This window comes from Piliocolobus tephrosceles, chromosome 16 (assembly GCF_002776525.5).
Source record: "Piliocolobus tephrosceles isolate RC106 chromosome 16, ASM277652v3, whole genome shotgun sequence".
Lineage (NCBI taxonomy): Eukaryota > Metazoa > Chordata > Mammalia > Primates > Cercopithecidae > Piliocolobus > Piliocolobus tephrosceles.
The window spans coordinates 49,968,772-50,105,618 of record NC_045449.1 but is presented as its reverse complement, the minus strand read 5'-3'; the positions used below and the strand labels follow the sequence as shown (position 1 = coordinate 50,105,618).

Here is a 136,847-nt window from a genome sequence, read left to right as displayed (position 1 = left end):
CAACACCCACCCAGGACGGGGTATAAAAGGGCTGGGAGGAGAGGAGGCTTCAGTCTCAGTGGCTCAGCCTTCCCAGCTGATCTGAAGCTCCTGTGCAGCCTCAGCCCTACACCATGACCTCCTCCTACAGCAGCTCCTCATGCCCTCTGGTTTGCACCATGGCTCCTGGAGCAAGAAATGTCTCTGTCTCTCCCATCGACGTCGGGTGCCAGCCCGGGGCAGAGGCCAACGTTGCCCCCATGTGCCTTTTGGCCAACGTGGCACATGCCAACCGAGTCCGCGTGGGGTCGACTCCCCTGGGCCGCCCCAGCCTCTGTCTGCCCCCGACCTGCCACAATGCTTGTCCCTTGCCAGGGACTTGCCACATTCCCGGCAACATCGGAATCTGTGGGGCCTATGGCAAAAACACCCTGAACGGCCATGAGAAGGAGACCATGCAGTTCCTGAATGACCGCCTGGCCAACTACCTGGAGAAGGTGCGCCAGCTGGAGCGGGAGAACGCGGAGCTGGAGGCCACACTCCTCGAGAGGAGCAAGTGCCACGAGTCCACTGTGTGCCCGGACTACCAGTCCTACTTCCGCACCATCGAGGAGCTCCAGCAGAAGGTGAGGTGTGGGATCGCCTGGGCATGCTGGGTCTGAGAAGGCAGAAGCCTTCGCAGGAGGAATCCACATAAGGTCCAGAGAGCTTTGGGTCTTGGTTTCTCTTGGATATGAGCGTAGACACCACACGTGGGGTGAGAGCTTAGAGTATGATGCTTTGTGTGTGAACCGTCTTTCCGTTTCTCTCAGATCCTGTGCAGCAAGACCGAGAATGCCAGGCTGATTGTACAAATTGACAATGCCAAGCTGGCTGCTGATGACTTTAGGATCAAGTAAGTCAGGCCAAGAAGGGCCAGTGTGACTTCTCTCCTGCTGTATTTCCAAGGGCCTGCCCCATTACTCAGCCTATATTATAGGTGTTCAAAAACAGTTTTTGACTAGAAGAATATTTCTCTCCAAACCTTAAATTAGCCTATCACTAGAAATGGTCATTATACAGGAGGAAAGAGAATATAAGCATTAAAATAAAAAGAAGGGCTATAGTCTAGATTGGTTAGAACCTATGTCATTTTCTCCCACATCTAGAAGATAAGAGGAGTTTGCTTTTCAATCAGAAGTAAAATTGAGTCATCACAAAAATAAACTGTCAATGCATAGGTTGTTGCTAGACTCACTGACTCTTGGCCAAATCCACCAGCTGGAGGAATTGTCATTGAAGCTCCTTGGTAGCAAGAGTTGGGCTTGAATGAATGGGGAAAGCAGGAAAACAATGAGAAATAACGAACCAAAGAGGAAAAGCAGCAAACTGAAGGTTCAGAGTCTTATTTTTAGCCATTCTTTTTTCCTGGCCAAGTGACTCCCATTATGGCAGAATAAATGCTGCATTTGAAGTCAGAACACTTAGAATGAGTCCGTGCATTTACTATTAACCAGGCATAGAATTCTGAAAAACTCATGTTTTGCTTCCGAGCCTCAGTCTTCCATGTGGTCAATGGGCATAATGTCCTGACTACAAATTCTGTAGCTACAGGGTTGAGCATAGTGTATATTGCCCACGTGAACAAATGAGGATCCAAGGTGGTGTGGGAGGTAGGAAGGCAGGGCAGCCAAGAGGGCCTCTTGGGGCATTCTTGTTGACCCTGTACCTCCCGTGATGGAAGGCTGGAGAGTGAGCGCTCCCTGCGCCAGCTGGTAGAGGCGGACATGTGCGGGACGCAGAAGCTCCTGGATGATGCGACCCTGGCCAAGGCCGACCTGGAGGCCCAGCAGGAGTCCCTGAAGGAGGAGCAGCTCTCCCTCAAGAGCAACCATGAGCAGGTGTGGCCCTGGCCGCTCAGACTCCCGGGGAGGGTGCTGGGCAGACAGGGGAGCTCCCTGGTCCCGGGGCTCTCAGAGCATTGTCTGGACTCAGCTGGCATCAGGATGCTTGACTGAGGGGGGTCTGAGGGTCCAGAGGGCCTCTGTGGAAAGTGCAGACTTGCCTTGGGCACAAGGAAGGTGTCCAGGTGGGCTCTCCCCACTGCGCTCTCAGCAAGACTCTCCCATTTGCTTGTGTGTGAGACTCCCCTCCTACTGTTTGCAGGGGCGGGGGCCTGGTGCTGTCTGCTCCATCAAAGGCCCTCTCCTCACACAGGCTATCTGTCCCTTCCTCCTTTCTGCAGGAAGTAAAGATTCTGAGGAGTCAGCTGGGGGAGAAGCTCCGGATCGAGCTCGACATTGAGCCCACCATTGACCTGAACAGGGTGCTGGGGGAGATGCGGGCTCAGTATGAGGCCATGCTGGAGACCAACCGCCAAGACGTGGAACAGTGGTTCCAAGCCCAGGTGAATGGGGAGGGTACAGAGCTGGGGAGTACCTGGCCTCCATCTGGGCAGGGAGGTGACTATGTCTCTCTGTGCTCTAGTCTGAAGGCATCAGCCTGCAGGCCATGTCCTGCTCCGAGGAGCTGCAGTGCTGCCAGTCGGAGATTCTGGAGCTGAGATGCACGGTGAATGCCCTGGAGGTGGAGCGCCAAGCCCAGCACACCTTGGTATGTGTCCTTCACCCTCACCGCACTGCAAATGCCCCGCGCCATGGCCTAGCAGCCTTTTATTTTGGAGGTCTCACCACCCAGGTTTCTCCCACCTGTTATCGCCATCAAAATGTGGGGCATGTAGCAGTTTCCCTGGGGGCCTTGCATATTTCATCCCCTTATTTCCCACTACAGAAGGACTGTCTGCAGAACTCCCTGTGTGAAGCTGAGGACCGCTTCGGCACGGAGCTGGCCCAGATGCAGAGCCTCATCAGCAATGTGGAGGAGCAGCTGTCCGAGATCCGGGCTGACCTGGAGCGGCAGAACCAGGAGTACCAGGTGCTGCTAGACGTGAAGGCTCGGCTGGAGAACGAGATTGCCACGTACCGGAACCTTCTGGAGAGCGAGGACTGCAAGTATGTGTAATCTGGGCAATTCTTAAACCACACACATGACTGTCAGGCAGTTCCTCAGAGGTGATGGAAGTGCTTGCAGAAGATATCATCTTAAAAAACAAGCCTTCCTGTGCTTTCCTGCTCAGTGACTCATTAACCTCTCCTGATCTGTGCAGACTGGATTATTGAGAAAATGTTCTCTAAATGATAGCCAGGTCCCTAAACCAAGTCTTCCCCAAGGGCTCCTGGATGTGGAAAGACACAGATGAAAGAACTGTTGGTATAGATTCTCTGGTCTGTATGCCTTGTTGGTGGCAGGCCCAGCCTTCACCCTGGTCTTACCCTTGTCCATCAATCACTGAAACATCTTTTTAATGTAACTCTTCTTCTTTCTCTCCCTGCAGACTCCCCTGCAATCCCTGCTCCACGCCTGCCTCCTGTACTTCTTGTCCAAGCTGTGGCCCTGTCACCAGTGGGTCTCCCTCTGGCCATGGAGCCAGCATGGGCAGATGATTCTGAAGGCCCGAAGTTCCTGTGCAGGAGGTTAAGGCTGGTTGCACTGGGGTCAGGAGTGCCTTCCCCTTGCTCAGTCTTCCTTCCAGAAAGACCAGACTCACTGAGGCATTTTCCCTAAATCAATGGGTAGCAGACACTTCCAAGGAGTGGTTCCCTGCCTATGCCTCTAAGCTGTATTTTTTGTTGTTGCTGAAATGTTGTAATTATCTTCCATGAAAGTGATTCTTTTTCCCAGTGTCTCTTCTTGGTTCTTTTGGTTCTATTCTAGTGTTTCAGAATCTCCTAAAATGTCACTGGGTTCCCTGCATTAAATGGTCAATAAACCTCTTTCCTGCACCAAGTGCTGTCCCCCTGGTGTTGGTTGTATGTGAAGTGTCAGAGAGTCCTGGTCGTCAGGTCCTGTGTCCTCACTGGCCCTGACATCTTGCTTCCAGGAGCTCCCTGCCGTGCTCTGGGGCCTCTGGATGAAGGTCCTTTCCTGACATTGGATGTGTATTCACCTTGCCCAGGGATCCCTACAGATTGGTGGAAGGAAGTGATGCTCATTGCCAAGTTTGAATTCTTTCAAAACAACTCAGAGCTAACATGTCCCTACCATGCTTTTGGCATCTTCAGCCTCTTGGTATTTTGTCCAAGAGCAAAATCACATCACTTAGCGTTCTAATCTTGTCAAAGGAAGGTCATGTTGAGAATTGCCTGGGCCAAGTTGCCAAGTTTTTCCTCTCACTCCAGTTGGCCCCTTTCACGGAGCCATGGAGTTCCCGCCCACTCTCCCAAATGTAGAGGCCCAGACTGGGCACTGGAGACTGGAGTCTTGGTCCTGGGTCACTTCCAGGCTGTAGTTTTCTCTAGAGAGACGCTCCCACTGATGTGTCTGCTGTCTATTCTGCTGCTGTCTTGGAGGTGCTGGCGGTGAGGGCTGCTGCTGTCACATTAGAGCACTCCAAGTCCCTGCCTGCCTCTCGGATGTGGCTCTGGCACAGGCCGAGGTGGTTCACAGCCAGACGTGGTTATGAGCAGGTGGAGGAGCAGCCTGGAGAGGCTGCTGCCTCCCACGCCATGCTAGTCAGTTTATGGCAAGCACCAAGTATGTCCAGAAGAATGAAACTCTTGGGTCTCAGGTCATCCATGTGCCCTGGTGCAAAGAGCAATGAAAAACTGGTCCTCCTTCATGGTAGCATAGTGTGGTGGAGGTGGATCTTCTCTAGGGTCAGGGACACTTGGATTCAAATCCCACCTTTGTGACTCTGAAGTGAGATTTGAACCCCCCTTGCTGAGTGAAGTTGGCCAGGTCGCTGCACTCTCTTGAGACCTATTCCTAATTTGTGGAAGTAGGATAGTTGTATTTACCTCTCACTGTGGTTGAGGGGTAATGCATCTAATGTTCCTGGCATCTAGAAGGTGTTCAGTGGATGTTGGTTTATTGAGGCTCCCTGGGAACCAGCAGGTACAGTCTCTTCCTCCCAGAGAGAAAAAGGAAGTGAAGAGATAGTAGCAGAACCCACTCTCAGCATTGGGGCCCTAGATTTCTATGTTGGTGGCTGGGAAGTTTGGCCATACTCCTTGTTCATGTATACGCAGTAATAAAAGTCACCTTCTGTAGTCATGAGGCCTGTTTCTCACTCCAAGTAGCCTAACTGAATCCAGAAAAGCATTCATTGGGCTGTCAGAGGACAAGACTGTTTGGTGGGCTCTTGTGGGCTCTTCTAATGAGGAACCCACAAGAGTCATGTTTTAAGAAGTGGCTGTGACCCTCCCTGACCCTCAGTGTGATGGGGTTGTGGAGATCTGGCCTGTCCCCACCTCTCTTGGCCAGGTCACACCCTTGACAAGCTCTACCTGTTAGGTACCATGGCTAGGTGTGGCAGGAGGTGCCACTCAGGTACACAGAAAATGAAGGCTAGAGGCTGGCAGTTGGGTTACCAGCCCAGTCAGGACACCTGGACCCTGGGTCTTTACTCACATTCATTATCCTAGCCTGAGAGCTCAGGGCTCCCTCTGGTACCAAATCCCAGGCATCTCTTCTTGCAAGTGATTCTCCCGACTGGACATTCTATGCCTCTCTGCCTCACATACTCTCACCGACTGGATGGATATAGCCCTGAATGTGGCCCAATAGGCTTTGCTTTGGCCACAATAATTGCAACCAGGTGTCTCTTATTTTCCTTCCCCCGGGGGCTTCTGCTTCCTTGGTTGGGGGCCACATCTGGTTCTGAGCCACCTAGTGCTGAGCCCGTCTATCTTCAGTTCACCAATCCTGCACTGCCTGTGGGCTGATGTGTGATATTTCTTCCCAGCCTTCGCGTGGTTAACACCACTTGGGGCTCATGAAGCCCATGCACTTATGTATTGTTTGACACCAAATGCCATTTCTCACAAATTCCAGCAAAGTGGAAAGGAGAAAGGGTGAACAGCTGCAGGCCACTGGGGTGGACACTGCAGTCACCGAGAGAGCTCTGGGGAAGGGTACACTCCTGCCCCCACCACTGTCTAGACTGGGAAGCCAAGAAGATCAAAGTGAATTTTTGGACTTTCCTGAACAGGAACATTTTTTATTTGTATAGTTTTTTTTATAGACGATGATATGTGATACCTGTCAGGCCTCTGAGCCCAAGCCAAGCCATTGCATCCCCTGTGACTTGCACATATAAGCCCAGGTGGCCTGAAGTAACCGAAGAATCACAAAAGAAGTGCAAATGCCCTGCCTCACCTTAACCGATGACATTCCACCACAAAAGAAGTGAAAATGGCCGGTCCTTGCCTTAACTGATGATATTATCTTGTGAACTTCCTTTTCCTGGCTCATCCTGGCTCAAAAAGCTCCCCCACTGAGCACATTGTGACCCCCCACTCCTGCCTACCAGAGAACAACCCCCCTTTGACTGTAATTTTCCTTTACTTACCCAAATCCTATAAAACAACCCCACCCTTATCTCCCTTCCCTGACTCTCTTTTCAGACTCAGCCCGCCTGCACCCAGGTGAAATAAACAGCCATGTTGCTCACACAAAGCCTGTTTGGTGGTCTCTTCACACGGATGCGCATGACAATACCTAAGGCTGATGGTGTGTGCCCCATCCTCCTGTCCTTCCTCTCAGCATCTTCTCTTTGTCTTCCTGACCAAGAACAAAATCAATTTCATCTGTTCTCATGGCCACTTATAATCTTCATGAGCTCAGCTTGGTGAACCATTTTTAATTTATCTTTTTTCTTCCTAATTCAGTGTTTCATAACCATGCCTTCCCACTTAATGAATATAAAGATACTTTGCCTTCTTACTTAATGTTTTAACTTTCAAAAATGTAAATACCAAACTCGTATCATGACTAAAAGACAGCTCATTTCGAATACAGGTTATGCTTGTTTTCAAATGACACTTCCTCTAACTAAAATAGCTTCCCTGCCATCCGTTTTAGAGATTCAAAACATTGCATCCTCACCGGGGGTTGGGGGTGATGCACAGACTCTCCCAGTTAGAATCACTGTTCCTATTCAGGTACGAGCCCCTGGACTAAGCCTACCTGCTTTACCTGCCTGCCAGGTGTAAATATGTTTTAGCATCTGAGGAGGAGGGTTTCTCAGTGACCCAGGCTGCTCTACCCTGGCCCCAGGCCTTTGTCTCTGACCCCCTAGAGGCCAGTCCCAGGTAGCTACATGTCACACTCATCCTCTCCAAATCTGAATGCAGCTTCTCCTGCTCCAGCCAGCTCTTTCCTTTGACTTCTTAGCTTCCTTGAAGCACACAATTGTCCTAGGAACTTGGGGGTGACCTTGGGGCCACTTTTGGCTTCTCTTCCTCCTTTGACCCCATGTACAGTAAGTCGCCCTGTCTTGTAGAGTCCTTTTGCAGCATCTATGTCCTCTGTGCCTTCCTTTCCATCAGCACTGCTGGTGGCTGGTTTTGGCATCCATCACATCCTGCCTGGATTCTTGGAAGAGCCCCCTCCTGCACTCTCTCTTCTGTGCTGGATTTGTTCTGCACACACCACCAGCCCTTCACTCTTTTGTGTTCTGTTTATTGAGTAAATATTATGTACAAGGCACTGTATTACGTGCTGGAGAGCATACGAAATGGAGACTGAGTGTTCCTACTCTAGGGTGCACACTGGGCATGTAAAAAAAAAAAATGGGGCTGGGCGCAGTGGCTCACGCCTGTAATCCTAGCACTTTGGGAGGCCGAGGCGGGTGGATCACCTGAGGTCAGGAGTTTGAGACCAGCCTGACTAACATGGTGAAACTTCGTCTCTACTAAAAATAAAAAATCAGCCGAGCATGGTGGCACATGCCTATAATCCCAGCTACGTCGGAGGCTGAGGCAGGAGAATCGTTTGAACCCAGGAGGTGAAGGTTGTAGTGAGCTGAGATCGCACCACTGCACTCCAGCCTGGGCGACACAGCGATACTCCATTTAAAAACAAAACAAAACAAACAAACAAACAAACAAAGAAAATGAAATGTCAGGGCTTTTAAAATTTATTATGCTAAGGTGAAAATTAAGCCTGGGAAACTAGGTCATGCCATAAAGCTGTTTTTCTTCTCTCCTGCAAGGACTATTGCTTCCTGACTTGTGTGTTGACATGTTGCACAGTAACCAGACTCTTTTGTCTATATTCAAACCTGGAGTAAATGACATTGGAGAAGGAGGGCCTTGTGACTGCTGCCTCTTTACAACAGAATGTTAAGCATCCCCACGAGAGTGTAATCAATAGCAGTCAATCAGATCTTACATCTGTACATTAGCCTTTGTATGGAAAACGTTGTAATTCTGTTCGGCACCTCTATTTCTGCCTATATAAATGATCTTCACTTTCCCCCCGCACTGGGAGTACTGATTGCCATTCTTCGGTGTTCTTGTGTCCCCAGAAGACGGCTTTCATGTGCCATGCTTGCAAAAACTCTTTTAACCAGATCCTGAGCCTTTTGATTATTTTAGGTTGACAGGCACTGGATTAATTTTCTAAAATTTCTCCTTTGATTCTCTCTTTCATCTGCTCAAAAACCTCCGGAGGACTCTGTTCTGTCTCTAGCTTTTTAGGTGAGTTGTGTGGTCCAGAGCGAGAACCTCATAGCTATTTGTTGAATAAATCCAGCTGGACAGCTGGTGTCTAGGAGTGTTGGCCTGGGCTTCAGTCCAGACTCCACTCTCTGCCCCTTTCTGGGTCACTGGGCAGAGCAGAAAGAACTTGGACTTCAGGGTCAGGCAGACCTGGGCTGACATGTCAAGGCCCATACTTTCATTCCAACTTTGTGAGCTCTGGTAACTTCCCTAACTGTTCTGAGCTTTGTTTTCTTCACTCTACAGTGGGATACTTGTAACTGCTTTGTAGTGTGGTTATAAGGATGAAAAGACACGACGATATGGGAAGCACATAGTATAATATTTGGTGGCACATAGTAGGTGGTCAAATAACATAGTAGGTGGTCAAATAACATAGTAGGTGGCACATTGTAGGTGTCTATCTAATTTGGGCATATAGATTTGTGTGTGTGTGAGAGACAATTAAGTAAAATATTGTATACCAGGTGCCAAGCTTGGTTCCCTGCACATAATAGATGTCAATAAATATTACTTCGTGTGACCTTTCTCTGTCCTCTACGAACATTGTTTTTCACACAGACTGGCCTCTTCCCCACAGGCATAAGCAACACAGTGTTCATTATTTTCCTTCTTGTCTCTCCTCTCTCCTTCATCCTAGATATCCTCCTAAAACAAACCTCCGCAAAGAAGGACGAACTAGGAAAACAAACAGAACTTGCTTATTATGTTGGAGAAAACTGCATGCTAACTGATTTGAAGTACAGTAATCCAAACACGGGCCCCTCTTGAACTCATCAAATTCTGTTTTGTGACCTGGTGCTTCGTTTACCTAGGATGAAGTCACCACAAAGCTTGTCTATTGCTATGGAGCGGTGGTTCCGTCTTCCAAGGGTGGTCCCCAGACCAGCAGCATCAGTGTCACATGGGAACTTGTTAGAAATACAGACTCCCCGGCCTGACCCCAGGCCACTTGTATCAGAAACTATGGCTTGGGGCCTGGAAATCTGCATTTTTGCAAGCCCTCTGGGGGTTGCTGGTTAAAGTTTGACAACCGCTGGTGGAGATGTTACAAAAATCGAAGCAGATAATATTTTTAGCATAGAGGTGTACAAACTTCAGTCTTACAGGTTTTAGAAATGCAATTTGGCTCTTTGGGTTGACGTTTTGTGTCATTCAAACTCATTTCTTTGGGGATCCAGCACTTGGGACAGGCCTGTTGTTGGCTGTTGCATTTCTGAGGTTGTACCCAGTTCTCCTGAGCCCACTTCTGTTTCTGAGTGTTTTCTTGTGTTTATCCTCTTTTTTTTTGTCACCCAGTCTGGAGTGCAGTGGCGCAATCTCGGTTCACTCCAACCTCCGCCTTCTGGGTTCAAGCAATTCTCCTGCCTCAGCCTCCTGAGTAGCTGGGACTACAGGCGCATGCCACCACACCCAGCTAATTTTTGTATTTTTAGTAGAGATGGGGTTTCACCATGTTGGCCAGGATGGTCTCAATCTCTTGATCTCATGATCCGCTCACCTCAGCTTCTCAAAGTGCTAGGATTACAGGCATGAGCCACCTTGCCTGGCCTGTTCATCCTCTTTTTCTGGAAAACTGTCTCCCCCTTTCCTGCCCATCCAAGTCTTCCCAATCTTAAGTTCCAGACAAAGTCCCTTTGATGGCCCCTCTATAGCTCTAGGGCCCAGTCACTTATACCTCCACCGAGTTACGTGACCTCTTTTTCTGCTCTCAGCTTTTTGAGGGTGGACATTTCTCCTTTTCATCTCTGCATTCCCCATCCCCTTGAGAAGGGCTTTGGTATAACAGGAGTTCAGGAATATCAGACACTTAGAGTAAGTCACCAGGACAAGGTAAGCCATGCCTTGGAGAATATCACCCACATCTGTATAGAGTTACAGGGAAGGGTCCCCATGGGTCTCATTGACTGTATAAGGGACCAAGTGGTGGCTGGCTGGTTGTCATGGCTGAACAGCCAGTGGGACCAGCATGGTTTACACCAAAGTCCTGGGCAAGAAGGTTTTCTGGCCATCTACTGGCAGCCTTTCAATCTAAACTCATCAGAAATCCCACTGTACAGCCCCCACTTAAGAGTGATAGGAACTGTTACATCACGGAGTGTGTCCAGAGGAATATTCCTGGGATGGCAAGGGGATTTAGAACCATGCTGAATGCAGAACCATGAGTGAGAAATCTCACATCTGCCACAAAGAGCTGAGAATGTGGCAGAATGATTAGATTTATCCTGTATGGGACACCATGGGGAGAACTGGAGAGTAAATGAACTACAGGGCCAACCCTCTGACTCACTTGCCAATGTATTGCCAGCCTCTGGTTCAGTCCCTGGCTGGCATAGGGTAGGTACTCAATAAATATTTGTTGAATGAATGAATGAATGACCCAAAGAAAGCTATAGGGAGAGGTAACACAAAGGTAGATTTGTGAAGACTTTCTAACAATTCTCTATAATGTGAGTGCCTTAAGGCTGAGCTAGCTGCTGTTAATTTTCTGGATACCAGTGTCTTGCACAAAGCATGGGAAGCTGTTTGTAAGCCACAGGAACTGATGGTGTGAGCTCTCCTGGAAAATGGTGGACTGGATGACTAGTTAGAGGAAGGCCATTAAAGGGGATTTAAAGCAAACGGGTACTAGACTAGAGGATCCTGAAGTCCCTTTCGTCCTGGAGATGCTATGTTTTAGGGCCGGCTGAAACACACATTTGCTGCTTCAAGGTCCCTTGTGGTGAATTCATTCATCTTAGGAATGGGGTCAAAGTAGCATCTTTGTTAGCATAGACTGGAAGCTGGCTAGCTGCCCTTTTCCAGGGTTTATTGAACAAATGGTCACTGGCTTGTTTTAGAAATAAGGGAGGCCATAAAGCTTCTGATGCTCTGAGTGTGTCTGAAGATTAAGGAAATTTAAATTTTGTTCTAGAGTCTCCCAAGCAATGGACAATCAAGGTAGGTGCATTTCAAAGAAATGCAAAAATATTTCAAAAGATGAAAGATCAAAGTTCTTGAGTATGTATCTTCTGTAAACAAGGGTGATGAGGGACTCAGTCTGGTGAGAGGGTCAACAGAAAGAAAAGAGGCCTGGGAAGGTGGGTGAGGCCCTGAGAACAGACACCATAAAGTGTTAATCACTGCCTGCCTTAATTAGCCTATAGACTCCAGTACACAGAAGCATAATTTTATTTCCTGAAAATTGCAAACCATCAGTTTTATTTTGAGTCTTTTTTTTCTCACTCCCCAAACTGCTTATCTGTTTCACATATGCAAAGGGAAAGTCTTAATTGCCAACATCTGTTTTATAGGTTGTGTATTGATTTTTATCCAGTTGAAAATACTTAAAATTTTTTTATTTGATTTCTTCTTTAACCCCAGGAGTATTAAAAAGTGTGTTAGTTTTCAAACACCAAGATCAATTTGGAACTTAGGTTTCACTTTCAGTTTTCTAACACTTTGTATGAAGGAACTTTCTACCTTTTTTCTGTTACTTTCCTTCAAAAGGAACCTGGCTATTTATTTTTCCTTATACTTGAACGTCATCTTCCAGGGCAGATCCCTACCTTTCACTCATCTTTACCTCAAGACCATGGTCCTGACATTCAAGGCTTTTCATAACCTGTACTCAATGCAACTTTCCAGGGCTTGGGGATAGTGTCTCCATTATAAACACCAACACAACTAGACTATTTTCCATTTTCCAAATGTTTGATTGTGTTTATCTTGTTCTCTCTGAGAGAAACTCACTCCCCAACGCTTTATGGAAAATATCATTCAAAACACATTTGGAAAATCCCCTACTCCATGAAGTCTTTTTCTGGTCTCTCAGTGAGCTCTCTTCCAACTCAAAATCTTTGCAGCTCTCTTTTTAAAAAAATACTTCCCTTTACTGTCTTCATAATATCAAGATCATTTACTTTCTTATCTCTCTTATTGAAATCTAAAATCCCCTTCTTACAAGACAGTCTAGATGTGTGTTTGTCCCACACTAGGCACTCCATAAATATCTATCAAAACAAACAAATCATGATTTTTCCCTTTCTGCAATGTGCCTGATTGACTGATATTTTAGGTTTTGCTGCAGTGGGAACAGTCAGAGGCAGGAAAAGAATGTGGGAGTGAGAGAGACTTGCAGGAAATTTTAGGAGTCTTTAGTTCTTGATTATTTCATACACATAAGCTGACAGAAGGGGAAAGATTCCACAGCCACAGAAAGTGGGCTGCTTGAAGAAGACCTTGTTTTCTCTGTTTTCCAGGACCCTGCAGTGATGGAAAGCAAGAGGTTAGGGCCTCTTTCATGAGCTCATTAACTCTTTATAGGAAACAAAAACCACTGACTAATAGAGTGATTGTATAACAATTGATATAAATATTAATGAGGAAAATGCCAGTTTTCTTGCACCAACACCCACTAAGGCTTATATAAGGTCTTCAGGAGGAGGAAGATTTTGGTTTCAAGCAGATCCAACTGTGGGCAAAGCAGGATCTCGCCTTTTAGCACCATGACTTCCGACCATTGCAGTTCCCTCCTCAGCGGGCAGGTTTCAGAGGCCAATGCTGCCTCCCTGTGCCTCTTGGCTAATGTGGCACATGCCAACCGAGTCCGTGTGGGGTCGACTCCCCTGGGCCGCCCCAGCCTCTGTCTGCCCCCAACCTGCCACACCGCTTGTCCCTTGCCAGGGACCTGCCACATTCCTGGCAACATTGGAATCTGTGGGGCCTACAGCGAAAACACCCTGAACGGCCACGAGAAGGAGACTATGCAGTTCCTGAACGACCGCCTGGCCAACTACCTGGAGAAAGTGCGCCAGCTGGAGCGGGACAATGCAGAACTGGAGACCAAACTCCGTGAGAGGAGCAAGTGCCACGAGTCCACTGTGTGCCCGGACTACCAGTCCTACTTCTGCACTATCCAGGAGCTCCAGCAGAAGGTAAGGTTTGCAGTGCACCAGATCAGGGTTCAGGAATCTACTTACTGCCTGTTGGCCAAATCCGGCCAACCACCTGCTTTTGCAAATAAAGTTTTATTGGTTCATGGCCATGCTCATGCATTTGTATGTTGTCTGCAGCTGCTTTTGTACTACAGTGGCAGAGTTCAGTCATTGTAATGGAGACTGTATGGTCTGCAAAGCCTAAAATATTTACTATCTGACCCTTTACAAAAAAAGATTACTGACCCTGGGTCAGCAGTGGATTTTTTATTTTTTTTTAATGTGGGAAGAGAATCTCTTGAGTGAAGGTGAATGGGAATTTGTAAAGGGTGAGATGTGGAATTTATCTCTCCAGGATTCTGAGTTCATGCTTACTTAACTTCAGCACATCAAATCCCTAAATCGTAGTCTCACAAACCATGCTAATTTCATGAAAACCATGCAAAAACTGTGCTGTGTTTATGACAGTTGCTGTATGCTGAAACTTCTGGTGCAGTAAACAGGGCAAAAGGAGTATTTCCTAACATCCTTGCCAAGGCAGTGTCTATCCACACAACAGCATCAGCATCTTATGCATATCTGTTGTCACCTTTGATTATCCAGCTAAAGCTTCTGAAGAGCCTACATCTTAGTTTCAGAGCCAGGAAGACAAGGAATGTCAAAATAGGGGTTACAGAAACCTGGCTAGATTCAGAGAAGACCTGTGGGGAGGTTGGACTACCAGAGGAAAGAACTTCTTTAGAACAGATCCTACTTTATCTAAAACATTCATAGTTAGTCCACTGTTCTGTAGCCTAGATTCTGGATTTTTTGTTTGTTTGTTTGTTTTTGAGACAGCATCTCACTCTGTCACTCAGGCTGGAGTGCAGTGGTGCAATCTCAGCTCACTGCAACCTCTGCCTCCCAGGTTCAAGTGATTCTTGTGTATCAGCTTCCAGAGTAGCTGGGGTTAAAAATGTGCACCACCACTCCTAGCTAACTTTTGTATTTTTAGTAGAGATGGGGTTTCACCATATTGGCCAGGCTGGTCTCGAACTCCTGACCTCACGTGATCCACCTGCCTTGGCCTCCCAAAGTGCTGGGATTACAGCCGTGAGCCACTGCGCCTGGCCAGATCTTCTTATTTATATTGGGCTAAGCATCATATCTGGCAAAATGAAAGCAAGTCTTTGTTATATGTTCAGTTTGCTACTGTCTTCCATCTCCTGGTTCCTTTGATTCTATGTCTTCATCCTTTTCCAAGAAGTCTCTTGCAAATCTTTCTTCCCACACCACGAAAACATCTCTTGCATGTTTGGGAGTTTGTGTTGTCCAGGGGGATGCTGTAGATTCAACTTCAGCCAATAAAACTTCCTCTCACCTGAGGCTATAGGCGTCTCTGGGATCAGTAAGTCACTTATTGAACCTATTTTCTTATCCCAGATTCTGTGCACCAAATCGGAGAACAATAGGCTGGTTGTGCAAATAGACAATGCCAAATTGGCCGCGGATGACTTCAGGACCAAGTGAGTTGGGATTGGACGGGGATGGGAAGGAGCCAAGTGAGTTGGGGTTGGATGGGGATGGGACAATGCCAAGTTGGCTGCTTCTGTCTCACGTGGCATCGGATGTCACTGACCCAGACCCCAACCCAGTAGTTACAGCACGAGAGAACAAAAGGCATTAAGTTCAAGATCCTGAAAAACTATCCACTCTCCAGTGGTTTAGCATTAACGGTTTACAACATGTGCTGGAATGCATCCTCCACCTGGTAAGAAACCTGTGAAGCAGGTGGGCGGGGATAGCATCTCCTCTGCAGGTGGGGACTCTTGAGGCTTGGGGTGCTGGTGTGACTGGCCAGAAACCTTGTGGCTACTGAGTGGCAGAGGTGGGACTTGGCCTTAAATTTTGTACCAAATTTTCCTTTCTTGAGGCAATTTCCTGAGAAACTGTTGCTTTAATAAGGATACGTTTCTGTGCTGCATCTTGATTAATTTGTGAGTGCTGATAATTCATAGCAGAAATCATGCTCCATAGCCTAAGACGAAAATATGTGAAAGTCAAAGGGTTGACACCACCTAAGGAGGGTCTACCCTGGGTGCTGGAAGGGGCACTGGGTTTTATTATCTTTCTTCAGGGCACTGTGCAAGTCTCACTCTTCTGGAGCTAAAGAAAGCCATTTCCTTCCTCTCACTCTGGCAATGTGGCTTTTACTCTAAGAGGGAATCCAGGGTCCCTTTGAGTATGGGGCTTGTAGAGAGGGGTCTGCAGTGATTGCACCGTGTTGCAAATACCTGGTTATTTTGCCACCTCCCTTTTGGGCCATCTGTCTGTAAAGGCCGGTGCTGGTTGTGTGTCCATCACAGTATCCTCAGTACCAGCTGCTCCCCCTGGTTCGTCTCAGGTGCTTAGTATTGACTGAGTGGGGAATATCCTGTTGCTTTCTGGGCTCTGAGCACACTACACAGGAAAGCCAACTCACAATTAGAAGGCAAAGGGCAGAACAGTGGACTTAGAGCTGCGAGCTGGGAGTCATGTTCTGGTGCCCCTTCCTGCTCTGTAACTGTGACTCCTGCACTTTCCCTGTTACAGGTATGAGACAGAGCGCTCACTGCACCAGCTGGTGGAGGCTGACATCTGTGGCCTGCGCAGGGTGCTGGACAACCTCACCCTCGCCAAGTGTGACCTGGAGGCCCAGCTGGAGTCCCTGAAGGAAGAGCTGCTTTGCCTCAAGAAAAACCATGAGCAGGTGTGTGACCCTTGGTGTGATGCATTGAGACTTTCTGGAGGTGAATTCAGGCTCATCTGGGGGAAAAAAATGGAGGCTTCCTTCTGCCTGGGATTGAAGCTTTGCAGGTGAGCTCTGGCTTTTGGTGGGAGATTGCTTCTCGTCCACAGCTTCTGGAAGCTGCTGGGCTGGTGCAGGCAGCGGTTTATCTTCAGAGGAGCACAGGGAAATTACTTGGGAGGATGGAAAGTGGAAGCTGAGAGTTTGGGTGAAGGGCTGTGGGGGGCTCTGCAGGCGGGTCATACTCCTCTGATGCCTACAGGAAGCCCGCACTCTGAGGGGTCAGCTGGGAGACAAGCTCCGGATTGAGCTGGACATTGAGCCCACCATTGACCTGAGTAGGGTGCTGGGGGAGATGCGAGGCCAGTATGAGGCCATGGTGGAGACCAACCGCCAGGATGTGGAGCAGTGGTTCCAAGCCCAGGTGAGGGGGACCGCTAAGCAGTGGGGATTGGCCTCCATTTGGGCAGGTAGGTGACCGTGTCTCTCTGTGCTCCAGTCTGAAGGCATCAGCCTGCAGGCCATGTCCTGCTCTGAGGAGCTGCAGTGCTGCCAGTCGGAGATCCTGGAGTTGAGACGCTCGGTGAACGCCCTGGAGGTGGAGCTTCAGGCTCAGCACACGCTGGTGAGTCCCTCTGTATGCATGGGAGACCCAGCTTGGCTCTCACTACCCATGAGCAGCTCTCTGGGGTGAGTACAGGCCTTAAACACCAACCACGGACTCAGCTTAAACATTGGTTTCATCTGTTTTTTAAGCACTTCCCTGTAGATGTGGATGTTGAGTGAACTCAGTGATTAACTCAGGTCAGAGGGCTCTGATCTTAAAGGTCTACCATGAAGAGCGTTAGTTATTCTGGCTGAAGACAGCTAAAGGGAGTTAGATTGCCCTCTGGACCTGGCAATGTCTTGGGGTGTCATAATCTTAAGAGGTTGGAGGCAGAGATCCATGATTTTTAACTTGTTTCCTTCTTTCTTTGATATTATAGAAGGACTGTCTACAGAACTCCCTGTGTGAAGCCGAGGACCGCTATGGCACAGAACTGGCCCAGATGCAGAGCCTCATCAACAATGTGGAGGAACAGCTGTCTGAGATCCGGGCCGACCTGGAGCGGCAGAACCAGGAGTACCAGGTGCTGCTGGACGTGAAGGCCCGGCTAGAGAATGAGATTGCCACGTACCGGAACCTTCTGGAGAGTGAGGACTGCAAGTATGTGCCCTGTTGTTGTCTATGTCAACACCGTGTGCAAAAACAGATAACTTCTCTTGGGAATGACCTAAAAGGAGCTCTGGAGGCCTGGTGGGGGTGGCATCACAGATCCCATCTTTGGAGACAAACTCGCTACCAGTAGGCCTGGTGAGCTAATGCCTGCCTAGACGTAGATGAGGGTGTGCGGGAGTCTTCAGGTCATGGCATTTGTTTTGCTGACCACGTTGTGCTCCCAGTTGCTGGCTACTCCCATAGGGGGCTAAAATACTGAGTGCCCAGCACATTCAGGTTTTGCTAAATTCTCTCTAGGAGAAGTATTCCAGTAACGAGTATTCTTTGTGCTCATAGCATTTAAAGTATTGCTAAGGGCATGTGCACTTACTCTTTCATTTTAGTTCCACAATGGCCCTGTGAAAAGGGTCAGAGGGCTGATATACCCCTTTAAGCACTAAGGAACACTATGAGGGGCTGTGTTTAAATGGAATCAGTGGCTGAAATCTGGGCGGTTCTTGTTCCTCTGGTCTTTCTGCTGTGTTCTTTCCACATGGGATGTGACCCTGGCCTGAGTCACAGGTACACTGAGTTCTGGCCCCAGCTCCACTGTGGACTATGGGCACATCATTGCCCCTTTGAGGCTTAGAGGGACCTCTAAGGTCTAAAGTCCTCTTTTGCTCTTTAATTCTAACATGTCTATAATACACTTTTGTTTTTCACATACTTCTCATGCCAATGTTTCAAACATCTTTTTTCTCTATGCAGATTTCCCTGCAACCCATGCGCGACGCCAGCCTTCAGCACTCCCAGTCCAGCCCCTGAAGCCTGTGCCCCCTGCTCCCGGGCCACCCATGGGCTCTGCTCATCAACTGGATACTGACACACTCCTCAGCCCAAGTTGCTGGGAAAGGGGAGGTGTCTTCAGCTCGTTAGGCTCTGCTCTGCAGGCCTGCTACCTGGGCCTTGCCTCCCTGGCCAGCCAGGCAGGAGACTGAAGAGAGACAGTGCCACTCTGTGGATAGGTGTTTGAGTCCAGCAGCTCAGCCCCTGTGGCTGGATTTGTGTTTCTTCCCCTCAAGGTGTCTCGAGTGCGCCATTTTCTCTCTTCTGTTGCCTCCTGATCTCTCTGAGATGGGGCAGGCACCCTTGTTTTTATTTTGCTATTAAACTTTGCTTCTGCAGCAGAATGAGCCCAGCGCAGTCTGGCCTCAGCATCTCCATCCCATGCTGAGAGCCCTGCTGGGAACTCCTTGAGCCACATGCTTCTGTAGACGGGGGTTGTGGCTGGTTCACTAGAGTGGTTCTGGGAGATTGCAAAGCCAGTGAAGGCTGGAGTTAAAAATGGGACTGCGGCAAAGTGGCACAGAGGAGAGATACCCAACCTTGAACTTCACCGAGTGTATTTGGAGACAGATTTACAGATAGAACGTTTAAAATATAGACGCTAAGTAATATTTCCCTTTTATCTGGATAAGCCACCTAGTCCTTGTGTAAAGGAAGAGCTCAAGTCTGCGGCATCACAGACCGCTGCAAAACTCTGAAAGTATTAAGTGATGGTAATTGCTATCAGTCTAGAAAGGCCCAAACAACCTGACCCATCCAAGCTCCCCAGTAAGCCCCACTGGTGGGTCCTGGCAGCTGTCTGGCTTGGAATTTGTAGACAACAGAACATGAACCAGAAGCCCCAGGACAGGTAACTTAAATTGAGCTTTTAGAATGACATGCCCATTATGAGCAAGGCACTGGCTGGGGCTTCGCTGACATTGTGTCACATGGCCCCACATCAGCCCTGCAAAGGAGCAGCAGCTGTTATTATCCTCAGCTGGTGGCTGAGTCAAGACTTGAAACCCAGTCTCTTTGAACCAGATCCAAAGCCCGTTCTTTGGAAGCTTTGAGGGGGAAACAAATTAAACATGAGAAGGTTTGGGGAGTGGTTCTTAAAGTGTCGTCCTCCAGCCGGTAGCACTGGCATTACCTGAGAACTTGCTAGACATGCACATTCTCGAGCACCGCCCCTGACTTTCTGAACCAGCAGTCTGTTTTATCATGACTTGCAGGTGATTCTGATGTTGGTTCAAGTTCGAGAACCACTGGGTTAGGGGGTTTATTTGCGGAGTGAGCCCTTGACTAGCCAGATCCTCTACAGAAATGGCTGGCCTTGCCCTCCTGATATGTCCTCCAGTGAGGAATTCCCTCATACCATCAGATCACGATAGAGCCTTTCTCTTTTACATTGCAAAACTCTGAAAATGTTAAATGATGGTTATTTCTATCAGTCTAGAAAGGCCCAAACAAGCTGACCCATCCAACCTCCCCAATAACCCCCATTGGTGAGTCCTTCTGGCAACTGCTCAGCTTGGAATTTGTAGACAATAGAACATGAATCAAAAGCTCCATATTTTGATATCCATGGCTGAGAATCAGCACATCCCCAGAATTCAGCATTACAGCTGGCCAGAGAAGCAGAGTTCCCCATCCTTGGAGACAAGCAGAGGCTTCAGAATCACTGGTGGGGATGTTGAGGGGAACACTTAGGGAACTGATGGGGCTGGTTGAGATGGCTGTAAGAAGTCTTCTAGCCCCTACAACTCTGTGCATCCCTGCTTTATAAGTCTTATTGATCAGTGAAACCACAAGCATTGAAGTGGAATCACCAAACCTACTTTAGGAGCTGGTTTTGGTCTTCCCTTTCTGTTCTGTGAATTCTCTGAATCACTGTAGTTTGCTAAAAAATTTACAAGTACAGCTGGTTCTGGTTTAATCCAGGTTTTCCTGATACAGAGCTGTGGTGCCGGAGTGATCACAGTTCCTAGCCCCAAGGCTGGAGGGAGCTTAAGTGAGAATCTGGTTGTTCTTCCTCCAACTACTCTCAAGCCCAGCGTCCTACTTGTTGGTCACTGCTCATGTACATGGGACTGATCTGCTCAAGAGACATTAGGATTTACAGCATAGGAAGCCCAGGAAGGGTCACACCCTCCCTTCCTCTGTTCTTTTTCTCAAGTGGTAAAAGTGTTTTGGCACACGTGACACACCCTTTGGGCACCTACCCAAGAAAAGCTCTCAATAATGAACAGCGATCTCCATTAGTCTTAATTTAGCATCTGACCCAGCTGCCCTCACTTCCTTTGTACTTACATAGCTCCTTTCATCCAATAAGTTCAAAGCTGTCTAACAAAATAAACCCACTTATTCTTGCACCATGACAGCATAGGCAAGCATTGTCCTTCCCATTTAAGGGAGAGAGAGCGAAGGTGAGTCATTCAGTGGTTGAGGGATTCTGCTGGTGACATAAAGCGAGTCAGTGGGGCCCCAGGGTGATTGACCTGTGTTTCTTAAGTTCACATCCAGTGCGCTCTCATTTCTAATTAAAAGATTAGCTTTGATAAGACAGTACATGTGTGTGTGTGCACACGCGTCTGTGTGTTTGTTGTATGTGAAGAGTTTCCCTGGAAACCACACAGGTCCTCATTACCATCACCATTACCAGAATCATCATCATCAAGCCATATAGCTTCATCATCATCATCATCATTGTCATAGAAGCATATATCCATCAAACTCTTACTATGAGCCAGGCGTTGGTTTACATTATACTACAATCATATGGGTAAACTCATTTAATCATTACAGCAATCCTAGAAAGCCAATACTATTGTTTCCTTATTTTGCAGACAAGGAGCCAAGACGCAGAGAGGTTAAGTAACATGCCCAAGGTCACACAGCTATTAGGTGGTGAAGCCAGGATTCAGATCCAAGCAGCCTGCCTCCGGCAACTGTGCTCTTAACCACTGTGCTTTACAGAGGCCAAGTCTCAGATTTTGTCAACAGGATGATAGAATCATAATAACCCCATTGTTTTGATTCCTTTCCTTGAAGGAAAAGAGTATGTTTATGTTAGAAGAAACGTTTCTGAGAATTTATACCACCAAGGGTGGTACAAGGAATGAAAGTTCTTTAGTATCACAGGATCTTGAAGCTTGAGGACTCTGGTAATTTTAATAAACTGAGAGTTGCCAAAGAAGCTCAACTCACCTCCTGCCATTGTAAAACCACCTTGTCTACTGAGAAAGAGGAGGAGGGAAATGGAATCTATAGATGTTCATTGTTTCACCATTTACAAAGTACTTGTTAAAGTACTTTGTGTTGTATCCAAATGGAGGCCCCAAACAACCTTGAGAGAGGGGAACAGGCATCACAATCCCCATCGTGCAGAGGGAGAGGTACAGGTGTAGGGAGGTGAAATGACCCCTCCGCACCTCACGGCAGGTGAGGGGCAGCTCCATGCATCCTACCCCAAGTCTTCTCATTTCTGTTCCCCTGCTCTTTCCCTGTTCCCAACTGTGAGGGCCTTGCTGGAGGTACATGTGGATAAAACTTCACATTCAGACCACTCTGAAATCCTGGAAGGATTTTACGGGAAAGGCATCTTAGGGTCTGGGATCTCCCTAGGGGTGATCTTTTCAGTGCTGTCCCCGTTAACATTTTAGACTCAGCTTCTGACCTTTCACCATCGCCTGGAGGCTCCGCCGTTTGATGCTGGTTATTGCATCCAAATGTTCCTTTCCCTTCCTTCCTCCCTGGTTCTTGAACATCCTATACAACCTGCCTCAGTCATTTACATTGGTCTCCAAGGCCCTCTGCCCTCAGGAAGTCTCTCTGGTCTCAAGGGGGCACAACTGTGTCCACTCACCAGCAGGACTGTGTACTCCCTCTGTTTCCCTCTACCAGCCTTATTCCCCTTTCTATTTCCTCTGTCAATTTACTTGATTTACTGCGGGCACTTTTCTTTTTCTGCCCCACACCACATCCCTGGAATGATTTCTTATACTGCACCTGGCAAAAAGCCTGTTTCATTTGCTTTGAAATTTACCTTGACTCCCATGGATTCTGTAGGGATGCCACAGGGCTGAAGGGATGGGCCATCACCACTGCCTCTCCTGTGGTCTGCAAAGCAACAAGAACCAGATGCCGAAACAATTCATTACCCTGCCTGGCTGAAGACTAGATTATTAAAGAGAACAAGATTCTAATGAGAACAGTTCTCTGAATCCTGCTTGAGTCACTTAGAGAGCGAAGCACAAAAACAACTCTTTGGGATACAAGTGCATAACCTGAAATGGCTTCATCCCCTCGCCATGTGGCTGAAAATCATGAGCTGGATTGGAATGCCCTAAATGGGGTTTGGGTCAGGGATGGGTGTAGGAAGAAATGGAGTGGGTAGGGGAAGGAGATATTTTTGGGTGAAGGCCCAATCACATGACATTATGTTAGCTGTGGATCTGTCTGCTTAGCAGGACTCAGAGTTCCCAGGGGGCAGGGACGTGACATGCCTCCACTCCCCACAATATCCCCTGCCCCTGAGACTGTAGATGTGCAGATGCACACAGTAGATGTTCAACAAGTGACTAATGCCCATAATGTCACACGTACAGTTTTCTTTTTCTTTTTAATTTTTAGATGGGGTCTTGCTGTTGCCCAAGTTGGAGTGCTGTGGCGTGATCTTGGCTCACTGTAACCTCAAATTCCTGGGCTCAAGCAATCCTCCTGCCTTAGCCTCCAGAGCATCTGGGACTAAAGTGTGCTCCACCAAGCCTGGCTCATTTTTAAATTTTATTTTATTTTAATTTTTTTTAGATAGAGTTTCGCTCTTGTTGCCTAGGCTGGAGTGCAATGTTACAATCTCTGCTCACCGCAACCTCCGCCTGCAGGGGTTCAAGTGATTTTCCTGCCTCAGCCTCCCAAGTGGCTGGGATTACAGGCATGTGCCACTACACCCGGCTAATTTTGAAACTCATTTTTAATTTTTTTTTTTGTAGAAATGGGGTCTCGTTATGTTGCCCAGGCTAGTCTTGAACTCATGGGCTCAAGTGATCCTCCCACCTCAGCTTCCCAAAGTGCTGAGATTACAGATGCAAGCCACTGTGCCCAGTACCCGTTTTCTATTTACATTGAATACAAACATGATTCTAAATGTCCATCTTACACCTTCTAAATATCTCATCTCCTTAAGTTCTGGCTATTTCTCATACATATTGGGGACCCATCTTGGCCTGAATTGTTCATAAAAAACATTTTTTTCACCAGAACTATGATTCTTTTGTTTTAGTTTAGTCTTATGCTCAGCATAGAGAAGCTGTCTAATAAATGTGTTCTGAATTAAATTGAAGTAAATAATGAACGTGGGTTTGATAGCCCATTGACTGCTCAATTTCTCCTTGAATGAAAAAAATTTGCAAATATTCCAACTAGGAAACTAAGAGAATACATGAACTCTATCCCTTGCCTGTGTGAGGTCATGGGGACCTTACAACCCTGGGGTTCCATTTTTCCCACTAATTCAAGGAGCAAATTCACTCAAGCCCACTGAGATCTTAGAAACACTGCAAGAAAGAAGCTAGATTTACAACAGATGGCAGCATTGTGTTTACTCACCAGCCAGTCTCTCTGTGGTCCCCATCCTGAATTCTTGTGCCATTTCACATTCTGCAGGGCAACCAGCAGGGAGAAAAAGGAATCTCTAGGAGTAACCAGAAGATAACAGGGGTAGCTTGTTCTCTCCTGCATCTTCTGTGTGGCTGCCAACTGGCCAGTGCATTACTGACTCTCCCTGCTTCATTTCTCCTTTCTTCTCTTCCCACTCCTTATTCCTTCAGGAACAGGCAGTGTCGCTCCTTTTAGACTTTACACTGCCTGGATGTAGATGGCAGTATGTTTCTCTGCCACAAACAAATCTTAAGCTGGATTGCAGAGGTGATGCTTTGGTCTGGACACCTTGGAACAATGTCAGTTCTTTCAGAGGCCTCAGAAGCTGCAGTCCCGTGTCCATAGATCTTTTGAGTCAATCTGACTTTATGCCTTGTGGGACACTCAGCACGGTGGGCCACTCCTCAGTCTATTGGCTTATTTTGCCTTGGCTTCTTCTCAGCTTTGCATTCTCCAGGTTAGCCCCTTGGAAGCTGGGCTGACTTTGTCTGATTTGTTGCATGATTCTGAAGATTCTTCCCTCTCAGCTTTCTTCCTTGTCTCTTCTTTTTGTTGTTATCTCTCCTCGTCTCCATCTCTTTCCATTTTTCTGATTTCTCTGCATTGTACAAAAATTCTATGTTTGCTTTCTTGTCAATCCATTCCTTGAATCTTCTCATACGTAGAGCCTAAACACTCTTCTTTGACTACAGTCTCCATGAGGCTATGCCGGACAGTCAGTAGATAGGACCCAAGAGCTTGGAGAAAACTGCTGGCATTTAGTCTGGGCTTAGGTTAAAGCCTCCCTGGCTGGGGAAGAAGAAAGGGCTGAGGAAATAGCTGCTTGCTGGAAAGCCAGTGCTTGGAGCAGGCTGACAAGAGTTAGGAAGCAGAAGGCCTGTGCTGTCATCTATAAGCTAGTGCTCATCAATCAGATGCATGAGCCTTTCCATTCACCCCAAGCCCAGATGAAATGAGACAGAAGCTCCCCACAGACAGCTGCCGCCTAGCCTTGCGTCCTTCCTCTGGAGATTCTCAGGGGTAACAGCCTGTAGACCCGCCTATTTCTCCACGTTTAATTGTCTTGCAAGGAAACAAAGAAGTATAGATTTTATTATAAGTCTAGATCTTCCTTGTAGTGCTGTGGGGCTTTTCATCTGAATGGCATTATAATAAGCAGTGATAATGGTCTTGGGGAGTGTAGATGAAGGACCTTTTATCTGAGACCCAAGCAGAGTGTGACATGAATACCATCATGAAAGTTCAATGGGAGAAGCACTCCAATAAGTTGTCAATAAAACGGCAGCTCTGGCTGGCAGCCAAAGCCACAGTGGAGATGGGGGTGCTGCCTCCAGAGATGCAGGTGGTACCTGACGGTGCCTATAATTATGCAACTTTTATATATTCAGAACTTTGGCTACCTCTTCCTCAGATCTTCTAGTGCCTTCCTTCACCTCCCAAAGCAACCCCAAATGACTCCAGCTTTCCTTGCAAAACCCCCTTGCTCATGCTGTGCTCAGCATTTTCTTTCCCGGTGCTCAGGTCCTTGGATTTAATTATACAACCACAAAGACCTCCTTTGGTACATTTAGACCTTTGATTATTAAAGCAAGGGGCATCTACAGTAGGGCTGGAGATGGGAAGCCCAGGACAGAATATAGCACATCTTCCTGGTGTATCCTTTTCTCTTAGCGAATTGGGCAAAATATTTGAAAGTTTAACTGGAAATTTAAAAGGGGCTTTTTAAAAACATTAAAGCCAACATGGATATATTATGGAATATAGGGTTAATTCACATGAAGTTTAAAGATCAGATACATGTGATTTCATGCCTGTGGAGGCCCCTTTGGGCTATCTCTTCACTTTCCTAACATATCCATCTACTCTGTTTGGATACTATGGACACCCGAAGAAATGTTTGACAAACACCTCCTTATTCCTTTCTCTCTCCTTATTCCTTTCTCTCTGCCCCTAAATATCTTTCCTAGATCATTTAAATGCAATTTTTTTTTTGTTTTTTGTTTTTTGAGACAGAGTCTCGCTCTGTCACCCAGGCTGGAGTGCAGTGGCGGGATCCTGGCTCACAGCAAGCTCCGCCTTCATGCCATTCTCCTGCCTCAGCCTCCCGAGTAGCTGGGACTATAGGCACCCGCCACCACACCCAGTTAATTTTTTTTTGTATTTTTAGTAGAGATGGGTTTCACTATGTTAGCCAGGATGGTCTCAATCTCTTGACCTCGTGACCCGCCTGCCTCGGCCTCCCAAGGTACTGGGATTACAGGCGTGAGCCACTGCGCCCAGCCTTAAGTGTGTTTTTTATGGCTCTCTCAGTTTGCACTTTTCAGCCTTCTTTCACAATGATCTCTTACCCCAGAAACTTCTCTGTTCTCAAACTAGTTATCAAAGCCTCTACCTTTAAAATTCTCTCCTCTACAATTTTCTTAAGTAATATGTGGTGTTGGCAGGGAAGTATTACACGGACCCATAAAACACAAATTGCTGTCTAATATTTTCAACCATGTCCTCCATTGATTCTAGTCATCCACCTTAAGGCTTCCAAGGCATGGAATGCTCCATCATTTGAAGATTCTTCCTTAAATGAAGAGGGAAAGACAGTCCACTGTGGCTTCTTAATGCAACTTCTTCCTCGAACCAATCCGTGTTTCTCCCTAGAAATGGCAGGTGGACCAGGACATGAGTATGTTTATAAGCCTGCAGGATTATGTGACACAAAAGAATGTCATTGGATGGATCAACACCTCAATTAATGAGGGCAGATACTTGGGCTGGACTGTGTAGCCTCTTTGAAGGCCTACCACAGAAGTCTGATTTCATGGGTGGACTGTCTGCGGAGGAGTCCTGACTTAGCAAGAAGCCCAAGTAAAGAATTTTATGGGATAAGGGACTCTTCTGAGGAAGGCAAATAACAGACTGAAGGAAAGGGCGTTTGAAAAGAAGTGAAGAAATAAAAAGAAAAAAGACACTACATACTGTGTCCACACCCTCTGCAGTGGGATATAAATGCTCCCTAGAGGAAGGAGACCCACAGCTCTGTGGCTTGGAGAATTTAGACTCTGTCTTCAGCGAGGCACTCCCTCCCTCCCTCCCAGCACCATGCCCTACAACTTCTGCCTGCCCAGCCTGAGCTGCCGCACCAGCTGCTCCTCCCGGCCCTGCGTGCCCCCCAGCTGCCACGGCTGCACCCTACCCGGGGCCTGCAACATCCCCGCCAATGTGAGCAACTGCAACTGGTTCTGCGAGGGCTCCTTCAATGGCAGCGAGAAGGAGACCATGCAGTTCCTGAATGACCGCCTGGCCAGCTACCTGGAGAAGGTGCGTCAGCTGGAGCGGGAAAACGCGGAGCTGGAGAACCTCATCCGGGAGCGGTCCCAGCAGCAGGAGCCCTTGCTGTGCCCCAGCTACCAGTCCTACTTCAAGACCATTGAGGAGCTCCAGCAGAAGGTGAGGGGCATTGCTGTCATCTCCAAGCAAGAGAGTTTGCTGTGATTCTGTCTGTGATAGAGAAGTGTGTTTCTTGCTTCTGTGCTGTCATAATTCTTGCTTCCTCTTTTATTTCAAAATGTCTTTTTAAGTCATTTTTAAAAAGTTGATGATGTCATATTTATTTTCAGTCCTCACTAAGCCACCTCTCACTCCCCAGATCCTGTGTACCAAGTCCGAGAATGCCAGGCTTGTGGTGCAGATTGACAACGCCAAGCTGGCTGCGGATGATTTCAGAACCAAGTGAGTTGTTCGGAATTTGCACTAGTGTCCATTTCTTCTGTTTAATCTTTAGTTACAGAAAAGGGATTTCCATGGCTGTACTGAAAAACAGATCTATCCACTTGCTGTGAAGGATTCTGCAGAGGATTGGGGAGAACCAAGCAAAGAAATCACAAAAATAGATGAGGACTCAGATCAATCTGTTTGTTTTGGGATGAATATTGGGTATTGACGGAGCCTCCAGAAAACTCTGTCTCCTGGGCCTATTCATTACAGAAAGTGGAAAGATAAGGCACATGAGGTTATCAAAAATCATTCCTGTGAGTGTTGAAGATCTACCAGGTAGTGCTCTGACCTGCTCCTTGTGCAGGTACCAGACCGAGCTGTCCCTGCGGCAGCTGGTGGAGTCGGACATCAATGGTCTGCGCAGGATCCTGGATGAGCTGACCCTGTGCAAGTCCGACCTGGAGGCCCAGGTGGAGTCCCTGAAGGAGGAGCTGCTGTGCCTCAAGAGCAATCACGAGCAGGTGAGACTAGAAATGAGAAATGCACAAACCTGTCTCAGCCTCTGGCTTAGGGTAGCTTTAGTGATTAGGGGCAGCAGAATGCAGAGTATGAGTACAAGGCTGAGGGTTTCCTTTAAAAACATCACGGCAAGAGAAAAATTGGAGAGAGATAAGACCTGTTCATATTCCCAGGCAGGAAACGTCTTTCACTTCAAACTAGCACATTCTTTGAGTTGCCCAGAGCAGCTCCATGTGCTTGAAATTGTTCAACAGTTATAGAATGAATCCTAGCATTGTAGTATTATTGCTTTGCAAAGTCTTTTTCTTTTTTTTTTGCCAAAGACCAAGAAAAAAAGTCAAACCTTATAAACATGAGTCTCTGTTCTTTCAAAGAATTGGTGAAGAGTGTTTGTGAGCTTCCTCCTGTCTTTCCTGGGAGGGGCCATGATACGCTCTTATCTCTTACTTGACAACAAGAGTTTTCTGATATATGGTCTGAAATTGCACAGCCAATTTTATTTTATTTTTGCATGCTGAGGTCCTCACAGCCAGTTGTAAACTGGGAAAGTTGAACATCAATTAGCCCATCCTTCAGTGGCAACCAAGCAAACTTTTGGGATTTTTTTCTGAAGCCAGGTGCCATGGCACAGCAGATAGTGGGGAGGGGGCTATGCCACATGGAGTGTCTTGAGCTGTCACAGACTGCTCCACTCAAAGTTTCTGTTCTGAGAGAACAGACTAACAGGGCTTCAACAAGCAATGCCATTCCTTAGAGTCCATTCTTTGCTGAGCATAGTAACTCTTGTACTTTCTGCATCCATAGGAGGTCAACACCCTGCGCTGCCAGCTTGGAGACCGTCTCAATGTGGAGGTAGACGCTGCCCCCACTGTGGACCTGAATCGGGTGCTGAACGAGACCAGGAGTCAGTATGAGGCCCTGGTGGAAACCAACCGCAGGGAAGTGGAGCAATGGTTCACCACGCAGGTGGGCATCTAAGCACGTGGCCACTCAGGACCCAAGGCCCACCCTATGGCCCCAGAGGCAGAGTCTGATCCTTTCTCCCCTTGGGTGTTTCAGACCGAGGAGCTAAACAAGCAGGTGGTATCCAGCTCGGAGCAGCTGCAGTCCTATCAGGCAGAGATCATCGAGCTGAGACGAACGGTCAATGCCCTGGAGATTGAGCTGCAGGCCCAGCATAACCTGGTGTGTATTGTTCTGACCTGCTGGTGAGCAATGGGAAATGGGGAGGCAGAGTCCTGGGGATGCCCTTGGGGCCACACACTCTCCTTAGCTCTTGGAGCTTGTGACTTCCTTGGAATCCTATGAAGAAACCCTTTGAAGGAGCAGCTCTCTGACATTCCTGATCTTCCCCACCACAGCGAGACTCTCTGGAAAACACACTGACAGAGAGCGAGGCCCGCTACAGCTCCCAGCTGTCCCAGGTGCAGAGCCTGATCACCAACGTGGAGTCCCAGCTGGCGGAGATCCGCTGTGACCTGGAGCGGCAGAACCAGGAGTACCAGGTGCTGCTGGACGTGCGTGCCCGGCTGGAGTGTGAGATCAACACGTACCGGAGCCTCCTGGAGAGTGAGGACTGCAAGTGAGTACATGGGCAGATGTGTTTGATGAAGCGATGCACGTGTGAGTGTAATACTCAGACACCATGCAAAGATTGCATACATTGGAAAGGAAATTATGTCTTCGCACTAGACATGCTCAAACAGAACTCAGACAACATAATATGGCCATCATTTAAACCATAAATGGTTTGGTAGCAAGAGTTGTTTGATGCACAAACTGAAATTGCACTGCCAAGTCTTTGCATTCTACTATGATAATATGCATGACTGCATGATAGGTTACCGTATTGTCTAGTGGGTACATTCCCATAGACTACCTGATTTGATCTTATAATTACCACCAGGTGGGCTGGATCAGTATTTCCTCCAATCTATAGGAAAGTAAACTGGGGCTTGGAGAAGGTAAATGACTCACCCCATGTCATCAGTTTGGCATGAACGGATTTGAGAGTAGACATCAGAGTTTCAGAGTTTCTGTCTACCTTGGTGCTCTATGGCAGGGAGACCATTAACCATGTGGGCTATCTTTGTAGCAGGGGAGCTTGTGCCTTCTCTGTTCTAGGCTAGGCCAAGTTCTGACAGGCATTCTTACCCTTGGGGATATCTCTGGCATATGATTTTAAAATTTCCCTTAACTCACCTTTCCACATCATTCTTTTGTCTCTAGACTGCCCAGTAATCCCTGTGCCACGACCAACGCGTGCAGCAAGTCCATCGGACCCTGTGTCTCCAATCCCTGCACCCCTTGCATTCCTCCTGCCCCCTGCACACCCTGTGCCCCACGCCCCCGCTGTGGGCCCTGCAATTCCTTCGTGCGCTAGAACCTAGGAAATGCTGGAGGAGCAAGGATGCAGGGCCCAGGACTGCAGAGCGTTTAACAAAAGGGGCCTGAAAACATCATTTGCATGGCTGGAATGGCCCCAGTAAGGCAGCCAAGAAACTCACCCAAAGCCTGCAGCCTCCCCAACTGCTCTAGACTGTCCTGCTCACCCTTTCCTTCCTGGGGGTCTGTTCCTTCCTATGCTCACCCAGAGAACTCTCTGATGTGCCAGTGGCCCTCCTTTTTAACCTCCTAATAAATATCATTTCCTTGGCAAAGCAGATGCCTTTTTCATTTGTATTCATTTGTTTCAACGTGCTCATCACCTGAGTAAGCTATAAAAAGCCACTTGAAAGACAGGCCATATAATGGCCTGACTCTTGGATACCAGAGCAGTTTCATGCCTCGGGGGCAGATGGCGAATCTGGTGCCCTGGACCCAGGAGCGAGGCAGGCAGGCCTGTGGGAAGGAGGGTGGTGGGGCTGAGGGCTGCAGGCCCTGTCTCCCCTTGGTCGTTCTTGGATTTTTCTTCTGACTTGGACATCTCCCAGAGCTGCTTGTATCCAAATCTGAACGGAAGAGGCATGAGCTGTGGGCTGGAAAGAAGCTCTGGAAAACTCATCTCTTTCAGTGAGAGTTTCGGGTTCAGTGCTGTATTATTCTGGGTTATTGGTGGTCCAGGAATTTCCCAGTGAAGAGACCCTCTGACCTGCCCTGCTATGCCCAAGAATTCCTCCTTTCCCTTGTGTGGGTCAATCATTGACAGCCTGGGCTTCCAGCTCTTCTCTTCCCTCCTCGACTCCAGGTCTTAGAGACCCCATCAACTCTTTATTTGATCCTTTGGCCTTTCTCAATTCAATCCAACCAGTACCTATTGAATAGCTACTCTGTGCAGACGCTGGGTGGTCGACTGGGGAGAGATACATGAAAAAAGATGCAGTTCCTGACCGCAACTTATTTATAATTTTTAAAAAGGGATAAAACTAGTTCCCCGAGTAGTGCTATTGTAAGGCCCAGTTCCCTGGCACTGTGAACAGCTGGTGGGTGCTACAAGGAACTCTGAGTACTGAAAGGGACAATGCTGGCGCCCAATGGCATCAGTGTATATCAAGAAAGGGCATCTTTCTTTGACTCTCATGAAGACCCATGAAAGTGTTTAACCATAGACTTCCTGAAACCTCAGAGGGCCATTATGATCTGAAGGGATCAGAGGTCTCTGACTTTTCCCACCACACCAGGCTTTCCCAGCAGGAATCAGACTCCACTTGGGTGAAACATAGTCCTGTGTCCTAAAATGATCAAGTGAATTGAAATTATATATATATTTGATAAAGCAATGATTCTCTCCACCACCATAATTTCTCCCTTGATTCTTCTTTTTAAAACCCAAGTTCCAGGATGGATTTGGATTTGTGCTTTGCTGCGTGGCTTGTGAGAAGTCTCTGACCTGGAATTCTGTCTCTACTATGATTCACCCTGTGTCTGTGATTTCCTCCAAACCCAAGGTCAAGCTCAGTCCGGAGGCTCTCTCTCATGTTGCTTGTTTCCTTTTTCCACATCATGCTTACGTATATTATTTTACAATAATACAAACATACTGCTAATAGCTCCTGTGGTAGACAGAATAATTGTCCCCCCCATCTCTCACCAAAATGTTCATGTTCTAATTCCTGGAACCTGGGAATATGTTAGATTACATATAAAAGGAAATCGAAGTTGCAGAGGGAATTAAAGTTGTGAATCAACTGACTTTATGATAGGGAGATTATCTCGGATTATCAGGTGGACTCAGGTCTCTTAAAAGTGGAAGAGGGAGGCAGAAGAGAGTAAGAGGGAGACGAAACTACGGACACAGGTCAGAGTGATGCGATGTGAGAAGAACTTGCCTTGTCCTTGCAGGATTTGAAGATGGAGGAAGTGCGTCATGAGCTAAAGAATGCAGGTCGTCTCTAGACCCTGGAAAGAGAAAGGATTCCCCTTGGGATTCTTTAGAGAGGAACACAACCCTGCCAGCCCTCTGATTTTTTCTTATTATGGTAAAATATGCACAACACAAAATTTACCATTTTAGCAATTTTTAATGTACAATTCAGGGGCATTAAGTACATCCACATTGTTGTACCCTATGCACAGATTCCCACTAATTTTTGGCAAGTCTCTTCAGGAACCGCCTTTAGATTCAGTTATGAGTCACAATCCTATGAAGGTGGTTTTAAAAATGATCCAACTTGATTGTCTACGTCACTCACAAGGTTTCTCTTTGGACAGCTTTAAAAAAGTCAAACCTATCCTCAAAGACCAAAGGTTTGCTATCAGCAAACTGGATATTAAAAGGATACAGACATTAACAAAACAGAAATTTCTAAATATGCTTTGACTAGAGATGGCATCCTGGAATAAAGGAAAATTCTGGCTGGAGGCAACATTTATAGGATCTGTAAATTCTGCCATGTTTTCTAAACCATAAAAATCTCAATCATTGTAGCTATACCTCCCCTTGAACATTTCCAGGTGGCTTTCAAATTATTTCCAGGTGCTCTGTTATCATCATCAGACACATGGCAGGATGGTGGTTCTCAGCCTTGGCTGTGTTTGAAATCACCCAGGGAACTTAAAAAATTTTTGAGGCTTGAGTCTGCCCTCAGGGAGTCTGATTTAATTGGTCTGGGATTCAACCCTGCCACTGGGAGTTTTAGAAGCTCTACAGGTGATGAACCTCCAAAAGCCAGGTTGAGACTCACTTACCAAAACCTGGATTCTAGTTCTGACATTGACACCCTTAATAGCTCTGTGTCTTTGGATAAGACATGTGGCTTCTCCTAGCTGTAGTTTCCCCAAAGGCAAAGTGGAGATAACCATGTCTTCTCTATTTACTTTATAAACTTGCCAAAGGAAGCATGGAAAACTGTTTATGGAAATACTTTGTAGATCACATATTTTTATTAGGATTATTGACAATTTTTATTATTGCTGGTATAGCTAAACTTCTTAAGAATAAAAAAAGTATAATCGTTTTCTTTTTCTTTTTGGCTTTAGGTTCAACAGCAGGATTTGCTTATTGTCCTATTGTCTTTCACACCATAAATTCTTTCTTCTTTAAACCCAGCTCTGCACCAGGAGTGCATGGTCAGCTCAGCATTATTTGATTCCTTTTGACCCTAGGCCCTTCTTGTGATGGGTGGGAGGGCAGCTCCTTTTTCAGTTATCTGGGCTATTTGGCATGTCTGATGCTCTTTGGTGACCTGTTTTATTGCCTCCTGAACTATCTTGGTCTAAACTCTTAGCTGGCGGGATATACCACTCTCCGACCTTTGATTTTTCCCTATGCTTATCTCCTGGATATTTTTGCTGTTTCTTTTCCTTTCTGTTTCCCTGCAAATTTTATGTGTACTTTGGGATAGAGCTAAGGCACTTTTTTTTTTTCATCCTTACATCTGGAGTTAAAGCCATCATATAAGTTTTTTGAGGCCTGAGGCTGCTGTTAGCATCTGCAGGCAGAACAGCAGGCTGTCCAGGAGTGCTCAGCATTTTCCTCTATATAAGCACATCCCATTACTTCCAGGAGCCAAGCCATGCCATGATAAGCTTGTGGGATTTATTACCTTTTTTTTTTTTTTTTTGAGATGGAGTCTCACTCTGTCACCAGGTTGGAGTGCAATGGTGCAATCTCGGCTCATTACAACCTCTGCCTCCCAGGTTCAAGCAATTCTCTCGCCTCAGCCTCCCGAATAGCTGGAACTACAGGCGCCTGCCGCTACGCCCAGCTAATTTTTTGTATTTTAGTAGAGACGGGGTTTCACCATGTTGGCCAGGATGGTCTCCATCTCTTGACCTCATGATCTGCCTGCCTCGACCTCCCAAAGTGCTGGGATTACAGGTGTGAGCCACTGTGTCCAGATGGGATTTGTTACTTTTTAAACTCCCAGTTTGTTGAGGAGTAAAGCAATGAGTAGGAAGCCTAGGTGTGTCTTGTCTGTGTGCTCATAGCTGGTATTGGAATCCATGATCTCTCTTCTGCATTTTCTCCCAGCTGTTATGTTTTGTCACAGCCTGGCCTAGGTCAGTGTCTCATGTCTCTAACTCACAATAAATATGACGGGTCAGGCCAACTGGAGCCTGCTTACTTGCATCGTTTTGAACGAGTTAAATTTCCTCCCAACATTTCAGATTCTTCATCTCTGCTACATGGTGACAAAAATGGAATCTGAACACTCAGGTTCTGGGGTGAGGATGAAATACTATATGCAAAGTTACCTAGTAGACTATCTGACTAAAAAGTGATCGATTGATATTCATTTCCTTACTATCTTACTGTCTGGGCACTAGTTTTCTCCTCCATAAATTCAGGTCCTTCTAGCTTTAGAATTATTTGATTCTAGGAAACTGAATTTACTTCTGAGATGAACTTTTACAGGGTTAAAAGCTCATGGTTAGAAGGGTAGTCTTTCTTCCAAGTTCTAAATCACTTAGGTCACATGATTGTGCATTTTCATTTGCTTAGATGTTCAGAAAAGACAATCTAGTTTCCAGATTGGATCAGTTATGCAAAAGGATGATTATTTCCCTGTGGAGAAAAGTAAATGAGTAAGACTTGGGCTTAGTTCAGGGACGTACCATAGAGATTAGCTGGGTGCCCAAAGGCTTGGGCAGAGAGGCCTTTGGAGGAATGATGGAGTATGAAGGAGTGGGGAACAGGGCCCTAGAGGGAACCAGAAAGAAAAACTACAAAGTAAAGGGCGATGGGAAGCAATGAATATTTCTCTCACAAACCAGAGAAACCTCTGTGCCAAATATAAAGGTTTTGTACTATGTTTAGGTGTTCCTGATCAGGAGTCATAGACCTGAACTGTTCAAATCCCTGTTCCACCATTTATTGCCTGTATCTAGGGCAAATTTGGAGCCTTTCCCCATTTGTTTCTTTATCTGTAACATGGGAATAATAGGCCAACCTTATAAAGTTGTTGGGAGAATCAAATGAGACATGTGCCGAAGTGCTTAGTGCCTTGTTTGGCATCTAATAAGCCTTGATGAGATGGCAGAATCATCATCAACAACAACACTGCCATTATTATCCTTATTACAAATGCTTGCACAGAGCTATAAGGCTGGAAGATTCCAAGAGGATAACTAGAGCCCATTTCAATTCCAGTACCAGAAAAGAGGTTTTGGTGATATTACAGTTTCATGTGGAGAACTTATCCTCTTCAAGAACTACCCCAAATAAGATAACCAAACCCACAAGATCAGGAACTTAGCAGAGAAGATAGAGGTAATGGTTATCTGCCAAATTCCTATTTCAGCCACTAAGTTAAGGTTAACATTTGCATTTTGATGGTTAATTTATGAATAGAGTTCTGTGCCCCTAGTACTTACAAGGTAAGTAGGTGAAGTTTGAGCACCACCGGGTTGTGATGGGCAATAGGCAATTTGTCTGCTTAACAAAGTAGAATTTTCACAAAATTCTTCATCTGAGCCACTTGGGTCAACAATAGGAACAATGAAGTTTACGGAAATAAACATCATCACTCCCTCCCCCAAACATGTTCAATACCTTACCTTTTGAAAAACAAAACAAAACAAAACAATAACTATGAGGTAGGCAGCATTATTATTATTTCAATTCAAGAGATGAGATAAACAAGACTCAAAAAAGGGAACGAACTTTTCTGAGCTCATATCATATGTAAGGATGTAAATCCCGGTCATTTAATTTCAAATTTGTGTTTTTTGGAGAGTGACATCAGCAAGATGAGGGAATAAGCAGCCCTGGACCCTCCTCACCATCATGGACACACTGATTCAATAATAATACTCAGATAAATTTTATTTGTGAGAAATTTAGTAACAATTTGAGAGGCTCTTGCATCCTGGATGAGTGTAAAACCAGTCAAATCAAAGTTGGTAGAAAGATTTTAAGATACTCTATCACAAGAATCCCTGCTTTCTCATCATAGTGTCATATGGTTAGGAAGAAAACACCAGCTCCCAACTTCTTTGCAGGGAGAGAAGGAAATAACTAGACCATACATCGAACATTCAGATTTTTCTGAGGGCTGCCAATGCACTAGCTTCTGTCTTGTCTGTCTTAGAATGCAGATGGAATCCAGCATACTCCAGACATCTAGGAGCCATCGAGAACAAAGAGGGCAATTTGAACTAGCACATGGATATTCACCACAGCCCTCTCCCCTGGCCAAGTTCAGAGTGAGCCAGTGAAAAACCCTGGGTCCCAGGCTCTCCCTGGAGAGAGAAAGAGTTAGACCTTGTGTCCAGTATTCTGACTTTTCTGTGGACAGTATCAGGGATGGGCTTCTGTCTCACCTGTGCTAGAATGCTGATGGAAACTAGCCATACTCAACATACCTGGAGGCTGCAAAGATGGTGGTTTGGACTAGCACAAAAATTTGAGAGTTCCCCAGAATCTCTGACCGGGCTGATTGGTGAAGGTCTTCTCCGGTACAAGGCCAGTCCATGAAGATTGGGAGCAGTGGCTGTTTTATCTAATGAACAGACACCAGCACAAAGATCCAAGGATAATGAAGAAACAGGGAAATATGTCCTAAACAAAGGTACAAGATAGATCTCTTGAAGTTGACCCCAATGAAAGAGATACACAATTCACCTGAAAGAGAATTTGAAATAAACATATATTCAAAATAGAGAATTCAAAATAACCATACAATCATAGGCTGGGCATAGTGGCTCAAGCTTGTAATCCCAGCACTTTGGGAGGCCAAGGTGGGTAGATCACTTGAGGTCAGGAGTTTGAGACCAGCCTGGCCAACATGGCAAAACTCCATCTCTACTAAAAATACAAAAGTTAGCTGGGTGCGGTGGTGCGCAACTGTAATCCCGTCTTCTCAGGAGGCTGAGACATGAGAAATGCTTGAACCCAGGAGGTGGAGGTTGCAGTAAGCCAAAATCATGCCACTGTACTCCAGCCTGGGAAACACAGCGAGACTCTGTCTCAACAAAACAAAACAAAACATAAACAAAATAACCATAATAAAGATGCTCTGCAAGGCCAGGAGAACAATACATAAAGTGGGAATTTTCAACAAAAAGGCAGAAAATACAAAAAGTACCAAACAGAAATCACACTGCTGCAAAATACAACAACTGAATTGAAAAATTCAATAGAGGAATTCAATAACACACTAAATCAAGCAGGAGATAGGATTGGTGAACTCAAAGACAGGCCATTGGAAATTATCCAGAGGAGCAAAAAGAAAAAAGAATAAAAAAGAGTGAAGACGAGATGTATGGGACATCATGAAGCAGACCAACATTCACATTAGGAAGATCCAGAAGGAGAAGAGAGAGAGAAAAAGTTTAGAAAACTTATTAAAAGAAATGATGGCTCAAAACTCCTGAAACTGGAGAAAGAACATTGACAGCCAGATCCAGGAAGCCCAGGGTATCCCAAATAAGATGCCCAAAGAAATCGAAGTGATACACATTATAATTGAATTGTCAGAAGTCAAAGATAAAGAGGGAATTTTGAAAGCAGCAAGAGAAAAGTGCTATCATGTACAGGGGAACCTCCATAAGGCAATTGTAAATTTCTTAGCAGAAACTTTGCAGGCCAGAAGGACATGGGATAATATATTTAAAGTGCTGAAAACCAACCAACCAACCAATCAACAAACTGCCAACCAAGAATATCATTCCCAGCACAATTATCCTTCAAAACTGAAGGAGAGATAAAGACTTTTATAGATAAACAAAAGCTGAGGTAGTTCATCATCACTGGACCTGCCTTACAAAAAATGTTAAAGGAAGTTGTTTAATTTGGAACAAAAGGATGTTAAACAGTAATATAAATGCATGTGAAAGTATAAAACTTGCTGGTAAACATAAATATATTGATAAATACAGAATACTGTAATACTATAATGGTGGTAGGTAAATCACTCTTTTAATTCTACTACAAAATTTATTTATTTATTTATTTATTTATTTATTTATTTATTTATTTATTGAGACAGAGTTTCACTCTTGTCACCCAGGCTGGTATGCAGTGGTGTGATCTCGGCTCACTGCAACCTCTGACTCCCAGGTTCAAGTCATTCTCTTGTCTTGGCCTCCTGAGTAGCTGGGATTATAGGCGCCTGCCACCACACCCAGCTAATATTTGTATTTTTAGTACAGACGGGGTTTCTCCATGTTGGCCAGGCTGGTCTCAAATTCCTGATCTCAGGTGATCTGACCTCCTTGGCTTTCCAAAGTGCTGGGATTATAGGCATGAGCCACCACACTTGGCTCTCTACTATAAAATTTAAAAGATAAAAGTTTTAAAAATAACTATAACTATAAAAACAGGTTAATGGATACACAATACAACAAGATATAAATCACGACACCAATACATAAAATATGTATTGGTGGGAGAAGCAAAAGAGTAGTTTTTGTATGCAGTGAAACTTATCAGCTAAAAATAGACAGTTATAACTATAAGTTGTTTCATATAAGCCCTATGATGACCACAAAAAAATACCTACAGAAGATATACAAAAGAAAAGAATAAAAACATATAATACAAAAATCCATGAAACACAAAGGAAGTCAGCAAGAGAGGAAATGGAGACAAAAGAACTCTGAGAAAGACAAAAGAATTAACAAAATGGCAATATTAGGTCTTTCCCTATCAATACTTTATTGAAATGTAAATGAATAAAACTCTCCAAACCAAAGACATGGAGTAGCTGAATGGATTTTCAGAAAACCAACAAGCTCTATCTACATGCTATCTAGAAGAGACTGACTTTAGATTTAAAGATAATGTATAGGCTGAAAAGTGAAGGAATGGGAAAAAAATTTATTCCGTACAAATGGTAACCAAAAGACAGCATGATGGCTATACCTCTATATCAGACAAAATAGTCCTTAAGGCAAAAACTGTCACAAAAGGCAAAGAAGAACATTACATAATAATGAAAAAATTCACCAGGAAGACATAACAATATATGAACCCAACATCAGAGCACCTAACATATATAAAGCAAACATTGACAGAACCAAAGGGAGAAATAGACAATGCAATAATAGAAGAATTCAATAACTCACTTTTGATAATGAATAGAACATTCAGATAGAAAATCAACAAGGAAACAACAGACTTGAATAATGCTATAGAACAAATGGACCTAACAAACAAAATGTTCTATCCAGTGGTAGCAGAATACATATTCTCCAGTGCACACAGAACATTCTCCAGGATAGAGAATGTTCTCACATGTTGGGTCACAAAACAAGTCTTAACGAATTTAAGAGGATTGAAATCATACTAAGTGTCTTTTCCTACAACAATGGAATGAAACTAGAAAACTAGAATGGAAATAAGAAAAAAACTGAAAAATACACAAATATGTAGAAATTAAAAAACACATTTAAATAATCAATGAGTCAAAGAAAAAATCAAAAAAGAAATTAGAAAATATCTTGAGAACAATTGAAAATGAGAACACAATACATCAAAATTTATGGGATGCAGCAAAAGCAGTACTAAGAGGAAAGTTTTTGTATATGTATATAAACTTATATGTAAACATACACACATGCCTACTATGTACCTACAAAACTTAAAATTTAAAAAATTAAAAAAGATAAAGAATAAACTAAGCTCAAAGTTAGCAGCAGGAAGGATATAATAACACTTTTTGCTCTAAGTGTTATTATGATATTTATGATAAAACTTAGAGCAGAAATAAATAAAAATAGAAATAAATAAAACTAGAGACTAGAAAAACAATAGCAAAAAATCAATGTAACTAAGAGATTTTTTGAAAGATAAAGAAAATTTACAAACCTCTAGATAGACTAAGAAAAAAGAGGAAACAAATTAATAAAATCAAAGATGTACTTTTCTGCTCCTCTCATGCTGCCTTTGAAATTCAGATGCATCCTTCTTTAAATGATTTGTATTGTGTTCCACAAATAATCTTTTGGGACTTCTTTCTGAAACATGACTTTGTTTCTATGCAGAACAAAGCAAACGTAGAGTGACAGGGAAAAGAAGTGAGGTAGGGAAGGCTATTCTGTTAAGAGTGATTACTGGGCAATAGAGAGGCTCCCTAGGTTATGGAAGAGTCAAAGGGTAACTGGATCCCAGAGGTGATAGAGAGAAGCACACTTACCAGAGACAGTGTCTATTTGTAGGGACAACAGAGTAAAGCTGCATTCTATGGGCACTGTGGTTTGTCCTGGAAGCATCTTAGGCTGGCAGAGTCATACCTCTAGGAGAGTTAATACTCTAGAAAGAGGAGCAAGTCTAGAAATAAGATGATAGAAATTTCCAGAGAACTTGAGAAAAAGCCACCATGGATACAAAGATATCTCTGAGCACCTTGTTCCAATTTTCATTTCTTGGTGAGTCTGCGGTACTATGCTTCATATTCATGCTTCAGTGCTGCCGTCTGAACTCTCACTGCTCCAGACTGTTTCCAGCATAGTTTTTCTTCTAGATATTTCTACTCTTGCTCATCTTTAGAGAGGCTGTTGCTTCACTACAAGTTGGCAAACTTTTTAATTTTAGGGCTTTGTGGACCCTATAGTCTGTCACAACTTCACAACTCTGCCACTGTAGCACAAAAGCAGCCATATACAATAGCTAAACAAATGGGCACGGCTGTGTTCCATTAAAACTTTATTTACTGCTGGGCGCGGTGGCTCATGCCTGTAATCCCAGCACTTTGGGAGGCCGAGGTGGGTGGATCATGAAGTCAGGAGTTCAAGACCAGCCTGGCCAACATGGTGAAATCCCGTTTCTACTGAAAATACAAAAATTAACTGGGCGTGGTGGTGGGCGCCTGTAATCCCAGCTACTTGGGGAGCTGAGGCAGATAATTGCTTGAACCCGGGAGGTGGAGGTTGCAGTGAGCTGAGATCTTGCCACAGCACTCTAGCTTGGGTGACAGAGTGAGACTCTATCTCAAAGAAACAGAAAACAAACAAAAACTTTATTTACAAAAATGCAGCAGGGTAAACTTGACCTGTGGGCTGCCGTTTGCAGATACCCCCTTTTAGGTATGTTCCCATCCATTCAGTTGGTTTCCATTTTACTTTCTCATTTCTCAACCATGAACATGCCATTGTTTTCAGTCTCTCCATGTGCTGGCAAGTTCCCTAAACCCCAACCAATAGTAAGGCTCAGGATCCTTTCAGCGAATACAGGTTGAGTTTCTGCTGTAAAAACAAATTGAATGCTGAAACATGATGAATGTGGGAGGAAAGAGTTACCTGGAAGAGTAACTCTCAAAGCTCTCTCTCAGAGTTCTCTCTCTGGGGAGAAAGAACAGTGGCAGAACCTCCTGGGTGAGGAATCCCTGATTCCCAAACAACTCCACCCCATGTCCCTGGATGTCCTCCCCTCTGAGTAATGTGGACAGCCTTTTGGGGCTGTGATGATTCTATCTCCCATGAAGCCATCTGATGAAACTCTGATTTCACCAACCACTAGCACCCAGGAAGAGCCTGGTGTGACATAAGCTGAATGGAATAATTTTATGGGTTGAGGGGGGACTCTTTAGAAGCATCTAACTAGCATATTTTGGAGAAAAATTAGCTGAAGCATTAGGAAAGGAAACTATGCGTATGCCAAGCCCCCACCCACCGTTAATAGTATAAAAGGACCGTATGGGAAGGAGAGACTCAAACCCGCCCACATCCACTTCCAGCAGCTTACCTGCTTTTCCATTACCTGTCCCAGCACCATGTCTTACAGTTGTTGCCTGCCCAGCCTGGGCTGCGGCACCAGCTGCTCCTCCCGGCCCTGCGTGCCCCCTAGCTGCCACGGCCACACGCTGCCCGGGGCCTGCAACATCCCTGCCAATGTGGGCAACTGCAACTGGTTCTGCGAGGGCTCCTTCAATGGCAGCGAGAAGGAGACAATGCAGTTCCTGAACGACCGCCTGGCCAGCTACCTGGAGAAGGTGCGTCAGCTGGAGCGGGAAAACGCGGAGCTGGAGAACCTCATCCGGGAGCGGTCGCAGCAGCAGGAGCCCTTGCTGTGCCCCAGCTACCAGTCCTACTTCACGATCATCGAGGAGCTCCAGCAGAAGGTGAGCGGGTCGGCCACGTGGGGGGCCAGCAGCAGCTGGCTCTCTTTGAACAGTAAGACATTCTCAAGTTCAAGTGTACCTCATGAGAGAAATTTCTTTTCAGATTCTGTGTGCCAAGGCTGAGAATGCCAGGCTGGTGGTGAACATTGACAATGCCAAGCTGGCCTCTGACGACTTCAGAAGCAAGTATGTTGAACTTCAAGGTCCCTATGGTTCTTTCATGGCCCTAGGGACCTACTATTGCCTGGAAGAGAAGAGAAAGCCATTTCTCCTCCTAGGGCTGGTTATGTAAAATCAGTTTCAAACAGAGACCTGGACTCATGTGCTGCCTGCTCTTTGGTCTATACTGGTCTTTTTGGAAGTGTTTCTTAAACCACAAAATTCAGAGATTGAAATGAATTGTTCTTTGGGAATTGATTTGGTGGTATATTAGTTAACAAAACTGAGAGCACAGTGAGACACTTCATATCATGCGTGCCTGTGGGCTCCTTGTGGTGTTAGGGTGAGTCAGGGAACCTCTCCAGCCTCTCCATGGACAGCTTGACTAAAACATATGGAAGAGAAGAGGCAGAAAGCTATGTAAGTTCGAGAAGATTCAGGTCAATTCTACCCAAACAACACATGAGAAGGGAAGGTGGTTTTCTTTTCTGACTTATCCTCCCACTCCGATGCATCCAGGTACCAGACAGAGCAGTCCCTGAGGCGGCTGGTGGAGTCGGACATCAACAGCATACGCAGGATCCTGGATGAGCTGACCCTCTGCAAGTCCGACCTGGAGTCCCAGGTGGAGTCCCTGAGGGAGGAGCTGATCTGCCTGAAGAAGAACCATGAGGAGGTATGAAACAAATTCACAAAAGCAGGCCTCAGAGCTAAGCTACTAGTACTGGGAATCAGGAGACGATTACTGTCTGGATCCCTGTTCTGGGACCCTTCTCCGAGGAACTCAAGGTATTCTCAGAGAGTGATGGTGCTACATCCATATCAAGGAGTGGAGTGAGCTGCTCATTCTCCAGTGGCTGGGTGAGGGTTAGGCAGGTGCTGAAATTACTGAGGAGGGGCATCATTCATTGAGCCCTGCTCTCTGCTCATCACCACTAGGTCCTGAATTTGGTGGTGGAGATGGAGGGACAAAAAAGAAATAAGACATGGCCCTTTTCTTCAAAGAGCTCATAGTCTAGTATAGAAAGACAGTCATATAAACACAGTGATGTAAACAAGACAGAGTGAAACAAGTACCATATGAGATGTACAAGCAGTATCCTCTAGAAATAATCCAGGCTGCCCAAGAGGAGATAGAGAACTCTTCTCAGATGCAAAGAGGAGGATTTCAGTACTTGGGTGTTTCAGTCTGAGGGAAGAGGTTGAACAAAGACACAGAAGTGGCAGGGCAGGGTGTATCTGGGTATGGCTGGGCATGCAGTACCTCCAAGGGTGTGGTAAAAGTGAAGATGTGATGGGAAACGAGGAAGGACTTGCATATGCCAAGGAGTTTAGACCTAGTCTTATAGAAGGTATAAGGTTTCAGTTTCTATGGGACAACAATTGATGTGATCTCTGTTGGAGTTTATTGCTATAAAATGTGCGTGTCACTCTTTGGAGATGATCAGAATATTCCTTTCAGTGCTTTTTGGGCAGTATTGTGCTCATTTTCCTGGAGCAGGAAAATGGCAGATCCATTGCCGTAGGTTCATTGTTTCCCTTTTCTCCATCAGGAGGTCAACACCCTGCGCTCCCAGCTTGGAGACCGCCTCAATGTGGAGGTGGATGCTGCCCCCGCTGTGGACCTGAACCAGGTCCTGAACGAGACCAGGAGTCAGTATGAGGCCCTGGTGGAAACCAACCGCAGGGAAGTGGAGCAATGGTTCGCCACGCAGGTGGGCATCTAAGCATGGCCACTCAGGACCCGAGGTGCCCCAGGGCCCTGGAGGCAGGGTCTGATCCTTTCCCCACTTGGGTGTTTCAGACCGAGGAGCTGAACAAGCAGGTGGTATCCAGCGCAGAGCAGCTGCAGTCCTACCAGGCGGAGATCATCGAGCTGAGACGCACGGTCAACGCCCTGGAGATCGAGCTGCAGGCCCAGCACAACCTGGTATTGTGTATTGTTCTGACCTGCTGGTGAGCGATGGGAAATTGGGAGGCAGAGTCCTGGGGACACCCTTGGGGACACACACTCTCCTTAGCTCCTTGGAACTTGTGAGTTTTTTTGGAACTCCATGGAGGAACCCTATAAGGAGCAGCTCTCTGACATTCCTGATCTTCCCCATCACAGCGAAACTCTCTGGAAAACACGCTGACGGAGAGCGAGGCCCGCTACAGCTCCCAGCTGTCCCAGGTACAGAGCCTGATCACCAACGTGGAGTCGCAGCTGGCGGAGATCCGCTGTGACCTGGAGCGGCAGAACCAGGAGTACCAGGTGCTGCTGGACGTGCGTGCACGGCTGGAGTGCGAGATCAACACGTACCGGAGCCTCCTGGAGAGCGAGGACTGCAAGTGAGTACCTGGTGGGCGGCACCCCTGCAAGGCACAGTCACTATTCTACTGTAGGATAAAACAGGGACTTTGAAGATCAAGTTTCAGATGCCAACCTGTCTGTAGAGGCCAGAGTTTTGTATTACAGCTGTGGGAAGTATGGGATATTTATTGCTAACATTACCGGGGCTAATTATATTTTCTTTTACAAAAGATAGACATGGGACTTGACTGCTTCCTCCAGCAGAGATTTTTTGGATGCTGATGGGCAAATAAATCTTTCTATCTTCAGGACTGTCTTGTCACCACAAAAAGGAAAACAAAACTGTAACAATGATCACTTTCTCTGATTTAAATGGAACTTTCAAATCCTCCGTTTCATTAATTCTTGTTAGAATCATCTGAGGCAGGCAGAGTGGGACTCATTATCACCATCTTATAGATGAGCATTTGAGTGTCAATAGGGATGATGATCAATCACTAACAGAGTATGGCAATTGCCAGCGAACATAATATTTTTATGAACACAATCTTGTGGAATTTTCATAATCCTGTGTGGTTGGTACTACCAGTCCTAACTTATAGGTGGGAAAGCTGAGGCTTAGAAGGAGGAAGTGACTTTCTTGTGTGTCCAGGGTCATAGAAGGAAGGCTGGCATTCCACCTTACATGTTCTTTGCTCATTTCTGCCATTGTATCAGAACTCTGTAGAAGAAGTGATCCAAACAAGGCATGGCTTCCTAGGACATCAGAGAACGATTTCTGCTTGTTTCTATGCCTCTTTGGGTTGAGCCTCCCTTGTTTGAATCACCCTTCTCATGCTGATAGTATAATGCTTCTGCATCCCAGGCTGCCCTCCAACCCCTGCGCCACCACCAATGCATATGAAAAGTCCACTGGATCCTGCATCACCAATGCTTGTGGTCCTCGTTCCCGCTGTGGGCCCTGCAACACCTTTGGGTGCTAGATACTCTGGGGCCAGCAGGAGTATAGCATGAAGACAGAACTACCATCGATGGGCCAGTTCCACATCTCTGACAACCATCAGCCAGCAGACCCCACCCCGAGGCATCACCACAATTATGGTCTGGAAGGAGAACAAATGCTCAGTGTTTGGGTCTGACTCTGAACCTAGGCCCACTTGATCCTCCTCACCCCAAGCCCTTCTCCTGTACTCAGTTTGGGTTCTGATGGTCAGAGGTTGGAGCTGTGACAGTGGCATACGAGGTGTTTTGTTCTCTCTGCTGCTTCTACCTTTATTGCAGTTCCCCAAATCGCCTAATAAACTTTCCTCTTGCAAAGCAGACATGATTCTCATTTGTATTCATTATTTTCAAAGTGTTGACTCTCTGTGTGCTTCTTATAAAGCCACTTGAAAGCAGAAGGTGGACTTTATAGGTTAATCATCTCCTAAAAGGTCTTCATCACCTTCATTAACATTCATTAAGCACAGTGAGTCCCAGCATCCACTTAGGCCAGCATAAAACAAGTGGGATCACTAGGACAAGAGGCCTCATCTGAATATGATAAACATATTTCTCATGGGACCTTACTCAGTAAAATGCAATGGATAGCACCTCTAGACAGTTCCACTCTTTCTTTTAAGTCCCTACCAGAGGATGACAGAAGTTAATATTTACTGAACACCTACCAAATACCAGGAATTGTGCTACTAATTTTTTCTCTTCCTCACAGTGAGGAAGGATCAATGGCAGGACTGAACCCAGAGTTCACTCTCTGCTTGTCAGTTACACATAAGGTGTAACTATGAGAGAATAAAACTGATTTCAAACAAGCACCTAGAGCTTGTACATCCTCCTGGGGAGACACAATGCTATTAGCGCTCAAAGCATCTTTGAAACTCTCCTTTGTGAAATACTGAATAACTCAATACTAAAAAGCACCACCTTGCCATCTTCCATATTTGAGCAATACCCAACCTATTTTGAAAGTGTTTCTTTTCTCACTTGAATTGTTTAACCATGGGAACTACATATGAATTTTGGGACCCTCCCCCTCAAAGTTATTTAGAATCAAATTAGGATATTACAAGTCAGGCGTCTGCAAATGCTAACAGTGACCACTTTCCTGATGCCTGGCTCCTACTGGTGCCTAACTGATGTCTAACCAAGGTTAATGGTTCCCATCACTGCGCATGCTGTGGTTTGTGCCAAGGCCACTCCCCCAGTCTGCAGATTGTCCCGAGATTAACCAATCTGCTAGTTACGTCTTCTTTCCTTGAGATGAAGCTTATTCTATCTCCCCTGCTGTGATGATGTCGGTTCCATCATCATATGTCAGTCTTAAATTCTCAAAAAAATTTTTTTTTTTTTTTTTTTTTGAGACAGAGTCTCACTCTATCACCCCAGCTGGAGTACAGTGGCATGATCACGGCTCACTGCAGCCTTGAACTCCCCAGGCTCAGGCTATCCTCCCACCTCAGCCTCTTGAGTACATGGGACTACAGGCATATGCCACCACGCATGGCCAATTTTTGTATTATTTGTAGAGACCAGCTGGGTTATCCACACTGGTCTTGAACTCCTGGGCTGAAGCAATCTGCCCACCTTAGCCTCCCAAATTTCTGGGATTACAAGTGTGAGCCACTGCTCCTGGCCAGTCTTACATTCTTGCACTCTCATATTCTAGTTCATTTAATATCTACTCCTTTGTTGTTGATGTTGCTGTGGCTTAGGCGGGAGACCTTGGAAGATCATCTGAGTGATACTCCATGCTCTGCTCAGAATGTCTTAGACCCAGTTTGTGGACTCTAGCCTCTCTTTCCTCAGGGAGAGTTCATTCCCCGGAGCCGCCTCCTTGCCTCATGCAAATCGCCCTTGTTCAATTTATCCCGGCAGTTCTCCACACATTCTGGGATTACTGTCCACTGATAGTTACCTCTCAGCTGCCTTCACCGGGAACAGTGCCTCCCAAATACCCTGTCGCGTGCTTTGTGAGTGAGAGTTCAAAGATCTCAACACGGTGAATACACCTTGTTCTTAGTGTTCAATGTGTAAAATATTAAGCAAAACTTGTCTCTATGTTTGATGGAGTTGTGTCAGTGGGAAACGTGGGTCTAGGGAAAACAGTCCTTAGTTCTTATCTCTGCCATCGTGCTTTCCTTGGAGGATAAGAGAAAGGAGTGTCAGGGAGCTCACTTGTTCTCAGGACAAAGCCAAACTGCTTTTCTGAAGTATCTGGGAAGGGTCAGTGTCACTACTGAGAAATAAAACTAAAATCCTAAGCCCTCCAACTGACTGAAAAGACTCTGTCTTGGCCGAGGGTACCAAAGAGAAACCTTAAAAACAGATTCACACGTATGTTTATTGCAGCACTGTTCACAATAGCAAAGACTTGGAATCAACCCAAATGCCCAACAATGATAGACTGGATAAAGAAAATGTGGCACAGATATACCATGGAATACCATGCAGCCATAAAGGATGCATTCGTGTCTTTGCAGGGACATGGGTGAAGCTGGAAGCCATCATTCTCAGCCAACTAACACAGGAACAGAAAACCAACACCGCATGTTCTCACTCATAACTGGGAGTTGAACAGTGAGAACACATGGACACAGGGAGGGGAACATCACACACTGGGGCCTGTTGGGGGGTGGGGGGCTAGGGGAGGGATAGCATTAGGAGAAATAATGTAGAAGATGGGCTGATGGGTGGAGCAAACCACCATAGCACATGTATACCTATGTAACAAACTTGCACGTTCTGCACATATATTCCGGAACTTAAAGTATAATAAGAAAAAAAAAAAAAAAAAAAAAGGAAAAAGAAGGAAAGAAAGAAAAAATCAGAGTCCCTGACCATGACAGGACGGGAGATCAGACATGCCTCAGTATGCCCCTTCCTTATTAACCTTTAACCTGAATTCTTTCCTAAGGAGTAAGCAGAAACCAGCTCTGGAAAATAAGAAACAGATGAATCATTCCTTTATCACCTTTAGCCCATCATCTGAAGCTGTGACTGGATTCCTTCCTCCTCCCTTTTGCGGTTTCAACACAGCAACCGACCGGCATTCCTTCCTGATAAGAGACCACCAACCATGGAGTGGTCTGGCCAGTCTACAGAGGATGTGCAGTGGGAGTTTTCACATCCTCTACCTCACCTTTCAACATTAGAGGGTCAAAAACTCCATCCTTGGATCATGCTAATGCTACCATTTGTGAACATGCGACCCATGAAGAGGCATGAAGCTAAATTGCACATGCTTACATTTGTCTTTTCATAAATATTCATGACTCCTCCTGTAGCGTATTAAATAGTATATTTGGCCGCCTCACTCAGCATACATTCCTTTCTCACATTTCCCTCCCTCAAAATGCTTACTCTTGGCTTCTGCCAGAGGCTACGCTTCCCAACTTGTAGGATGGCCAGCCTGGGGGCTGCAGCCTTTTATGAGAAATAAAGGTCTCCTTTCCAAGTTTATGAATCTTGTGATTTTTCAGTTGGCACTACTCAGCTTACTGATTTGGCAAGATACACTGGCTGTAAAATTCACCATGACATGATGATGACCTGCGATTGGCCATCTAGTGTGACAAGGCAATGCTGCCAATGAAATGTGGGTACAATGCTAGCTTGTCTCACTTTGTAATTTAAAAATTTCTAGTGAAATTAAACATTTAAAAATATTTTTGTTGGTCATTCATGTGTCTTCTCTATAAATTTAATTCAATTCAACATATAATCATTGAGTGCTTATGATGGTGCCTGTTGGGCAGAGCAGTGAACAAAGCAAAGACCTGCTCTAAGAAGCTTACTTTCAAGTGGAAGAAGACAGACAATAAAAAGAGGCAAGCAAGCATGACCATGTCAAGCAATAAGTGCTGAGAGGAAAAATAGGAAAGGGAATAGGAGGTGGAAACTTTTGGATAAGGTGGTCAGGGCACTCTATGTCTGATGTGGAGAAATAGGATTTACTCTATTTACATGTAATTTTATTACTGACTTTTTGGACTTATTTTAAAAATCTTACTTTGTCCTTTCCATTAAGCATGGTATTTTTTCTTTGCTTATTGTTTCCTCATTGCTTATTGTTTCCTCACTTCCTGACACCTGTGGATTGATCTCGTTTCCTTTGTTCCCCCTTTTAATAAGTGTTCTTAATTTTTAAATGTGCACACTTGATTTAACACTAGCTAATTTAATCTCTTCCTTCTTGCATAAAAACAAGGTCCATAGAAGTTTTTTTTTTTAAGAGACAGGGTCTGACTCTGTTACCCAGGCCGGAGTGCAGTGGTGTAATCATAGCTGATACAGTTTGGATGTTGTCCTTGCCCAAGTCTCATGTTGAATTTTAATTCCAAATGTTGGAGGTGGGGCCTGGTGGGAGGTGATTGAATCATGGGGGCAGTTTCTCATAAATGATTTAACACCATCCTCCTTGGTACTGTCGTCACAATGGTGAGTGAGTTCTCAAAAGATCTGGTTGTTTAAAGTTGTGTGGCACCTACCCCGCTCCCCTGCTTCTTTTCCCACCATGTGAGACACCTTGCTGCACCTTTGCCTTCCACCATGATTGGAAGCTTCCTGAGGCCTCCCTAGAAGCAGAAGTCTCTATGTTTCCTATACAGCCTGCAGAACTGTGAGGTAATTAAACTTCTTTTCTTTGTAAATTACCTAGTCTCAGGTATTTCTTTATAGCAGTGTGAGAATGGACTAATACAATGACCCACTACAGCCTTAACCTCCCAGGCTCAAGTGATCCTCCTGCCTCAGCCTCCAAAGTAGCTGGGACCACATGTGCATGCCACCATGTCTGGCTAATTTTTTACTTTTTATTTTTGTAGAGACAAAGTCTCCCTATGTTGCTTAGGCTGGTCTTGAACTCCTGGGTTCAAGGGATTCTCTGTGTTGGCCTCCCAAAGTGTAGGGATTACAGGTGTGAGCCACTGTGCCCTGTCAGAAATTTTTATTTATGTTCTTTATTTTACTTTTTATACCTCAGTTTATTTTATTATTTATTTATTTATTGACAGGATCTTGATCTGTTGCTCAGGCTGGAGTGCAGTGGCATGACCATAGCTCACTGCAGCTTTAACTTCCTGGGCTCAACCTATCTGCTTGTCACAGTCTTCCAAGTAATGGAACTATAGGCACATGTCACCATGCATAGCTAATTAATTTTTTTTTTTTTTTTGTAGAGATGAGGGTCTTTCTATGATGCTCAGACTGGTCTTGAACTCCTAGGCTCAAGCGATTCTCTCGTCTTGGCCTCTGAAAGTGCTAGGATTATAGATGTCAGTCACCACATTCAATCTTACCTTATTTTTATGCTCCAAAATTTGGTCATTATTATTATTATTTAGATTTATCTACATGGTTACCAGTTTATTTGTTTGCAGTGTTTCTTGGACTTTATTTCTCCTTTCTGGTTTTAACTTTCTATTTTCTGAAATACATTCTTTGATAGTTTTTATAGCATTTGCTATGGTTTGAATGACCCCTCCAAAACTTGTGTTCAAGTTTAATTGCCATTGTGTTGGTATTAAGAGGTGAGACCATTAAGTGGTGATTAGGCCATGAGAACCCTGCCTTCATCAATGGATTAATGTCATTTTATCATGGGAGGGGGGTAGTTATCATGAGAGTGGGCTTGTTATAAAAGGAGTTTGGCCTCCTTTTGCTCTCTGGCTGTCATGCTGTCTTGCATTTACACCTTCTACCATGGGACAATGCAGCATGAAGGCCCCTATCAGATGCCAGCATCTTGATATTGGTCTTCCCAGTCTCTAGAACTGTGAGAAATCAGTTTATTTTCTTTATAAATTACCCACTGTGTGGAATTCTGTTGTAGCAACACACAGCAGACTAAGAATCTGTAAGTGATAACCTCTCTGTTATTCTCCGAAAATATCTTTCCTTAGTGGTCACTCTTACGTGATCGTTTAGTTTGTATAAAATTCTAGGTTGGCAGCTATTTTCCTTCAGCATGTTGGAAATATTATACCATTATCTTCTGGATTATGTTGTTGATGCTGAAAAGCCTATTGCTAATCTGTATTTCCACTATTGGTAATTCTTCTATTTTTTTCTCTCTCTGACTGTTTCTAAGATCATCTCTTTGTCTTTAGTGTTGTGCAGCTTCACTGTGTTATTTCTGGGGATGGCTTTAGTTTAGTTTTCCTGCTTAGGACTTATGTGCTTCTTGATTGATTCATGTATTTCAATACCTGTGGAAAATTCTCAGCCATTACATTTTTTGAATATTACTTATATTTTATACTCCATTTTCTCCTTCTGAATTCCTTTTTTTAAAAAATAGCTTCACTGAAATATAATTAATATATCATATTTATAATTCATATACTATAAAATGTATAGATCTAAAGTATAAAACCAAATGGTTTTTAGTATAATGAGAGTTGTAACTACTACTACCATTTTAAAACATTTTATTACCTCTAATAGAAACCTTGTACCCATTAGTAGTCACTCTGTTCCCTGCAGCCGTTCAGGCCCAGGAAATCACTGCTGTCTCTATAGATTTGCCTATTCTGGACATTTTATATAAATGAAGTCATACAATATGTGTTTTTTTGCCTGGCTTCATTTACATAGCATGTTTCAAGGTTCATCCATGTTGTAACATATAACATGTATTATGGAGGAATAAGTGCATGATCCTAACCTAGGATCACGAAGATTTACTTCTACAGTTTTTTCCTAAGTTTTCTAGTTTTAGCTGTTACATTTAGGCTGTGATCCATTTTCAGTCATTTTTTTTTTTTGTCTGTGATATAAGAAAGGGGTCAAACATTTTATTCTTTTGCATGCGGATGTCTAGTTGTCCCAGCATTATTTACTAAAAAGACTATTTTTCCTCATTAATTATATTGGGACCTATGTTGAGAATTAATGGACCATAAATGTGAGGGTTTATTTCTGGACTCTCAATTTTATTCTGTTGGTCTATATGTCTATCTTCATGCCAATAGAATACTGTCTGGGTTATTGTAGCTTTGTAGTAAGTTTTGAAATCATGAAATATTGATCCCCCTACTTTGTTCTTCTTTTTCAAGATTGTTTTGGCTATTCTGGGTCTTTTGTATTTCCACATGAAGAAAAGGAACAACACGTCAAGTTCTATGAAACAGCTCACTGGGATTTTGGTAGATGTTGTTGAAAGTTTAGATCAACTTGGGTGATACTGCCATCTTAACTGTGGAGCCCAATGGAACATCTCTCTTGTAACCAGAGGGGTGTAGGAAAGAAGGACTGTATTCTTCAAGCTGCCCTGCCTGGATTAGAAATGGGTAAGTTATGAAAAATGGGATCTGCTGATGTGTACTGGCTGCTGGGAGGACTGGGAACTGTCACTCGGCTGCCCAGCCTATGGTGCTTCTGGAAGGCAGAGCTATGAGAAATAATGGAGTCCCTCATTTAAACATCATAGCCCCCAGTGTTCTTACCAAGTTTCCATTTTTTTTGTGGTTGTTGAGTAAATGCTTCTCAATTTGTTGTAAGGCCTTTAATCAATGTCTAGAGCCTTTGACTGACGTCTTTGATAATTTTGAGTGGCTTAATTGATGTCTTTCTAGGAGAGAGACTTCCCCAAGCTCTTCATATAGCCATTTCTGTACTTCTTCAAACAGATTTTGGACCTTCACATTCTAGTTTGTCTGTCATCTCTTTCATATTTTCAATCTCTAAATATTTCTGTGTTATATTCTGGTAAATTTCCTTATCTATCTTTTCCAGTTGACTTATTCTCTTTTTATCTTTGTCTAACTTAATGTTTAACCTATCAATCGAGTTTGAAAGTTTGAAGTATTTTACTTTTGTAGAAAAGAAAGGCTCTTTTATTATTAATTTTTTAAGATTTGGCTTTAATAAATGCAATTCTAACAGAGATGACAATACTTTATTTGGTTTTGTAAGAAAGCGATATTTCAGTTATTAAAGCTAAGAACAATTTAATACATAAAAAGTGATTGAACACATAAAAGTAAAGGGAATAATGAGGCAGAAATGCATATTTTATATCTTAACATAAATGAATAAATGTGACATCCCATTTAAAAATTAACAAAATTACATCAATCCCTAGACAAAAAACTATTAGGAGTCAACTTAATTTTATAAAAATGGATTTGTCATTTAGTCAAAAAAGTAAAAGAAAAACAATTAAATGTGTTGACTCCTAGAACTCTGTTAAAATATTTCTGTGAAGCTCTGTGGAACAATTATTAATAAAAATTAAGCTGACAAAACAAATGCAACAATTAAACAATTGCTGTGACTTAATAGGAGAAGTATAAAATATCTAAAAGTGTCCAATAGAATTATGAGAGCTAAAACTTTGTTTTTAATTAAAATTTCATTAGTTCAGTAGGAGATGAGTGAAAACTTAGCACCCTGAATAATATGATTGATATCAAAAGAAAATTTTGACTGTTTGAAGCCACTAAAGACCTACTGATGAAATTTTACATTTAAAATTTGCACTTTAAATTACACTCTTCACTTTTAGAAGTTGTTTGACTTTTTTTAAACATGCCTATATTTTTTGCATAGTGATTACCATTTTGTTTAGGGATTTGATTCCTTATTTTGTCCTATAAGCTCTTTAAACATATTTAATATTCTTGGCTTTAACCTTCTGTATCTTGTATCTTCTCCTTCTTGCTAACTGTGAGTTATTTCCTTGGGTGTTTTGTTAATTTATCAGCATGAAGGTTCTTGAAGCATGTGGGTAGCATCGATTCACCCCCAAACCTTAATGATAAATAGGTTACTGGTTTAACAATCCCAAAGGAGATTTTTACTATTTACTGTTTTTTTAAAAACTATTTTACTATTTACTATTATAATTTTAAAATTAGAGCTAAGAGATAGTTCAGTTTTCAAAGTTTTCCTTTAACAATAAGCATACTTTATTTTTCTAGTTCACATTTTTACTAAGGGTTTAGTGTTTAGAGAGACTTACCTCATTCAGTGGTCTCAGCCTGAACTCTCTTATAAAGACTAAAAGCCTTATCCTATTTCTCTAGTCTAATTTATCCTTTTTCAATTTAGACTGTTTCACAAGCTCTCTGCAAGTTTGGGCAAGTCACTTCCCCTTTTGGGTCAAAATTGTCCCATTTTTAAAATGAAAGAGTTGAGTGAAATGACCAGTTAGGTCCTTGGTAGCTCCAGCATGCTAAGCTTGTAGTCTTTATCTGACTTAGATAGTATTTCCAGAAAAGAAATTTAATTATTCTTTATATGTATGTGGGAGGTATAGTCTATGGATGCGGGTCAAATGAGGTGGTTCTAGCAGCTGATCTTGGACCATTCTAGCAGTCAATGGCAGAATGTTTCTCCAAGGGTTGCTCCTCCTTGTCTTTTCCTTCACCCAAAGCTCAGACCTCATGCCAGTCAATTCATGAGCTATAGGTAGCTTGATTTCCCTTCATCCCTTCTTAGTAGCTCACCTTTGGAATGGGCAAAGAGAGCAGTTGTCACAAGGGCATGAGTGCTGATCACAACAAAGGCTTTATTTCTAGGACAACAGGCTCAAGTGGAATTTAGTAATTATATTGGAACAGGAGCCTTGTAGGTTTCTTTTCTTTTCTTTTTTTTTTTAACAACTCATTGTTCCTCTAGAAGATTTGTAAGAATTTCATTCTGAAATTTTAAATGTGAATTTTATTTTGTTTATTGTACAGAAGTAACACATGTATTTTCAAAGAATTTGGAGAGATGAAAAAAAATTCATAATCCTGTTGTTTAATAGCATCCAGTGTCATTGTGGTGTGTTTTCTTTAATCTCTTAATTTTCCTCATTTTAATAACAATTTAATTTTGTTGTGACTATCTTTTGTGTACCTTACTCTAGATAAGCAGATTGCTGTTGAGTAGAGTCACCATTGTTTGACCAATTGTTCTAAGTTGCTCCAAACAGATGGGATATAATCTATATCTGATGGGATATAATTATATTTCAATTACCAAATTGTTCGTATATAATTGTATCATCAATTTAGAAATAACAATTGAAATCAGAGAGTAACAAGAAACTGTACTATTGCTGAATTCTATCTTTATTTACACATTGACTCATAATTCTTCTTCAACACAGCATATCTATGGATAACAAGATGTCTTTCTCACTGCCCTTGATTTCTGTCCTTAGGTAATAGCAGATCAGATTGGTTGTGAAATTCTTCAACATTTCAGTAGGATGGTGATGGGGATGATAATGCAGTGGGAATCAGAAGATCTGGGTCCTAGCTAGATGATAGTTTCTCCATTCTCCATTCTGAGCCTCAGTTTCCCCTTTATAAAATGAAGGGGTTGGATGAGTTGACCACTAGGATCCCCAATATCTCTCTTGTTCCAAGGTTTTCCCTCTCTCTTTTAACCATTTTCATATTTAGGATCTATGTTAGGAGGTGAGAGGGAGGAAGAGAAGAGCCAAATGAGAAGCCATCTGGTTTTTGGTCTGTAGCTGTAGCTGGGAGGCTTGGAAGCTGCTTGGATTGGTAGCTGTAGCTGGGAAGCTTGGAATCTCTATCGTCTGCTTCATCCTCTACTAGCAAGGACATAGGGAGCCCCTCCTCTTTCTGGCCAATGTATGCCTCCTCAGGCACATACTTGAATTTTTTCCTCATTGCCTCTTTAGGATATCAAATAAGGCTTGTCTAACGTCTTGTGACAAAAGAGAAGTGGTGTCATATGCATGGGCAGTTCAGATTACTCATGCTTCTTGGATAATTGTTCCTAAATAATAAACTATTGTGAATCATCAAGTTCAAACAAGTCTGGCATCTGCTTAAAGCACACTCCAATTATTGTATGAAAGTCTGTATTGGTAAGATCAAAGCTCCAAGCTTTATAATCAGATATATAAATGTATTGCAGCAGAATTTCTCTTAGTAATAAACATCTCAATTCTGTGTGTTTGAAGTCTTGGTTTACCAAAGTTCACTGTGGACATTACTTTAAGAATGTGCACAGGCGCTGCATACAGCAGACACAACTGTGTGACCCTGGAAGGGTCTTGGCAGCTTTCTGGTCAAGGTAGCCAATACCCTTTCCATGGTCCTGATCATGTGTGGCCCCTTTGCTGCACTTGGCACATCTGACGTCACCTCCTCTTGGAAGCACCCTCCTTCCTGCCCTCCTGGGATGCCACGAACTTGTTCTTATTCTTTTTTTTCCTCACCATTTCTCCATTTATCACAGATTCTTTTTCCTTCTCCTGATCTCTGATTGGGAAATTCTCCAAAGTTTGGTCCTCAGCTCCTTGTTGCTCTTCTCTTTGTACTCTCTCTTGGCCCAGTGCTCTAACTCTCTCACTTATACTAAACCTTATCTGTATCATCATCCCTGCCATAAATTCTAGTCTTACACGGACTGTTACAATAGCCTCTTTGCTGAACTCTTTGCCTCCAATCTTTCCTTCATTTTTCTAAAACAGATAAATATTTGCTAAAACATTTCCTAAAATGACTTTTGTCACACCACACTTAGGTTCAAAAGCTTATATTGGCTCTACAGCTTCTGGGGAAGTCCAAGCTGCTGCACTTCACCATTGAGACCCCTACCACAGGGTCCCCATACAATCCCCCATAAAGTTTTAATTTCTACCACTTCCCTTCACAACTCTCCCCTTCCTGCTGCCTAGGCTTACCCTGGTCCTTCAACCATGCCCTGGGCTTTCCCACCCCATTCCTGTGTGCACATTATTCTCCTCACCTGCACTTCCTAGTTTTCTCCCCTCTGCTCCTTAGAAGCCTCCCCATCCCAGCACAAATCCATTCTTGAGAGCTTCCAATCCTGGAGGCGCTCGCCCTCCCCAGTGTGTAAACTACTCACTTGCCGCTTGTCAACTCCTTCCTCAGATTATTATTTCCTGTTCATCCCTTCATCCCTCTACACACACCCATTCAACAGTGCCTACCAGGTGCCTAGAGCTGGGAATTCAAAGACAAACTAGATCCTGCCCTTGCCTTCAGGGAACTCAAATAGAGAGAGAGAGACAAACACATAAGTCATGACAGTGTCATGGTCAAGGTAAAAAGAGAACTTGGAGAGGAGAAAGGGGCGACCTGTCTGAAGAAGGGAAGGAAGTAAGCCGTTTATACTTAAGCTGCATATTGTGATGAAAAGAAAAGAGATCTGCTTTGGAATCCTAGCTCCACAACTTATTATCCCTTACCATCTATGCCTTGGTGTGCTCATCTATAAAATGGGAATTATACAATTTATCTTGAAGAGTTGTGGTGAGGAGTAATGGACATCTCAGTTCTGCATGTTTGAAGATCATGTTTGTAAAAAGGATCTAGTTTGTGAAAAGTGTCCACACTACCTTGGGCTTGTGCAGCTTCTTAACAAGTAAGAACTTCGGACCATAGCATTGGTCCTATCTCCCACCCCTCCCAGTGTCTATTACATCACCCCGGATGAAATTGTCCTAGTGGATATCTATTATTTGGTTGATTGACGTCATCATGGACGTGAAAAAGGCCCATCATATCAGGAAAGGTGGCCATCAGGAACTGCCCCAGAAAGGATCTATTCCTCTTTCTGAGAACCATGAATTTGGAATTCAGCACTTGGAAATGTGACCTAGCAAAAGACACATGGGCAAGAGCTATGCTTTTCCATTTTACCAAGGAGAGCCAGAGGCGTGCCAAGGAGTTGGGGGCCTCAAGTCAGGAAGCAGAACAGCAATACTGTCTCTTGACCTGCTGCATCCCACTGATGAAGGCCAGGGCTTTCATGAGTCCAGGTCTTTGAAGTCACACCATGAAGCTCTTGCATCATGACACACAGCATGGAAGAGGAGTCCTGACTTAGCGAGAAGCCCAAGTAAAGTCTTTTATGAGGGAAGAGACTCTTCTGAAGAAACACAACAAATGTAGGGAAGGGCTTTTGACAATCACAAAACGAGGAAAAAAAAAAAAAAAAAGGAGGGTTGCCTTAGTCCACACCCTCCACAGACGAGGTATAAATGCTCCCTGAAGGAAGGAGACCCACTGCTCTACAACTTGGAGATTTTGGACTCTTTTGTCTTCAGCTGGGCACTCCCTCCCTGCACCATGTCTTACAGTTGTTGCCTGCCCAGCCTGAGCTGCCGCACCAGCTGCTCCTCCCGGCCCTGCGTGCCCCCTAGCTGCCACGGCTGCACCCTACCCGGGGCCTGCAACATCCCTGCCAATGTGGGCAACTGCAACTGGTTCTGCGAGGGCTCCTTCAATGGCAGCGAGAAGGAGACCATGCAGTTCCTGAATGACCGCCTGGCCAGCTACCTGGAGAAGGTGCGTCAGCTGGAGCGGGAAAACGCGGAGCTGGAGAACCTCATCCGGGAGCGGTCACAGCAGCAGGAGCCCTTGGTGTGCGCCAGCTACCAGTCCTACTTCAAGACCATCGAGGAGCTCCAGCAGAAGGTGGGGAGTGGGCGACACAGTGCCTCCAGTCGGGAGAGAATTCGAGCTTTGATTGAGAAGCAATGTGAGCTCTTGATGTGAATGGAAAACTGAAAACTGGCCTTTCTATTTTGTTTTCTTAAGGGCCCATCTAATCTTAGACTTGGGACTGTTAGGTCTAAATATTTGCATAGTGTTAGTCTATGTGGAGGTAGCAGTACTTTGCATAAATGAGCTGTAATTAAAAACTACTTCTGAATGCTTCCATATGCTTGCCAAGCTCCAGAATGATTACCCTGAGGTGACAGAAAAGGACTGAGTCCAAAGGAAGCTGGGGAAATGGAATCTTTTGTAAAGATTGTGCTGTTTTCTTTCTCCCTCATCTGAGCGTTTTGCCCCTTGGACTGCTGGCTGCCTCTCTCTTCTGGGTTCCTACTTACCCTGACTTCATTGTCCTCATCTTCATACCTCTGGGCTTCTCCTGGTGCACAGTGTCCAGTGAGAGCCTAAAATGTTTGTCCAAAACTGGGAAGACTGGAAATTACCTAGGACAAAGTAGTCCCAGTTGTCTGGGACATCTGGGAGCATGTGGCTTCTTCCCTGATCCAGTCCTCTGCAACTGCTAGTTTACCTGTTTGTCTTTTCCGCTTGATTGAAAGTTTCTTGAGGGCAGGATCAAACGCTTACCAATTTTTGTATCCTCAGCTCCTAGTATCATGCCAGAAACATAGTAGGTGTTTTTCATAAATGTCAACTATTATTATTGTTGGCTTCTCAGTATTGCTCATTAGGATAGAAAAAAGATTATCTACTTATACTTTTTGCATATTTTGGTGTTCTGTTTTTTGAATATAATTTTGGAAGTATTCATTGAGTACCTACTGTATATAGAAAGCATTTAATAAGATAGACAGTGATTTCTCATCCTGATCCTTCCAAGGAAGTGAATTAGGAAGGACTTCCATTGGCGAAAAATTACCAAGTCCTTGCTCATTCTTGAATGTTTTGGGCCTTCCAGATCCTGTGCAGCAAGTCTGAGAATGCCAGGCTTGTGGTGCAGATCGACAATGCCAAGCTGGCCTCAGACGACTTCAGGACCAAGTGAGTGGGCAACCGGGGTGTTGATGTTTATTTTTCTTCTCTGGCTGCTCTCCTTCCCTTTAGCCTGTTGTCAATACAAGTTAAACAAACACTGACTGAGCTATGTTCTAGATGCTTTGCCCAAGATTCACAGAGCCACTGCACACTGTAGTTCAGAGATCCTTTCTCCAGGCCTTAGACTTCCTTTCCTCCTGCTTCTCCTCTGTGAAGTGACATCCCTAGTCGTACTGTGGGTCATTGTAGACGTGTTGGCCCCTGATGTTCTCCTATGCACAGAATCCATTCATGAGAATGAAGAATGTGGAAGTATATTATTTTGGAAATCTTACAATTTATTGGCTTTCATCCTAAATCCACTGGCTTTCTTGTTTCTTTTTTTTTTTTAGAGACAGGCACTTGCTCTGTTACCCAGGCTGGAGGACAGTAGTGCAATCATAGCTCAGTGTAACCTCAGATCCTCAGATTCCTGGGCTCAAGCAATCCTCCCACCTTAGCCTCCTGAGTAGCTAGGAATATAGAAGTCTATCCACTGAATCTTTAAACATAAAATTACCAGTGCGTTTTCTTCTAGCTTGATGCTGAAAACCTAAACAAAAGAGATGGCTATAAAAACTACAAACCCTAATTCCTAGTTGCCTGACAAACAAAACCAAAGCAGGGTCAAGGCCAAGCCTATTCCTGCCCAGCCTGTCCCTGACCCTCCTATGATCACAGATATGAGACTGAGATGTCCCTGCGGCAGCTGGTGGAGTCGGACATCAATGGCCTGCGCAGGATCCTGGATGAGCTGACCCTGTGCGGGTCTGACCTGGAGGCCCAGGTGGAATCCCTGAAGGAGGAGCTGCTGTGCCTCAAGCAGAACCATGAGCAGGTGAGTTCCCTGAAGAGTGATGGGCTCAGACTCGCCAAGGCCTGTTTCATAACCGCCACAGGGTCCAGGACAGGCTGTCGGCAGAGGCTCAATTAGCCGAGGAAGTAATTCTGCATACAAAAATGGATATGTAGAGAAAGAGTAATGTAACAACCTGTGATATGAGATTAGGATTTTTCTGCCAGAGGCAGGAATGAGGGTGAGGAAGTTGGCAAGCCCAGTAATGAGGAAAGTTGAGTAACAAGGAAGCAGCCACAGCCTCTCCTGCACCCTGGTTAGAGTGCACACAGCAGCCATCTTCTATTCCAATTCTCCATTTGTAACTGGAGAAGCCAGGATGACCTAGGCCCACCAGGCAGAGTGGGCTGAGCTGGAACAAAATGCAACTGTCATTCCTGTCCAGAGCTCTTTCTGCTGTTCAGTGTTGCTTGGAAACAGCCTCGAGCAAAATGCTCACTGTTACGGCTAAGTCAGTTGGACAAAAAAGAAGACATGTATTTTATGCAACCTGAAATCCAAGAACAATGTAAATGGTGACAGTTAATATTAATCAGGTGCTTAGTATGTGCCGAACATTGTGCTAAGTGCTTTAACTCTGGAGGCAGTTCTCATTTTAAGATGAAGAAATCGAGGCTTCAAGAAGCTTCTAGAAGCAATGTATTAAGTGGTAGAGATTAGGTTGAATACAAATTTGTCTGAAATCCACCTAAGCCCAAGGACCAAGCTATGCTCAGCAGGGAAGTAAACAGGTATTTATTGCTTTCAGCAAAATCTATGCTGGTGGAATCAACAAATCACCCTTTAAGTCTCTTCTATGCCAGGATTGCAGATTTTGAAGTAAGCATTCTGTATTTCCTCTTCAGCTAGACTCTGTTCTTTTCATTATCCATGCTTAAGAGTCAAACATATGAGGCAATATGGTATACTAGCAAAAACACTGAACTGGGCATTTGGGGACCAGAGTTTAAATAATGGCCTGCCATGTATCAGCTCTGAGCCCAAATCACTGAATCTCTCTAAATGAGGAGTGGTACATTTAATACGAAGGGCAGAGAGAGGTCATGAGCTTGAAAGTACTTTGTAAAAAGTGGAGTATACAGATTAGTCATTGAATATAGATCCTGGTTAATGAGAGGATCAGAGGGAACAAAGTTTCCTGAAAACTTAAGAGTGATCAGAAGTTGAATTGCATTCTCTTAAGGAGAGCACCAAGATCCTTTGTGAAATTTAAACTTTTGCCCTTTCTCAATCAGGAGGTCAACACCCTGCGCTGCCAGCTTGGAGACCGCCTCAATGTAGAGGTGGACGCTGCCCCTGCTGTGGACCTGAACCAGGTCCTGAACGAGACCAGGAGTCAGTATGAGGCCCTGGTGGAAACCAACCGCAGGGAAGTGGAGCAATGGTTTGCCACGCAGGTGGGCATCTAAGCACGTGGCCACTCAGGACCTGAGGTGCTCACCCTACGGCCCTGGAGGCAGGGTCTGATCCTTTCCCCACTTGGGTGTTTCAGACCGAGGAGCTGAACAAGCAGGTGGTATCCAGCGCAGAGCAGCTGCAGTCCTACCAGGCGGAGATCATCGAGCTGAGACGCACAGTCAATGCCCTGGAGATCGAGCTGCAGGCCCAGCACAACCTGGTGTGTATCGTTCAGCCCTGCTGGTGAGCGATGAGAAGTTGGGAGGCAGAGTTCTGGGGATGCCCTTGGGGCCACACACTCTCCTTAGCTCTTGGAGCTTGTGAGTTCTTTGGAACCCCATGGAGGAACCTTATTAGGAGCAGCTCTCTGACATTCCTGATCTTCCCCACCACAGCGAGACTCCCTGGAAAACACACTGACGGAGAGCGAGGCCCGCTACAGCTCCCAGCTGTCCCAGGTGCAGAGCCTGATCACCAACGTGGAGTCCCAGCTGGCGGAGATCCGCTGTGACCTGGAGCGGCAGAACCAGGAGTACCAGGTGCTGCTGGACGTGCGTGCCCGGCTGGAGTGTGAGATCAACACGTACCGGAACCTCCTGGAGAGCGAGGACTGCAAGTCAGTATGGGGGTAGTAATCTTTTCCTTGGGGCATGTGAGGTTGCTGTGGAGATGAATAGTCTTCTTGATGCAAATGAATTTATAATTTCAAGCTTTTGTTTGGAGGCAGTCCAAAGGAGAACAATATTCTTATACAAAGCCCTTTTATTATTTTCCAATCTCTTCAGCTCATTATACTCTAACTTGCTCCAATGATTTTCTGCCCACAGGCTCCCCTCCAACCCCTGCGCCACAACAAACGCATGTGACAAGTCCATTGGGCCCTGTATCTCTAATCCCTGTGGCCCACGTGCTCGGTGCGGGCCTTGCAACACTTTTGGGTGCTAGAGGCCCCATGACCAGGAGGAGAAGAAAGGCATCAGTCACACCTCAACTCTACTTCATCCCAACATCTCCAACAGTGAACACACTTTGGAAAGAGGCAGAAACCTTTCTATCAGCCCTGGCTTCCAGGGGTCAGCTCTAGCCTTCCACTGTATTCCCTGGCTTGATTCTTTAGCATAAGGCTGCAAAATCTGTCTTCTGAGTCACATAGAGAGACCTACAGCAGGATCAAGATCAAGTAATATCTATCATCATAAAGACGTATTTGCATAGCATGTTATACTTGAACAAAACTTACCTAAATGCGATTTAGAGAAAATTCAATTAATTGTGACAAAACTGATGGGCATGCTATGAAACAGAACATAATTGGAGTAAATCTTCCTTGTCATTCTTGGTCTTTGGAGACGCAATAGAAATCCTTTGTTAACCTCCTAATAAACTCTTTTTCAAAAGTTATAATTGTCTGTTTCACTCATTAATTCCAAAATTAGTTGTCTTGTATAAATTTAAAAAATAACCAGTGTTTTTCCACCAGATGAAGGGGTTATTCACCCCATATATGGTCTGTGATTTCCTTCAACGGAAAGTCTCCCTGAAAGACCATTAACCTGGATTTAGTGTTTGGGAAGAAGGTGGTGGGAAAGAGAACGGCAAATTCATATGAAGGTGTCTTTAGAGATACAGGAACTATTTATTTTGAAACATTAAGTGGAGGGATCTGAAAATATTTGGAGTAAAAAAAAACAAAAACTGTACTAAGGTAATATATATCACCTTAACATATGGTATGTAATCTCATATATACATATACATAACCACATATTATATAAGCATACGTACGCCACACACACAGGCGTGTGCATGTGTGCACACACACATGCACACACTCAACCACAATGTGCTGAAATGCTTAGGTAGAAAGTAGAAAGGAGCAGCAAAGGGTAGCGGAATACAGTGGCCAGGAGGAGTGTGGAGTCTGCTAGGCTGGATGGTAGGGAGATGCCTTTGGTTCACCTTCCTCTCCTCGTTCCTGCCTTGGCACTCAAGGACTCCTTGCGACTTTCTGTATTTCTATGATGTGGGCCTGGAACTCTATGCTGCAGTTCTGTGCTAAGGTTCTCTGCTCAGTTACCTGGGGTCCGCGTCAGATGATGGAGAACCGTGAGTGGGTTATTTGACGGAAAGGCCTCTTTTGTCCTAGTGAGCCTTGAGCTTTGGTCCCACCTGTTTTTATTTATATGCAGTTGGGACCATCATTTTGTCACATTACTGCCTTCAATGGCAACCAGATTTACCAATGTTTAAAAAAACAAAAACAGCAATCAAGTAAGGAAACCCAAGGCCCAGCCCACAAATGAGATTGAGTCTCGTTTTTCACTTCTCTACTCCTACTTTTCTAAATCAATGATTGAAATGAAGAGATTGAGAATGGGAACTTTTAATAGAGATGAGAATATCCTCAACCTATGAGAACAGGTAGAGAGGGGCAGGAGGTAGAGTGGGGATTGGAAATTCTCTCCAAAACTTGCAGACCCTATACTTAGGTGTGGTAGAGATGTCCAGGGAAAAATACCCAAAACCCTCCATTCAGGGCTGCAGATACCAGAAGACAGCTAAGGAGACCAACCCTCAACACTTGCTTGTGGCCACCTTCTCGCCTTAAGTGTGGACCAGTCCTCTCTCTTGCATTAGGGCTAACATGGAGAGAATGCTGAGTCTCAAAGATTGATCACTCACTACTCCATTTGTCTTCAGCAGCACAATCCTATAGAATGGAGAATAGAGGATCTGAGAGTCTGGGCTCCTTTTTAGTGGAAGCTCATGTATACAAAACTTTTCTTTATTTGAGTTTGGAAGAGAAGAATCAGTAGAAAAGGTCTTTATCAACTTTAAAAATAAATAACCTGGGTAGGATACAGATTTCAATTAAATCAATGTAGAAAGTCACCTCATCATTAATCATGAATGTCTGCTGCTTGCTTGGAAGGAGGAGATAACTAATGCATTCAGAACGCTCTCTTTCTCTCTTGTATATTTCAGCAACAAAGCAGAGGCAGGAAAAAAAAAAAACAAGAATTCTTAAAGGCAAGGTTCTGTTATTCAACCCTGGGCTTTCCCAGGTGCAAGCTTAGTTTCTCTTTTCCACAGGTTCCCAGGTCTGCAGTCTCTGAGGTCATTGGCTAGAGCCAGGCCTTCTCAGAAAACACTGCTCTGAGGGGAGAGGCCCATAGCAAGGAAGCAAGGAAACCAGAAACCAGGAAATGTCTCCTAATCCCTGCCCTGCCCCTTCCTGTGAAATAAACCACAATGGCGCTGGGCTATGAGTCATACCCACTAGGAGATGGTGTAGGATGCTGTGATGAGAAGAATTACGGCTTGTTTTGGAGGCAGCATTTTTGGGTCCTGGTTTTGGATATATTGTTGACTGCCCTGACCATCAGAGTCCTCTTTTCGAGAGACCTGGCAGCCTTGTGGGGTTGTGAAGACCCCCCGTGTGTGGAAGTACCTTATAAATGGTGCAGCACGGTACCTATGTAAGGCTCAGTATTCTTGTCATTGACACTTTGACCTTGAATACGAATTCCTGGGCTCTTGGAGTCTAAGTTTGACATTGTCTAGTCCCAGTAAAACATTCTACTCAGTCTCCTACAAAGTCTGTTTGCTCCTATTTTTGATAGACATGAAGTGAGCTCCCATTGTCTCAGTTTGGAGAGCTTGCCTGAGAGGCGACATTTGCATTGAGACCTGAAAACAGAGAAGAAACAGAGCAGAGGGAAAGAGCTTTCCAGAGTGGGAGACAGCAAGTCAAGGAAGGGAGTGAGGCGGATGCCTCTGAAGGAGGGAGCAAGGCCAGGGCATCTAGAGTGATGAGTGGGGGGGAGCAATCGGCCTGTATGTGTGGGCAGTGGCCAGGGTACATGGGGGCTCGCCAGCTCTGCGGGGGATCCAATTTCATTTCAAGGGAAGAGGAAAGCCTTGGGAGAGTTAAAAGGATTAATTTGATTGACATTTTTATTAAAAGGAGCGTGTTGGCAGCTGAATGGAAAATAGGTTTACTGAACACTAACGTTTAAAGTTTCAGGGTAGTGGATGACAGTTACAAGTCAGGTATGTCTTTTTTTATGTTTCAAAGAAGAATCACTGACATCTAACGACTGCTCACCTTTCTCATCAAAAACAGGGGAGTCTGGAAGCAGGCACCAAAAGTCACAAGAATGGCTCCAACTCTAAAAGGATATGAGGATGACATGGCCTGTCCCTTGTTATTGCAAAATGCACACCAACAACTTGATGAAGTTACGCGCCAGGCAGTTGGGCCCAGGCCCCGCCGGGCTCCTGGCTGAGCCTGCTGCAGGTGTGCAGAGGTAGCGTTCCCTCACCCTCACTTTTTTTTTTTTTTTTTTTAACATGTAGGGACAAGCACAGGACTGAAATGTAAACCCTAGGGAAGATGTACAGCCTCCCCAGTCAAAGACATATTTACAAAGAAATTCAAACACGTGCTCAGCTGCGGGCTGGATGTGATGGTATCTACACAAGATGACTTCCTGCAGCGTCAACGACCCCCACAAGCTAAGGCTTGGGTGTGGCACATGTGAGTGCGTGTGTTTAAAGTTTTAAAAGTGGTTAAAAGGTGCAAAAAGAAAGGCTAGAAACCAAACCCCAGAAAAATCATGTATTTGAAAGTGACTGTTTTAGTTTTCAATCTGGTTTCAGTCTTGTAACCTCTAACTGTATCTCACCCTGAAGTGTGTTACTAGGCTTTTAAAGCCGCGGGTTCTTAAACTGAAAATGGGAGACTAATAACCACCTCATTTTCTTTTAAATAAGGGTAGAATGAGATTATGTTGCAAAGGTGCTCAACCCAACCAGATACATCGTAGGTGTCCAGTTAAACGGAGTTCCTATTCACTTCCTTAGCAGCGCTGCATTCTGACCCCTTTCCTATTGCTCAGGACACGGACTCCACAGCCTTGAGAGTCAAAGGTTTTGTTCATTCGAGCCCTTCAGTACCCAGGTGAGAATCTAGTTTCAGGTCCTCTCAAACTGAGGGTTGTAGAAGACAGGCCAGACGGGGCAAGAAACTGAAGAATCTGAGCTCGAGGCTGAGAATCAGAGAAAAAAGAATTCAGATGTGCCTGCATGCATCTGTGTGGGTCTGTGCACCTTTGCTTGTGTGTGTGAGTGCAGGTGTGTGTGCGTGCTGTGTTAGGAGGAAGATGGCTAATTATGATTATGAAACTGGTGGCATTTTCGCTGATTATAACAATCAGAATTTTCAAATGGAAAGATTAAAGCACAGAGCTGGTGGTATCAAAGTCATAGGAATTTCAGTCACTTTATGGGAACTGATTTCCACTTATGCCTATTTTCTTTTTTCTTTTTTTTTTTTTGAGACAGAGTCTCGCTGTGTAACCCAGGCTGGCGATATCGGCTTATGGCAAGCTCTGCCTCCAGGTTCACGCCATTCTCCTGCCTCGGCCTCTCAAGTAGGTGGAACTACAGGTGCCTGCCACCACGCCTGGCTAATTTTTTGTATTTTTAGTAGAGACGGGGTTTCGCCGTGTTAGCCAGGATGGTCTCGATCTCCTGACCTCGTGATCTGCCCGTCTCGGCCTCCCAAAGTGCTGGGATTACAGGCGTGAGCCACCGCGCCTGGCCACTTATGCCTATTTTCTACACAGGAAAGCAACAATTAAGTATATCATTAAAAGCCTGGGTAAAATTTAACCTATTTGTATTTCATTTTAATAATTATTTCAGACCTGCACATGCTGACTTTGTCTTGGTTGGTCGTGGACACTGGCTGACTGCTGGCCACTGTGAAACATGAGGGTTACCAAGACCCTGAGAGCAGAGACTGTGTGGTCCATTGTCAAAGAGCCAGGGGGACATGGGGGAGGGTCACCATGGGAAGTGACCACAGGCCATGCATGGTAGTGCACAGGTATGACCATCACAGAGGGATGTGCCTCTAAGAAGGGTGCATTCTGGGGGCAGGGAAAGGACATAGATGAGAGAGTTTCAACCCGTTCTTGATAAATGCTCAATTAGATTGGTTCCCCAAGGCAGCATTTCATGAACTGAAGTGCAGAGACACTTCAGCGGGCTCTGAGAGGGAAAATATTCCATGGGTGAGAGATGGAGAGAGGAGCATCTGGAATTGGGCAGCTGAACTTTGGTGAGCTCTGTTACCCATTTGGATGTCAAAGATTTTAGAAAAGCCGGTGTCTGCCTCACTGCTGTCCATTTAACTGAAGGTTTACACTTGTGCTCTAAGATTGTTACTAAAACAGAGAGAGAAAGGAGACAAAGAGGAGCACGAGGAGGAAGGAGGGAGAGTGAGTGAGGAAGGAAGAAAGGCAGGGAGGAAGAAAGGAGGAGGAGAAGAAAACAAACTGTCCATTGCAGTTGTCTTAGGCATTTAGTAAATTGTCAGTTTTTTTGCTTGGTCATTGTTTGCCGCCCTGTTTCTGTCACTACCTTGCCTTTGTCTCCATTTCTAGCCCCACGTTCACCCCTTGGATTTAATGGTAGATCCAGCTTTTCTGGTTCTGTCCTTGGGTGCCTCCAGGGCATTATTGGCCCCTATTCTCTCTAACTTTTCCTGGTTCTGGCCTTTGGTGCCTCCTGATATCTGCCCCCATTCTCTCTAGCTTTTTCTGCTCTTGACCTCTTAACCAGGTCTACAGTAACCGCTGTGCACCACTAATGGTTTAGAGAAAGGCTCTCTCTCTGGGTGGATGCAGCCTGCAGGTGCCTGGTTTGGCAAGCAGCACATAAGCTGGTCTCTATCCCACCCTGCAGCTGGGTGCTCTTGTGCCTGGCACAGCTCATACCTGCATATTGCTGCCCTGGAACAATCCATGCAGCTGGCTCAAAACCCCGTCCCTGGACTCCATCCGGCCATTCTCCCTGCTAGATTAGCACTTGAGTCAGAGAGTTTAAATAATTTAGAAGAATTTTCACATTTTAAAATTGAACCTTGTGGTACTTTTATGGTAGACACAAAGTAGGCACACAATAGGTGCTCAACAAATAATTACTAATCTGCCTGCCTGAAATGCATAACCTATTTAGGGCAGATGAGGAGATGAGGCATAGAGGTGTTGCTTGAGCAATGTCATGCAGCAAAACAAGTTTTTGTTTATCAACAGAAGATGCACCTAGGCAACTGAGAAGAGCAGTAAACATGTGTGTACAGGATTGTCTTTTTTCTAATGAGAAGGGAGTAATTCTTCCTTCTCTCAACCTTGATGCTGTTTTTTGAAGGCAGTATGTTATTCTTAGATTAACAATCATGACACTCAGGATTAGATGTGAAACTTCATGGTGAAATAACTTTGGTGGCAAGAACAGGGGTACAGAATGCAACATTTGAACCAAGCCCAACAGTAAACAGAAACTAAGAACTAAACTGGTTTGCCTACACAAAGATTGCATTTGTGCCAAGGGTTTTTCCAGTTTTCAGAGGTGCTTAAGTATAAACCCAGAAAGTTGCCTGACATGGTCACGTCCCTGTGGCTCTGTGATATGCTGAGACTGCAAAGGTTTGGTCTGGTCTGCTGCCCTCTTTTCCATAGAGCTCTGGGCATCTCTTGCTAGACATAAAACTCAGGGGCTGTTGAATCAAAGGTGGTCAAATGTAACCATGTGAGGCATCCATTCTAGAAAGTTTTGGATTATAATTGAGAGAGTCAGGATGTGTCTAAATTTTTTCTTTTTTACCCCTTTAGTGATCATTAGGTTAAGCTATAACTGATCACAAGTAAAGACCTGGTGAAAAAGTGAACTTCTTGTATGGACCAACAAGTTCTCTCAAATTCACACTAATTGTATATCCAATTAGAGGAGTTGATTGAAAAATACCAGTTCATTGTTTATGTTAATATTTTTAAAGAACTTAGACTTGTGTATACGTTTACAAAACCATAAAATGCTAGAAGGACATACATATCAAATGTATAATTGTGTTTGTCTCTGGGAAGAAGAGATTGGAATGAGAATGGATGTGAAAGTCAAGGAAGTTCTCAATGCTGTATTTCTTGATTTTAAACCCACTTAGAGCAAATATGAAAAAATATTAACAGCCACAGATTCTAGGTAGGAAAGCACAAGTTTTAAAATATATTTTCTCTGTTCTTTATTTTTTTGACTAGCTGTTTGTTTTAAAGTATTTTATTGCTATTAAAAGAAAACAAAATGCAAAAGAATTGGATGGAAAAGCAAAGGCTAATCTCTTTATTTCAGCCATTAATAATTGTGGTAATCCTGGGTGTTAAACCTTGAAGTCTTCATGGCATTGCTGTTTATCTGGTGGAAACTTATGATGCTTAGAATAGGCTGAGTAACCTGTAACGTCTTGTGTTTGGCCCAGGACACCACAGTCCCAGGCACAAAGCGGTTATTTTTTCTTTTTTCCCTTTAGTGATCATTAGGTTAAGCTGTGACTGATCACAAGTGAAGACCTGCTAAAACAGTGAACTTCTTTGGTTGGACCAACGAGTTCTATCAAACTCACACAAATTGCATATCCAATTAAAGAAGTTGATTGAAAAATGCCAGTTCACATTTATGTTTGTATTTAAAAAAAACGTAGACTTGCATATACATTTACAAAGCCATAAAATGCTAGAAGGACATACATATGAAATTTATGCATTAATGTATATTAAATGTATGTCCTTTTAAGTGATGGCAAATGACATTTGTCCAGATCCCTCCAATAAGGTATTTGTGTAAAGGTATTGTGATTTTCATACTTCCTATGATAAGGATAAGGTCGGGGGAGTCAAAGGTCACTTTATAAAAAACCTAACTGCTTTGTTACAATAATTTAAGGCTCTCCTGGAAGCACTATACAAGGTTTAAACAATGAGTATTTCCCCCTCTCTGATGGACTGGGATGCACCATGTCTCAAGGGGAGCATGGCGATGCTATTAACCATAGAAGCATCAATAAAACACGTGTATGTTACCAACAGGGACCACATTTGGGTCAGTTCGTTTCTCTAAGATATCTGTCAAGCGGATTCATTGTCTTAGGATATTTTGCTGCCCAGGATGGACTTTCCTTTTTCAAATACACATCCTTGATTTTTATTGAGAATGTCTTCCAATGATATTTTCTTTGTCGGAAATTTTGCAAATAAAAGTAGAAAGAGAAAAGGGATTTGTGGAGAGAGAGTTCCAAGATGGCAGGTGATGGAGTTTATGGTGGCATGTGTAGCCCAAACAAAACGCAGGCCTGGGAAGGGCCTGGACAGCATTTCCTGGAAATAGGAGACTGGGAACCGGAGGGAGTGTGGATTCAACATGGATCATCTTTTCCAGTCCTTACACCACTCTGATGTTAGTAACTCTAAAGTATTGCATACGTTTGCCTTCAGGGCTAGCCGAGAGGGCTTCTTTCCTCTCTCCTTCAAGTAAGGAGAGAGGGAAGAGGGCCTCTTGCTTCTCTCCTCCTAGCTTCTTGCTGATGGGAAACTTGAGAGTTTGCCATGTGAATCTAATGCCTGATGATCTGTCACTGTCTCCCATCACCCCCAGATGGGATCATGTAGATACAGGAAAACAAGCTCAAGGCTCCCACTGATCCTACATGATGGTGAATTGCATAATTTTTTCATTGTATATTACAATGTATTAATAGTAGAAATAAAGTGCACAATAAATGTAATGGGCTTGAATCAGCCCCAAATCATCCCTTCCCCTCTCCTTGGCCCATGGGAAAGTTGTTTTCCACGAAACTGGTCTCTGGTGCCAAAAAGGTTGGGGACTGCTGGTGTAAATGCTTCTAAGAATAGATAAGCAACTTAAGGTTTACATGGTACTAAAAATATGGGTTTCAATGCTAATAAATCTGGAGGCACATGAAAACATCTCTTGCTGTGGTCCAATGAATCTTGACCATTCTATCACAGAGACTTGCAGCTTTGAGTTGGAGCTGTCCCCCGGACCTCCTGTCCACAGCACACCCCTGCAACACACACACACATGAACACACACACATGAACATACATACATGTTCAGATACCTGCACACATATACATACATACTGTGCTTCATGCCCTCACTAAGATGGCATGGGAGGGAATGAGTGTTTTTAAGAGAAATGAAGACAACTCAGGCTTCTTGTTCTCCTGGTGTTTGCACAAGCACCTTCTCTGCAGACCATGCTTCAATCTCTTTTTTGACTTTCCCTCTTAGTGAAAGAGAGAAGCAGAGCCCCAGCATGTGTCCGACTGCTTAGGGTCCAACCCAAGTTCATAAGCTTCCTGGGGAGCCTGGTGAGATGAAGGTACTGCAGAGCCTCCCAAAAAGAGGCATCAGCTTTTGGTGGAACCTTGAGCCCAGGAAGGTGGGACATTACGGTTCATCAAAGACACAACCAAAATCCAGCGAGGAATGGCAGTCATCAAAAGTTTTATTCTTCAAGAGAAGGGCTTCTCAGGGGCTGTGGGCAGCAGGCACAGAGCTCTTCAGTGCACGTGTGGGCAGGTGACGGTGACCTACAGTTTGCACTGGAAACTAAGATCAAGAGTGACTTGACCTCTGCTCATGCCCATCTCTCCCTGCCCCTCTACCTTGTATGTCTCTCTCCTTATCTCTCTCCCCATGCTACCTCTCAGCCTCCTCCGTCTCTCTCCCCATCTCTCTTCCTCTCTCTAACTCCTTTCTCCCCATGTCTCTTTCTGTCTCCGTCTTTTCCACATCTCTCTCCCTTCTCCTCTCCCTCTCTGCCACTGTTCAGGCTCCTGTCCCATCCCCCGGTGCAGAGAGGTGCACGCAGGACTCCTAGGCTACCTTCCAGGGCACACGCACAGGGCTGCAAGGCCTTGGTCCCAGCACAGCGCCCCCACCTCCCAGTGCCCTCAAGCTCAGGGGTGTGGGGTGTGCTTGTGCTCTCCTGGGTGGGCACCGCACGCTCTAGGAAGCAGAAGCTGCAGGTCACTGCTGGCTCGAGTGGCACGCCTGTTGGACTGCTGGCTTCCATCCTGTGATCTGCTGAGGCCAAAGCAGAGGGCACCTGCCAAGGCCTTACCCTGCACCAGGGTTGGGGTAGAGGTAGGGGCAGTGGTGGGTATGGGAGCAGCCACTGCAATCCGGTCCTTGCCTGGCATCCTGCCCTGAACTCTGCCATGCAAGGCCTCCTCTGCCACCCTTTCCCTGCCCCTCACCATCTTCACCCCTAGAAAGCCCCAAGTACAGGCTCCAGAAATCTCCCTGGATCCAGAAACTAAGAGCAACCACTGGGCCCCATAGCCCCTAGGCCAGGTGTCAGCCACACTCACTGCATGCTGACAGATCTTGGCTCTCACTTATGCCCCACCCCAAGCCAGCCACACTCTGCCCCCACAGCCCCCCAGCATAACCACCTCTTCCTGACTTTAGCCCTGACTGACAGTGCTGCCTCCTGGTAACCTTTCTCCCTCCCCACAAGGTCCAGGCAAGCCCAAATGCCAGCACCCGCCACCCCCCTTCCGGGGTGCCACTCTATTGTCTGCTTGTCTAGATGTTTCAACCTCATTTTACCAAGATAGAACAAACAACGGGATGAGCCCCCGGCCTCTCCCAGGAAGATTTGGCAAAACGCCCTCCATTTAGAAGCAGAGCAGTGACAGGACATAGAGATGACCCGAGGCTTGTCGCCCAAGCAGCAAGAAGGGCAGGGAGCCCAGTTTTATGCCCTCACCTTGGGAGGATGTGGCCAGGGCTCCACAAGGCCCTGTGGGGGGCTGGCAGGAGAACAGATCCACCCTCCTTTTGAGGAAGCAGGCCCCACCCCCAGGAAGCAGCAGAAGGGGGCGCACAGGCAGAGCTCCCGCAAGCTGTAGAGCAGGGCCAGCAGTTCCGCACTCAGCCTCAGCCCCTGGGGAGCTGCAAGACAGAGTGAGACCCCGATAGGTTTGGCTCTGTGTCCCCACCCAAATCTCATCTTGAGCTGTAATCCCCACGTGTCAAGGGAGGAACCCCATGGGAGGTGATTGGATTATAGGGGGCCGGGTTCCCCCATATTGTTCCCCTGATAGTGAGTGAGTTCTCAGAAGAGCAGATGGTTTCAAAGCATGGCACTTCCTCGTTTTCTCACTCACTCCCTCCTGGTGCCTTGTGAAGAAGGTGCCTGCTTCCCCTTTGCCTTCCACCATGATTGTAAGTTTCCTGAACTGTGAGTCAATTCAACCTCTTTCTTTGATAAATTACCCAGTCTCCGGTATTTCTTTATAGCAGCGTGAAAACAAACTAAGATAGACCCCTTCTCTGAGGTGCCTTCTCCTTAGGCCACCAGCTGCCCCCATGCTCCTCCTCTGCCCCATGGTCGTTCTTTTCCCCTCATGAGGCCCAAGTGATCCGCATGGCCAGCCCCAGCCCCATCCTACTGCAGGCCTGTCTAGCTGGTGGAGAGGCTGAGCTCCTTTCCTGACTCCGAGGCTGGCTGATATGCTCTCTGGATCCTGGAGGAAACTGATTCTCTCTCCTCATGCTGGTAGCAACTGCTTCCAAGACCACAAAGCTGGAAAACTGGTCTTTTTGTTGTCTCCACTTGCTAGGGCTGTAGTTGGGACGGTACTAGAGATAGGCCAATGGATGAATGGATGGACGAATGGACAGTAGTCCAGGGAGGATGCCCCTGTCTGTTCAGTTTGCACTGGCTCCTGTGCAGTCACATAGCTCCCTGCTAGCTGAGTTGACATTAAAACCCATTCAGTCTGGCTCAGGGGCCTGTGGACTGGACTCTCCTTTTCCCTCCACACCCATCCCCATTAAGTCCATGAGTAAATCATATAGGTGCTACCTTCACAATGATCCTGAGGTGACACTACTCATCACCTGCCTTCTCCCACCTAGTTTGAACACCCTTCATTACCTACCTGGACGAGCTAGCTGGCCCCCATCTCCTCCCCGCTGGTATGGTGTGGCCTGTTAACACCAGAGCCACAGCTGAGCCCGCTTCTGGCCGGGATCCTCTGCTGGCTCCCCAGCTGCTCTGAGTAACAGCTAGAGCCTTGCAACAGCTTCAGCCATTGAACCTGGGACTTCTCTCCCTGAGCTGTCTGCTGCTCGCCTCTGCTCACACCAGGCCAGATGCAGACTTCCCCTCTGGGCCTCAGGCATGCCGGTCATGCTCCTGCCTCAGCGCCTTTGCATGAGCCATTCCCACTGCCTGGAATGCTCTCTGCCAAGATATCTGCTTAGATGACCCATCACCTCCTGCAAACCTTATTTGAACCTTTCCTCATCAATGAGACCTACAACCCTGGCCATGCATCTGAAGGCATCCAGCACAGAGTATGTGCTCAATACCCAGATGAAGCAGGACAATACATGAGACAGCTGTCCCTCTCCCAGGACCCTGGGAAATGCTGTGGATGGGGAAGATGTTCAGACGTCAAGAGGAATAGGGCCCAGCATCTGGGTTCTCATTCCAGTGCTCTTCCTGTTCACAGGAGTGGCAGGGGCTGCGCATTTGGAGCAAAACTGAGATGAGTTTCAAGGGCCACTGAGCATCCTCCCTACCCACAACCTTTCCCAGTGTCCTGGGAGATGCACGGCTGTCTCCTGTATTGTCCTGGATCCCTGGAGGATGGGCCCGGTTTGGAAGTGGAGGAAGAGCTCAGTGGGAAGGGGGCTGAGAAGGGGCTGCCCAGAGGTGGCACATCTGGAGTCTCCAAATCTGCACCAGGGCAGATGAGTAGAGCTGCACTCTCCCACCCTGCCCATGTTGGCCTTTTGTGATCTTTGGTTTTGCCCCCGTCTGCGTTGCCCTTAGGTAATCATTGCTACCTGTTATCATTGGAATAAAAATTACCATCAGCATTCTGCCCTTCCTCCACCACCTTCTTCTCCATCCCTTCCTCCTTCATCTGTGTATTGAGCACATACCCTGTGCTGGACGCCTTCTAGATGCATGGCCAGGCTTGTCCTCATTGACGAAGCAAGGTTTGAGCAAGGTTTGTAGGGGGTGATGGGTCAGCCAAGGAATTTTCTAGGCCGAGAGCATTCTCTGTGCAAAGGCCCTGAGGCAGGAGCATGACCTGCCGAGGGCGAGAGCCAAACTGAATGGGTTCCAATTTCAGCTCAGCTAGCAGGGAGCTATGTGACTGCACCAGGGCCAGGCAAACCCACCTGTGCATGAGTGACAGCACCCTATGGGTTCCAGAGCTCACACGTCCATGGGTCCAGCTCAGTGCCTGGCCTACCGAGAATACTTGGGAAATGCCAACTAAGGACTCTCACCTCAGGAGGGTCTCTTCTCATTTCCAAAGCTGCCTTCTGCTTTGGAATGCATGCAGACACTGGGCACATACCTACGGAGTTTCTAATCTCTCCCTGACACCAGAGACACATTCATAGACTGACTGAGTTCCCTGCCCTTGTGCTGCACTCTCCTTGAGGAGACAGACAATGGTGACATGTAAGGAGCTAAGATGTCCTGAGCTGTGAAGGAGGCAAGCAGGGGCTGAGGGATGGAGGTGGCAGGGTGGGGGCAGGTGGGGGTGGCCGGGATGTCTGGAGCCCAGGGCCAAGGCAGGTTCCTGCACTGCTCTGCTTAGGGACCTAGCTGGGCTCTGAGTCATGAGGGCAGACAGTGGCCAGGGTGAAGGTGGCACAGTGCAGCCCCTTCCCCACTGCTGAAGATGCCGCCTTCGTAGGGGGGGCAGGCGCACAGGCTTTGGGGAGTTGAGAGACACCCTGATCCTAGAGGTGGTTATTTCTGGAAGCAAACATCCAGGGTTTATGCTCCTGGGACAGGGGATCCCTGGGGCCTCGCATCCTCCCCATAACCTTCGCACTGGGTAGTGAAGGCCTCTTCCTGTTGAGTCTGAGGAAGGGAGAGGTGGTGTCAGTTGGGGTGTCAGCTTTCATCTCACTTAGTCCTCACAGGGGCCCTGTGAGGTAAGGGCCACCATCGGCCCAATTTATAGATGAGGACTCTGAGGTTCAGAGAAGTTACATGATTTACCCAAAATGACACAGCTACTAAAGTGGCTGAATGGGATTGAACCCAGGTCTTTCTGAGACAGCCCAAGCTGTTGATGGAGCCCTCTGGCTCATGGATGAGCAGGTAAAGTGCTCATAAAGTGAAACCAACACTTTAGAAAGCTTACCTGGGGGTGACGGGGCAGGCAACTGAGCCTTCTGTGGGGCCTGAAATGTTTACAGTGGTCGCTCGGCCTATGTGGGGAATCAGTTTCACCACTTCCCACAAAGACCAAAATCCATGGATGCTCCAGTCCTGATATAAAATGGTACAGTATTTGCATATAACCTAAGTACATCTTCCCATATGCTTTAAATCATCTCTAGATTACTTACCTATGCAATCATGTGTCAGGCAGTGACATTTCAGTCCCTGCCAGAATACATATAGAATGGTGGTCCCATAAGGTTATATGCCCTATAACCTTGGAGCTGCCATCTACAGGTGTACAATCTCTAAAATATGATATCTAAAAAGAGATGGGGTCTTTTTATGCTGCCCAGACTAGTCTAGAACTTCTGGGCTCAGGTGATCCTCCCAGCACGGTCTCCCAAAGTGCTGGGATTATAGGCATGAACCACCACACCTGGCAGATGTACCATTTAAAAAAATCATTTATACTGTATTTTTATGATCATTTTCTGTGTTTAGATACACAAATAGCCACCATTGTGTTACTCTTGCCTATGGTACTCTGTACAGTAACATGCTGCAGAGGTTTGGAGCCCAGGAGCAATGAGCTGTACCATTCAGCCAAGGTGTGTGTTTGGTTGTCGCCTCTGGAGGAAGCTAAGAAGGAATGACCTAAAGGCAGAAGGTGAGTCCGAGGTGGGATCCTGAGATAGGTACTAGAAGTTAAGCAAAAACAGGTGAAATCTGGATGAATTTCACCATATTAATATAATGATGGCATTAATAGCCTTAAATAATAGTTAACATTATTATTCAGTTAACAGGATTGCACCCATGTTAAATTCCTTAATTTTTTTTAAGAGATAAAGTCTCACTCTGTCACCCAGGCTGGAATGCAGTGGTGCGATCATAGCTCACTGCTTCCTGGATCTTTTGGGTTCAAGCGATCCTCCTGCCTCAGCCTCCTGACTTGATGGGACTACAGGCACACGCTATCATGCCTGGCTACTTTTTTTTTTTTTTTTTTTTTTTAACTTTTCTCCAGAGATAGGATCTACCTATGTTGCCCAGGCTGGTCTCAAACTCCTGGACTCAAATGAACCTGAACCTCCTGCCTCGGCCTCTCAAATTGCTGGGATTACAGGTGTGAGCCACCACACCTGGCCTAAATTTCTTAATTTGGACAAATGTGCCATGGTAATGCAAACTGTCATTATTAGGTGCAGCTGGATGGAAGCTGTCGGCGTACACTATAGTGCCTTTTCAGTTTTTCTGTATATCTAAAATCATTTCAAAGCAAACATTTATTTTAAAAGATGAAGGTGGTTATCCTTCCATGAGTGTAAAGTACAAAAAGTAGGCTCATGGTGTCATCAGAAGTCAGAAGGCTGGGTGCAGGACTGGGGGCGCTGGGACAGGCTGGGCTGGCTTTGTGATCTGGGGGCTGATGTGTTCCATCTGTGAATGTCTTCAGAGCGGTGCACTTTCTTCATAAATGTTCAAAAGTTTAACCAAAAAGTAAAACGATGATGGGAAGCTTGTTTGGGATGTGGGCCTCAGGTGCTTATCCAGCCATGAGCCCTGGCCCAGATGCTTCTAGAAGCCTAAAGGGAACTGAGAACATTCCAAGTAGAGATGGCAGAGCCAAGGCCCTGAGGTGGGAGCACACTGCTACTTGTCCTTAGCTGTGAATAGGGTGCCCTGGTCGGAAGCAGTGCTGTGTGCACTGCGGGGCCCACAAGTCCATGTCCACATGGTGGCTCAGTGCAGTGAAAGCCAATCTCAGCCCCTTCTGCAGTGTGGTCAGCCTGCCAGTAGGTGGCCAGCTGGTCCTCCTGGGAAATGGTGTCATCCATTTGGTGATGTGTCATCCAATGGTGTGAGTCTCTTGTCCACAGACGGGGCGCTCAGCAGTGGTGTCAGCCTGGTGAGCATTGGCAAGGGCATGTGCAGGATGCTGAGCCTCTCCTGTCCCCCCACCCGTCTCATGGCCGTTTGCTCCGTGGGCCCACCCAGCAAGTGTGGTGGCTGGGAAAGAAGCCGGCTCCATCAACGGGGCATGCCGTTCTGCACACCTCAGGACCAAGAGCATCCTCCGTAGTAATTCTCTCTGGTGGGAGTACCTGGAACGTGAACAACAGATACCTTCAGAGTCTGAGCTGCTGAGGCGAGGGCTGCAGGGTGCCCTGCTGTCAGGAGAGCCTGCACGGGCAGCTGGAAGGCACGTGGAGGTGGTGCCTGCTGTGGCTGCAAGGCTTCGGGATCTCTTCCCGGTTCTGTGAGGTGAATTATGACAGTGCAGAGCTCTGCAGCGCCAGGGTCGCCTGCATGCATGCTGACTGCAACTGGGAGCCCACCACAGCCCTGATACCCCTCTCTTCCCAGGGCTGGGGACTAGGCCAGGCCCCTCTTGGCCTGGGAATTGTGCCCCAGGTCCATGCTGCTGGCTGTCGGGGGTTGCGGGGATGCCATGCTCACCTCTTTCTCTCTCGTGGCCTTGATGAGACCAGCTTCCCCATTGAATGGGATCTTCCAAGGTGTCGGGCTGCGGGGAAGCTGGCAGGTGCCACCCTGGCTCCTTCCAGACACAGGTGTCCATGTTGCAGTGCGGGTATCTCCTGACCTCCCTCTTAGTCCTGATGGGCCTGGGCAGGGCCTGGTGTTGGGGTCCCCATGGGCTTCCTGGGCTAGGCCTGTCCCATGGTCCTGGGGCTATCCAGGACACATTCGGAGGGGACATGGGCCCCGCAGCCCTGTTCGAAATCATAATGGGGGAACCAAGGGCTCCCCACATCCGAGTCTGTCAGGAGCTGAGGCAGGGAGTTCCACTGCAGGTACCTCCAGGAAACCCGAGGTCCTCCCTGAGCTGGGGCCAGGCTGGGCACACCCTGGGATAGCCCCACCAGGACAGGACAGGGTGTGAAAGGAGGATGCACTCATGGCGGGGAAGCTGACCAAATGTGCTGCTGGAACCGGGCTAGTGGGCCTGGAGGGGCCTGCCCACCCCACTTGCAGAGGGTCTTCCTGCCACACGGTGAAGCCGGCTCAGGCCTGGGTGCCAAAGACCCTTGCTTAGGTTTGGCTGAAAGGAAAACAGGCGTGGTCAGCATCTCCAGTGAGCCCACGCAGTTCTTTCTGATCAGGCCCCACCTTCCCGGGTCTCTAGAGTCCTCGAGGTCTCTGTGTGGCCCCCGTGGCCTGACAGAACACGCTTGTAGGCTGCTGATCCCAGAGGGAGGGAGTGTGTGCCGCCTGGGGTGGCGAAGCTGTTGGGGCATGGAAGGTGGCTCCTGGGACTACCTCCCAGGGTTCAGGCTGGCTGGGGGCTTCCTGCCTTACCACCCTCATCCCAGGGCTGTTGGGCCTGGGGTACACCCAGCCCCCTTGCCACCTCACATGGGGACCTGTCTCCACAGTGGGTGAGAGGACCTGGACACGGGGCCCTTTCTGCCCTCCTGAGCTGCCCAGTCCATGCCAGGACTGACTGTTCCCACATCTGGCTGAACTCTTGGCACTGGCTCTGGGCCAGGGGTCCCACCCGTGCCCTCTCCCTGAATGCTCTGGAGGTCAGGGACACCAATTCCCTTGTCTCCCTGGCTCAATTGTTTTCCTGGCACCTTTGGAAGGGTGTGCATGAGTGAGGGGCCTCTGCTGCTCTCTGAGGCTGTCAGTGCTTGCAGGGAGGGGCGGGGGCTCCCCCAAATAGGTTTGGCTCCTCCAGTGCCCTTGAAGGCCATTTGAAGGGCAGGACAGGACAACGTGAAAAGTGGGAGGGGGCTTGTTGGAGGGTCTTGCCCACATCCCCCTCCTGCGTGCACAGCACTGAGTACCACTACACATGCGCTGAGTGCCTGCCCTGAGGACCGGTGGGCCTCCTGCACTTACTTAGAGTCCAGGAGGAAGAGGAGGAAGAAAAGATGTAAGAGGAAGACCCAGGTTTGGGGTCCTGGGCACTCCCCCACTATTGACTGCCCCAGAAGGTGACTCGGTGCTGGGTACTGGAGCCTACCCTGGGGTGGCAGGTCTCTATGCTTTCTGGTAGTTTCCTCACAGAGGCCCAAAGGTGCGTAAGAACTGCATCACCATCCAGGGCCCAGGTTTGGAGGAACTGGTCCCGAAAACGTGCCCACAGGCCAGACCTGGAAAACTTCATGAGGTGCGCTAGGGACAGGGTGGGAATCAGGCCGGGAAAGTTCCCTGAGAGGGGTCAGAGCCCATACCCCATTGCTACCTCTGTCGTCTCCCACTGGGTGGTGCCGGACCCTTTTGTGGCCACCCCAGGGATCCAGATGTGCACAGGAGGCTGTGGTTTGGGGGAGGCCTGGGTGGGGAACTGCTTGCCACACTCCCGACTTTCATCTGAGTCACGTGTGGGATGGGCTCGGCGTCACTGTGCCCTGACCTGCCCACCAGGCCAGACGTCCTTCTGGGCTGGAGCAGTGGAACATGGGGACCGTGTGAGTAAGCTGCCCTTGGGCCAGTCGGAGTCTGATCCCAGAGCTTCCCAGGCCCCACTGGGCACACACGGACTTACTCCTCTGAACCTTAAAGTCAGTGCATGTCATCGGCATCAACACCTGTTCCCCTCTACCAAATACATGCCCCACAGGCTTAGGGTGAGCCCGAGAGAGATCTGTGGGGACAGTAGGCGTGGGAGGCCCTGGCGCTTCCAGGCTGGAGGCTGGAGACTGGATCTGGTCCCACTGGGGCTTCAGTCCCCCAGAGTCAGTGAGCCTCCCCATGAGGGTCATCTGATCCCTCCAGGAGGCTGGGTCTAGCTTCCCTGAGCCCACCCAAGTCAGGTCCTGGGCCAGTCTGTCCATGAGGCTGGGCCTGAGCCCTGGCCTCTGCTGGGGGATGACCCCTCCTGGGCAGAGGGCTTTGCTTGTGTGTCCTACGGGGACCTTCCTGAGCCTTCTGTGGGCTGGGGGTGAGCCAGACCCCTGGGCTGGGGGAGCAGGACACTGCAGGGCAAGGAGGGTCCCTGAGCCAGGTCTCCCTGTGCCTCCTTACCCCATCAATCACCTCTGGAGAAGCCAAGCTAGTGAGGAACCTTGAGTGCATAGCCCTTCCGTGTCCCAACGGGAGGAACAGAGGTGCTCAGGGCCCCTTGGGCTGCCCTAAAATTCTCCCTTTTCTAGGGCCCTCTGAAGACCCTTCCCCAAGTGCAGAACACTGGGTGGTGTCCAGGGCTCCCCACAACACCTTCCCCCTTCCTGCATTCCCAGTGGACACAATGCCCTTAGCCCTGCTCTGCAGGAGCTGGGCCCCAGTCCCTGTGCCTCTGTCTCCTCCAGGGCAGGAAAGGAAACTCAACTGCCAGCCCATGGAGAACCCCACGTCCCAGGTCAGGCCCTGGCTGGGACTCAGCCTCTCACCAGCCCCACGAGGGGCTCCAGCACCCCCGACTCCTCTGGCCCCACGGGACGCAGGGCCTCTAGGGAAGAGTGGAGGGGACCATAAACTCACCGAGTGCCTCATGGTCTTGGGGTGTGACGCGGGTACCACATGCTCCTGGTGGTCTTGGAGCCCCTGGACCCTTGTGCCATTTGGGCTGTGGAATCCTGAGAAGCCCCTAGCCCATCAAGAAATCAAAGCCTGTTCCCAAGATGTGGAGCTGTCAGCTGGAACGGCTGGGCAGCTGCAGAGGCCCATGAACACCGGGCCTCCCACCCTCCCATCGGGTGACCCCACCATGCGTCCTTGGCCCTGGGGAGGAAGCGTGGGAACATCCCCTGGAGCCTGGCTGGAGGTGCTCCTGGAGGCCTCCTGGGCCAGGGTGCTGGGAGGGCAAGGCTGACTTTGAGGCCATGACAGAGGACGGGAGGAACTGGGTGGGTGCTGGGTTTCGTGGTCGTCTCCTGGAAGTAGGGTCGGGCCAGGGGACATGGGAAGGGGAGATGCTGACATCTGGGCTTCATCGACCCATCTGTGGCCACCAAGGGCAGCTGGAGCCTGGCCAGCAGGAGGGCAGGAGGACTCTCAGGGAGGGGACAGTCAGCTGCACAGAATCAGGACCAGAGGACGTGACTCCAGGACACAGAGGGCAGCTGTGGGGGGATGAGATGCCCTCTGTTGATGGGGATAAAAGGTGTCTCACTCAGGGCCTGGGGGTACCCGTTTAGCCCCGGGGGTACCCGTTCAGACCTGGGCTTCTGTGGGACCCTCAGCAGAGACATTCTAAAGGCTCCAGACAAGCTGGCGACACAGGAAGGTGCTTTCGCTGAAAGTGGAGATCACCTGGCCAGGGTGGCTGAGAAAAGTCAGCCCAAGACAGGATGGGTGCTGCCCAGGGTGGGTGGCCAGGCGCTGACAGGAGTCCCTCAGGGAGTGACCACATCACCCCACTGGGGTTTAGGGAGCCTGGCCTGAGACCTGTCTGGTGTTCCCAGGGTGCACCCAGGGCCCATCCCACCCGACGTTCCCAAGTCCTCCCAAGGTCTGACCTCCCGGCGTCCACCTGCCTCTCCCTGCACCCCAGTCACCCACTCTGCTTGTTCCCTGATTTTTGCCATCCTGTCCAACCCAGAGACTGTGAATGTTTCTCCAGCCACCCTGGCCCTTCTTTCACCCTGGTCCTGTCAGAATCCCCGAGTGAGACTCCCCAGATCTGTTCACATGCTGCCTTGTCTGCTTTCTCACTGGGTTACTGACGGCTGCTGGGGAGATGCCAAAGGTGACGTGGGTGACCAAGGCCCATAGATGGCCAGGATGGCTTCCCAGCCCCACCTCCAGCCTCACCTGGCTCTATGGAGCCCTTGGCTGTCAGCCCTCAGCCTCCTCCCAGGCACTGCAGCAGCTGGGATTGGGGCGCCTGGCTGTCCTCCTCCACTGTCCTGCCTGCCCCAAGACGTCTCCCCCATCACTTTCTGCCCACCATGCTGTCCAAGCCAACTGGAAGCAGAGTCTCTGGAAAGCCATGCAGAGCCTTGGGGACTGGCCGGCTCCCTCTGCTGAGGAGTCCCAGGTGAGTTGGTGTTTTTGACCCCACCCTACCTGTTATCCTCACCAGACCATTGGCTACTTTGGGGTGCACTTCAGAAGTGGCACAGCGCATAAGCTCACTCCCACCCCACCTCCCCTGGGATCCTCTGTTTCTCCATCCTATGATCCCCAAGGGATCAGCTCCAGGCTGATCAGCCTGGCCCCAGATCCCTTCCCAGCACCATACTCAGGGTCTTTAGCCACAAGCTCTGCTGCCTCCCTAGCCTCACCATGAGATGCCCAGAACATGGCCCTCCCCATCTTTTCCCCCATTCCCCCAGGGCCACAGCCCTCACTCTCCCCATGCCTTTCCCCATGGGGAATGGGAAAGAAGATGGGGTAGTGGGCCCTCAGAGACCTGCAGGACAACTGCACCCAGGCTGGGCCAGTCATCCCCTCACCCTGTGGCCACAACTCCTGGATGTCAGGAAGTGGACAGGGCCAGACCCTCAGGCTGCCCTTTCTCTTGTGCTAACTTGGAGACAGAACTGCTGAGAGCCCAAGGGCCTGACCTAGCCCTCTCTCCATTCCCACCCGCTCCCTAGATGAGCCACGCACCTCTGGCCTACAATGACCATGGGCTGGACCTGCAGGGGAGGCAGGGAGGAGTTCTGGCCCTGAATAGGAGGTTGGCAGGAGCCAGGGAAACACATCCTGCTTCAGAAAGGCCTTTCTAAAGGCAAAACCCATCCCTGAGCTGAGATTGGCGCTTTAGGGGGTGAGGACTCACTGCAGAATCCCAAGGCGATCAGTGCCTTTGTAGATATCAGCATGCTCAGGCCCCATGTCCGCTGGCAGCCCAGCTCGGCATCTCTGCAACCCAGAGGGAGCCAGGGTGAGGAGTCCAAGGTAAAGGGTGCATGTGTTGTTTCTCTGGCTAGGTCTGGCTGCCCCACTCATGTGTGTACCCAGTTCCTCATCATTCTCACCCCTGGGGCCCAGGGCCAGCATCAGAGCGTCTACGGGTGCTCCCTAACTTCAACCCTCCCCACCCAGCATGGTCCTGGGATACACATAGGAGTAGAGGCGCAAAAAGTTGAGGATTGAAGGCAAGACGACAGAGGGCAGTGGGTGGTTAACACCTGAGCCACAGCTGAGCCTTCTCCTACCCAGGACCCTCTGCTGGCTCTCCATCTCCTCTGAGTGACATCTAGAGCCTTGCAACGGCCTCAGGTCATTGAACCTGGGCCTTCTTCTTCCCCTGAGCTGTCTGCCGCTCTCCCCTGCTCACACCAGGCCAGATGCAGACTTCCCCTCTGGGCCTCAAGCATGGCAATCACGCTCCGCCTCAGGGCCTTTGCAATTTTCTGTGGTTCGCTCAGAAAGCCGGATATAGAGGAAGGAAGATGGGCTTTAGAAACAGACAGATCTGTGTTCAAATCCAAGCTCTGCATCGTCTGGGTAAAGTAATTGACCACCATGAGCTCCAGTTTCTTCATGTACAAAATAAGGATAATAATACTTGTGTTGAGCTATCTTGAGCATTAACCAAGAAAACACCGATAAAGTGCTCACAGCAGGGCCCGGCATGTGGAAGGGACTGATTAAGGTGCCCCCTTTGCCAAAAGATGGTTAATTAGATGCATGGTTTAAATTAGTTCTATGTAAATATAATAAGCTTCTCTCATCAAACCAAATTTTTGTTGAGTTGCTTCTGGTGAATCTAGTGTCCGAGCCTGGCTTGTGAGTGCGTCTAAAGGAAACACTAGAAGCTGCTTGTGTAATATCATGAGAGGAACACTAGAGGCCACCAGAACAGATGGCATGATTGGGTTTTTGATCTCTGCATTCTGTTCTTTCTTGTACAGAAACTATTTCTTTTTTTAAAATTTATTAGAGACAGGGTCTCGCTCCATTGCCCAGGCTGGAGTGCAGTGGCTTGATCATGGCTCCTTGAGCTCAGTCACTGCAGCCTTGAGCTCTTAGGCTCAAGCCATCCTCCTACCTCAGCCTTCTGAGTAGCTGGGACTACAGGCATGCACCACCACACCCTCTAAATTTTTATTTTTTAATTTTTTGTAGAGGCAGGATCTTGTCAGCAAACTTCATTTAATAGGCAGTCAAGTTCCCCAATTAGGAAAACTAGGATTTTTTTGTAAAGCAGTATCTGCCACATACCAAAGTAAATTCCTGATGGATAGCAGCATTAAGTGTAAAAAATACAACCATAAAATAGATAAAAATAAAGTGAATAGTTGTCTGATTTGGGGATAGAGGAGAACTTTTGAAACATGAAACAGTAGGAAAAAAGATTTGCCTACATAGAAAGAAATGTCTGTGCATAAAAATATAGACACAACTAAAATAAAGTGATACACCCTGGGACAAATTTTGCAACATGTGTGAGTGACACAATGAAAAGTTAATATACTTGGCAGAAAATAAGTTCATATAAGTAAGGTAGGAAAAATGGGTGGCTAATTAGAATGAGTAGATAATTTCCAAAAAGGAAATAACAGTGGCTTATAAAAATATGCAATGACAAGTACTAAGTACAAATAAATACTATAATGAGACTTCATAATTGGCCTACCCAATTGACACAGATATTTTAGATATTTTAAAAATAATAACTTATATTGGTGAAAGCACTGTGGAGTGAATACAAATGAGGATAGTTTTTCTGGAGAGTAATCAAAAAAATAATTTCAACTTTTCTTTTGGATTCAGGGGGTATATGTGCAGGTTTGTTACCTGGGTATATATGCTGAGGTGTATGGTCACAATTGATCTCATTATCCAGGTAGTGAGCATAGTAAGCAATAGTTAGTTTTTCTACCCTTGCCCCCCTCCTTCCCTTTCCCCTCTCATAGTTCCCTGTGTCTATTGTTATCATATTTACATCCATGTGCATCCACTGTTTAGCTCCCATTTATAAGTGAGAACACATGGTATTTAGTTTTCTGTTCTTGTATTAATTCACTTAGGATAATGGCCTCCAGCTGCATCCATGTTGCTGCAAATGACATGATTTTTTTTTCACGGCCAGGTAGTATTCCATGGTATATGTGTGTCACATTTTCTTTATACAGTCCACTGCTGATGGGCATTTAGGCTGATTCCATGTCTTTGCTATTGTGAATAGTGCTGCAATGAACATGTAAGTAGATGTGTGTTTTTTTGGTGGAACAATTTATTTTCTTTTGGATGTATACCCAGTGATATGATTTGGATCTGTGTTCCTGCCCAAATCTCATGTTCAGTTGTAATTCTCAATGTTGGAGGTTGGTCCTGGGGGGAGGTGATTGGATCACAGGGGGGATTTATCATGAATAGTTTAGCACCAGCCCCCTTGGTTGTGATAGTGAGTGAGTTCTTGTGAGATTGGTCATTTAAAAGTGTGTAGCATCTCCCCACTCTCTCTCTTCCTCCTGCTCTGGCCATGTGAAGTGCCAGCTACCCTTTGCCTGCTGCCATGATTGTAAGTTTTCTGAGGCCTCCCCAGAATCTGAGAAGATGCCTGCATCATGCTTCCTGTATAGCTTATGAAACTGTGAGCCAATTAATCCTCCTTTCTTTCACAATTACCCAGTCTCAGGGATTTCTTTATAGCAGTGCAAGAACAGACTAATACACCCAGTAATGGGATTGCTGGGTTGAATGGTAGTTCTATTTTAAGTTCTTTGAGGAATTTCTAAACTGCGTTCCACAGTGGCTGAACTAATTTACATTCCCACCAACAGTGAATAAGTGGTCCCTTTTCTCTACACCCTCACCAACAACTGTTGTTTTTTGGCTTTTTAATAACTGCCATTCTGACTGGTGTGAGATGGTATCTTACTGTGGTTTTGATTTGCATTTCTCTGATGATTAATGATGTGGAGCATTTTTCACATGTTTGTTGGCCCCTTGCATGTCTTCTTTTGAGAAGTGTCTGTTCATGACTTTTGCCCACTTTTTAACAGGGTCATTTGTTTTTTCCTTGTTGAATTGTTTACGTTTTTCATAGATCCTGGATATTAGATCTTTGTTGGATTCATAGTTTGTGGATATTTTCTTCCATTCTATAGGTTATCTGTTTACTCTGTTGATAGTTTCTTTTGTTGCGCTGAAGCTCTTTCATTTAATTAGATCCCACTTGTCATTTTTTGTATTTGTTGCATTTGTTTTTAAGAACTTGGTAATAAATTTTTTCCCAAGACTAGTGCAGAATGATGTTTCCTAGTTTTTCTTCTAGGATTCTTATAGTTTGAGGCCTTACATTTAAATCTTTAATCCATCTTGAGTTAATTTTTCTGTATGGTGAAATATAGAGGTTGTTTAATTCTTCTGCATATGGCTAGCCAGTTATCCCAGCACCATTTATTGAATAGGGAGTCCTTTCCTCATTGCTTATTTTTGTTAACTTTGTCAAAGATCAGATGGTTGTAGGTGAGCAGCTTTATTTCTGGGTTCTCTATTCTGTTCCATTATATATGTCTGTTTTTGTACCAGTACCATGCTGTTTTGGTTACTGTAGCCTTATAGTATAGTTTGAAATTGGGTAATGTGATGCCTTCCACTTTGTTCCTTCTGCTTAGGATTGCATTGGCTATTTGGGATCTTTTCTGGTTCCATATGAAATTTAGAATAGTTTTTTCAAATTCTGTTAAAAATGATGTTGGTAGTTTGATAGTGTTGAATCTGTAGCCATGTTGCAATAGATACTGTATACTTACATCATTTTATATATATCTTGATATATCCCTGTCATACACTCTTAGAATATAAATTATTGGATCAATTAGTTTTTGCATCGGTAATTTTGATGGATATTGCCATAAAGGTTGTACCAATCTGAACTCCCATCAGCAATGTGTGAGACTATCTGTCTTTTCATTCCTTATTACACAGTGTGTTATCAAAAGATATGACCTTGCAAATCTCATAACAGGATTTTGGAATAGTTTCAATCTGCTTTTCTGTTATTGTGAATGCAACTAAGCAATATTTCATATGCTCAAATGCTATTTATATTCCCTCTTCCATGAATTATCTTTTCATCTCCATTGTCAATTTTTCTGTTGGGTTGCTGGTCTTTCTCTTTGATTGATGGAAATCCTTTGTTAAGTAGAAAATGAAAGCAAGCTTTGTCTATGAGTTACATGTGTTGTTCCCAGGTTTTCATTTGCCTTTGACACTGTATTCAAATAATAATATTAAAATGTTTACATTATAAATTTCATACCTACACACTGCAAATTTCTAAAAAATACAAAAAAGAGAAGAAAATAAAAATCATTTATCATGTCACAATAAATACATTTATTGGTACTATTTTAGTTTTCCTTTTAGTGTTTTTTCAAAGATCTGCATGTACATATTTATATTAATGTAGATAAGTATCCATAAAGATATATACGTAATAAATATATGATAACATATATTACAAATTTCAAAATTCATGTTCTAAGATATGTTAAAAATATATAACTTTATTTTTCTCTGAGACTGCTTAAACTTATTTCAAACCCTCATTCCAGCTTATGGGGGGAAAAAATAAAAGTTCTATGTAAACGCAGAAATCATTTAGGATTTCTCCCTCCCAACCTTCATGTGGAGGTGGTATCTGAGCTTTGAGGAGTGTCATGTTTGAATGCAATGGAAATTTCATAGCCTTCAAGAGGCTGGCAACAGGTTCATGGTGGGCATCTACTGAAGTATACATGGCCCTCTCTTACTCTTGGCCCAATCATCCCTCCCATGGCATCAACTAAGATACTGGAGTTCTCTCTGATCTCTAGTTCACACATTCTACATTCTCTCATCACCCCATCCAGGAGGCTAGATGGACCTGGTCATCTGACCACCCACTCCCCTGCATTGCAAAAGTCTACTTTGAATTGCATAAGCTAAGCATTGACCTAAGTCATTCTCTCTGCATTTCTACAGTAATAACCTTACCCTGGGGGCAGCAAATATAAAAAGTCCTCACTGCTTCCCAATTTGTGTGGAAAGACCAACAGTGAAAGAAATTGCAGAAGGAAAATAACACCCGTGAATACTTCAAGTCCTCATCATGACATGTACATTTACACAATTGAAATCATAGTGTATAATTTGAGTTGTACACTGAATGTTGTACTTAATCTGAGTAAATGCTCATATCAATTGTTAAATATAAAAGTTTGATAATTTATATTTTCAAGTTATTCAAACAACCAAGTGCTCAATATGTATACATTTATATTTACTCATTTAATCAAAACAACTCTAGGAAAATAGCACCATTATTATCCTAATTTCTGTTTTATAGATGAAGACATTCAGGTACAGAGGGGTTAAGTAATTACAGGAGCAGTGAGGGAGTGGGTGAGAGGCAGGAGAACTGAATGGTGAGCCATTGGAAGATGAGGAAGACTTTCTACTCTTTTGTATCTTTTATCCTGGGAATGCTGATCTCTTATTAAAGTAAATAAATATGGGCTGGGCATGGTGGCTCACACCTGTAACCCCAGCACTTTGGGAGGCCGGGGCGCGTGGATCACGAAATCGAGACCATCCTGGCTAACATGGTGAAGCCCCGTCTCTACTAAAAATACAAAAAATTAGCCGGGCGTGGTGGCGGGTGCCTGGAGTCCCAGCTACTGAGACAGGAGAATGGCGTGAATCTGGGAGGCGGAGCTTGCAGTGAGCCAAGATCACACCACTGCACTCCAACCTGGGCTACAGAGCAAGACTCCATTTCAAAATAAACAAACAAATAAATAAATAAGTAAAAAGATGTGTCGGTTGGGCACGGTGGCTCATGCCTGTAATCCCAGCACTTCAGGAGGCCAAGGCGGGCAGATCACCTGAGGTCAGGAGATCCAGACCAGCCTGTCCAACATGGTGAAACCCTGTCTCTACTAAAAATACAAAAATTAGCCAGGCTTGTCCGTGCGTGCCTGTAATCCCAGCAACTTGGGAGGCTAAGGCAGGAGAATTGTTTGAGCCCAGGAGATGGAGGTTGCAGTGAGCCAAGATCAAGCTACTGTACTTCAGCCTGGGCAACAGAGTGAGACTCTGTCTCAAAAAACAACAACAACAACAACAAAAAACAATAAAAAGGACGTGTCTGCCATAGACATTGCTGTATTATGCTCACTCACTCAGAGGTGCCCATCTGTGGACGTGGTATCGTGGAAGAAACACTGGACCAGCAGGGTGGACATCTGGGCCATGGGTCCAATTTACCATGGATGTGTCGTCTCTGGGCCTTGGTATCATCTTCTGTAAAACACAAGTGCTTGGCGGTGATGGTCATAATGGGATTAGATTATATCAGTGTTTCCCAATGTAACCTGAGTTACCTGAGAAAGTTTAAAATATATAGCTTCTCAAGTTCTCATAAGCACACATTTTGATTTATCATAAGGACTGGGATACAGTTTGGGAATCTGTATTTTTCAAAAGGCTCCCTTTTAGGCAATTCTGACATAAAACCCTGGACCAGATGATGTTTCAGGGGTTCCTCCCAGCTCTAAAATTTCATATCCTGTGAAGTACTGAGTATCATATCAGATCCAAGTAACCCATTCATCATTCAGCCTCTGGACCCCCACCCTGTCCTTAGTCCTTCTAGCCCTTCTTAGAGGCTGTCTTACTTCTAGCCCATCTGAAAAAGAAAGGGAAATGAAAAGGGAAGGACTGGATCCCTTGATCCAGATCCTTACTCCCATCCCTCCTTCCATTTCCACCCCACCCCTATCTTCTGTCCTCCATCCCTACTACATGTTGTATTCCAGCTCCAGAGCTGCCATGGGCACTCAAAGAGGAGACAAGGTACCAAAGTCCAAGAAAGAGACAGAAATTTTGACCCATCTCAGAATTTACACATGGACCTGAACCATCTATAGATTTTTGATTCCTTCCAAAGGCATTTTATTCCTTGGGATGACACTCTGGGTATTTTGTACTCTAATTTCTCCTTCTGCCAGATGGTCTATAAGGTTGGAGCTCTTTACAAAAAGTGCCTAACATTCCCATTTTAATGTAGGGTTTTGGATATTTACTGATCTCCTTCCTGCTTGCTTCCTTCTTTTCTTCTTTCCTTTCTTCCTCTCCTCTTCTTCCTCTTCCTGCATCTCTTCCTTTCCCCATCAAGGACAGACCTGGGGCTGGAGTGGTGGTGGGTAGAGGGTTCTGATTTCAGTTTCTTCGCACCTATTTAGAGAGAAGTGTGAGTATTCAGCTCACCATGTAGCCAAGACAGACTGTGCCTCACCAGCTTCTTGCAGCTTTACGATGAGTCTCTCTCCATTTCACAGGGCAGTTATTACTCATGATTGATGCTCACGGGCCAAGCCTAAATGGGTGGCACACTCCCCATACCACACACAGATACAAACATTTGCCTGGCTCACATGAACCGGGATGAAGATGCCATTTCCACCTGGGAGAAGCCACGTGATCAGGCCTTCTCAGCAGCCTCCACTGGTGTCAGGGGGAACAGGGCATTTGGCTGTTGCTGGTCTGCCTTTCCAGGACTAGCATCCATGGAAGATGGGGTCCATCACCAACCTGGGAAGATGTGGGAGGTGAGCGCCTCATTCCAGAGCCAGAGGCTGTGGCGGCTTCCCCCTTCTATCTTCAACCTAGGCTAATGACAGCTGGCAGATGCTTGGCCATGATGACAGGTCTTTTCGAAGATGTATTTTTACCCTCTGGACAAACAGCAGTTGGCAGGAGTGGGGCGTTTTTATGAGTTGAGGTACTCAGGACTGGAAAATAAACAGCCAGTTAATGAGCCAGTCTTATGGAAACTTGCACAAATAATAACAAAGAAAACATCCCGTCCCTCGTGCCTGGGTGAGGGGATATAAAAGCTGCCGTCCAGCTGGCTGGCCACGGTCAGTCGTGGGGAACTCCGGCTGCGTTACTGACCTGTGAGCTGACAGGCCGGGACCATGGGGTGCTGCCCGGGGGACTGCTTCACCTGCTGCACCCAGGAGCAAAACTGCTGTGAAGAGTGCTGCTGTCAGCCGGCCTGCTGTGGCTGCTGCGGCTCCTGCTGTGGCTGCGGGGGCTCTGGCTGCGGGGGCGGCTGCTGTGGATCGTCCTGCTGTGGATCTGGCTGCGGGGGTGGCTGCGGAGGCTGCGGAGGCTGCGGGGGTGGCTGCTGCGGATCCAGTTGCTGTGGGTCCAGTTGCTGCGGCTCCGGGTGCTGTGGGCCTGTGTGCTGCCAGCCCACACCTGTATGCGACACAAAATGAAGACCTCCGCCACTGATGTAGTCCCACCGAAAGCCTCCATCTGCTCCAGGGCGACAGCCCCTCGTGTACAGAACCTTCCATGCCCCCAAGACAGTGTCTTGCCTTTTTCTGATTTGCAGAGGAGGGCTTGTTCTCCAACGCCTGCTTTGGTATTTCAAGGCACTGAGAACAGGAGCCGTACTCTGATGAAACATTAAAACTGGGTCACAACAAAGTGACCCCAAGCTCAAGGGTGAATCCCCAATACTTATTGATTCACGTGAAGTTCAATGTCTTGTACTATAAGACATCCTCTTCTTCAAGGTGTCTTTGGGACTGATCCTTCACCCTGGCTTTCTGCTGCTTCTGAGATGCAAAAAAGTCTACCTTCTTTGTGATCCTCTTAATAAATTTGAGCATGCTGGCATAACCTAATTAATTCTCTTGCCTCTTCCTTGATCTCCCTGCTGAGGACTGGGTTAGAAAAATTCACTCTGGCATCTGCTTAGGGTTTTTGAAATGTGGTTTTTGGATCACCTGCATCAGAATTACCTGGGAGCTTGTTAAAACTGGAGATTCTGAGGCCCTCCCTAAGACATACAGAATCAGAATCCACCCAACTGTGGCCTGGGAATCTGTATTTTTAACAAGAACCTTAGATAATTCTTATGCACTGAAGTTTGAGAACCGTAGATCTAGACGGGAGATTCTGTGTGCTGCATGAGATTCACTTGAAAAGCTTTTAAAAATATAGATCCTTGGGTTTTATCACTGGAGATTTTACCCATTAGCTCTAGGGCCTAGAGTCCCCCCGGACCTGTGTTTTTAAAAGCTCCTGGGCAAATGCTGATGCTGGCCACATTTAATGGTGATTGAAGGGCATGGCTTTCTTCTGCACTACAGTTCTCCTAGGATGGCTCTGCAGGAGGGCTTCAGGCTTGATCAGAACTTTCTGGCAAAGTTGGAGAGGAGGCGTTGGTAAAACAAGATTGGTTCTGAATGGAAAGGATTTCTAATGGCAAAGCTTGTGAATTCACAGTTTCTGAGGATGTTCTGCGCAGCACAGTTTCTTCTTCCAGCCTCATGCTTGGCCCAGTCTCACTTTTCCGTGCTAGGTTTTCTTACCTGGAACCAGCTACGTTTCTTCTGCCTGAGTCCTAGGGAGCAGGGAGTGAGTACACCTCTGCTAGGCAGGGCCCAGCTGAGGTGTGTGGGTTCACCTGGGAGGTTAAAACTCAAAAGATAGTTGATTCAACCTCTTGTTGAAAGTGATCTTAAGCTGTGTGTAAAATAAAACTAATTTTGCTCTTGCCCTGGAAAAATATTTATTTTTATGCCTACAAAGTGATGTTTCTTTTGACAAAGAAAAATTGTTTTCTGATTAGAAGCATAAAATGATCTTTGAAAAATGAAGAAATACAAAAATATATGAAGAATAATAGTATTCTGAAGGCTCACCACTCAGTTTGTTACTGATAAGCTTTCCAGACTCTTTTCTAAGCATATTTATGAATAAAACTGGGATTATGTTGCTTTTACCTTTTTCTTTAAAAACTTTTTTGTTTCATTTTTTTATGGTCAACTTTATTGAAAGGTAATTTACATATAATAAAAAGTTCCCATTTTTAGTGAACAGTATGATGTGATCTGACATTTGTACATACTTATGTAACCACCACTGCACTCAAGATCTTTATGGAACTTTCCATCACCCCCAAAATTCCCCAGTTTGCCCTTACAGTCAGTTCCTCTGCTATCCCCAGACCCTGGCAACCATCAACCTGTTCTTTATGTTACTATAGATTTCACCATGTCTAGAATTTCATATAAAAGAAATAATGCAGTGCAAACTTTTTTCATTTTGCCTAATATGTTTTATATCTATTCATTGTTGCAGGTATCAATAATTCATTTTTTTCTACTGAATAGTATCCCATTGTATAGATAAACTACATTAAAAATATATTCACCTGCTTATGGGCATTTGGATTCTTTTGTGTTTCTGGCTATTATGAATAAAGCTGCTATGAGCATTCTTGTAGAATTTTTTTTTTTTTTTTTGGTGAACATATGTTTTATTTTGGATAAATACCTAGCAATTGGATGGCTGTTTAAATGGTAAGTGATTGCTTAACCTTATATGAAACTGCTGAGTTGTTTTGCAAAGTGGCCACAGCATTTTGTATTCCAGCCAGCAATGTCCGAGAGTTCCAGTGTCTATGTCCTTGCTAACACTTAATATTATCAGTCTTTTTATTTCTAGCCATTCCAACAGGTATATAGTGGTAGGTCATTGTGTTTTTTTTCTTTCATTTACGAACCCAGCAGTATTATTAGCATCTTCTTTTCGAGAGAACCTGAGATTTGACTCTGCCCTGGCTCAGTTTCAGACTCTACTGTTTGAGCCATTTTCATTCTGGCTGGAATTGGCCTCCTAGGAACTGGTTCTTTAACCCCCAAGACAAAGCCACAGCCAGAGCCGGAGCTGACAGGTGGGACGCACCTGTCCAGCGCGCAGAGAGTCTGCATTGAGTAGCTGTGATTCAGAGCAGCTGATTATTCTATTGCTCATGGTCATGCCTCCTGGATGCATGAGCAGAGGTAGTGATTTTTGAATTACTGATACAAGCTTGCCCTTCTTAGCTATCCACAGAGGTTCTCATTTATTCATTTAATAAATACTAATTTTGTGCTTCCAATGTATCAGCTGCTGCTCTGGGTGCTAGGCATACATCTGTGTGTAGACAAGGTCCTTGCCCTCATGGTGCTTATATGAGGTCAAGGGGATGATAAGAGCTATAAAGAAGAATAAAGTAGAAATGGGCTACATAGTTGAATTACCTGCCTTTTCATTTAGTAGGGAAGGATTCTTCGAACAGCCGACATTTCAGCACAATGGATGGGTTTCTTGGCTGAGAGAGTTTATGAGAAATTTGTTTGTGGGGCAGACACTTCCATTCACCACTGGTTTAGCTGAGGAAGAGAAGTGAATGGAAAAGAGAAGGGTCTCAGTGGCTGCAGGCCTGTCCAAAAGTCCTCTTTGCCCACTGCTTGAGAGCCACATTTAAAAGAATGGCACTCCCTGTTCCTAATCTTCCATTTTCAGCCACCACGACCCATCTCTCAGGTCTCCGAACCTGCCCAGTTCAGGTTGTTGCCATGAAACTTCTGAGTAACTGCCACAGACCCCTAATTGTCTGCCTGCCTTCAGACTTGCCCTCACCCTCCCTTCTCCACATCCAGAGAGAGGACACACATCTTTCTGAAAGGGCAACACCAATCAAGTTACTCCCCTGCTTAAACCCTTATTATCATTAAAAAAAACACAACTTCTTAATCAGGGTCCACAAGACCTTTCATGATTGGGTGCCTAGTAACCCCTCTAGCCCCACTGCTTTTCCCTCCTATATCCCCTGTGCTTTTCATCCTGGCTATGTTGAATCATTTGCTGCTTGCCAAATGTAATGTGCTCTATGTCTTTGATTTCCACATCTTATCCTTTTCCTGCCTTTATGACCCCTTTTTTGTCCACTCTCTCTTTTTTTATTTTTATTTTTATTTTTTTTGAGACAGAGTCTCACTGTGTCGCCCAGGCTGGAGTGCAGTAGCGTGATCTTGGCTCACTGCAAGCTCTGCCTACTGGGCTCACGCCATTCTCCTGCCTCAGCCTCCTGAGTAGCTGGGACTACAGGTGCCCACCACCGTGCCCGGCTAATTTTTTGTATTTTTAGTAGAGACGGGGTTTCACCGTGGTCTCGATCTCCTGACCTCGTGATCTGCCCGCCTTGGCCTCCCAAAGTGCTGGGATTACAGGCGTGAGCCACCGCACCTGGCCCTGTCCACTCTCTTTGAGCCTTCATTTTACTTGCAAAGGCTTCTAATTCCCCAAAAACCATGTCTTTTTTTTTCTTTTTCTTTGGGACAGAGTCTTGCTCTCTCGCCCAGGGTGGAGTGCAATGGTGCCATCTTGGCGCACTGCAACCTCTGCCTCCCGGGTTCAAGCAATTCTCCTGCCTCAGCCTCCCAAGTGTAGCTGGAATTACAGGCACACGCCAGCATGCCCAGGTAATTTTTGTATTTTTAGTAGGGACGGGGTTTCTCCATGTTGGCCAGGCTTGTCTCGAACTCCTGACCTGAAGTGATCCACTCACCTCAGCCTCTCAAAGTGTTGGGATTACAGGTGTGAGCCACCATGCCCAGCCTAGAAAAACCACCCTCTCTCCTGGGTGCCTCCAAAGTGAGGGTCTCAGGGAGCTGTCACAGTCAGGTAGTGACCTCTCAGCACTCACAGGAAGCATGGTCACCTCTACCATGTCTGGCAGATGCCGTTCTAGGAAATGCCTCTCCATGCCATCTATCTCTCTCTGCTGCATTCACCCCCTGCATCCCCCTTTCACAACACTTGTAGTCTGTACCATACTTGCTTATAGATGTGTCTATCTCTCTTCTAAACTTGAGCTCCTTGTGGCCAGAATAGCAACTCACTCTTTTTGTATCCATCACACAGAACCCAGTGTTGACTGAGTTGAGTGCAAAAATAAAAGAGAAACTGAGTCAATGATTGCATGAATTAATAAATGGAGGGATGAATGGATGGCACAATGGACGGCAGAATGCCTCAGCTTTTCCGTGCAAGAGCCTGCCTTTTGTGTTGATGAAAACACATGGTGGAGGAAAACTAGGCCCTTCACTGAGCAAGATGTTAAGTCCTGGTGTTCAGAAACCTACGATTCATTTCTCCCTTCATCTGTCTCAAGAGTAGCAAAGATGAGTCTCTTGTTCACAAAGTCTTTGAGAGACACACCTGAGAAATCTCCTGTTTTCACTCTTTACCCTTTGGGCCTTGGAGACTTTTTTTTTTTTTAAGGAAACTGTCAAAATCGTTAAAAGCAAGGAAGACCCTGGAGGTCTAATGAATGCTTGAGGAGGAGCAGAAAGGCTGAGTCACATGCTTTCCAGGGACAGGTCAAGCCAATGTTCTATGCTTATGGGATAGCATGGAGGATGGCGGTGGGCTGAGCCGACAGTATGTGACTTTGACAAAGTCTTCTGAGAAAGGTAGGTCTAGACAGGCTGGTGAGAAGGAGGGACAGCAGCCTTAGATCAGGGACAGGCTGTGTGTGATTTTCAGCAAGTGACTAAAACTTTTTGACCCTCTGCCCCCATTTCTTCATTTCTTTTTCTTTCTCTTTTCTTTCTTTCTTTTCTTTTCTTTCTTTCTTCTTTTTTTTTGGAGACAGAGTCTATCTCTGCCACCCAGGCAGGAGTGCAGTGGCTTGATCTTGGCTCACTGCAACCTCTACCTCCCAGGTTCAAGTGATTCTCCTGCCTCAGCCTCCCAAGCATCTGGGATTAGAGGTGTGCACCACCATGCCTGGCTAATTTTTGTATTTTTAGTGGGGATGGGGTTTCACCATGTTGGCCAATCTGGTCTCAAACTCCTGACCTCAGGTGATCCGCCTGCCTCGGCCTCTCAAAGTGTTGGGATTATAGGCATGAGCCATGGTTCCTGGCCCATTTATTCATTTCTAATGGTGGAGAAAAATCTCTGCCTCGTGGGATTGCTGGTGATTTTAAGTAAGATTGTTGCTGTGAGGTGCAGTCATTTAAAATCCAGTCCAGTTGTTCTTCTCCCAACTGAATTCATCACCTCTCCTCTCAATTTCTGTATGTCTATTGTTGAACTTATCATTGTATTGCAGTGAGTTTGTCTGCATGCTTATCTGCCCACTAGACAGCAAGATCCAAGAGAATGGGTGAATAGGTCTTATTCCTGTGGCATCCTTTGAACCCAACCCAGGGCCTGGTGTGGAAGACTAGAAGGTGGATAAATTATAAGTTTAATTCTTCTTTCCCTATTCACAATGCGCAGAAACATAGATCATCCAGTTTGGAGGTGAGGGTGCTTCTTCCAAGACTACTTGTAGCTCTGAGGATTCCAAATTTAGCACATCAATAAATAAACAGCTTCTTTATGGGTAGATAAACAGTTTCCAGATCAACAAAAGGTGGTATAATAAGATGTTCCTCTGCAAAATGGCCCAAACAACAATGAGGAAAAGATACAGGAGTCCCAAACAGAACACGCCAGTGAGGGGATATAAAAGTGAGGGCCTCAGGGAGCTGTCACAGCCAGGCAGTGACCTCTCAGCACTCAGCACAAGGAAGCACGGCCACCTCCACCATGTCTGGTAGTTGCTGTTCTAGGAAATGCTTCTCCGTGCCAGCCATCTCTCTCTGCTCCACCGAGGTGAGCTGTGGAGGCCCCATCTGCCTGCCCAGTTCCTGCCAGAGCCAGACATGGCAGCTGGTGACTTGTCAAGATAGCTGTGGATCATCCAGCTGTGGACCACAGTGCTGTCAGCCCTCCTGTCCTGTGAGCAGCTGTGCCCAACCCCTGTGCTGTGAGCCTGCCATTTGTGAGCCTTCTTGCTCTGTGAGCAGCTGCTGCCAACCCGTGTGCTGTGAGGCCACCACCTGTGAGCCTTCTTGCTCCGTGAGCAGCTGCTGCCAACCCGTGTGCTTCGAGGCCACCATTTGTGAGCCTTCTTGCTCCGTGAGCAGCTGTGCTCAACCTGTGTGCTGTGAGCCTGCTATTTGTGAGCCTTCTTGCTCCGTGAGCAGCTGCTGCCAACCCGTGTGCTGTGAGCCTGCTATATGTGAGCCTTCTTGCTCTGTGAGCAGCTGCTGCCAACCTGTATGCTCTGAGGCCACTTCCTGCCAACCAGTCCTCTGTGTGCCCACTTCCTGCCAGCCTGTCCTCTGCAAATCCAACTGCTGCCAGCCAGTTGTCTGTGAGCCCAGCTGCTGTTCAGCTGTCTGCACCCTGCCTAGTTCCTGCCAACCTGTGGTCTGTGAGCCTGCCTGCTGTCAGCCAGTGTGCCCGACATCTACCTGCTCTGTGACCAGTGGCTGCCAGGCTGTCTGCTGTGACCCCAGCCCTTGTGAGCCATCTTGCTCAGAGTCTAGCATCTGCCAGCCAGCTACCTGTGTGGCTCTGGTCTGTGAGCCAGTTTGCCTCCGCCCTGTCTGCTGTGTTCAGAGCCCGTGCGAGCCATCTTGTGTCCCCAGCACTTGCCAAGAGCCTTCTTGTTGTGTCTCCAGTATCTGCCAACCCATCTGCTCTGAGCCCAGCCCCTGCTCACCAGCTGTCTGTGTGCCCAATCCATGCCAACCTACTTGCTATGTAGTCAAGCGCTGTCGTTCTGTCTGCCCTGAGCCAGTTTCCTGCCCATCTACCTCCTGCCGACCTCTTTCCTGCCGTCCAGGGTCTTCTGCATCTGCCATCTGCCAACCAACTTGTCCTAGGACTTTCTACATACCCAGTTCCAGCAAACGGCCTTGCAGTGCTGCAGTTTCCTACCGCCCGGTCTCCCGTCCAATCTGCCGCCCAATCTGCTCTGGACTCTTCACCTATAGGCAGCCATATGTGACATCCATCTCCTACCGTCCCTCTTGTTACCGCCCATGCTACTCCATCCTGCGCCGCCCAGCCTGTGTCACTTCCTACTCTTACCGCCCAGTCTGCTTCCGCCCGTCTTGCACTGAGTCCAACTCTTGCAAACGGGATTGCAAAAAATCCACTTCCAGCCAAGTTGATTGTGTTGACTCAACCCCCTGCAAGGCGGATGTCTCAGAAGAGGGTCCCTGCCAGCCCACTGAAGCCAAACCCATCAGCCCAACCAACCGTGAGGCTGCAGCAGCTCAGCCTGCTGCCAGCAAGCCTGCCAACTGCTAACCCGGCTTCAGCCCCCCAATTCTTGCAAAGCAAGCCACCAGCTAGAGACAAAACTACACTGTCCTCCCCAAAGTTCATTATGACTTAGTTAGGAGCTCTTTCTTTCTGCATTGTTACTCAACATCTGCTTACACCTCAAAGAACTCATCAGAAATGTCAGTATCCTGATCACTGAAATGAAGGCCTTCTGGACAGTGAGAGGGAGACATTCTAGGTTCTGGTCTTCTGCTGCAATGAAGCTGAGAAGAACCGCTTTGCCATATCATCTCAGGTCTCTTTCCTGCATGTAGTATTTTCTGTCACCATGTATGTGCTCCCTTGCTATGCATGCTTGTGTTCCTTAGGGACTTCTCCAATCAGGTAAAACATGTAACTGTCCAATAAAGGTGGTTAAGCTGAAGCGACTTGCTGTTCTCCTTGCTCTTCCATTAATGCCATAGTCTCATCAGTGACTTGCTTCTTCTTCGACAGCAGCTTCATTCAACCATCCATCCACCCACCCATCCTTCAGGTATTATTAGATAGCAGCTAGGTGCCAGGGATTGTGTTTAGCTCTAAGGATGAACAGAAGTCTCAGTCTTTGCTCTCAAGAAGCGCACTCTCTGGTGGGCAGCAAGACAATTATGACATTCCTTTGTGCCAAGTACTCAGAGATAAGCACAGAGCACCATGAACTCAGCAGAGCGTGGTGGGGGAACAAGGAAAGAATTATTGGAGAATGTGATACTGGCATCAGTCTTTCAGTACGAGCAGGAATTAACCAGCTACAAACAGGAAAGGAAAAGTTTTCTAGGCAAAGGAGACATGTACAAGTGAATGGGGCTTGAGAGCAAATTGTTCATTAGATGAGGCGTGGGCAGAGTTGTTCTTCGAGGAATTAGCCACGAGGTCAGATTGTAGACAGTGATCTGCTATGTTGGGCCTTGCATGCTAGACAAAGGTGTTTGCGTTTGATGCAGGGCTGACGTGAAGTCATCAAGGGGCTGCATGCAGGGAGGTGACAGGAAGGGCACTGGGTTTTGGAACATCCCTCTGGCCTTGGTGTGGACAACTCAATGGAAGAACATGGTTCTGGATATAGAGAGGCTGGGGAGGAAAGGAAGCCAATTGTTTTTGGGTCCACAGTGGAAGAAAAATAAGTGGAGATCAGAGATCATGCAGCAAAGAAGGTTGGGTAACTTGGATTTCTTGTGTGACAATTTTGTTTATGTTCTCCTAGTTCCTCCAAGACACTCATAGGATAAATTCCATATCTTATCATCTCCAAGGACAGAGTCTCTTCAAAGCAGTCGCTCCCTACACTTAGTGCACAGAATGGAGGCCTATTCCTTGTCCTCAAGGTGCAGGTTGAGTCATCAAGAGCACAATGTGAGGGTCGACCAGGGCTTCTCAACTCCAGCGTTATTGACATTTTGGGCTGGGTGATTCTTTATTGTAATGGCTGTCCTGTGAATTATAGGATGTTAAGCAGCATCGCTGACCTCTATGAACCAGATTCTAGTAGCATCCCTTGAGGGTGATGATCACAAATGTCTCCAGACATTGCCAAACATTGCCTGGGAGTGCAAAAATCACTTCTGTTTAAGAATCACTGGGTCAGACTATGGCAGAGGGAGAAAGTCAAAAGCAAAACTTACCACATTGATGTTGAAGTTACTGTCTCATCAAGCCATTGGGATTTATCATTGTCTCTTTCCAGAGTCAAGAGGGGAGCTGGCCAGCCGGATGCTGTGGCTAATGCCTGTAATCCCAGCACTTTGGGAGGTCCAGGTGGGCGAATCATCTGAGGTCAGGAGTTCAAAACCAGCCTGGCCAACATGGTGACACCCCACCTCTACTAAAAATACAAAAATTAGCTGGTCGTGGAGGCGCATACCTGCAGTCCCAGTTACTAGGAGATTGAGGCAGGAGAATTGCTTGAACCCGGGAGGAGGAGGTTGCAGTGAGCCAAGATTGCACCATTGCACTCCAACCTGGGTGACAGAGAGAGACTCCATCTAAAAAAACAAACAAACAAAAAAACACAAAGAGAGAGAGAGGAGCTGGCTAGGGTTTTGAACCTCTGTACCAAGCACTGGACTAAGTATTTCATACGGATTACAGCAATTCTGTGAAGTAATATGTATTCTCTCCTATTTTTTCCCTGTACATAAGATGCAGAATTTGAAGGACAAACAATCCAAATGCCCATCCATGTACAAGTAAATTGTAGTATATTCACACAATGGGATATTATACTGTGAAAATGACTGGACATGGTGACATGCAATAACATGGGTGAATCTTACCAACATAATGTTGATTGATATAAACAAGCTCCAGAAAACCATACGTGTGTGTATATATTTATGTATATTAATATAATGTGTGTATATATATACACACACTCAAACATACGTGAGTGTATTGTTCAAAAACCGGAGGCACACATATGTATGAGTATACATGCATTTATACACATACGCACATACACAAACATACACACACACACACACACACACACACACATATATATAAAGGGAGTGATAAAATTCACGTGGCTATTGTCGTGGCTAGTAAGTAACATGCAAATGACTAAAACCCAATTCTTTCCAAAGCCTAGGTTCTGTGTGGATCATCATATTTCTCAATGTGGTCACAACGTGTCTTTGTTGATACACTGGGTGTTTTTAGTGCCTTGAACTATAGCAGACAGCTGTTCTTGTGATTGAGAGGTTCCTTTAGGAGGAAAGAAAACAAGAGCAGAATCACTTAGAGAAAAATGGACGTAGAATGGATTGCTTTAAAACTATAAAAGTGGTATAGGATATTGGACTGAAGTTGATGTGATTTTTCAATTATACTCATGTTCCCATTTTGATTGACATATTTGGTAAGACTGAAAGTATTAAATACTTCCTTTGGGAAGATGAAGAGCTTTGGGGTGTAAACATTCAGCAATAAAACACAGTGCATGGATTCCTGCAGATCGAAAGATGCCAACATGAATAGACACAAGAAGGAGGGCAAAAGAAGTGATCCATGGTGTGACATAGAAACCAATTATGGGGAAAAAGGTGTTTCAATGACAGGGGAGAAGGTTTTCCAGACATTGTTCTGATCAAAAACGTTTCTCTTCTTTTTAAAATGAGGGTGAGGAGGGTGCCAAGGAGAAGGCATTTTGTGGCTGGGGGTTTGCAAAGTACCCTCCAGCGTTTCCAGTATTTTCAATAATTTGTGAAGCAACCAAAACAAACAAACACCCACAAAAAACGAATCTGAGACACGGCAATGCAGTTGATGAAATCGCCATACCTTGAAGACTTGGGTAATTAGCTAACACATCCAACAGACTGAGTTAGTGGCAGACCCAGAAATCAAGGCCAGCCCCATCTGGCTCCCCACACCGTGATCTTTCCACTCCGTCATGCGCCTCCAGCATGAACCAGGCCAGGACGTTGGCTGGTGTAGAACACTGGACCCGGTTGGTGATGCAGAGCCAGGACAAGCCCAGAGGAAAAACAGAAGGGCCAAGAAAGTCCCTCATGAATTCCTCTTGGAAGCGATTGGTTTAACATTAACACCACTTTTCAGTGATTTTTTTTTTATTATCACTTCTGGCTGTTGTGTTTTTGTTTGTATAGAATTCATATGCTGTTGATGCCCTAGGGTGGGTTTGATCCTTCTTGATGAAATATTTGGCAGTTTTTAAAATTTCCAAAATTAAAAGACTGTGTTTGAGTGTATTGATAAGCAGAGGTAAGTACTCACACCAGTGCGGTCTAGTTGCTGATTACAGCCACTGGAACGGGCGGAGGATCCCCAGGATGGGGCCTGGGCAACCTGCCCACGAGCCGGCCTGCTGCCATAGGAGTGTCAGCCTGCAGCCACTATATCAGTGTCGCCCTCTCCCTGCCTCCCCGAAGTCAGGGGGTCTACCTATTGGTAGATCTCAACTACCTATTGGTGGTTGAGATCAGGGGTCTGGCGGTCAGACAAAGCTAGGTTTGAATTTTGTTTCTATGCCTTATCGTTTGCATAATTTTGGGAACATGATTTAAAATCTGTGAGTTAGTTTTGCCACTTCTTCCGGTTTTTTCTTTTCTGTTCTAAAAAAATATTGAGAGGAACCAGTTTGGGGGAGATTTTAGGCTTCCTAAAAAGGCCAATGAAGTTTTACATTTTAATATTAACTTCGTTTTAAACCTGGTTTCTTCTTTATTTATTACTTTTTTTTTTTTTGCCACTTCTAACTTAGTGATGACAATTATACTTACTAAAGTCATTGTGAGGATCCAATGAAAAATGCAGTCAAGGGCTTAGTCTAGTAACTATGCAATAAATGAAAGCCATTTCTATTGTTATTATTTGTAATAGTACAGTAAACAAGTTTCAGGAATGCTAAATAGGAAGGTTTTAAAAAGAGGTGGAGGCACTTAAGTGTCCCTGGATTCCATGGACTAATTTTCCATTTCCCGTCTTGACACCCCCTCCCCAAACTGGGTCAAGGCTTCATTTCTGATTGAACGGCACAAAGCTGCATTCCTGGAGGAAGAGCGGGGCCGCTCTGCCTTGGTAGAGGCCTCCTGATGAAAGGTTAGTGCCAGGAAAGGCCTGCTTCAGTAAGGCTGGGGAGCAACCTGTAAAAGAGACAGCTCATCCAAGAGCAGGCGCAGTGTCAACGAATCCAAATGCAGTGCAGAACTCCCGACTCAACAGACACATTTTCAAAGTTGGAACAACATCTCCCAGGCTCCTGAAGCCTGTTAATCAGATGTTTGCATGCAAGTGAGTAAAAACAATAACAAGGAAAGATGCTGCATGTCGTGCCAGCACCCCTCGTGAAGGACTATAAAAGCCCCTTTGTATCGGACGTCTTTCAAATGCAGGTATACTGAGCTTGTGACTTCCCAGAAAGGTCAGCACCAGCACCATGGCAGACAGCTGTTGTCCTGGAAACACCACAGCCATTCCAGCTGTGCCCGCCATCACCATATACCCAATTAGAAGCAACTTTCGGCATGCTCTCTGTTTGCCTAGTTCCTGCCACAGCAGAACGTGGCAACTGGTCACATGCCAAGAAAACTGTCAGCCATCCATTGGTGCCCCAAGTGGCTGTGATCCTGCTTCGTGTCAACCTACCTGTCTCCCAGCAACGTCTTGTGTGGGTTTTGTTTGCCAACCTATGTGCTCCCACGCAGCCTGCTATCAGTCTGGCACTGGTCAGCCTCCTTGTCTGGTTAGCTCATGTCAGCCATGCTGCTCGGAATCTACTTGTTGTCAGGAAAAGTGCTGCAATGCCAGTCCCTGCCAGCAAAACTCCTGCCAGGAACCTGTCTGCATGTCTGGATCATGTCAGGCAGCTTGTGGCCAATCAGTCTGCTGTGATGCTGGATCCTGCCAGCCATCCTGCTCTGAAGTGACCTCCTGTCCAGAAACTTCTTGCCTACCAACTGTCTGTACAGTTAGTCCATGCCAAACAACTTGGTGCCAAGGAAGTTCATGTCAACCCGTCAGTGGTGAAGGCCAGCCCTGTAAATCAACTTATTATCAACCCATCTGCTATATTTTCAAGCCTTGCCAATCAGCCCTCTACATGCCTGTTTCCTGCCAGCCATCGACTTGTGTGTTCAGTTCTTATAATACTACTTGCTGCGTGCCTTCCCTTTGCCAGCCACTTCACTGCCAACCAGCTGCTTCCACATGCTTCATCTACCAGCCAGTGGCTAACTGCCAGGTCCCTTGTTCCGCAAAGGACTGTTGCAAACCAGCTTCCTGTGACACTGTGATTTCTGGCCAACCAACTTGTGATGGACCCACTTCCTATAACCAGAGTGGCTGCAAATCAGCTTGCTGTGTGACTGGTTTAGGCACATCACCCAGTGGTGCCTCCAGTTGCTTGCCAACTTCATGCCAACCCAGCTGTGAGTCCAGCTTCTGCAAGGCAACACTTTGTTAATGGAGCACTCTTCACACCTCCTCTGAGGGTCTGCCGCTGTCTATAAATGCATAGCCATCCCTGGGTGCCTGCCTCCCACCAAGTACAAATGCTGCCTGCTTTCTAACTTTACCGTGAGTCTACCTCCACATTCTCTCCAGGTGCTGACCAGGGAAATTGTCCAGGCACAAAGAGATCTTTCTTAACCAAGAATAACCTTTCAGCAACCATGGACTATTACACTGCTGCTTGCATTTCCTGATGATGTCAATTCATTTCACTTTAGCAAATCCTCTCTTGTTTATCTTTCTTGATGCTGCCTGGTCTTTCAGAAGACCCCTTTGCTGCTAGCTGCTAATAAAAATGTGACTGGTTAAGTATGATAAATAAGACTCTTGGAGTGCTTTCATTCCTACGCACACCCTATGTAGATTTCCTTCAGGTCGCATTTGAGCACAATGAGCTTGAGTTATCTAAGTCAGTGGGTCTGCATTGGTCTGCAAGGGTAGCTGGTGTCTAGGATTATAGATGCTCCAGCTGGACGAGAGTAAGGGCGAACAGTTCACTGGCTTCCAAAATTTTCAGCACCAAGAGTTCTTTTGAGCTGAGTGGGCTCACTTTCCCCACAGTGAGTAGATAGGAAGTCAACAGCAAAAATGGTTCTGGAAAGCCACAGATGAAAACAAACATGAGGTATTGGCCATGGAGGATTGCTTAGGGTTAATTCAATTCTTTTTTTTTGAGATGGGGTTTTTGCTCTTATTGCCCAGGCTGGAGGGCAATGGCGTGATTTCAGTTCACCGCAACCTCCACCTCCCAGATTCAAACAATTCTCCTGCCTCTGCCTCCTGAGTAGCTTGGATTACAGGCATGTGCCACCACGCCAGCTAATTTTCGAATTTTTTTTTTTTTTTTTTTTTTTTTTTTAGTAGAGACAGGATTTCTCCATGTTGGTCAGGCTGGTCTCAAACTCCTGACCTCAGGTGATCGGCCCACCTTGGCCTCCCAACATGCTGTGATTACAGGCAGGAACCACCACGCTCGGCCAAGATTCATTTTAATGATTAATTTACCTAGTCACCAATTTAAATAAAATTAAAAACTCTTTAGAATTTTTTTGTCAGTTTGTTTGCTGCTTTTTTGACACTTTAAGAGACAGTTTTAAGAACAATTAGTTGAAGGGAACGTAAATGGGTAGGCTGATTTTCTTTTGGGGAAATCTTAGAGGAAGATTTACAGTGTTTTCTTGCAGCAATGGCACAGGGTCTTTCCTCCAGGGGATTCAGCCTCTCCTGTAATCAAGGAGTTCTGTGTCTGTGAAATAATTTAGATCTAAAATTGCATGAAAGGTCATGACCCTCTACTGCGACAACTCAAGTCACAATGTTTGGCTACCAGGCCCTAAGTTTGTTGAGTAGACCAAGTTATGCTCTAATAGGCCACCTATACATTTTGTTTCTAGGGACGCTGTGATCAATGAGCCACTGCCAAAGAGCCCTGTAGGCCAAGGTACTTTGATGGTGGGTATGCTCCTCCTGTCCTACCCAGTAGATGTGCCTACCTTATCTTTTGGGGTGGGTAAGTACTGCTAACTTTTCTCTGCTGCTCTGGGATTCCCTACTCCCCTCTGATACCAGGGAGTCCATTTTGAGGAGGTCAGCCCCTACCAGCTGGCCTACAGTGAAGAGCTAACTAACACAAAGCTGTTCAAGGACTCCTCTTGTTGATGTATTTCTCAATGAAGGGGGTGTCTTCTAGGCTTTTATGTGGAACATAGTTGTTGGGTGCAGACTGCATATGGTAAATGCAGTCTAATGTTCTCTTTCCCTGAGCCTTTGGTCTCTCTCCTCCACATCATGCTAGAGAAGTTCTGGCATCTCAGCCTCATTACATGTAGATCACTGTTGAGTTCAAGTTTCAGTCCATTAAACAAACTATTTTAGCCGCCTCCAGTTGCATGGTTAAATGTGATAAATCTGAAATCTCTAGTGAGTGCAATCACATCAACAAATTTGGGTCAATCTGGTGTTATATTCCTCCTTCCTTGGTCTAGACTTTTAAAAGTCTATTTTTTGTACACGTTCTTGTAGGTTTCTGCAGATACGTATCAGTAAAATCTTGCAAGTCTTTTGATGTGTAAGCAAGTTTCTCCTGGGTTGTAGCATGCTCCTGTCCACTTAGAGTATGTTGAAATTTGACTCTAGTTATGAATCTCGTGGCAACAGTGGTGGTTGTGGTGGATTCTAAGGAGAGCAAGCATCCTGTTTCAAGGTTATCACAGGATTTTCAATAAGAGCACGCCACTGTTCTCAAGACAGTGGAGGGTCAGTTTACTTGTTTCCACTGCAAGGGAGGTTCAGAGTGACTCTCACACAAATAAATGTTGTGTTTGATTTTCAGAAATCTTGACCCTGTGGCTGTAAGAAATAAGTGATTCCTTTAGGGTTGTCATGGAAACTCTAGATGATGACTTGAACTCAGGGTTATATGACTTGCGCCCAAGATTTTCTTTCTGCCAGCACTGAAAAGCACCCAAAACGATACATCACCTGAGTCCTTACAGTCATCATTACAGCCATGAGGGTCAAGTGGCCATTTGACTGTCATGACACTTGACTTGATTGGTACCTCGCCACAATTAATCACAAGTGACGGCTTGATGAATCATGATGCTACACCATGCCATGGATTATTTTCATTTCATTTCCCACTGGCAAGAATCTTAGCACTGTGCTCAAGCCCAAGGGTATGACCAAATCAATCTCCAAATCCCATCTTTACGGAAGATCTTTTTTCCTGGTACCATTCCCAGTACCAATTCTTTATTAGTCAGAGTCTAACCAGGAGGGAGAAAAATCCATATATTAATTTGTACAGGGATGGTTAATATAAAGATTATTAACTATTACAAGGGATTGAGATAAAGGGGGACTGGCTAGTGGGAGGTAAAGAGAACACTAAAAAATACAGGAATAACAGATATTAAAATCTGTTACTGCTCCTAGGTCTGAGATAGGAAGATAATTCCCTACCTTCACCCCCAGGCTGAAGTCCAGACTGTGTTGGAGAGAACACAGCTGTGACTCACTGGATGGTGGTGAGGTTTGCTGAGATGCCACACTGGTGGACTTGCTGGAAATTTGCTCTGTGGAAAGCCATGTGCATTGCAAGAGTTGGTCACCACTGAATCCACATGTGCTGCTTGTGGGTGGTGAAGAACACTGAAGCCAGGGAGAGAATACCTCTTTCCTCCAGTGTCTTTCCAGTCCTTTCTATTGACAAAGCTTAACACTGTGTCAGCTGGCCAAGGAGAAATATTCATAGGATCCCTCTGTATTATCATAGAGCAGACAATGAAGGGTGTACTTGTAGGTGAGCAGCAATAATTTAGTAACTAGAACACAAATCTTCATAGTTCACATTTTTTTGTCACTGATGTATACTTGGGAGCTGTAGAGAGATTATTAGTGGTTCTATCCCCAGTTTCAGAATCACAAGGGTCACAGTCATGAAAGAAGATTCTGGGTCAAAAAAGAGGGGGATACCATCTGAACATGAAAGTGTCTAGGTGGAGAATTTCTACCCATAGTTGAATTGACTAATGTCAGCATTGGTAATTCTGCTTCTTGAATCCCTAGATACAGGTGGGCTTATCATTTCAACAGTTCAAGTAGCTAGATCTGTTCTAGTCTTCTGTTGGGTATTTTCCTTTATTTCTAACTATGTATGGCTATTGCTTTCAGTACCTTTTCCACCCACGCACATGCACACATACATACATGCATACACATGCACTCACACACACAGTCAGACACACATACACACACACACACCATATTTCAGTTTAGTTATATGGCTGCACTTAAGTTGATTTGTTTGCTCCATAATTTATAATTGCCTATAAAACATGCCTAGCCAAATCTGAGTAAAGAGCACTAAAAGACTGATTTTAGCATTTTAGCCTTTCCCATCTAACTGGCCCAGCTGATATCACCCCCTTCTGCCCCCCTGTCTTTTGGATGACTCCTGTCCCAGTTTAAATGATTGGGCTTCTGTCCTTATGTCTTGATGACCAGTGCCCTGACTTTCTCCTAGATCGGGACTTCTCCCCAGCCTGAGGAAGGACCTTAGGATCTGCTCATAAACTTACCTGATGCTCACTGGCTGAGCATCTCTTGTTTCAATCCTCTCAATCACTGTGGTTTGTGGTTCTCAGTAGTTAAATAGGTCTTGCCAGTATGTGTGGGACATTCTAAAAAAATCCTTATAGATGAAGGAAAACTAACCAAAAGAGCCCTGGAATAATGAGACATCAAGGTCCATACTGTCTGTGCATAGGCTGAGCTGGGACCTGAGTGGAAGGGAGGGGCATGATGTCAGGTGTGGAGGGTGGGCTCTGTATATAGATAACTTCCCCAGAAACTTGCAGCTTTTCCTATTCTGGTGCCTCAAGATACCAAAGCCATACCTTTTGCACTAGTAAGTGTGATCTTTTCTTTGTTTTTCTTATGATGTTTTACTCCCTCCCAGGGAAGAAGTTTCTGATGAAATGTTATGGGCCTAATTAAAATAAATTATTTATTTGGTTATTTATATGGAATATAGGACTCACCCAATCCCCAACCCCTTCTCTCTCTCTCTCTCTTTTTTTTTGAGGAAAAAAATTCCCAAAATGTTGGGATTACAGGCGTTAGCCACCGCGCCCAGCCCCCAACCCCTTCTCTTTAAATCACTAGTTAGAAAGTTTATTTGTATAGAAGCAAAAAAATAATCAGTGCATTAACCTTTAGCATTCAAGTCAAAGTGTATCCTGTGGAAAGGTGATCAGGAATGTGGTAGACGAGAGCCACCATTACATAAAGATACTTCCCTGTTGGCAATTCCTTTGCAGGGAGACTAGGACTTGCAGGTTAGCTAGGTGCCTGCTGGGTTCAACTAACTTGCCACTGAGAAAAGCACTGATCAAAGGGTGCAGGGGACAGTTCTATCTCTAATTAGGAACTTCACAGTGTGATCTCTCTGGTCACTGAGGGACAAGAGTATGGGTGTTTGCCTTATGACCTACTTGCAAATGCAACTCAGAGGAGGACCTCTATGTTGGCGGTGAGGAAAAAGCACTAGACCATGGCTCAAAGGAGAAGGATTGAGTTGCATCCTGGCCACTTATTTACTGGATGACCTTATGTAAGACCAATGTCCTAATCCACAACACGAAGAAGTTAGTTTATTTTACCTCTGAGGGCTCATTTATTTACATGATCTTGTGAGTCTGTTGATGTGTTCTGTGAGGTTCTAAATATTCTCAAACTGATCAAGACTAAAGCCTCTTGCAACTCTGGAACCGATGAGAAAGAGATTTGGAAGGAAAAATTTTTAGTATGTCATAAAATAAGAAATGTGATTGACTAAATTATTTGCATCTGAGGTCCAAAAAGAAAATTAGAAACAAAAAGGAGGAGCAGGGAGAGAGGGAACTTGGTATCACAAAGGAATTGCCATGGATGGAATGTCTCCCAGAAAGGACATTTTGGTGGACACTCTGTGCAAAATCTCTCTTGAGACATGAATGGAACTTCATAGAAGATGAATCCTTAAGAAAGCGTGTGAAAGAATTCTCGAAAGTATTATTTCTGAGAGATTTCAAAATTAAAATAACAATTACATATTACTTTACAGGTATTAGATTTGCAAAAAATAGTGTGCTATATCAGAGCCTAGCAAACTTATTCTGTAAAGGGACAGAGAGTATGTAATTTAGGCTTTGTGGGGCACGTGGTCTCTGTTGCAACTACTGAATTTTGCCATTGTACCATTGCATTGTATCATTACATTTATAGACAATACGTAAGCAAATGAGTGTGGCTGGGTTCTAATAAAACTTTGTAAAAACAGGCTGGGGTTCTATTTGGCTCATGGTGAAACGGGAAAAGTTTCCTTGTTCCCCTCGCAGGGCGTGCAATGGGGGCATGGCAATGGGGGCATGACTGGCTTCTTCCGTGCCCCGCTGCTCAAACTTCTAGGGGAAGCGTGCAGATGGGCAGGCTGTGGGGCTCTGACCCCACGGCAGCATCTAGGGGTGAGTGTTTACAGCTGAAGCCCCAGTGGACGTGTGTACAGGGTACTCTTTCAGGTTAGCCTCCCTCCATAGGTGAGTGGTGGTAGTTAGCTCAGTTAGACTCCCTGCCTTATTGCAAGGACAGAGGGCTTTCTGTATCTCAGGGTTTCCTGCCTTGGTGTACTGGAAGAATCGGATCACACATGGGCTTGGAAGATGAGTGCAAGGTTTTATTGAGTGGAAGTAGCTCTCAGCAGATGGTGGAGCCAGAAGGCGGATGGAGTGGGACGGTGGTTTTCCCTGGAGTTGGGCTGCTCAGTCAGGCTCCCCTCACCCCGCGCCCACAAACTCTCCACGGTTTCCCCAGTCGATGGCCTGCCGGCCTGCCAGCCTGCCGGCCTGCTGGCGTCTGCCGCGGCCTGTCGGTGTGCTCTTCCGCCGGTTTATTTCTCTGGATGTCCAGCTGCCTGTGTCTCTTCCCACTAGGCACAGGATGAGGGCGCAGTGGGCCAGGGTGGTTTTGGGAAATGCAACATTTGGACACAAAAACAGAAATGCCTGTTCTCATTCATTCAGAAATTCCTGTTCCCTAGGTCCATGGGCAGAGTTGGGGTGGAGTCCTTGCCAGGGACCCAGCCTTCTTCTCCCAACACTCCCTGCCCCCTGCCCCCATGCCCCCCTCCCATATCAATGGGCCATAGTTTTCTGACTCATGTGTTATATAATGCCAAGTGTTGGTGGGAGTGGAAATTTACATTAGCAATTTGCATTGCTAATGGGATTGTTGGCTTATTTGGTCACTTTAAAGAACAATCTGAAACTATTTATGTAAATTATATAAGTGATGCTGCATGATCCAGCAATCCTGCCCCTGAGTGTGTATTTCCAGAAAATTCTCACACAGGTCCATAGAGGGGTGTGCATACGGATGTTCACTGTAGCATCACTGTGGTGGCAAAAACGTCAAAAGAAAGTTGGTGTCCACCACTGTGAAAGTGGATAGGCAACTTGGTGATTCTCTTCATGGAGTATTGTGCAGGAATTAGTAACAGTAGATTACATATACACAGTGTTGCATAGATGGATTTCTAAAAATTCTGCTTAAGGACAAACCAGAATGCTATTTATATAAAGTACATGTGTACTAAACAATAAATACTTTATAAGGATATATACAAATGAATTAAATAAATTTAATATGCATTGAATATATGTTAGACAGAATAGCATAGAGGCCTATAGGAAAAGAAGGGAGTAAAGGGAGAAGAAGAAGTAAATTAACTGATATATAAGTACATAAAAAAATAAATAAGAGAGAGACTATGCCAAAATCACAGATGATAATAATTCAATTATTTACAACTGAGGTCCCAAAAGAATATTTTTTAAAAAAGGAAGGAGAGAGAGGGAACTTGAGAGCAGAAAGGAATTACCATAGATAGAATGTCTTCCAGAAATGACATTTTGATGGACACTCTGTTCAAATTCTCTCTCCCACATCTTCCATGGAGATTTGCATCATGCTAGAGGAAGGATATGGCTCTGGGAAGCAGAGGTACCTCGTCTCACGTTGCACAGACTTTTCAACAATGTTTCTTACAAGAAGATGCAGACATTGTTTAAGGAGTTATATTAACTTTAATAATTTGTTTATTGATACCAGGATTCTCAAGACACCTGAAACTTCGAATTTCATTTTATAATAGTTTTTTTTTTTCTGACCCATCTAAGTCTATCTCACAGTTTTTGTTGTTCCAATGACAGATTTCTCAGTCTTATAGGTGAATGTGTTTACTGGCCATCTGCCAACATGCAAACTTCACATTCTAAACAAGTCAGATGTGAAACATGGGTTGAGAAGCTTTGTATCTTTAACTACGCTTGGCAACAGTTTAAATGACATAGCATTTATTTTCTCCTTTAAAGTTTGCTAGAGTTTGTCCATAAAACATCTGAATCCCCTTTAATAAGCAATGTTCTGCCAAGCCTGAACATGTAACTAAATGTTTCTTTACCCTTATGTTCAGGGCAGGGGAACAATTTTAAAAACACAAGAAAATTTTGAGAAAAATATTACAAGAACCTGCCTCCCAGATTGGCATTTTCTTACTTCTGCTTTGGATCTTTAAAAAATTAATTGAAATGAAACATTAGACTTGTAAAGTTGAAGTCCCCTTTGTACCCTTCTTCAGCCTCATTTCCCTTTTTTCATCTCGGATATCACTTCTATCATAACTTTATTGTATATCCTCCCAGTCACAGTTAATTTACATAAAAATATACACAACATCTCGTATTTATAAAGTATTTAAACAAGATCAAATATGAAGGATTGCAGATTTAAGAATTTACATATGAGATGTAAAATTATGCAATTTTACTTTTTAAATTTCATTATTGCTTTTAAGAACTGCGCATTTTGATACATGAACCTGTTTCATTATATTAGTTATCTATTGCTGCGTAACAGTTATCTCAAAACTTAGTGGCTGAAACAACAAATGTTTATTATCTCACTGTTTCTGTGGGTTAGAAAACTAGGTGTGGCTTAGCTAGATACCTCTAGACTTGGAGTCTTTTATTAGGTGTTGGCTGGGGCTGCGGTCATCTCATGGCTCAACTAGGGAAGGATTCACTGCCAAGCTCATTTATGTAGGCACTGGAAGGCCACTGGTTTGCACCAACTGTTAGCCAGAGATATCAGGTCCTTGCCTCATGGGCTTCTCCATACTCTGGCTGATTGTCTTCATGGCACAGCATCTGGATTCTCCCAGAGGAAGCGAAGAGAAAGAGACAGAGAGCAAGAGAGAGAACATTCAAGTGGAGGTCACAGTCCCTTTACAGCCTAACCTTACAACATGGTTTGGCTGTGTCCTCACCCAAATCTCATCTTGAATTGTAACTCCCACAATTCCCATGTGTCATGGGAGGAAACCAGTGGGAGTGATTGAATTAGGGGAATGGGTCTTTCCTGCACTGTTCTCGTGATAGTGAATGAGTCTCACGAGATCTGATGGTTTTAAAAAGGGGAGTTTCCCTGTACTAGCTCTCTTCTCTCGGCTGCCACTGTGTGAGACATGCCTCTGTTCAAGCTGGAAATTTGTTTGTATATGTAATTTTTAGAAAAAATGTGTGGTTCTCCTGTGAATCTTCTTGGAATTTATTAGACGAAAGTTATTCCCACAAATCATCTAGAGATAAACACTTGGACCCCTGATGTAATAGCTGAGGACAATGCCCTTAAGTTTCCTAGAAGCCTCTTTGATTTATCTGAGAGTGTCTGTGAGGTTCTCACTTAATATCTTTTTTTTTTTGGAGAGAGAGTCTTGCTCTGTCACCCAGGCTGGAGTGCGGTGGCTTGATCTTGGCTCACTACAACCTCTGCTCCTGGTTTCAAGTGATTCTCCTGCCTCAGCTTCTCTAGTAGATGGGACTACAGGCCCCCACCACTATGCCCGGCTAATTTTTGTTGTGAGCCCTTAAAAGGGACAGAAATTGTGCACTCGGGGAGCTCAGATTTTGATTTTGAGACAGTAGCTTGCCGATGCTCCCAGCTAAATAAAGCCCTTCCTTCTACAACTTGGTGTCTGAGAGGTTTTGTCTGCCGCCCATCCTGCTACAAGTATACTTATGCTTTGCTATATTTATTACTATTGGGCACTTAAAAGGGAATGCTTGGAAAGAACTGGATTGATTTTGCTAGGAATCAACCTTAAAGGGTAGAAGATTGTTGAAATTTGACCCTTTCAGTCTTAATCTTTATTCCAAGCAGGAATCTGACTGGGGCTGAAGAGCTTGGTTTTTACCTCATCCTTATCTTGCATAAGGAATGCTTTTGTTTAGGAAGAGGATCTGAAGATTTTCTGGTCTGGGATAGGCCACAACCACTGTGGAACACAGTGATATTGAAGGATGGATAAGGCATGCTTTCCTTAGCGAGTTTATACAATCTATCCAATTTAGGCTTTCTTGATTTATATTCTAGAATAATGTCTATATTTATTTAAGTGGGAATCATTTTAATTTTATTTCTGATTTTTTATTCCTATATTTTCTACATAAGTTACCTCCAAATCTACAATTTAATTAAATTTATCCCAGCTTTTGATCTTAGAATATAACAGTCATTCTTGTTTCCAGCATATCCACAAGAAAAACCCCAAGCTGCGTTATCTGAACCATGTGTCAGAAGAGGTTCTAAGGAGAAGGTTTCCAGTGATGAAAGAGCCGAGCTTTCCTTACTTTGAATGGAGGAAACACAGGCTGGTTTTTCTGAGATTAATCCCTGTTCTTTCTATAACAATATTACATTGCACTAGAGGGCCTAACCTACAGATTGTCTTTTATGTGTAATTCAAATTCTAAGAAGAATAAATTAACTATAGTCCAGTCACCACTATAACTCACAGCAGAGGGGGAAGGAAGAAGTGTGTGGTGTGTCACTCATAACAAGCTGGTGATGTTAGATTATAACCAGATGGACAAAGACACACGCAAAATCATAAGAGTCAACCCGACACTCTGGCAACAATTCTACGTTATCATTATGATGACAATTCTGTATCACAGAGTAATCTTTTTTTAAAGACTTTGTGAGATAAGAAAGAGAAACAAAGCCCAAGCTATCCTGACATGTAATAGAAATATTACAAATAGTCAACAGATATGATGGTAGACATGAACTAAACCAAACATGAATTTCATCATGGGTGCTCACCATGCAATGGTATGAATGAGAATGCATTGGTATCAGTGCATGATATCAGTCAGATATCATCTAAGACTTGGAATCTATGTTCAAAATGATCAAAACTAAATTATGTAGCACCACCTTAAAAAGATGGATATATTCAAAGTCTGAGGAATTGATTTAAGTCTAATTGAAGATGTAAAAATGTGAAACTTAAATTAGGGTATTGTTGAACCACGGAAAATCAGGGTTAAGACAAGTGCTGGGGCGAATGTTGGCAGTGCCCCACCAAGCAACTGCCCACGGGAGAGGGACTATGAATTTTCACGTTCCATTGGTGGCAACTGTTGTGAAATGAACATGTTAAGTGTCATTCAACATTTACTTTATATAACTTCCTGTCTGATTCCTTACTCATGTGGTGGTTTAGAAGTTCCTGTTACTTAGTTCTCCTGTAATTTAATAAATAGGCATCCTTGCTTTATGGGCTTGGCTAACAGAAGTCTGCTCTAAGAGGTGGCTTAACCCTTAGAATGTAAATAAAATCAGGTCTCTGAGTCTGAAAGGCTAAAGGCCAGACCCCGATACATTTATCAAGGTAGGTTGTGAATTCTACCTTGCATGCCTTTGGGGAGACAGTCCTTATTTTTATTTATTTATTTTTATCTCCAAGGGAATGCCAATTATCATGACAGTGTGTATGCTTTCTTTAAAGCATTATGTATGTGAATGCTTATGAAGTTTAGAGAATAACAACCTGTTAGCAATTAGCTAATCAAATAATGATGGGGCAAGACAGAGTGTTTAAGGATATCAAAGAATCTCAGGCATGAAAGGAATCCTGATAAACTTCCTGCCATGTGTTGCCAGATCCAATGCTTAAGTGTGTAGTAAATGGAAATTCATACACCTGGGGTGGTCTGTTCCATTTCTAGGAAAATCTTTTTAAGGGCTTTTGGAGAGTTTCTATACTCACTCTAGACCCCCTGAACTTTTTCCTCATTAGAAGTATCTGTGACTGTGCATTCAGAATGGCTTTTCTAAGTGCTTCCCTACTCTTAGTTCCATCCTCTATTCCAGTGCCCTTTGCTGGAAAATCACATTTATGTTCCTGTAAACATGACAATTATCTTCCTGCTCTGTAGAATGAAGTTCCAGCCAAGCAAGCATTTCCTTGCCTTGCTATCACAAATTTTTAGATGATCCTTTTGCAGCAAGCTTATCATCACTAACCTTTGCTTACCAAGTCCTTCTCATTTTTAAAATCTAGATCAGGGTGATTTACCTGGATGCCTAAGAACCTTCTACTCAATGTTAATGATTCTGAGGTCTCCACAAAACATCTAGATTGTTGGATGTTCCTTCATCCCTTCTCCTTGCTACAGTAGTAACTATATCTTGTTTCATTTGGCCTTTATTCTATATCCTCCTTCCCTTCTTTCTTCCTGCCTTCCTTTCCTCTTACCTTCCCTCCCTTCCATTCTACCATCCTTTTCATACAGACACCAGTCATATTGAATAAGAGGACCCGTTTATTCTAGTGTGACCTTACTTAACCAGTTACATTCTCAATGACCTTATTGGGCTATGAATTTCTGGGGAAGCAAATCAATCCAACTATTGGAGTATCTCAGAGTGTGTCCATGCCCAGTGATAACCACAAATGAGTAACAGCAATCACAGTGGACAATGGTATAGTAACTAGCAGCTCAGACCCTTCTGTCTCTCTTCTTTCTCTCCTCCTCTCCCTCCTTCTCCTAGAATTTCTGGCTGTCCATCACAGTTAAGAAGCAAAGATTGGATCTGAGTGGAGCAAATGACAGATCATAGCTAACATTTTCATTATCTTGTCCATATTTCTTGGATCTTAGTGTGCTTGAGTCAGTTTCAATTTGCCAGAATCTGTATCTCTGTGCCTAAGGGCTCTTGTATTGCAACTGCAGAAAGCCATGTCACCTGTGCATTCCACACAGAGGAATATCACTCAACTCAACCAATGATTCTGGAGAGCTGATTTACAAGACTCTAGCTCTCGTATTCCTGAAGATGGAGATTGCTACTTTACGTGTTTTTCATCATTTCTGATAGTTTTCCCTTTGGTTTAAGCTTTAGTTGGTCACTGTGATACTTACTGGCTCAATAGTGTACCCTTTTCTGTATCACTTCCCTGGTCCCTAATGGTGTGATCTGCACTTCCCAATAAAATACTTTCACTGGAATATTTTTCTCAGTATCTGTTCTAGGAGAAACCACACTATGACATTACATTAACTCTCTCAGTCTCAATTCCTTCATCTCTACAATGGTAACACTAATACCTACTTTGAACATTTCCTAGAGAATAAATATTAGTGAACATAAAGCATTTAGTCATTACCTATCAAGTAGTAGGCAACCTGGAACATATTAGTTCTTTTGTTCAGAAAACTTAAAAAATAATTTTAATATTGAATACAAGGATATATTTATAATAACTAAATCAACTAAATTCTTTCTTTACTAGCTTTATTGAGATATAATTAACAAATAAAAATTGTGTATATTTAAGGTATAAAAGGTTATGTTTTGATATATATATTCATTGTGAAATAATCATATATTTATTAGCTCACATAGTTACCATTTCCTTTTTATTTTTGTGGTGTGAACACTTAAGATCCACTTTCTCAGCAAATTTCAGGTATACAATAAAGTATTTTAAACTATATCCACATTAGAGTGCACGAGATCTGCAGAACTTACTCATCTTATATAACTGATGTTGGTCATGAAAATGTGCTAGTTCTTCGTCTCCTTTACCCCATCACCCAGTGACTATCCTCATCAGTGGCTTTTCTCTCTTTCTGGAATCTTCAGAGCATTCCAGATATACAGTCTCAAAAGATGGCATCTGTATTTTGTAAGGAATAACTTAAGTTCCTTTTGTTTTGTCAATATGTATTCAGGAGAAGAAGAAGGAGGCCATATAAGAATGGAAACATTACCTGCAAATACAGGAGATTATTCTTCCATTGTTAAGTCACCTTAAGTGCATGTCTTGCTAATGCTGAGTCCCAATGTAATTTGTATTTTAATGAGAGTTACATGTAAGTGCTCTTGGACAGGAAGAGAAGACCCAACCTTGAATCTGAGTCTGTCCATTTGTAGCTAAATAACATCACACATTAAAATTTTCTCAGCTGGAAATTGGAGGTAATAAAACATGACTGTCTGTTTTCAGAATCAAATTAGGTAACATGTATGGTATGCAATATGTGTGTAAATCCCATATCAGGAATGCTGTAAAATAAAAAAAAACCATGTAAGATGCAGGATAGTTTTGAGTTTATTAAGAAACATAAAGATAAGATAAAGATAAGAGTCCCTGTTTCTAGGGAGATAACCCAAAATGATCATGAAAGGAATAAGGATACAAAAACCATGGGGAGGACATTGAAAATGAAAACATGACTGTGAAGACTATTGATCAGTTGCAAAATCTAAGTTTCTTAGAGAAACAGAATGAAGCTCTTGACTTTAGAGTCAAGTTGAGACCATGACTCCAAATTGAAAATACATGAAGGTGGCACATGATCCACAAGGTGTAAAGAAAAAGAGAATCAGGATGAAGTACTCTACCCTCGCTTAAGCTGATTCACAAAATGTTAAACATGCAGAGAAGTCACAAAAATTAGGGTGAGCAAAGTTCACCCTAAGTTCACTTTGTTGGTTGTCATCGAAGTTTGAAAGTAAATTTGTCCTCCAAAAGATAAATCTGTTGCCAGAGGGTTATTGTATGGGGATGATGGTCCTCTGTGGAACTGATCAGCAGCAAACAGGCTGGCAGCAACTGCTCACACAGGTGGGCTGGAAGCAAGTGGTCCTGCAGCAGGTGGTCTCACAGCAGGGTGGGCGGCAGCAAGGCTGGCAGCAGCTGGAGCCACAGCTCTGGTCTAGGCAACCAGGCAGGCAGACACATGTGGGGTGGTAGCAGGTTCTCCTGCAGTAGACAGGTGCACAGAAGCTGGGCTGGACACAGCTGGACCCACAGCTGGTTTGGCCACAGCAGCTGGACCCACAGCAGGTGGGCTGGCAGCAGGGTGTGCTGCAACAGGAAGGCTGACAGCAGCTGATCACACAGGTGGGCTGGCAGCAAGTGTTTTGACAGCAAGTTGGGCGGCAGCAAGGCTGGCAGCAGCTGGACACACAGCAGGAGGGCTGGCAGCAGGGTGTGCTGCTGCAGGTGGTCACAGTGGTAGGCTGCCAGCAGGTGGTCCTGCAGCACATAGGCTGGCAACAAGGGGAGCAACAGTTGGTCATGGTGTCAGGGGTGGAGGGTGGGTTTCTGTTCAGATGTGAGTTTCCCAGAATGTGATGACCCGTTGCAATCTGGACCTTTTATACACCTGGCCTCCAAAGTTTCCACCAATCAGCAGGACTTTTCCTTGTTGCTGTTTACAATTGTTTTCTATAGTCAGTCTAGGACTGTCAAAGGGGAAGTTGTTTCCTAAAGATTATGAATCTTTTGAAAGTAAGGGTTTAATATGTCTCTTAATTGTGTTTACTCATAGAAACTTTGTTTCAGATAAAAGGAAGCCTGTCTCATCATCAGCATCATTTCTGCTCTGACCATCTTCTCATTATGTGTTAGTTCCTGGTGACCAGGGAGGTTCAGGAAGTTCTCTCTACCCAACCTCTTTTTTTGGCTATACATAGGTTGGTAAGTGTCTGTGGGGAGAAGTGCGATGCTGATATGTTCACAATGACAAAATGAATCCATGCCTGTGCTCAAGACTGTTCAGCCACCAAAATCTGATTCAAGACTAACAGGCATCTCTCTCTGTACAACCCACACCACCTGTGTCTTTCAGTTCCCTCAAAGTCACTTGGGAAGAGGGTGATTGGTACGTGCGTTCTGTGTTCAGAGCAGAATCAAAGCAGGTGGGCACAAGAAGTCCAGTGGGATTTAGATAGCATCAGGCAATCTTTGCCCTGGGGTGACCATTCATCTTGATTTGTCTGGGAGTGATGGGCTTACCAGGATGAGAATATGGGACTTTGTGTAACATAACTACTTTAGATTTAGTCAAACCAGCCTGAATTGTGGCTCTAGCCCTTACTCTGGTACTAGCATAGTCATTGCCATTTCTTCTCTCTTTCTCCATTTCTTTTTAATGAAGGAATTGGATGAGTTGAGATGATATCTGATTTGTCTTGGAGTTCTAACATATTAAAACATTGTTTAGATGTACCATTCATTTTGGAAGAATGCAAATTATTAATTCCCAATTTGATATAACTTTGTAAATACATCTATGTTCCCATTACCGGGTTATGAAATAGAAATTAATCCCATTCCCTTTCAGTTACTCATCTCCCAAACCGCTCATCACTCTGTCAAGTTGTAACCCTGTAGGTCAATTTGGCTTTTCCTTTTTTACTTCTGTGTGAATAAAAATTATAATATATGTTTCTCTATTTCTTTTGCATAATCACAAGTAATAATTATCGCCTAGTCATTTTGCACTCCTTATGTCAGCTGAGCAGAAGGCAGAGGACACAGTTGGTGAGGGGTAATTATTCTGAAGGCATAGAATGTAGGAGAATGTATCTGTAGCTCAGGAGATTTACTGAATATGTTAATTTACTAGCACTGCCATGATAAACTACTACAAACCAAGTGGCTTAAATTTATTTTCCCACAGTTCTGAAGAGTAGCAGCCTGAATTTAAGGTGTTGACAAGGTTGTTTTTACCTGAGGATTGTTAGGAAAGTCTCTGCTCCAGGTGTCTCTGCTTGACTTGTAGATATCTGTCTTCTCCACGTGTCTCTTACATGATCTTCCTTCTAGATGCACACGGCCTCTGAACTTCCCCATTCTATACAGGCATCAGTCTTATTGAATCAGAGGCCTAACTTATTCCAATATGACCTGATCTTAGCTAATTACATTTTTCAGTGACCTTATTTGAATATGAATTTTGGGGGAGACATTCAACCCATAACACTGGAGAACCTCGTGGTGTGTCCATGCTCAGTGATAACCACATATGAGTGAAAACAGCAATCACAGTGAACAATGGTACAGTAACTAGCGGCTCAGACCCTTTGGGCAGGAACGTCTGGGTTACTCCTTCAGGAAATTATCTAGAGTGACAAAAGTGCTGGACAGTGGTGAAGGAAATATAGAACTTTTGATAATTAATGGAGATTATGACTGTCAGATGTACCTTATTATAGCAGCAGTAACTGTTGCTTGTTCCATTGGCCTTCATTTTGCATATCTCTCCCCCTCCTTTCTTTGCTTTTTAATTTCTCCTTCCTTCCTTCCCTCCCTCCTTCCTTCCCTCCTTCCCTCCTTCCCTCCCTCCCTCCCTTCTTTCTTTCCTTCTTTCCTTGTTTCTTTCTTTCCTCCTTCCTTTCTTTCTTCCTTCCTTCCTTCCTTCCTTCCTTTCTTTCTTTCTTTCTTTCTTTCTTTCTTTCTTTCTTTCTTTCTTTCTTTCTTTCCTCCTTCCTTTCTTCCTTCCATCCATCTTTTCCTTCTTCCTTCCCTCTCTCCTTCCCTCCTTTCTTCCTTCCCCTCTTCTTTCCTTCCCTCCTTTCTTCTCTCTCTTTCTTTCATTTTTCTGTCTTTCTTCTTCCTCTCATTTTCTGTTTGTCCTCTTTCTCCTCTTCCTTTCCTCTTCCTCTTCCTTCTTCTAGAGTTTGTGGCCGCCCACCACATTTAAGAAGCAAAGACTGAGTCTGTGTGGAGAAAATGGTAGGTTGTAGATAGGATTTCCTTATCCCATCCCTATATCTTGGATCTTAGTGTGCTCAGACTAATATGCATTTGCCAGAATCTGCATCTCTGTGCCTATGGGCTCTTGTATTGTAACTGCAGAAAGTCATGTCGCCTGTGCATGCCACACAGAGAAAAACAATGATTCCGGAGAGCTGATTTGTGAAGACTCTAGCTTCCTCATTCCTGAAGTAGGATAATTCTAATTTGTTTGTTTTTCATTATTTCTGATAGTATTTTGTTTTGTTTAAGCTTTAGTTGGTCACCGTGATACTAATTTAATAGTCTACCCTTTTCTGTGTCACTTCTTCAATACTTGCTGGTGTGATCTGCACTTTCCAATAAACTATTTTCACTGGAATATTTTTCTCGGAGTTTGTTATGGGATTTTCTCATCTCCACAATGGGAACATTAATACCTACTTTGAATGTTTCTTCAAGAATTAATGATAATGTTCATAAAGCATTTAATCAATAACCATTAAATGGTAGGTAACCTAGGACATATTAGTTTTTGCTTTTTTGTCCGGAGAACTTCTAATTTTAATGTTGAAGATAAGAATACATGAATAATAATTAACCAGATCAACTCACTTCTTTCTTTACTAGCTTTATTGAGGCACAATTGATAAATAAAAATAAAATTGTGTATATTTAATGTGTACAACGTGATGTTTTGAGATATATGTGTATTTATTGTGATATCATCATATATTCCTTAGCTCACATAGTTACCATTTCCTTTTTATTTTTGTGGCGTGAACACTTCAGATCTACCTTCTTAGCAAACTTCAGGTATAAAATAAAGCATTTTTGTTAACTATAGTCATGTTGCTGTACACTAGATCTGCAGAACTGACTCATCTTGCATAACTGATGTTGGTCAAAGAGAATGTAATAGTTCTTCAGCTTCTTTACCCCATTATGCAACAACTATCACAGTCAGTGGCTTTTGTCTCTTAGATGAGTCTTTAGAGCATTGTAGATACACCGCCTTAGAAGCTGGCATCTGTCCTGGAAACCTACATTGTTAGCTCCTCAGAGCTATTTCTATCATTCCCATGCTGGTAGGAGGTCCCAAGAAGGGGGCCCAGGTCCCTAACTTTTCTAATTCTCTCAGGATCAGTATCAATCAACCCCTCCATGATTGAATACTTCAGTTGCATCATCAGTTCAGGAACAAAAGCACCAGTCTTCCATCTATCATGACTTCCATGAATGTGAAAGTTCTTCCACTTTTCCTCCTTCTTAAATTCTTCTGATTTCCCTGGAAACACAGGTTTTTGGTCTCTTGAGATGCTTCCCATTTGCCTCACAAAACTCAGAAGGTTGTTTTATGCCTTTAGTTGGCACAGAGATTATGGTTTGTGCAAAGGCATACATGCCCATTGCATAGTCCCTCGATGCCCAAATTTGTTTTACTTAATTTTTCTAATAACATTTCGATTTGAGGGACAATTTGACTTAACGTGGCTTAATGTATGGTCCATATTTTAGAAGGAATAACTTAAATTCTTTTTGCTTTGTCAACAGGTATTCAGGAGAAGGAAGCCATATAAGAATATTTTTTATGTGATACCAGGAAAAAAAAATCCCCAAATGAGACCCTCACTTATGAGGACACAATGCATTCTCAAAAATTTCTGATGCAGATTAATTAAATGAATAGCTGGTCAAAGGCTGAGACAAAAGGGAATCCTCACTCAGGGCAGCTATTAAATGCTGTCCCTGTTGTCATACCATGTAGCTATTGCTCACTGAGGTGTGGAAAACCAATTTGGGAAGACCTTTGTGAACAGAAATGTTATCTGCAAATATGAGAGATTATACCTCCCACATTAAATAAACTTAAGTGCATGTCTTGCTCTTGCTGGCTCCCAATATCATTTCTACTTTACTGAGAGTTAAATGTAAATGTTCTTGGGTGGAAAGAGAAGCTCTCACTTTGGACCAGAGTCTGTCCTTTATTAGCTACATAAAATCACACATTAAATTGTTCTCAGCTGAAAAATTGAGGAAATAATACATGACTGCCTGTTTTCAGAATCAAATTGGATAATACATATAGTATATATATAGTATGCAATATGCGTGTAAATCCCATATCAACAATTCTCTAAAATAAAACAAAACACCATATGAGATGAAGGATGGTTCAGAATTTATTCAGAAACATATAGGTAAGAATCCCTGCTACTAGGGACATAGCCCAAAGTTACCATGAAAGGAAGAAAGAAGGGTAAAAGAACCATGAGCACAAAATTGAAAACAAAAATATGATTGTAAAGATTATTGATCACTTGCAGAAATCTAAGTTTCTTAGAGGGAGAGAATGAAGCTCTTGACTTTAGAATCAAAATGGGGACCATGACTCCACACTGAGAACACATGAAGCTGGCACATGATCCACAAGGTGTAAGGAAAAAAGATCAGGGTGAAGTATTCTGCCCTCCCTCAAGCTGATTCACAAGATTTTAAACATGCAAAGAAATAAAAAAAAAAAATTGGTGAAAGCATACTGTGTGTTCAATAAAGTTTGAATATAAATTTGTCTTCTGAAAGATAAGTGAGTTGGGTCTGGGCGTGGTGGCTCACACCTGTAATCCCAGCACTTTGGGAGGCTGAGGCAGGTGGATCACGTGAGGTCAGGAGTTCCAGACCACCCTGATCAAGATGGTGAAACTCTGTCTCTACTAAAAATACAAAAAATTAGCCAGGCGTGGTGGCACAGGCATGTAATCCCAGCTACTCAGGAGGCCAAGGCAGGAGAATCGCTTGAACCTGGGTGGCGGAGGCTGCAGTGAGCCAAGAGTGTGCTACCGCACTCCAGCCTGGGTGACACAGCAAGGCTCCATCTCAAAAGAAAAAAAGGCAGTTGGGCAGAAGATTGTTGTGTGAGGATGATGGTCCTCTGCCGTGCTGCTCAGCAACAAGAAGGCTGGCAGCAGCTGGACACACAGCAGGCTGGGCGGCAGCAGGGCTGGCAGCAGCTGGATCCACAGCTCTGGTTTAGGCTACCAGGCAGGCAGACGCATGTAGGGTGGTAGCAGCTTCTCCTGCAGTACACAGGTGCACAGGAGCTGGTTTGGCCATAGCTGGTTTGGCCACAGTAGCTGGACCCACAGCAGGTGGGCTGGCAGCAGCTGGTCACACAAATGGGCTGGCAGCCCATAGTCCTACAGCAGCAAACAGGCTGATCAGCAGCAAACAGGCTGGCGGCAACTGCTCACACAGGTGGGCTGGAAGCAAGTGGTCCTGCAGCAGGTGGTCTCACAGCAGGGTGGGCGGCAGCAAGGCTGGCAGCAGCTGGAGCCACAGCTCTGGTCTAAGCAACCAGGCAGGCAGACACACGTGGAGTGGTAGCAGGTTCTTCTGCAGTAGACAGGTGCACAGGAGCTGGTCTGGCCACAGCTGGACCCACAGCTGGTTTGGCCACAGCAGCTGGACCCACAGCAGGTGGGCTGGCAGCAGGGTGTGCTGCAGCAGGAAGGCTGGCAGCAGCTGGTCACACAGGTGGGCTGGCAGCAGATGTTTTGACAGCAAGTTGGGCGGCAGCAAGGCTGGCAGCAGCTGGACACACAGCAGGAGGGCTGGCAGCAGGGTGTGCTGGTGCAGGTGGTCACAGTGGTGGGCTTCCAGCAGGTGGTCCTGTGACAGGTGGTCCTGCAGCACGTAGGCTGACAGCAAAGGGGGCAGCAGTGGGTCATGGTGTCAGGGGTGGAAGGTGAGTTTCTGTTCAGAGGTGAGTTTCCTAGAATTTGATGACCCCTTGCAATCTGGACCTTTTGTACACCTGGCCTCCAAAGTTTCCACCAATCTGCAGGATTTTTCTTTGTTGCTGTTTACAATTGTTTTCCATAGTCAGTTTGGCATTGTCAAAGAGGAAGTCATTTCCTAAATGTTATGAATCTTTGGAAAGTAAGGGTTTAATCTGTTTCTTAATTGTGAATTACTCACAGAAACTTTGTTTCAGATAAAAGGAAGGCAGTCTCATCATCAGCTGGGTTCCTGCTCTGACCATCATCTGGTGATGTGATAGTTCCTGGTGACTGGGGAGGCTCAGGAAGTTCTCTCTGCCCAGCCTCATCCTTTGGCTGTATGTAGACTGGGAAGTGTCTGTGGGGAGAAGCATGATGTTGATATATTCACAGTGGTGAATTGAATCCATGCTTGGGACCAAGACTGTTCACCCACCAAAGTTTGATTCAGGGCTAACAGGCATCTTTCTATGTGAGACCTTCTTTACCTGTCTCTTCCAGTTCTATAAAAGCCTCTTGGAAGAGGATGTTTGGCACAATGTGTTCCATGTGGCAGAGCAGAGACAAAGCAAACAGGTAGAAAGAGGAGGAGTTCACTGGAATTCACGAAGCATCAAGCAATCTACGTGCTGGGGTGACCATTCATCCTGATCTGCCTGGGACTGAGGGGCTTACTAACATGAGACTATAGGACTGGGAATTACTGTGACATAACTGCTCTAGGTCTAGGCAAAGCAGTACGAGCTGTGGCTCTAGCCCTAATCCAGGTTACTGACACAATCATTGCCATTTCTCTGTCTCTGTCTCTGTCTCTGTCTCTCTCTCTGTTTTCAGTGAGGGAATTAGATGAGGTGAGATGATATCTGATTCCTCTTTGAGGTCTACCATGTTTAAAACTTTTAAAATTATACCATTCATTTCAGAAGAATGCAAATTATTAATTTCCAACTTGATACAATATTACATTGTAAATACATCTAGGTCCCCATGACTAGTTTACAAAATAGAAATTAATTCCATTCCATCCAAATTATATCGTTTTACTCATCTCCAAAGGTAGCCCGTCACTCTATCAAGTTGTAATCCTGTAGGTCAGTTTTGGATCTTTCTTTGACTTTTGTGTAAATAAAAATTATAGAATGTACTTCACTGTGTTTTTGGCATAATCAAAAGCAGCAATTATAACGTGGTCATTTCATTTTGGATCCTTCATGTTAGCAGACCAGCAGGTACATAAAGGAGTTACTATTTCATGAGGGATAATTTTCATGAAGCCATAGAGTATAGGGAGAATATATCTGAAACTCAAGAGATTTACTGTATGTATTTAAGTATTATACTGCCATTAAAAACTATGGCAAATCAAGTGGCTGAAATTTATTTTCTCACAGTTCTGAAGGCTAAAATGAAGGTGTTGGCAATGTTGTTTTCATCTGAGGGCTGTGAGGGAAGTATCTGTTCCAGGTCTCTCTCTTTGACCTGTAGATGTCTATCTTCTCCATGTGTCCCTTACATCATCTTCCCTCTATATGCGTCCTGTCTCAATTTCCCCTTTTTATACAGACATCAGTCGGATTGAATCAGAGGCACAATTTATTCCAATATGACCTTATGTTACCATATTGCATTTTAAATGACCCTATTTGAATATGAGTTCTTGAGGACACAATTCAACCCATAACCTCGGAATATCTCAGAGTGTATCCATGCCCATGGACATGAACTCATTTTTATGGCTGCATAGGATTCTATGGTGTATATGTGCCACATTTTCTTTATCCAGTCTGTCATTGATGGGCATTTGGGTTGGTTCCAAGTCTTTGCTAATGTAAATATTGCTGCAGTAAACATATATGTGCATGTGCTTTTATAGTAGAATCATTTACATTCCTTTGAGTATATACCCAGTAATGGGATTGCTGAGTCAAATGGTATTTCTGGTTGTAGATCCTTGAGGAATTGCCACACTGTCTTACACAGTGGTTGAACTAATTTACAAACCCACCAACAGTGTAAAAAGCATTCCTATTTCTCCACAGCCTCGTCAGCATCTATTTTTTCCTGACTTTTTAATAATCGCCATTCTGACTGGCGTGAGATGGTATCTCATTGAGGTTTTAATTTGCATTTCTCTAATGAACAATGATGATGAGTTTTTTTTTTCATATGTTTGTTGGCCACATAAAAATCTTCTTTTGAGAAGTGTCTGTTCATATCCTTTGCCCACTTTTTGGTGGGGTTGTTTGTTTTTCTTGTAAACTTGTTTACGTTCCTTGTAGATTCTGGATATTAGACCTTTGTCAGATGGGTAGATTGCAAAAGTTCTCTCCCATTCTGTAGGCTGTGTGCCCTTTTTGATGATAGTTTCTTTTGCTGTGCAGAAGCTATTTAGTTTAATTAGATCCCATTTGTCAATTTTGGCTTTTGTTGAGATTGTTTTTGGCATTTTTGTCATGAAGTCTTTGTCCATGCCTATGTCCTGAATGGTGTTGCCTAGTTTTTCTTCTAGGGTTTTTGTGATTTTGGGTTTTACATTTAAGTCTTTAATCCATCTTGAGTTAGTTTCGTATAAGGTGTAAGGAAGGCGTCCAGTTTCAGTTTTCTGCATATGGCTAGCCAGTTTTCCCAGCCCCATTTGTTAAATAGGGAATCCTTTCCCTATTTCTTGTTTTTGTCAGGTTTGTCAAAGATCAGATGGTTGTAGATGTGTGGTGTTATTTCTGAGGTCTCAGTTCTGTTCCATTGGTCTATATATCTCTTTTGATACCAGTACCATGCTGTTGTGGTTACAGTTGCCTTGTAGTATAGTTTGAAGTCAGGTAGCATGATGCCTCCCACTTTGTTCTTTTGTTTAGGATTGTCTTGGTGATATGGGCTCTTTTTTGGTTCCATATGAAATTTAAAGTAGTTTTAAAAAAAAGTTTGCAAAGAAAGTCGAGGATAGCTTGATGGGAATAGCACTGAATCTATAAATTACTTTGGGCAGTATGGACATTTTCATGATATTGATTCTTTCTATCCATGAGCATGTGATGTTTTTCAATTTGTTTGTGTCCCCTCTTATTTCCTTGAGCAGTGGTTTGTGGTTTCCCTTGAAGAGGTCCTTCATGTCCCTTGTAAGTTGTATTCCTAGGTGTTTTATTCTCTTTGTTGCAATTGTGAATGGGAGTTCACTCATGATTTGGCTCTCTGCTTGTCTATTGTTGGTGTATAGGAATACTTGTGATTTTTGCACATTGATTTTGTATCCTGAGACTTTGCTGAAGTTGCTTATCAGCTTAAGGAGTTTTTAGGCTGAGATGCTGATGTTTTCTAAATATAGAATCATGTCATCTGCAAACAAAGACAATTTGGCCTCCTCTCTTCCTATCTAAATGCCCTTTATTTCTTTCTCTTGTCTGATTACCCTGGCCAGAACTTCCAATACTATGATGAATAGGAGTGGTGAGAGAGAGCATCCTTGTCTTGTGCCATTTTTAAAGGGAATGCTTCTAGCTTTTGCCCATTCAGTATAATATTAGCTATGTGTTTGTCATAAATAGTTCTTACTATTTTGAAATATGTTCCATCAATACCTGGTTTATTGAGAGTTTTTAACATGAAAGATGCTGAATTTTAACGAAGGCCTTTTCTGTATCTATTGAGATAATCATGTGGTTTTTATCATTGGTTGTGTTTATGTGATGGATTATGTTTATTGATTTGCATATGTTGAACCAGCCTTACATCCCAGGGATGAAGCCAATTTGATCATGGTGGATAAGCTTTTTGATGTACTGCTAGATTTGGTTTTTATAAATTTTATTGAGGTATAATTGATGAATAAAAATTGTATGTATTTAAGGTATACAAAGTGATGTGCGGGTACGTATGTATAAATATTTCAGGTATAAAATAAAGTATTTTTAGCTATAGCCACACTACTGTACAGTAGGTCTGCAGAACTTATTCATCTTGCATAACTGATGTTGGCCAAAGTGAATGTTTTAGGTCTTCATCTCCTTCACCCTGTCACCCAAGAAGAATCACAGTCAGTGGATTTTGTCTCTTAGCCAAGTCTTCAAAGCATTCTAGGTACACAGTCTCAGAAGTTGGCATCTGTCCTGGAAGTCTACATTGTTAGGTCATCAGAGGTATTTCTAGCACTTCCATGCTGGTAGGAGGTCCCACAAAGGTAACCCAGGCCCCAGACTTTTCTATTTCTCTCAGAGCCAGCATAAATCAATCCTTCCATTAGTGAATACTTGGGTTGCATCATCAGTTCAGGGCCAACAGCACCAGCCATCTGTCTACCATGACTTCGATGAATGCACACATTTTTCTACTTTTAGTCCTTCTTACATTCTTCTGATTTCCCTGAAAACACAAATCTTTATTTCCTTTAGATGCTTAATTTTGGCCTCATAAAGCATAGAAGATTGTTTTAACCCATTAGATAGCTCAGAGATTATGGATTATGCAAAGTCATATGTGCCTGTTGAATGGTGTCTCAATCCCAAACTTTGTCCTTACTTAATTTTCCTGACAACATTTTTGTCAGGAAGTCAAATTGTCTAAATGTTGCATAATGTATGGTCTGTATTTTACATGGAATTACTTAATTCCATTTTGCTCTTTCAATGAGATTTCAGGAGAAGGAGGCCAGATATGAATTTGATTTACATGATACAAAGGAATTAATCTATTCAGATGAGGACATGATGTATTCTGAAAAGTTTTTGATGCAACCTCTTGAAAACCAGAACAAGACAAACATGCCATATCTTACCACTCCTATTCAAAATAGTAATGGAAGTCCTAGCCAGAGAAATATGGCAAGAGAAAGAAATTAAAGGTATCTAGATAGGAAGAGTGGAAGTTAAACTATCTCTGTGTGTGAATAAGATTTTACACCCAGAAAACCTCATAGTCTCTACCCAAAACTCCTTGATCTGATTAGGAACTTCAGCAAAGTTTCAGGATACAAAATTATTGTAGAAAAATCAGTAACATTCCTATACACCAACAACATCCAAGCTGAGAGCAAAATCAATAATGTAATTCTTTTCACAATACCCACAAAAAACAACAAAATACCTAGGAATACAGCCAACCAGGGAGGTGAAAGATCTCTACAACAAGAATTGCAAAACACTGCTCAAAGAAATTAGAGATGACAAAAACAAATTGAAACACATTTTATGCTCATGGGTAGAAAGAATCAATATTGTTAAAGTGGCCATACTCCCTAAAACAATGTACAGATTCAATATTACTCCTATCAAACTACCAATGACAACCTTCACAGCATGAAAAAAAATGTTTTACTATTCATATGGAACCAAAAAAGAGCCTGAATGGCCAAGGCAATCATAAGCAAAAATAACAAAGCTGAAGACATCACATTATCTGACTTCAAACTACATTACAAGGCTACAATAACCAAAACCACATGGTACTGGTACAAAAACAGACACACAGACCACTGGAACAGAATACAGAACCCAGAAATAATGTTGCACACCTACAACATGTGGTCTTCAGCAAAGTTGCTGAAAACAGGCAGTGGGGAAAAGACTCCTTATTTAATAAATGATACTGAGATAACTGGCTAGCCATTTGCAGAAGATTGAAACTGGACCCCTTCCTTACATGATATACAAAAATCAACTCAAGATGGATCAAAGACATACACGTAAAACCTAAGGCTATAAAAACCCTGAAGACAACCTAGGCAATACCATTCCCAACATAGGACCAGGCAAGGATTTTATGATGAAGTCACCAAAAGTAATTGCAAAAAGAGAAAAAATTGGCAAATGGAACCTAATTAAACTAAAGAGCTTCTGCACAGCCAAAGAAACTATGAACAGAGTAAACAGACAACCTACAGACTGGGAGAGAATATTTGCAAGCTATCTATCCAACAAAGGTCTAATATCCAGAATCTGTAAGGAAGTTAAACAAATTTACAAGCAAAACCCAAACAATCTCATTAGAAAGTGGTCAAAGGACATGAACAGACACTTTTCAAAAGAAGACATTCAATCGGCCAAAAAGGGGATGAACAAATGATTAACGTCACTGATCATTAGAGAAATGCAAGTTAAAACCACAATGAGATACCCTCTGACACAATGAGAATGGCTCTTATTAAAGTAAAAAAATAAAAGATGACTTTGATGAATGCACACATTTTTCTACTTTTAGTCCTTCTTACATTCTTCTGATTTCCCTGAAAACACAAATCTTTATTTCCTTTAGATGATTAATAAAAGATGATGGCAAGGTTTTGTAGAAAAAGGAACACTTACACAATGTTGGTGGAATTGTACATTAGTTTAACCATTGTGGAAAGCAGTTTTGGGATCTCTCAAAGAACTTAGAATTAATATTTGACCCAGCAATTCAATCATTGGGTATATATCCAAATGAATATAAATTGTCCTACCATAAAGACACATGCATGCGTATGTTCATTGCAGCACTACTCACAATAGCAAAGACATAGAGTCAACTAAAATGTGCATCAAAAGTAGATTGGATAAAGAAAATGTGCTACATATACACCATAAAATACTATACAGAAAAAGAAAAAGAGAAAAGAACAAGATGATGTCCTTTGCAGCAACACAGATGGAGCTGGAGGCCATTATCCCAAGGGAACTAACCCAGGAACAGAAAACCAAATACCACATGTTCTCACATAAGAGTGGGAGCCAAACACTGAATACATATGAACACAAAGACAGGAACAACAGACACTGGAACTTACCTGTGGGTGAAGTGTGGGAGGAGGACGAGGATCAAAAAACTGTCTCTCTGGTATTATGCTTATTATCTGGGTGACAAAATAATCTGTACACCAAACCCTGCAACACACAATTTAACTATAAAATAAACTGGCACACGTACCCCTGAACCTTAAAAAAAAGTTAAAAAATTTATTTGATGCAAGTGAATTGAATGATTGGCTGGTATAGGCCAATAGGATCCCTGCATTCAGGACAGCTGCTAAATGCAGCCCTTGCTGCTGTACCATGTAGCTGTTGCTCACTGATGGGTGGGCAATTAATTTGGGAAGACTTTTGTGAACCGAAATGTTATCTCTTGCCAAACACTAGAGATTATTCTTTCCATTGTTAAATAAACTCAAGTGCATAACTTGCTAGTGCTGAGTCCCAATGTCGTTTCTACTTTATTGAGAGTTAATTGTAAGTGTCTTTGGACAGAAAGAGAAGATGCAATCTTGCATCAGAGTCTGTCCACTGTTAGCTACATAACATCACACATTAAAATTTTCCCAGTTGGAAAATGGAGGCAATAATACACTACTGTCTGTTTTGAGAATCAAATTGGGTAATATGCACAGTAGGTGATATATGTGTAAATCCCATATTAGGAATGCTTTCAAATAAAACAAAGCACCATATGGGATGAAGAATGGTTCCGAATTTATTTATTAAGAAATATATAGGTAAGATTCCTGGTTCTCAGGAGATAGCCCAAAGTGATCATTAAAAGAAGGAAGGAGGATACAAGAATCATGAGTATATTGAAAAGAAAACATAGTTGTGAAGATTCTTAATCATTTGCAGAAACTTAAGTTTCTTAGGTGAAGAGAATGAAGCTCTTGACTTTAGAGTCAAAGTTGAGATCATGACTCCAAATTGAGAACACACAAAGCTGGCACATGATCCACAAGGTGTAAGAAAAAGAGAATCAGGATGAAATATTCTGCGTCCCTGAAGCTGATTCACAAGATATTAAACATGCAGAGAGTTCATAAAAATGTGGGCGACAGCATGGTGGCTGTCAGCAGCATACTAAACTAGTCCCCCAAAAGATAAGTCAGTTGAGCAGAAAGTTGTTGTGAGAAGATGGTGGTTCTCTTGGCAGTTGATCAGCAGCAAGAAGGCTGGCAACAGCTGGACACACAGGTGGGCTGGAAGCAAGTGGTCCTGCAGCAGGT

General features: G+C 44.7%; 10 protein-coding genes and 2 long non-coding RNA genes across 15 annotated transcripts; 8 read left to right on the top strand and 4 right to left on the bottom strand.

The window, feature by feature from the left end:
* The first annotated feature begins 51 nt into the window (after positions 1 to 51).
* Positions 52 to 3,804, top strand: LOC111537408 (keratin, type I cuticular Ha7). The gene is made up of 7 exons (XM_023204143.2): positions 52 to 605; positions 792 to 874; positions 1,703 to 1,859; positions 2,204 to 2,365; positions 2,446 to 2,571; positions 2,749 to 2,969; positions 3,353 to 3,804. Exons 1-7 carry the CDS (start codon positions 114 to 116, stop codon positions 3,459 to 3,461), a joined length of 1,350 nt encoding a protein of 449 aa, XP_023059911.1. The 5' UTR covers positions 52 to 113; the 3' UTR covers positions 3,462 to 3,804.
* An 8,394-nt stretch (positions 3,805 to 12,198) lies between these two features.
* LOC111537410 lies at positions 12,199 to 22,347 on the bottom strand. The gene is made up of 3 exons (XR_002729978.2): positions 22,274 to 22,347; positions 14,479 to 16,375; positions 12,199 to 12,368 (listed from the first exon to the last, which is right to left on the bottom strand). It is a non-coding gene; the product is annotated as an uncharacterized LOC111537410 (long non-coding RNA).
* LOC111537409 (keratin, type I cuticular Ha7-like) lies at positions 13,007 to 18,283 on the top strand. Its single transcript, XM_023204144.2, has 7 exons — positions 13,007 to 13,435; positions 14,858 to 14,940; positions 16,007 to 16,163; positions 16,465 to 16,626; positions 16,702 to 16,827; positions 17,189 to 17,409; positions 18,169 to 18,283. Exons 1-7 carry the CDS (start codon positions 13,007 to 13,009, stop codon positions 18,281 to 18,283), a joined length of 1,293 nt encoding a protein of 430 aa, XP_023059912.2.
* Positions 22,348 to 26,932: 4,585 nt separating the features above from the next.
* Positions 26,933 to 30,776, top strand: KRT31 (keratin 31). Of its 3 annotated transcripts, none has more exons than XM_023204147.2 (7): positions 26,933 to 27,327; positions 27,527 to 27,609; positions 27,959 to 28,115; positions 28,918 to 29,079; positions 29,173 to 29,298; positions 29,475 to 29,695; positions 30,343 to 30,776. In XM_023204147.2, exons 1-7 carry the CDS (start codon positions 26,980 to 26,982, stop codon positions 30,494 to 30,496), a joined length of 1,251 nt encoding a protein of 416 aa, XP_023059915.1. In that variant the 5' UTR covers positions 26,933 to 26,979; the 3' UTR covers positions 30,497 to 30,776. The 3 variants fall into 3 exon arrangements, with proteins under 3 accessions (XP_023059915.1, XP_023059913.1, XP_023059914.1); XM_023204145.2 differs by having other exon boundaries at positions 26,980 to 27,327; positions 29,173 to 29,302; positions 29,479 to 29,695; XM_023204146.2 differs by having other exon boundaries at positions 26,980 to 27,327; positions 29,475 to 29,736; positions 30,343 to 30,496.
* An 11,316-nt stretch (positions 30,777 to 42,092) lies between these two features.
* Positions 42,093 to 45,989, top strand: LOC111537702 (keratin, type I cuticular Ha3-II-like). The gene is made up of 7 exons (XM_026448695.1): positions 42,093 to 42,554; positions 42,658 to 42,740; positions 43,233 to 43,389; positions 44,267 to 44,428; positions 44,518 to 44,643; positions 44,824 to 45,044; positions 45,872 to 45,989. Exons 1-7 carry the CDS (start codon positions 42,207 to 42,209, stop codon positions 45,987 to 45,989), a joined length of 1,215 nt encoding a protein of 404 aa, XP_026304480.1. The 5' UTR covers positions 42,093 to 42,206.
* A 12,532-nt stretch (positions 45,990 to 58,521) lies between these two features.
* Positions 58,522 to 63,753, top strand: LOC111537412 (keratin, type I cuticular Ha3-I). The gene is made up of 7 exons (XM_023204148.2): positions 58,522 to 59,414; positions 60,412 to 60,494; positions 61,209 to 61,365; positions 62,619 to 62,780; positions 62,876 to 63,001; positions 63,177 to 63,397; positions 63,609 to 63,753. The coding sequence occupies exons 1-7, from the start codon at positions 59,067 to 59,069 to the stop codon at positions 63,724 to 63,726; spliced, it is 1,215 nt and encodes a 404-aa protein (XP_023059916.2). The 5' UTR covers positions 58,522 to 59,066; the 3' UTR covers positions 63,727 to 63,753.
* Positions 63,754 to 67,450: 3,697 nt separating this feature from the next.
* LOC111537415 (keratin-associated protein 17-1) lies at positions 67,451 to 94,408 on the top strand. Of its 2 annotated transcripts, none has more exons than XM_023204152.2 (4): positions 67,451 to 67,744; positions 68,128 to 68,908; positions 78,413 to 78,527; positions 93,055 to 94,408. In XM_023204152.2, exon 4 carries the CDS (start codon positions 93,694 to 93,696, stop codon positions 93,997 to 93,999), a length of 306 nt encoding a protein of 101 aa, XP_023059920.1. In that variant the 5' UTR covers positions 67,451 to 67,744; positions 68,128 to 68,908; positions 78,413 to 78,527; positions 93,055 to 93,693; the 3' UTR covers positions 94,000 to 94,408. The 2 variants fall into 2 exon arrangements, with proteins under 2 accessions (XP_023059920.1, XP_031790196.1); XM_031934336.1 differs by having other exon boundaries at positions 68,124 to 68,908.
* Positions 91,815 to 97,589, bottom strand: LOC116418488. The gene is made up of 3 exons (XR_004228537.1): positions 96,820 to 97,589; positions 93,671 to 93,979; positions 91,815 to 93,507 (listed from the first exon to the last, which is right to left on the bottom strand). It is a non-coding gene; the product is annotated as an uncharacterized LOC116418488 (long non-coding RNA).
* A 2,573-nt stretch (positions 97,590 to 100,162) lies between these two features.
* On the top strand, positions 100,163 to 101,716 carry LOC111537414 (keratin-associated protein 16-1). The gene has a single exon (XM_023204151.3). The coding sequence runs from the start codon at positions 100,163 to 100,165 to the stop codon at positions 101,714 to 101,716; it is 1,554 nt and encodes a 517-aa protein (XP_023059919.2).
* A 4,912-nt stretch (positions 101,717 to 106,628) lies between these two features.
* KRTAP29-1 (keratin associated like protein 29-1) lies at positions 106,629 to 107,856 on the top strand. The gene has a single exon (XM_023204153.1). It carries the CDS (start codon positions 106,629 to 106,631, stop codon positions 107,652 to 107,654), a length of 1,026 nt encoding a protein of 341 aa, XP_023059921.1. The 3' UTR covers positions 107,655 to 107,856.
* Positions 107,857 to 122,182: 14,326 nt separating this feature from the next.
* LOC111537417 (keratin-associated protein 9-8) lies at positions 122,183 to 122,677 on the bottom strand. The gene has a single exon (XM_023204154.2). The coding sequence runs from the start codon at positions 122,675 to 122,677 to the stop codon at positions 122,183 to 122,185; it is 495 nt and encodes a 164-aa protein (XP_023059922.2).
* A 5,658-nt stretch (positions 122,678 to 128,335) lies between these two features.
* LOC111537422 (keratin-associated protein 9-2-like) lies at positions 128,336 to 128,845 on the bottom strand. The gene has a single exon (XM_023204170.2). The coding sequence runs from the start codon at positions 128,843 to 128,845 to the stop codon at positions 128,336 to 128,338; it is 510 nt and encodes a 169-aa protein (XP_023059938.2).
* Positions 128,846 to 136,847: the final 8,002 nt, after the last annotated feature.

Excerpts from the sequence above, each read along its gene's own strand:
- LOC111537408 (XM_023204143.2), top strand. The coding sequence starts at position 114 with ATGACCTCCTCCTACAGCAGCTCCTCATGCCCTCTGGTTTGCACCATG. Across the intron at positions 875-1,702 it reads GCTGATGACTTTAGGATCAA|GCTGGAGAGTGAGCGCTCCC; the intron begins GTAAGTCAGGCC and ends CCGTGATGGAAG. Across the intron at positions 1,860-2,203 it reads TCAAGAGCAACCATGAGCAG|GAAGTAAAGATTCTGAGGAG; the intron begins GTGTGGCCCTGG and ends TCCTTTCTGCAG.
- LOC111537409 (XM_023204144.2), top strand. The coding sequence starts at position 13,007 with ATGACTTCCGACCATTGCAGTTCCCTCCTCAGCGGGCAGGTTTCAGAG. Across the intron at positions 16,164-16,464 it reads TCAAGAAAAACCATGAGCAG|GAAGCCCGCACTCTGAGGGG; the intron begins GTGTGTGACCCT and ends TGATGCCTACAG. Across the intron at positions 16,627-16,701 it reads AGCAGTGGTTCCAAGCCCAG|TCTGAAGGCATCAGCCTGCA; the intron begins GTGAGGGGGACC and ends TCTGTGCTCCAG.
- KRT31 (XM_023204147.2), top strand. The coding sequence starts at position 26,980 with ATGCCCTACAACTTCTGCCTGCCCAGCCTGAGCTGCCGCACCAGCTGC. Across the intron at positions 27,328-27,526 it reads TTGAGGAGCTCCAGCAGAAG|ATCCTGTGTACCAAGTCCGA; the intron begins GTGAGGGGCATT and ends CTCACTCCCCAG. Across the intron at positions 29,080-29,172 it reads AGCAATGGTTCACCACGCAG|ACCGAGGAGCTAAACAAGCA; the intron begins GTGGGCATCTAA and ends TGGGTGTTTCAG.
- LOC111537702 (XM_026448695.1), top strand. The coding sequence starts at position 42,207 with ATGTCTTACAGTTGTTGCCTGCCCAGCCTGGGCTGCGGCACCAGCTGC. Across the intron at positions 42,555-42,657 it reads TCGAGGAGCTCCAGCAGAAG|ATTCTGTGTGCCAAGGCTGA; the intron begins GTGAGCGGGTCG and ends ATTTCTTTTCAG. Across the intron at positions 42,741-43,232 it reads TCTGACGACTTCAGAAGCAA|GTACCAGACAGAGCAGTCCC; the intron begins GTATGTTGAACT and ends CGATGCATCCAG.
- LOC111537412 (XM_023204148.2), top strand. The coding sequence starts at position 59,067 with ATGTCTTACAGTTGTTGCCTGCCCAGCCTGAGCTGCCGCACCAGCTGC. Across the intron at positions 59,415-60,411 it reads TCGAGGAGCTCCAGCAGAAG|ATCCTGTGCAGCAAGTCTGA; the intron begins GTGGGGAGTGGG and ends TGGGCCTTCCAG. Across the intron at positions 61,366-62,618 it reads TCAAGCAGAACCATGAGCAG|GAGGTCAACACCCTGCGCTG; the intron begins GTGAGTTCCCTG and ends TTTCTCAATCAG.
- LOC111537415 (XM_023204152.2), top strand. The coding sequence starts at position 93,694 with ATGGGGTGCTGCCCGGGGGACTGCTTCACCTGCTGCACCCAGGAGCAA.
- LOC111537414 (XM_023204151.3), top strand. The coding sequence starts at position 100,163 with ATGTCTGGTAGTTGCTGTTCTAGGAAATGCTTCTCCGTGCCAGCCATC.
- KRTAP29-1 (XM_023204153.1), top strand. The coding sequence starts at position 106,629 with ATGGCAGACAGCTGTTGTCCTGGAAACACCACAGCCATTCCAGCTGTG.
- LOC111537417 (XM_023204154.2), bottom strand. The coding sequence starts at position 122,677 with ATGACCAACTGTTGCTCCCCTTGTTGCCAGCCTATGTGCTGCAGGACC.
- LOC111537422 (XM_023204170.2), bottom strand. The coding sequence starts at position 128,845 with ATGACCCACTGCTGCCCCCTTTGCTGTCAGCCTACGTGCTGCAGGACC.